This window comes from Centruroides vittatus, unplaced genomic scaffold (genome assembly GCF_030686945.1).
Source record: "Centruroides vittatus isolate TY-2023 unplaced genomic scaffold, ASM3068694v2 contig_459, whole genome shotgun sequence".
NCBI lineage: Eukaryota > Metazoa > Arthropoda > Arachnida > Scorpiones > Buthidae > Centruroides > Centruroides vittatus.
In genome coordinates this window covers 3,419,974-3,564,152 of record NW_027122255.1, presented here as the reverse complement: position 1 = coordinate 3,564,152, position 144,179 = coordinate 3,419,974, and the positions used below count along the sequence as shown (strand labels likewise).

Genomic DNA, 144,179 nt, shown 5'->3' with positions numbered 1-144,179 from the left:
TATAACATAACGGTTCATTCAATTAAGATCGGAAGTTAATTTGATGGTGAGTAAATACAGATCCGCCCCAGTAATGGTCAACGCAAAAGAGGTAGGTAACTTGTCAGAAATGTTAACACTTCTGAAACCTTTAGAATTTGCTACGAAAGAAGTAATTGGTGACAAATGGCACCAGTAGCATAATTATTCCAATGGTCAATAATATTAGAAAAAGGATAAAACAGTTCACACATGAATATTCATTGGTTAAAAAACTTCAAAAAGCTCTTGCTCAACTTAAAAAAACATTTAGGGAAAATAGATTTTGCTATACTAACTTTAAGAACAGTTTTGGTTCACAGATTCAAAGATGTCTATTTTGAAAACCCATATGCTAAAGCAAGAATCATGAGTAGACTGGCTAAACTTACACAGGAAGCTGAAATCGATCTATCCGGGTCTGAAGAATCTCACTGTGGTCCTGCCTCAGGTAATCTTGAATAATTAAGATTAACTTTCTATTTAACATTTCACCAACTTTGCATTTTTATTTTTAGATGAAAGTTTTTCGATATGGAACGAACACTCGCATGTTGTTCATGATGCTTAGCGAAAAAATGAAAAATAACCAATACTGTTTTGGAGCAAGTGGGAGTAGATATAGTTCCGGAACTGTGTCAATTTTTTGCCAGTCCACCTTGGACGACTTGGAGACAATTCATTTGCGATACGGAAAGAGACAGCGAAAATTAATTTACCTTTGTAAATGTGGCACGAAAGTATTTAGGCTATCAATTGTTGGTACATCAGTGCCTTCAGAAAGTTTATTTTTTCAGGCAGACAACGTAATCACAGCCGAGATAAATAAACTAACTGGATTTCGTGTAGAAAAGATTATTTTTAGGCTCTCTGGATAATAAATATTGAAGTCTACCACACTATTTGCAATTATTTATCCTTTTATTTGAAAAATTTATGCGAAAACTAAAAATATTTGTTTTCTTTTTCATTTTATTTTTTATTTACCTAATGTTTTCATAAAGGTCGATGTTTTTTGTACGATATATCGATAACATCGATGTTTCTCATCGATGACCTAACCCTAATTTAATTACAATCGATACTTTATATATTTTTCTAATTATTATTTTTATATTTTTTATTTCTAAACAGTTAGAATTGGAGTATCATTACGAATTCAAAATTCTACATATATGTTACAAAGTATTATATTAATCATACAGTATATAAAATTTGAAGGAAAAAAAGGAATTTCATTCAAAATTCCCTTTTTCTTTCCTTTCCTTTTCATTTGAGTTACTTTTCTCAAAAATTTCTATAAGTCATCCCTAACATTTTAAAATATCACTATAAAACTTTTGTTAAGTTTATAAACTTCGTTTAGGTTTTCAATTTTTGACTGTTACATATATCAGAGGAAAAGTATGGCGATCAGTCAAGAAATGACTCCCCAAGATTTTTACATTTTTTGACTCAGGAGACCTTCAAACGTCGAGAAATGCGAAAATAAAATTCGGGTTTTTTTCCTGTATGCATGGATAATCGTATATGTGTGAGGACACGATTTTGTTTGTCCTCTTTAAAACTTAATAACTCCTTTGTCTTTTGTCGAAAATTTCTGAAATTTTGCAAGACGATTTGTAGATTGGGGATTGATGGAATTAAATTTTTGTGGTTAAATGACGAGGGGAGGAGAGATAGAGGGGGTTCGCGTATCATATTGTGAGTGAATCGGACTCAATGAATATTTCACTCCTTATTAGCATTTACAATTTTTAGAAAAATAAAACTCGCCTCTATTCTTAAAACTAAGTTTATGGCCATTTTATAATACAGCGTAACCTCGCTTAACGAGCATAATTCGTTCCGGAATCTTTCTCGTAATGCAAAACACTCGTTAAGCGAAACAGTTTTTTCCATAGAAATTAATGTAAAATACGATAATGTGTTCCATGCCCAAAAAATACTCAAATATTTTATGTATAACGTTTATTCGAAGAAAATTACACAATATACGTTGTTAAGAAGCATGAATCGTCTTCATCTTTTCTTCTAGCACGGAATGAACCAACCTGGAATGCGAATTCAATTTACAGAAAACAAAAAAATCACAGATAATATGTCTGATATGCCAAACGATATGCCAAATTCTTGGGCTATGTAAAGGCTATAATTAAATTAGAAATTAATTAATTTGACTAGAGATAGGCAGTTATACTGCCATCTTGTATTAAATTTAATAATTATAAACAATTAATTTTTATTTTAGATATTTTTAAAATTTAATTTGGAATTGGTCATTAAATTTAGTCCGAGATAGCGTGTTTATTATATAACGGGCTATGATTGTCGATGTTTATACGTAATATGTGTGAACACAAGTTTGGAAAAATGTGTGATCACGAGCGACACTAAGATGCTAGCGGAACGAGTGCTAAACACAGACTGGATTTCCCCTCTCCTTGTCACTGGTTATGCAAAACATCGCTCATTAAGTGAGTCATTTCTTTTTACAATTTGTTTTGCTTGTTATGCGAAATACTCGTTATAAGAGGTGTTCGTTAAGCGAGGTTTCGCTGTAATTAATAATATAAAACGTTTTTTAAAATATAAGATATGGTGCCATAGGCGATTTAAAAATTTACTGGGAGAGTTACGAACTCTTTGCTGGATTCTTTTATAAATTTCATTATTTTGTTTTTCTACGTAGAATGAATCACTATCACTTTCCTCAATATAATATATAATCTGGTAAGACAGCGAACCATAATACAATATACTTCGCCGTGACATGCATAAGATATCTCAAAAACTTTCAAAAATAAAAGTGGAAAAAGTAAACAAAACAGTATTTTCAATTTGTTACTTTTATACACGAAAAATATCAGAGAAATATAAGAATAAAAATGTATATACTGAAAAATCGTTTTTTCCTCTGTGGTTAGATGATTTCATTTATTTTAAAATATGTCAATAAAAATACAACTGTTTCTTCAATTTTTTGAATTTATAGTATTTTGCAAGCTTAAAAGTACAAAATATAAAAATTTAATTTATATAATATGACTTATTTATATAATTACTTGTTCTCTTTGACTTTCTTTCTTTTCTCCATTTTTTTGTGTTAAACTAATAATGAAATGTGATTCAATTACTAGTAATTGAGAGGTGTAGTTTTGATTAATTATATTTAGTGTCATCTTTCAGTCCTTCTAATATATTCAATAGAAAATCTAATTTTCCTCCTTATTGTACAAATATAGGAAACGAATGTACAGTACAGTAACTTATAATCAAACCGTATAATCATGTTCAAAATGTCACAGTACCTTTTAATTTATGTAGAAAGAAAATAATGAAAGAAAAATTATTGATTCTTCGGTAAACCTATAATATATCCCAAAATAAGAATTGAACTAATCTTGAATTTGTATCATTCCTTTGCCGTAGCCAAACAACGAAGCTTTTAACTTAATTCCTCTATATTCACTGTTCTTTAACCCAAAATTATGTTAAATGAACTTAAACAGCTTTTAAAGAACCAGTTTCGTAATTACATATTCATGATACGTCTTATCTTACCTGCAGTACAGCTTTCATACTTTCGATAATTCGTCCGCATCATATATTTCGCTATTTCATAATTTAAGCATGCAGCATAAATGGTATATTCGTTTCTTTGTTCTTATACTCGTTGTATCCTTTTGTTTATACAGAAATCTAATAAATTATTTCACATCTTTGCTTTTTCTTAATCGTCTTCGCCTCACATCATTTCATTATTCCTCGATCCTAGTTTTTAAGATCTTAATCGTTCACTTCATATATAACTGTTTATATCTTAGTCCTTTTTTGCTTTTACTGAATATACATCCCGATTGTCTTAAATCTTAAATCTCGTCTTTCTTATTCTGAAAAATAAACTATTACTATTCCTATATAATACATTTATCTGCCTTCCTTTTACGCATCTTTTCATAATCTTATATATTCTCATGTTATCTACGTTTAATCTTATTTTATTTCTCTACCTTAATCTTTCTTCCCTTTTATCACTGCATTCTTTTTTCAATCTTTTCCACCTTTCCTTTATCTTTTCTGTAGCTTTCTTCAGAATTCATAATTGTCGGAAAACGTGTTTCTTAACATATCAAGTTTTAGTTTTAATTATCCATATCTGTTCAATATCCATAAATCCCTCTCATAAACAGATTGTATATAACTGCTAACTTATATTTGGTCTGTTAACATGAATCTAAATGCACTAAATATTGTGCTGAATTTTTTCTGTACACTTCAGTATTGCTTTATTAGAAAGCCTCAAAGTTATATCTCAATAGTTTATTTCCTTTATTTCTTGTCCTTTCGACCTATAAAACGAGTCCTGCGTTGTTCCTAATGATTCCTTGTACAAATTCATAATTTCTGCCATTCTTCCATATTCTCAAATAGTCATTGTATACCTATTTATATAAATAATATTCTCACTTAATTAAATTAACCTTTCAGTTTTCAGTTCCAGTATAGAAATAATATTTCTGTACACTATCTAAACACACTAGTTTCTACTTCCTGAATTACTACTACCGCTATTATTCGAACAGAAAGTGATTTAATGGGTTATCCTAGTTTCTAACTATAAAAAGTTTTCCCGAAGAAAAAACAAACGATTGTTTAGATTTAATGTTCAATGACTTTTTCTCGATAACACTTTTTTCTTCTCAATATTCTTAAGTTGTACTGCAAGATTTATGCTGTGATCGGTTATAATTAAAACAAAATGAAGATTTTCAAACTTATAAATATTAATAATAAAATTTAATGACTTATAAAGATATGAAACAATAATGAATCAAAACGTTCAATTATGCTAAATGATAAAATAAGAATAGTTCAATTTACTCGAGAATAAATTTTTAATTAAATTGTATTGCATAGCAGAGACACGTCAAAGGAATATGACTAGAAATTGATTAAAAAGGAAGAATTCTGTCATTAATCATAAACTGAATAATTATCATCATTAAACAAAACATATTTTATATACACATATATTTTGTCTTTCCCATTTAGAATTTCTGCTTTTATATGTCTATTAATATCAATTATAGATAAATTTTGATGTTTTCAAACAATTCGTCATTTTTCTTTCTATTTTCGTGAAAAATTGGATGTAATATCGAAAGTTTCTCTTTCAAATAAATTGATTTCATTTTGTGTAAAAATATAGACGAAGTATTCAATAGAAATAGCATATTTTGTTGATTATAGTCTCTCTTGTTTACATTCAACTGTAATAATTTTCTGCTGTAGGTTACAGATTCTAGAGTTGAAGTGGTTGAAGAATTTACTAAGAATAAACAGCAAAAACAAAAATGTTTTATGGTACATTTCTCTCTAATTTATCCAAACTGAAATCGGATAAATGTCTATCAAAAGTTAAATATAAACATGTCGAGTTGTGTTAATAATTTTAACTCGAATTCCACCTTAATGAAAAGCCTAGAACGTAGCCAAGAATTATAATTTTGCTTTTCAAAATTTCACGAGAATAGAAGCTTCATTGTGAAAAATATTAATTAATCAATGATTAATACTTTTGTATTAATGCAATAAAAATATAGAAATACGAAAAATATAATATTCAATTTTAATGTAATTTTTAAATTTTATACACAAATTAAGTTTCCGTTAAATAATTTTGATAAAAATTGTTATAAAACCTATCAATTTTTTAAAATTAATCTTTATATACGATGTTAAAGTTTAGTTTTTTTTAATTGTTAAATGCTATTTCGTAATTAAAATATATAGAACCAGAAAGATGTTTAGGCTGAAGTTATCGATCCTCAACCGATATTTTTATAATCTTCTTTTACAAAAGTTATTAAAAATTTACGACTGAACTTTCGAAAAAATAGAACTTGTCAATAAATTTTTAAATAAGATATTATCTTCAGTCGAATTTATTCAATGAAGACATTAAATCAAAAACATTAAGCGATAAATAGTAATGCTATAAAAATATAATTTAATAATGTGTCATTATACGAACGGAAATAAAATTTCTTAAAATCTACTTATTTACGTAAATAATTCATCAAAATATAACTTTTAAATAGACACGAACGAAGAAATAATAGATTCAATTCCAAACAGTTAGAGAGACGAGTGTGATGTATCAAAGCGTATTATCTCAGTTGCTAGCGATGTAACTTGGCTAGACAGTTCGATGACATTTACATAATCTCTTCTCCGCCAAGCAACAAGATTTTATTAAATAACTTTGATAGTTTGATCGTTATTTAATTAACTAAATAAAGTAACACAATGTCAAGAATGTCATTGGACCCATTAACTGCGTTTGGATATAATGTGCATTGAATAAATAACGTATAGATCAGTAGTTTCCTTTGTTATTAAAGACTTTTGTAAGAAAATATCAATATAACGTAGGGCTATTAGTCTTTAGAAAAATAGATGAAAAATGTTTACATTAAAATTTTTACTTTTATTTAGAAGTGTAATTTATAAAAGTTATTCACGTTTTTGACTTTTTAAAATTACAGTAAAACCTGTCTATGGCGACCACCCACGATTCCTTCAAAAAGTGGTCTTTTAGACAGGTGTTCGTCTAATACAGGTGGTGCAGTAATACCGTATTTCCGTATTTATTTTGCGCACTTTTTAACCATTTCTAATAAGCAAAACTCGAGGTGAGCAAAAATACGCCAATTTTTTCAACGATAGAGGTTGGTATTGTATTTTACTCTTATCGGATAACTCGATTTACAGGAGTCGTCGTGATTTTATAAGACAGATTTAATACCAACATTTTAAAGATTAATACAATATTCGCATTTTCTCGATTATAATGCACACTTTCTTTTTTCCGACTTAATTAATTCAACTTGGTTCTTTTCGTTCGTTCCTCAGTTACGTGTATTACTTCACCGATATATAAGCGCGTCGTATCTCTCCATCATTTTGGCTTTGGTTTTCGTTAGTTTAATCTTATTTTAACTTAAAAAATACTGTATTTCTTAATATTTAATATATTCTTAAGTACGGTAAGAAAAATTATTAATTAATAATAAAACGATTTTATTATTATTTTTTTCATAATACGATTTCATTACATAAATGACTATCGCGGAATCAAAGAAGGAAGGTTGCCTGTAAAACTGATTTTCGCATTAATGCGTTTATTGTTTTTTTCAATATTTTCCGTGCAAAAATTACTTGGATATTATTTTTCTAAAAATATCGTGGAAATAAGGTAGGTCGATACAGAAACTATTTTGAGCGTCAAATAAATAAATAAATAAAATAAATTTTATCAAACGATGAGATCAGCCGATTAATTGAATCGTGTACAATATTTTATACTCCGAAGGAAAATACTGAAGATCTACGGGAAAATAAATTTCGTTTTCCCACAGTTAAACTTCGCAGCTTAATTGTCGTTGTGATAAACCATTTTCACTTTCCTTGATAACTTTAACACGATCTTCTAACGACAGCAGTTCGCGTTTCTTTCGCTTTTCGGACAATTTCGAACAATCTGAAGTGAATTTCCTTTGTTGCTAGACTAATTCATTAACACCTGCACCTAATTTCAAGGGTTGGAGAAGTGCCCGAGGTGGGTTCGAACAAGAGTTTAGACTAATTCATTATATTAGGAGGGGAAAACGTTGTTGAGATGGGTTCGAACAAGAGTTTAGACTAGATATATTCGCGGAAGTGGTCGCTTATTACAGTTGTTGTATGTTGTTTCGGACCAAAAATCGATGCCCACGGTCGCGTTACACAGGTGGTCGTTTAATACGGGTAACTTATAGGAAGACTCTATATATAAACTATTCCATGCCCGAAATTTTTGCCCGTTTTGACAGGTGCCCGTCGAATGCAGGTGGTCCCGTAAGCAGTTTTCACTGTATATCGTTTTAAAATTAATTTTTAAAAATTATATCATATTTGCTTCTAAATTCGTTTAGAATTAAAAATGTTCAATTGTTTTCGTTAACGTTTAATTATTTACTAAATATTAATATTTTAATATTATCGAGCGATTATTCATTGTGACATTTGGTCACAATGCACTTAAGTTTAGTACTGTGTTTCCCCTGCACATCACACTTTTCCTGTTAACAATGAAGTGATGCCGATTATGTATCTGATTCCGTTCAGGAGAAACTTGAGTTGAAATAACGTAGTTATAAGTCCAAATCAGAAGTTCCTATTTAGGTAATCTGGGACCCCTGTCCCTACACTTTCTATGTCTCGTGTTTATTTATCTAACACTGTTCTCGAGATTAACGATGGACAGACAACAGACGCATGACAGTGGGAATTTAAAGTCTACAATTTTTTAAAATTGCATCCCAATTAAATAATTAAATATAAAAATATTTTCATTAATGCAAAAATAACAATTTTATTTATAATGTTATATTGAATAAAATATCAAAGTCTACTTATGGAAGATTATGTAGCTTTATTTAGTTATTTTGCCATTTAGAAATACCCCAATCATTGATTTATTCAAGATAATAATTTTTGTATATTTCTTTTCATTACTGTTACTCTATTACTTTCTTAACAAAAACGTATCAAATGTAGAACAATATAAATAAATATATTTCTATAATGTTTGCATAAGAAAAATCATTTTTATAAAAAATTCTTCAATTTTAAGAAAATAAATGTGAACCCCAACCAAATAGAATAATTCATGCTTTATTTTGAACGTAAATATGTCAAAGTATAATGAAAATGATCTTTATGTTCTTGTCTATTATTCGCATTACCTCTAATTGTAGGAGTAAAATTTATTATCAATTTTCATATTAAAAATAGAATGATTTTTATAAATGATCTAATGCCAGTTACAGAAGTTATTAATATATAAGTTATATTGTTTCCTCTCTCAACTTTGTCACATCGAATTCAGACATACGAGATTTATGGAAGAAGTTTTGTGGCAACGACATCACCAATTCTTTATTAAGTTAATTCGAACTTTGTTATACAGTTACATTTGTAACCTTTATTGTTGTCATAAGCTCTTGTATATTTACTTTCTTTCAGGATTATCATTACTTTGATTATTTTTGTTACAGCTCTTACGTGGAAGTGAGAAACTATATTGTTAAAATTCATTATATCATACATTAAATTTTTATAAATTAATATTACAGAGTTTAGTTACAAAAGTTTTTCTTAATTACAAAAAATTAATTTTATAAACATATTAAAAATACAAAGAATTAGTTAGGTAAAGTACAAGAAAAATTACATTAAACAAATTTATAAATTTACAATTTAAATACATTTACAGATTTTATAAATTTAAATGAAACTTTTAGATATTTTTATTATATTTCTTCTGTGGATTGTAATGTCTTAATACAAATTAAATTCAATATTTTCAGAAATCCATTAAATTAAATAATATATTAAAAATTAAAAATACATACTGTTTGTTAAGCGTGTTTTCGAGAGACAGAAATAATATAATTTACAATTACAGTCTCAAAAACATACAAGAATATAATCACAGTAATCAAATTAGTTATTTTTATAATTTCATAAGACAAAATATGATTTTAAAAAGTTGATAAATTTGTTATTAACTTACAAATACAATTTATAGAAGAATTATATAATACATCACATATGAAATTAAGTTTTTTTCTTCTTTCATTGAAGTACTCTAACACCTTTTATTTGATATTTCGGTTGAATACGCAAAATACAGGATGCAGCAGTGGAATTTAAATAAGGTTTCTTGTGTAATTTTAAGGTTTTTCTCATGTAAATGTTAAAATTTATCAAATATTTTTCTTATCTTAGTCTAATTGCAAAACTCTCCAATAATAAAATAATCTGTTTAAAAAGATTAGAAGAATAACTCTAAAAAATATCTTATTAAATTATTCAATATCCTATAAAGAATACATAATGATTAAATTGTCTTGAAAATATACAAATAAAAATTATTTTTTTATAATTATTTTACTTTAAAAGCTTTTATTTTATCCTTCTAAATTAGAATTTTTAAATTTATTATCTTTCAAAATATAACTAGATAAAGTTTTACAGCTATAATAAAACTAGTTTCTGCACAATTTAAAATATTTAAATTGTAAATCTAGGAAATTTAACAAAGTTTGTTATAAAAAGTAAAGTAAAACTTTGCATTATTTTATTTAAATAATTGAAAATATTAAAGTTTTTCTAAATCTTTTTTGTAATTAAATATAATAATATAAAATGTTATGTTATTTTTTATAATAAACTTCATTTAAAAATTACGAAGTTTTATGAATAAATATAATTTATTATTACAATATTAATAATATATTATTCATTAATATTATTAACTTGAACTCTTTAGCTTAAATTTCATTAATTTAACATCAAACGTTGCAAGAATATAACTGTAACAGTTAAATGTATTCCAGAGAGGAAAATAATAATACACGTATTTATAATTTGAATTATGAATTTGCTGCCAGATTTTAACTTAAACCTTAATAATTTAAATGAATAATTAATACTTAAAGATTTAACTAAATAATAAAAGATGATTACATCAACTTCAGGCAAATTATTCTAATTAATACTATTATTTGCAATTGACTGATTCTATTTGGTTAGAGTTACTGATACAAACAAGCATTATTGTACAATTACTACTACTAGAATTAGACTCAAAGTAATTTATAATATTGAACTGATAAGAATAGTAAGCCTTTTAGTAACAATTAATATTAATATAAACGTAATTATAACGAGATTTGTTAGTTGGTTACAGCTTTTTGATACAAGACACAAGCTTAATTTGTGTCGCGAACTTCTCGTAGGGATGAGAGAAAATTTGAAAAAAAAAATAATAAAAATATTAGTTAAATTTCTAATTATTTCACTACTTTTTAATATTACTTGTATAATTGTTTTTATATAAAATACGTAAAACTTTAAATAAACTAGAAATTGCATAACTGACAGTGTTCATTATCAGACAATTTTTTCAATTATTAATACAGTCAAACCTCTAAACAACGGTTATGATAGGGAGATAAAAGAGATGTTGTTCGAAGGTGGCCATTGTTTGAAGGTTATTTTGTGAGAAATTGTGTTTAAAAGAAGCGTTACTAAAAAAAATGGCCTCCATTTATTAGAAGCCGCTGTTGGAACATGACTGTATTAATTATTTTACTACTTTTAATGTTATTCTTATTCGTTTCAGTAATAATTATTTTAAACTTTAATTTCAAATACTATAATCATATAAACATTATTTTATACTAATGCTAGTATCATTACTTGAAATCAAGTAAACTCAATCAGCAAATAATAATAATATGAAAGAAACTAATTTGCTTTTCGCAAGTTCGAAGAATATCATATTATATTAACACCGTTTATTCTGTTATAAAAATATTTTCGAATATACAGATTATATATATTCATGTAATGCTATTCAATATCTACGGAAAGAAATAAAATAGATAAAGCCATCTATCAATATTTTACTGTATATTAAATAAATATTTTATGATAGCGAATATTGATTCTTTTGAATATTTGATTCTTTAATATCAAATCAATAACTGAACATTGATTTTATTCTCTTTTAAGTTACAAAAAAATGTAAATTTAGTATTATTTTATATGTAAACGAGCTACATTTTTCATCTATCCTCAATTGTATTCTAAAATTGTTAAGCCAAAAAAATTAAATAATGATTTATTTGAAATTCTTGGATTACATAGTTAAAGACTGAAAAGTGAATTTGAGAAAATAACCGCTCAAGCTTATTTATTCAATGTAAATTCTTGGTTTAAGGCTTTGAAATCCTCATAAGCTCGAGTCCTTCTGTCTTGGATGTGGTTATGCGATTTTTCATATAATCAGAAGATATACGATAATTATTTTAAAGAATAATCTTTCTTATTTCAAATAATCAAACCAACATATTTATTTTTAAACGCTTTTATTTAACTTTATTCGAATGTCCTCAAATCTTGCAACTCAAATTTCGTTCATTAACTTCTAATTAAGATAGAAGGCTGAAACTTTGAGGACATGTCTATATCCGATGACAATGCATTTTAATGGTGTCTTAACTTCACCATCTTTTCTATCACGAAACCCGATAAATATAACCAAATATAAAAGATAATCATGATTTGTGTACGTAAATGCACTGTAGTGATGTACATGATGAGGTGAGACCACTCCTACCTCCAAAACATGACCAATAATAGCGTTTTTTTAAAATTTTATTTAAAAAAATATATTAAAATAATTTCTCATTTGCTTCTTTTCAATACGAATTTTAAACGTAAAAGAAAAATATAAAAAATATGCACTATTTTTTATGATTACAGAACTGTTCTATACTGGTTAATAAGAATATCAATGAAAAATCTGAATCTGTAGCTCTCTCGGACTTGAGGACAATTAAATAAAACGATTTTTCTGACCCATTTTGATAGCCGGATATCCTTTACTCATTATAATCATAATCTATTCGTAGATTTCATAATTATTTCAAACTAAAATTCTCGTTTATTTAATTTCTATTTATAAAGCGAAATATTTTAGTAAAAAATTAAAGATTTTAGCTTTTTTTGTTCAGTGATTCGCTCTTTGAAACGGTTTAGTACACCCGAATAAATGACGTACAGTGTACACTTGATTTATATTGACTATAGAATGGCAAAATCATCGAAGATAAACAAAATTAATTGACACAAGTGCCATTAGTTGCAGGAAACAGGAAAAAAACATATAAGAAAGTTAAAATAAATTTTATTGGCACATATAGTTACAAACAATTATCTTCAATCAAAATCACCACGCGTTACAAACAGAACAAAAACCAACTAAAAAAAAAAAAAAAACATTCAATTACTTTCGAACAAAATGTACTTTCTTTTTATTTATCCTTTGAAAAATTCATTCGCTTTTAAACATTTTTAACTTTTATTTCAGTTAAAAAATACTAAAACTCTATATCTAGAAGTAATGCAAAAAGATATACGTATCTTTTTGCATTCCTTCTAGGTATTTGTATTTGATTAGATGGTTTACATGTTAATTATTACTTTTTAAATTAATTCTTACATAAATTAATGAATTGAAATTCATTTCCATTCCACTAAATTTACATTGTTTTAAAGTCATGATACCTATGAAAACAATTAAAAATGGGAAAAATTCTGTAAGAATATTTTTCATTCTTGACGAATGTAGACAACATCTTTCTAGAGGAGGAATTTTTTCCATTTGAATCTTATTAACACTCTTTACAAGTTTTTATTAATATAAATTTTTTAACTTACTCTTCTAGAGCTAAAAAATTTCAGATTCGCTCTAGCTATAATAATGAAACAAGGTGATTTTATAGACAGATTTTCCTATGTTTGTTTCTTTGCAACATATCTTTAAAGCAGTTCAATTTTATGGCATAGTAAAGAAATTCATTAAATTGTTATAACAAAGCGAATATATTGAAAAAACTTTTAACCCTATTTCTTAACTTTTTTAACTATTAAAGATAATAGTAAGTAAACGTAAAAAATAAAGCAATCAATATATTTATCTATAAACTGGAATATTGAGATTGTTATCGACTGTACAGTTATTGTTTTCGGTTCGAATATTTGAAAAGTTCATTCTTAATTCTACTTTGATTAAAACACTTTTTTTGTTTTATTCCATTCAGTGTCAAAACGCTATTTATAAAAAATAAGAGACGAAGAAAAAGAGCATTAAAATTTTTATGCTTTGTTTGGATATTGTTGAAAGATTTTCTATAATTTACTCTGATGCTTTTAATGATTTTAGTGTATTACAATGAAACTCTAAAGATTCGATAATTCCTTAACTCAAGTAATTCTGACTTTTTAAAAAATAATAATTATAATTTTTGTTATTAAAATGTATATAATAATAATAATAAACGTTTATTCACAAAAAGGGAGAGTTTCCCTGTTAAGGGGGTGTTACATTTAATAGGAAAAATTACAATAAAAGTTGAACAGTTTACATATATAAATAATAATCATTATAACATTAATTACAAGTATATTTTTGTTGGATAATAACAATCAAAGCCTTAAAGTTGTTAATTCAGATAAAATCACAGTTATTTAGTAGTGAGTAGTAAAGAATGAATAATTTGTTATCAGTTATTATTTTGATTAAGTTGATTCCAAGTCTGTTAGTATATTTATCTTTAGAAGGACGAATGTTCTAAATGCGGGAATTAGGATCATCATACCAAGAATCCATCAAGTTAGAAATAAGTGAATTAAAATCTTCCAGTAATAAAATAAATTGAGTAGTATGTTGCCAGACATCAATAATGTTAAAAATTGCTTTTAGTTTTTCCAAGGAATCAGGTGGAATATAGGTAATCATTACTATAATTAATTTATTATTTTCATTTCCAAGTATAGATTCTTTCATGGATATTAATAATAGTATATAGTTATCAGATTTTTCCGTGTGAAGAATTGTACAAAGGTTTTTTTTTAAATAGTATTACATAGCCCACCACTAGGGCGATCAGGCCCTGTTGGTTTACATGCTAATGTTGTTTCAATTATGAAATGGTTAAACAAATTTGATTTATATACTAAGTTAGATGTCGTCCATGTCTCGGTTATTCCAATAATATCTGGATTAAATTTGGATTGCAAAAAATTGAGTACTGGTATTTTAGTTTTAAGTCCCTGGCAGTTCCAGTTCATGATCACAAAGGGCTGATTAATTAAATAGGTTTCTTCTGATGGAATGTACTCTGTCTCAACGGACATCAATTTGTAATTGTCCCTGGCAAGGAAAAAGGGAGAAAAGTCTCCACATGAACCAGTTTTCCCAAAACAGCACTGAATGTCAGTCTGTCTCGACCTATTATTAACATATCGTTGCGTAATTTTACTTGCTGGTTTTGTTTTCTAATATCATGAAAGATTGGGAGTAATAGTTTACGTCTAATTCTGGAATCCTTTGTTAGATCATGGGAGATTTGCATATCTGTCTATTCCTTCAGAGAGTTTTGTTGTTTTATTTTTATAAATTTTGTGAAAAAGTTATCACGGATTTGATTGTTTTGTAAAGTTAACCTTATTACTGGGCTCATTGATTTAGTCAATTGAGTATTCTCCAGAATATCTTCATGTGATGCATTTTGTATATTCAATACTGTAGTAATAAAATTATGTACTTCTACTTTTGAAATATTCCTTGAGGTCGGATAATTATAAAGAATTATATTATTACGATGAAATTCATTAATTAGAACATCCATTTTGTATTGCGTCATTTCTTTTTCTGATTTTAAAGTCTCAATTTGCTGTTTTAGGTTATTAATTTGTCCTTGCATATCTTTACATTGCTCTTTGGTTTCTCGGATACTTTCGCGTATAAGGTCCAGATCTTTCTTAATAGATGATATTTGGGTTGAAAGTTTTTCATTAGAATAAAGAATTAAGTCAGAAATTTTGTCCCATAGAACTGTCGTTGAGATGTTCGGCGAAATGTTCGGATTATTTAAAGAAATATTTGGCTCACCTGGTGGTCTTTGCGGGCTATGGGGAGTTATATCTTGAAACAAATCAATAGCAGCCGAAGATGATTCTTGTGAAACTTTATCATCAAGCAAGTTATAATCTGTTTTAAGTTTAGAAGTGGACGGAGAAGACAAGTCTTTTTTACTATTCTGTTTGGCACGGTTTAGCGGTGGTCTCCCTCTTTTGACCGGCGAACGTTGCATTTTAATTAGTATGCAGTATTTCTTCAAAAATATTGGATAGAATTTGAAATAAAGATTTGTTTAGTAAAATTAATTGAACGAAAATAGCAACACTGCGATTCTTGCAAGTTAACAAAGTGCACAAAAAAGTCACCCGTAGCTTCGACTACCAGACACGTCTCCCTAAAACGTAAATAATTATTAGAAAATGGTTGTCATTCATTATCATTTATCATCTAATCATTTAAAATCAACAAATTTAACGAAGATTTTACTTCAAACACACTAATGATCCCTACATACGTAATGTATTATGTAGCACTGTTAACTTTACATTGAATTTTCTTATAGTAGCAATTTTTTTGTATTGATTAGTAAAATTTTAACGATATAACAGTTACATCGTCCCAATACGCCACTTGAGAAAATTGTTCTACAGCATTTTAATATAATTTTATTCATTCAGTTGAATAATCAGTTCATTTTTTTGCCATTTACATCTACTATCAGTACCAAATGTATTGATATATACAGAGTCTATCAAAAGATTCCTCAGTCAATCATTCAATTTTTCTTATTAATAAAACATGATCTGTGCCTAAAGTGAAAATGAATAAAACACGTATACAAACCATTACCCTGTATTCAGAAATTTTAGAGTAAATGACGTAAATGTTCCATTTGGAGGCAGAGATTCACTTGACGACATATATTTGTTACAATATAATAGTATTATGGTAATTCATAAGCAGCCAAACAATTGCACTCGGAAATATTTTATGAAGGAATTTCTTAGTAATTCGCTACTGCATGATGACTTCGGCAGCTTTATGAAAAATTTCGCGTTTCTATTCTTTCCTAAGAATATGAATATGATATTCCTAATTGTTACCAGAATAAGGCCGATGTTCTTACCTTTTCTAAAGCAAAACGGTGTTTAGTGGCGCCTTTAAACTTAATTATTTGTACTTTATTTTGCAATTTATTATGCATTATTTATAGTTATTTATTGTAACCGGATTCTAATAAAAGCGTAAAAGACTAATTGTCACTAAGACATTTGTATTGCATGTAAATGTCTTATTGACAGCATTCTTCGTAAAGTGTTGAAATTTTCAATGCAACATGTTGAGGAGAAAATAACGAGTTTTGCCAATTTATTTTTCTTAATTTACGTTTCAGATAAATTGCAATATTTACAACAACTATAACTTATGTGCTGTTTCAGAATGCTATTTTTACGATACAATATTATCATAATGCTATAAAATCATTAAAATAATATGGAATATAATGTTTTCGATCTTTTAAATTTCGAAACTAATTTCTCTTAGTATACTTTTTACACAACTATAGCATGAGACTATTTGAGAGGAAAACTCGATTTATCACAATCTTTGACCATCACGCCTATTATTATTTGTATTTTGTTTCAAACCAACCAATAGAAGGAATGCCTATAATCTTTTAAAATATCATAAGCAAACCAATCCGTTCAAAAATAAAAAATAAGCTATCATACATGTACTGTACTTTTCCTTCAAAAAATAACTTATATGTTAAAGGCTATAAAAGGCCATTTAGAAGAAAAAGCATTATATTGTTTATTTTATCTTCTCTATCCTGAAAAGGTTTAAACTCTACTGGCATTACCAATTGTCTATAGAATTGGAAATCGTACTCCGAGGAGTTAAAATTAGTTGGATACTGTCCACCGATGTCGTTTAAATGTGAACGATAACACTATTAGGGAAAATGATTTTAGTTCTCGAGAGAAAAATATAGAAAAAATTCATTTAAAGACAAAGTCTAATACATTTAGAGTTTATAATATAATAACAGTTTTGAAACAGTTTTGGTAATTGATAATATATTCCATTATTCTAGAGGAAACGTCATTTCACACAGTTTCTTAATAGAATATAAATAAATGTTCTCAATATTCTAAAAATAAAAATATCATAGATATAGTAGGAAGTTATATCAAATAAGAGAATAACATTTTCTGCCGTTATCGTTAAATATGGAATAATAATATGTAATGTCTGTAATGAATCATTAGTAATAGCGTAATAATTCCAAATTATAATTAAATATTGTGTTATAATAAGTACGTAAACATAATAATTCTAAATCAAATTTTAAATTATGTACTCACGCAATATGAAGTATGTTTATGCTTATAAACGTAAGCAAATGTACTCCATACAATATTTTACGTAGGATGTGACGAAAGTATTGTGGCGATTTTAATTTAATTCGATGTTTGTATCATCAGTAAACTTTAAAAATTTGACTGTAAACTGTATAGAATTTTTCTTATTTAGTTTTTTTTTTATTTTCAGATTGTTGTCCAACTATTGTGAGATAAACATTAAAATGTGTGTAATTCAACAGCGTGAACAAATTGTTGAACTTTAGAAGCAATAATTCCATTGATATTCTAATCAGCACTCATAATGAAAATCTAGAGCGGATAAGTCGAGTGACACCGACTTATCGGTTCCAGATTTTATCCCATAAGGCTATTTAAAAGAAAGAACATACGCCAGAAAGCCACAGAGAATTGTTTCTGTGAAGCAAAACACAAAATTACAGAAACACTTATTTTTCATAACAATTAATAAATTGTTATAATACGTTACTGCTTGTTAAGAAAAATAAGTGTTCAGCGGCATAATCTTGTACTTCCGCTCAGAGTAATATCCATTACAATCTCTAGAATACTTAAAATATGACTTATACAGAATTAATAACGTTTATATTAACATAACTTCCCACCCAAACTTTTTTAGCTAGTCCGAAATCTGAGGTACAGTATGAGGTATTGCATTATCGTACAGTAAGTGTACCATCCTATGCATATTCGGACTTAGCACACCTGTTCCTTTTTGGACTTTTTATGAAATATCTTGGTGCTTACACTTGTCAGATGATGATGGAATTAAAGATGCAGTCATGGACTTCAAGTTATTAAGTAGAGAATTTTTCAGAAAGTAATTTTTGCCGTTGTATCTCACTGGGAAAAGCGTTTAGAAAAGAATGGCGACTATTTAGAAAAACAGCTTACATTGCATGCTTTCAAATGTATAATTTAATTTTTTAATGTAATTTGTTATTAAGTTATTACAGAAGATTGTAACTTATTTTTGGGACAACAAAATTTCTCTATTTTTAAGTACTTTTATTCGATATTTTAAAAAATAAATTTCTATTTATTTCATTCTCTTCAATCTTAAATAACTACAAATATTGAAAGTTAATCCTTTGTAATGTTCAGTTCGAAAACATTTATAAATATTGATATATAAATCTTAAGCTCAATAAATTGAAAATGTTTTTGTATTTATTTATTTCAACTGAAACAAAATCAAAATGCATTTTTAATTTACTTTATATTAAAAAATAAAGAAATGACAATGTCGACTTTTTTCTTCTTCGGTTAACTTCTATCTTACGAAGATTTAAAGTAATGTTGAAAATGAAACGAGAAATTATTTATTGTGACATCGTCACAATGCCAAGCTGGAATTTTTAATCACAGTTTAATTTTTAAAAATAACTTGACTTCCGGACTAAACTGGAAGTTCGGATATAATTAATTGGGGTTCCGGCCCCTAAACCTTCCATACGTGGCCTCGATTTTTGTAGTGTTTTGCACCTGTACATCATACTTCTGATAACAACTGAGTCATGCCGGTTCATCTATCTACAAAATTTTGAATTGAAATCACATAACTTTTACAATACACCAGTATAGACTGGAAGTTCTACATAAGTGTATATAGTTAATCGCGATCTTCGACCTCTTATCTTTCCATATCTGATCTCGATTTTCATCTATCTAACTCTGTTCTCGAGATTAATGAAGGACAGATAACCAGACGGACAACAGTGAAAATGTATAGTTCAGTAATTATAAAATTATAGCCCAGTAAGAAAGGCGAGTTAAAATTTGTCAATATATAAATAATGTTAATAAAGTAATATTCTGTTTTAATAGATAAAATGTCCATAAGCTTGAAATTGCTAAACTAATATTTATCATTTATATTTATTAGAATCCTGACTTTGTTTTCAATTGATATTGCATCGACTGTCACAGTTTTAAGTATTTTTCTCCAATGTACATTTAAATTATGTAAAAATGTATTTAAGAATATATAAAAATAAAAACGTTTCCATTGAATATTTTGAAACAGTTAGAAGTGAATATCCAAATCAATTACATATTATCCTGTTAGTCTAATCATCCATGTTCAATTTCCTCTAGTTTCTCATAATAGAAACTTTATCAAATTTATTACTTGTTTGACTCTACGTTTCATTTTAAAAATATTCTTCTTTTTTGCCTTGCAAGCATGAAAAGTCACTGACTGACTGTATATACAGCCGGCGACCGAACTGTACCGTACGTCATCGTCTTGGGTCTTGATGTAATAATAGAATCTTTAACCAAAAAACAATTGATATCCAAATCTGAGATGTAAAAAATTATGACAATTTGGACGACAGTCAAAATTTTTTTAGGAAATTATCTTTGATAAAGATAAGCTTGACGTTTCGAAGTGGAACCCACAAGACTTTTATTTATATTATTCCTTTCTACAAATCGCTTCCAAGCGCCAAGCTTATTTTTAACGAAGGAAATCTCTTAAGAAAAAGTTTGGCTGTCGTCTAAATTGTCATAAGTTTTTACTTAACGCAATTTTTTTACATTACAGCTGTTCAATAATTACATGCGAACTACACATTAAAGAATGAAATAAAATATAAGGAGATTTTCTTGATCTATGCCATTCATATTTTAAATATTTCAAATATAAATTTAAAATATATATATATATATTTTCAAATATTAATAACTTATAAAACAAATAGATTTAAACAGTTAAATGGCCCGACAATTTTACATATACAAAGATTATTATTCCAAGTACAAAGAATCGAAGTTTCTTCTATAATCCGTATGTATCAATTGTATTTTTGACTCGCTTAAAATTGATTTTAAACTAATAACTCCAGTAAACTACGGATTCATAGAAATTGTTAGAATAATTTTAAAAACACAATTCATCAATGAACTCATAACAATAATGCAAATATTTAGTTAATATTAAGATTATTGTGAGAATAAGAGCATTTAGAATCTTATTTGTCGCTGATATTCTTTTCTCAGATTAAGATGAAATATAGCTTATATATTGTAAATTATTATTATAATTTTTTAAATTTAATAATGTGTACGTTAATCAAGAATTCTGTTCACAACATTAAGAGATTAAAAATCTTATTAACCTTTACGCAAGTGCAAACTGGCGATGACCAACTGTGATTTGTTGCTTAATTTTTGCCAGGATTTATTTATAGCTGCAAAGTTGGAGACATATGAATTGAAAAATTCCATTGAATTTTGACACGGGTAAAGCGAAAATTTATCATTATGAATACATTAGAAATTTAAGTATTAAACAATTGTTGGAAAGTAACTTTGAAGTAAAAATTGACATGTTAGCCTTGATTAAACTGAACCAGAACTTTAACGACAAACTGGATAATCTGATTTCACGGTTAAATCGTATTCAGGTATTATTACTGATTAACATAACGCCTTAATCGATTTGGAAATAAAAGCAAACATTTAGAAAAGGCAGATACTATGGTAATAATTTCATCAGACTTCGAATACGGTTCTTTTCAGAAAAACTGCGAATCAATTTACACTATAATTATTATACATATTAGATGCTATTTTAGATGCTATCATGAAAATGGAATGTTTAGTAGACGTAATACAGTAGTATTGTTTCTGGAGTCAAGGTTATTTCTGATAAAAATAACGAGTTAACGAGATCTGTTGAAAGGATATTGTTAACTCATTATTCTCATTCAGTTGAAGTAACTTAAATAATGTGACGATTCGGAAAACTGTCGGACAGTTAAGAATTATTTTCTGTATTTCTTTTTTAGTTGAAGATGACAAAATGACCGAGATAGTTAAAGTACCACCCTACCGCTTTGGGGAATTAGAGATTTTCAACATCAGTCGAAAGTTTGACATTGAGAATCCCATGATTTGGAATTTCTTTACTGTCCGTCAATGCGACCAAAATAAATTAATTCGAAAATTACATCTGTTAGAGGGTATATACATTCAGTAAAAGACAAAGAGGGTTTCTATTCAACTTTTAACTAATGGAATATAATATAAGAAATGTAAATATTCTTTGTCACGTTAACTGATTAAAATCAGACAACTTGTCGTGATAATTAAAATTATAGACGATTATTGATATTGAAATCGATCGAATTTCTCTTTTCGTTCTTTTCGATCAAACATAACTAGATCAAATGATCATATTTACCAATACTAAAAGTGAGTCTAAATCCTCAACAAACTATTATAATGAATGAATTAGAATGTCGCATGTATAAAATTTTAGTAGGAAATGAGTTATTATAAAAGATGTTGTTCATGTCATAATGATATATTAGTGTTTGGAGAATCTCTTTTTAACATGATAAGATATGAATCCGTAGCATCCTGTTCTTCTTCATTTTACTACGTAAGAATATACGAAATTATTGATGAGACTATATTTCACAGAAATGATTCCGCTATCATTTCATAATTGGGTCTAACTGTCAAAGTCTTAGTAGTAAATGCTGACTCATCTATTACAGTTTATATTATTGAAAATCTCTAAATTTAGATAATCTATTGTATTTCTAATCTAATTTTTCTAACCTTAAATCAAGAAAGACACTAGGTAGTGATTTAGCTATATTTAAAAATATTAAATAATACTTGAATACGATATGTTTCAGATATTTATCGTGAGAAGACCATCTACCAGAAAAACTGGTGAATTCTGAGCAGGAAGCTATATTTCTAAGGCCGGAGGAGTCTGCACTTTGGGTATGTGATTTTGTAATGGACACATCTACGGTTACTTGTTAATAATAGTTAAATATTTTTATCTTATAACATTAAATTTATCACTTTTTAAATAAAAAGTTTAATTTATTTATAGTCAAAGTGAAGCTTCATAAATTTAATTTTTATTAGCATTGTACTTAGTATATTTAAGACCTACACAACATGATTTGTAATATAAGCCTTTCATATTGATCTTTAGTAAAGTTTTTAAAATTAATTTACTTAAGCTATATGGATGAACAAAAGAGTTAATTAAAATAATAAAATTAAAAATTTACAGATAAAGAATAAAAATCAACTTTAATGAAATTGAAAATATAAATAATTATAAAACGATTAGGCTATATGAAAGAAACAACATTTATTCCAAAATCTACTGATTTTACTGATTACGATTTCTTTACCACTATACAGTAGATAGTTTTACACGTCAATGAATTGAAAATAAAAGTTTAAAACTTAATACAGACACAAATTAAAAAAAAAAAAAAAAATCGAAAGGCTATAAATAAAACAACGATGTTAAGCGAAACGACATACTGTATAACAAAACCAATTTTAACATAGGCTAAATAATATAAACAAGATAATTCGGTTAATCAATATATTAATCGAAATAGAATTTTAGTTTGTCCGACTTAGTTTGAGTAAACGGCTGCGGCTGAAAACATGGTTCAGATTTCAAATTAAAGCTCTTATCCAATAGACGATGATGGTGAAAAGTGATTTGAGAAAGATGCAATGATTTAAGCGTAGCGGAGTGGTAAATGCACAATGTTAAGTCTACGAGACAAACATGAGATCCCACCCCCTGTTAACTTCGTACCGAGCAATTTTTTTATGTTTCCCAGTTTCATTATTGTTGATACTGAGTTCAATAAATGTACATTTTAGTTACTAAGACCATTGTCTTTATCACTCTTTTCCAACTCAACCTCACCAATCCCTCACCTCCTCGAAAACCCGAGCAACGCCGAGCATACCAGCTAGTATTATTCTAATTGAATCGTATTTGCAACATCCAGCATTTATTTCCCATCTCATATAATCAATTTTAGCATATAGTTTACAAAGAAAATTCAACAACAATAATTGTAAATGATTACAAATGCAATTTTTCTCAACGAAATTATAATGAAACGATTTGCTGTATTTAGAAGCAAATTTCGAGTAATTTGGACAAATGAAACGAATGTGCTTGGAAAGAATAACGAGAATACATTATGAACAGAAAATAGTGGTAAAGATACTGAAGTAAAAGACCTGCAAAGAATTGAATATCAAGTAAAAGAAGAATGTGGATAAAATAAGAAGAAATTACAAGATGGTCCACGAAGAAAGATTGTTGGAATACTAGAAGGATGCAAGACTTTGATTAACATGACCAACAAAGTGTATATATATATATATATATAATACATAAAACTGACTTAATTAATCAGGAAAAAAGCAATTCTGATTGAATAGATATATTATAATATGATTTAAACTTTAGTAGAAATAATGAGAAATAAAATAGAATTTGTAATTCTTTCAGAACAAACAACAATTTAACAGTAGCAAATAATGATCTATAAATTATATTTTATAACTATATTAATTTAGAGTTTAAAATATAGAACGATAATTTACAGCCTACACTATATACTATGTATTCGGAGTGCAATGAACTTTGAACATCGAGATGTGAAAATTTTACAGGCCTTTGAGATGCGATGCTAGAGGCAAAAGTTTAAGATAAACTGGATCCGTTGTTTAGCAATGAGAAAGCATTAATAAAGAAAGAAGATCAATTAATACAAAACCAAAAAAGAAAGATCGAGTATCTACTATGACACTAATCCTAACATTTATTTAATAGAAGAAAATTCAAAGACAAGATAAAAAAGGGTGACTAAGATTACAGTATCTCTAAACAAGTAATAAAAAAGGATAAATTAATGAACAAATAAAGAAAAGCTATGAGGATTGGCGCTGCTAGAGGATTATCATCAGCATTTAAGAGATAAAAAGTGATGGTGATAGATGTTGTGTAATGACAGCGAATGTTTCAAATATTTAATTTTATTTTGTCAATGTTATTTAAATTATTATTTTTAATCAAAAGAACATTAATTATCACAACAAAAAAGATTAATTATCGATAAGATGTAATTTATATCAAGCAATTTGACTTTTTGCTTTCATGCAGAATTTTATTACAGTTTATATAATCAGCTCTGGCTTTTAAAACGAAAAAAATTTACAATTACAATAAATTTACAAAGAACATAAATATTTTTAAATTACAAATTTAAAAAAAATTTGTGAGTCTACTATTATTGAGGACAGCTCTGACGGAGGTCGACTACAGAAAGATAAAAATTCGACTCTAGCAGTAGCCTACAAAGAAAAGTCTATTGTGAGGCGTATACTTTATCAATTAAGAAATTTCATTTTTATTATAACATTTTTTATTGTTTTTTAAAGTATTTTATAACTTATTTTGTTTTTTATCATTAATTCATTCATAAATATTTTTTCGGATTGAGTTACACGCAGAATAAAACGCAAATTAATCAAAAACGTCTTTCATAATTTAAAACTAAATTTTTAAAATACAGAATAATATTAAAATGTCTCAAAATAAAATAACTCATCGGCGTTCTCACTGCATTCAAATAATTCTTTAACAAACAAATTACAAATGATTTACATAAATTAACAGGAAACTTTTCATTTATGACGAATTCTTTTAAAATAAGAATTAATTTGCATAATAAGTTTTTTAAATACATAAACAGCATATATATGATTATTTTATTCTGAAAAATTTATTTAAATCAGGCAAGAAGCAAGCTAAGAGGCAATTTGGGAAGGAAAGTTTAGGATGTGCCCAAATATACGTGGGTTCCCATAAATTTTACTGCTAAATTTAGTAGAGTATAGTATTTTTTGTGAGAAATTTTGGAAGACCGATATTTATATTTATAGAGTACAGGTATACCTCGAGTTACGTCGTTCCCGATTATACGTCGTTTGTCGAAAAAATATATGGAAAAATAAAAATCAAGTTTAAGTCAGTTTATTCGACTTTAAATCCGTCCGCCACAAACATTGAAGTCGTAATATCACTAGAAAAGCGTTGAAAGCACATAAAATCATATTAAAATATGTACATTTACAGTAAATGTTAATATAATCATCATAAATCCTAGAGAACAAAACATGAAAACATCTGTGTTTCTGTGTTTTCGTCTTATTTAGCGGTCTTTAAGTGCTCATTATTGGTGTTTCCTCCATTATTGGCGTTTAGTTACGACGTAAGTCGAAACTACACAAGTAAATTCGACTTACGTCGTTTTACGTCGTAACGTCGCCTCTCCTGGAACCAATTACCGACGTAAGACGAGGTATACCTGTATTATATCGTACTGCAATTTTTTGAGCAGCCTAAGATGAGAACCTAATACGATTTACATTTTAAAAAGAATTCTCAGTCGAGTCGCAGTGTTTATTTTCTGCTTTATTATGACAATGACTCGCAAATATTGTGATATGTTAAACTTTAACGCAACTATATTTGTAGCAACATTTTACTACTGTTTTTCTCTCGTATCTACAACTTGCTGTTCATTTCGCATCGCAAATTGCAGTGGCAACTTACATATGCATGTGAAACTATCTACATTAATTTGGTCCGCACATTTCCGGCTTTAATTATGACTAGAAAATTTATTTTTAACATATAGTTTAGTAGATAAAACAAATTAAATTTGAACTTTTGGCAAGATTTCCCAAATTGGATAAAAGATTGAGAATTTAGCTTTTTTTTTTTGATGGTCAAGATGCTTTTTATTTCTGAAGTTGGCGACACTGGTCAAAACTTCTCATAGAAATAAAATTCTTCATACGTTCGCATATCAGAATTTATTACTTACGTAGTCAAAGATGTCAAAAATGAAAAAAGTCAAAGCTGCCAGATGAGTTTTAAGAAACACGACAACAAACTCTCCCGAAAATAACGAAATCATGTGAGAACTAACTCAATATTTACAAGAATTAGTATAAAATACATACTCCTTAATTATTTTCTACATTTCTATTTTAGAATTATATGTAACAATTAAGGAATATGTATTTTTTGATTTTACTGACACAATATTTTTGTAAGAAAATTTTTATAATGAAGCTGAGACTTTTGTGTGACAGTTCTTTGTCAGTGTGTAGGTAACAAACTTTTGAATTTATGTATTCGATCAATCGCTTCGTAAACTTTGAGTATTTTAAACTTATTACAGTAGAGAGTCGTTAATCGGAATGACGGTAATCGGAATGGCCGGTAATCGGAACGATTTTCAGTCGGACTGTGTCGTGCTGAATCGAACGTTTTTGATACTAGATTTACTTCTAAAGTATAATTTTCATGTTTTTATATTCTTCAATATATTTATTTTGTTTGTACAAAATAAAGAAATAATTTTTAACGATACAATAGCCTCGATTATTATTATAAAAATTTTCGTTAGGCTTAAAATCGACGAAAATTCAACGCGAAGCGACACGCAACGGAGAAAAATTTGAACATCGGACAGGTTAATGTATTTTTTCGTACATAATCGGTAATCGGAACAAATGACTAATCGGAACAACCCCAGTCCCCAATTGATTCCGATTTTCGACTCTCTACTGTAATTCTTAATTGACAGTAAATTAATGCTAAAGCTGAAAAATATTTCGTCAGAGTATAATGATCTTCTGAAGATTTCTCCCGATTCTTTTCAACTCAAATCTAAATCTTCATCTAACGTATCCCTTTTCTTAATTACCGCGTTAATTTGGTTACACAGCACATATCCACCGTAATTACACGGTGTTTATATCTATAATTATATGATTTACTAGTTGTAATTATACATGGTTACTACATACTAATATTATTTACTGTAATTGTAGTTTATTCAAAATGATGAATGGTTAGTTCAATCTTTTCTTATAATCTAAATATTTCGGTAAAAAATCATTTATAAATTAAAAATATTAACGTAAAAATTACTATATTATGCCTTGTTAGGTTAATAAAAAATAATTAGTTAACTGTGCTCAAAACTATTAACATTATTTTGGTATAAAATATAGCTTATATATTACGTAACATAAATGTAGTTACTTAAAATTTATGTTTAAACAGAGAAAACTAAATGGAAAAAAAAATACGTGAACACAAATTGTTTACTGTTGATGGTAATTATATCACCAAAAGTTAAAAATCAAACGTTAAAACTTCAAGCTAAATTTACTTAAACTAATGAAAAAAATTTCGTAGCATTACGATGAATTTATATAATGATTATTATTTTTCGACACAATTAAAGAAATGAAATGAAAAATTCTTTGTTATTCTTATTTAATGATATTTTACAATGAAATGGAAATTAAATGATTAATTATTTTATCTACGCAAACAACTTTGTAGTGATTTAATATCAGATTTCATTACAATTTATTGTAGAATTATTAGTAAAACTTATATTTTATTCGTACAAAATAATTTCCATTAAAAATATTTTACCAAGATTTATTTAGGTATGTTGAAATGCTCATTGCTACGCTTGAATTATGGTAAAAATAACCCTATTATATATAACTCGTAAAGTTTTATCTTCGTAGATAATATTATTTTTCTAATAATTTATTGTATCGAAATTATTAAGAAATATTAACTCTAAGGATATATTTATTTTTTGTCTGCCATAAGTTATAATTTCATAATTTCTCGAGGGAGCTCTTTGGGTTTAAACAACAGACAGTTCTTTCAACTAATCATTATTATTGGGATATAATTTTTAAATTGCAGACCTATACATTTCCACTGTCATCCATTTGATTGTTTATCTGTATTCTTTTCTTTGATCTCATAAATGGAGGTAGATAACCGGCAGAAGAAGTATGATTCATAGGGACAACACACTATTAAAATCGAGACCAGTTGTAGAAAGCTTAGGAGCCAGAGAAATTAAGTATAAACGAACTATTTGTCTGGACCAGAAGTTATATGATTTTTTAAAAATTAAAATATGATTAAGAATTGCTGCCCGGCATTGTGACGATGTCACAATAAATAATTGCTCGTTGAATTTAAAAGTTTCTTATCGTTTGTAAGTGGATATATCAGCAATGCTATAAAATAATGAGAATAAAAGTATTTTTATGTAAATTTATTAAACCTATTAAATTTGATTATAAATTACTTATCCTTTATAACAACTGTAATTGCTCTGCACGAAGCTAAATACCAATAATTATATTGAAATTTGATATCGCTGGAATTTTATATCTGATGCATATCAATATTAAATTCATTTAGTATTCAAAATTATTTACTCGAAATTTTATACACGACTAAAATAACGTTAAATATTGTAACAAAATTACACATCGATATATGAAATTCTATTAGGTATGAGTCATCATACATCAAATATTCAATATTTTTATCAATTATCACAGGGAAAGTTAACTACATTATTATAAAGAAATTGGCAAACTAATTCTTTCTAAAATTTTTTTAATCCTGATAAAACAAAAGTTGTTTTCACTAAGTTTTGTGTCCTAAGTCAAAATATTACATAACATGAATGAAAAAAAGTAAAAATAAAACAGATATTTAACTTTTATATAATTTTATTTCAAACTTCTACTATCTCACAAAATAGCTTGGTATTCTATTTATACTTATTTATTTAAATTGAAAGAAATTGTAAAAATTGGAAGAATAAAATCGAAAAAATGCTAGAAAATGACACATTCAAATGAACTTAACGGAAAAAAGTCAAAAGCAGCAGGCAAATAGTTGTTGATCAGGTAGTAAATTGCACCGCTAAAGAACGTGTTTGACACTCTAAGCATGCTTTAAGCTTGGCACACGCGTACTGATATACCTGAGAGGTATATCAGTACGCGTGTGCCAAGTGCAGGTATACCAGTACGTGTATATATACAAAGTATACCAATACGATTGTAGTGGTGTACACACGTAACCCTCTTTGGAATCGTGTATCTTGTGACAGATTTAAAAGCTGTTAATTATCGTTTTGAAAAGTGAACAATAATTCAATGCTCTTACGGATAATTGAGTGCGTTTGACAGAGAAAATATCGTTTGATTTCGAGAAGCTTAGAGCTCTATATTATACAAGCATAATAATCCGGCATCTTAACATTCGGTTAACTAATTATTAATAAATTTGTTTTAGTAAAATATTTCATTACTAATTAATTTTATAAACTTATTATAGTATTTTATTTTTTAAAAATCGATTAATTAAATGTCTTTAAAATAACAAAAAGTGTGCATGCCTGTTTTCATTTTTAAATTGCTGGAATTCATCGGTAAAGAAATATTCACCAGTAAAGTAATAAAATCAAACTTCGATTTTACACATCGACGAATTTGATTAATTTTAGCAGCGAGATAAATTAGTTGCTTAAAAAAATTAGGTTATTTATTTTTATATGCAGAATTCTGCTAATAACGACAGAACATAGAAATGTTTTGTCTTTATTGTGATTCTCACATGAAAACAGCAATATCTGTTTGATATTGAATAATGTTGTTTGATTTATCTATTCAATGGCGCATATAAGAAATTATTTCTTCAGGAACACAACAGTCTTTAGTCTTTTACAGTTGTAGTCGACCTTTTTTTGGAGGACGATGGCAAAATCACATAAATGTATTAATTAATAAATGCAATGGCCAAGACAATATAAAATATTTACAAATTAAAAAAATCAAAAACTCTTCTTATTCGGTTCTTTTTTCAACACCTTCGACAAACCAAACAAAAGGTAAAAATTACACACAGATAAATAAAGGGTGGTTATAATTAAAGTTGCGCTACTCAGACTTGTCTAGAGCCCGTTCTCGTGGACGTATTTTGATGAAACTTGGTATATTTGTTATATGGACTATGGGGAAAAGGAAAATGCAAAAAATATTTAGTTTGAATTTTTACCACTAGGGGAAAAATGGCGCATGGAAAATAAGAAACACAAAATGGAAATACGCAAAAGGTTTTTATTCACATCTGCTCAATGTGCAATCCATTTGCATCAATTACACGTTCAAAACGCGTTACAACGCAACCTTACAGATTGTAAGGCGTTTTGAACACGTGACTGATGCAAATGGTTGCGTTGTAACGCGTTTTGAACGTGTAATTGATGCAAATGGATTGCACATTGAACAAATGTTGTGAAAAAACCTTCTGCGTGTTTCCATTTTGTGTTTTTTGTTTTTCATGCGCCGTTTTTGCTTCTAGTGGTAAAAATTCGAACTAAATATTATTTTGCATTTTCCTTTTCTCCATGGTCCCTATACCATATATACCAAGTTTCATCAAAATACGTCCACGAGAACGGGCTCTAGACAGGTCTGAGAAGCGCAACTTTAATTATAACCACCCTGTATTAATATTCAATATAATAATATAATATAATTCCTCTGTAAATTGTCGTTAAATTATGGATTACTTCTTAGCCATTTGTTTGCTCAATATCGTGACATTTACCGGGATATATGTTTCAAATATGTTTTGACATAAAAGCTCAAGCAAAGAAAAATGCTTGGCAAATATCAACGACAAGAATGTTTATGCTATCTTGAAATTTTTAAAAAAATTTTTCAAGAACAAATATGGAAAATCAGTATGCTATAAAACACAGTCGCACTTTTAAGCACTCTTGGATTCTTAGACTTCCTTATAACGAGAAATTTTATACCAGAAGGATTTGTGCACAACAGCATTATGATTTCGTCTTATTTTGCTTAAATCCCGTACCAGCTTTTCCGTCACTTCTAGATAAGATGAACTTTGATTGGCAAAGCTACAATAATACAGTTTCATTGGCATTGCATGCCTGAGAGGGTGATAAATCGTCATCCTCTACGAACTCCTCAAAACACTTCTCCCAACAATATGATAAGTAGAATTTTGGTTTTCATAAATATCCAATTTTCGAATGCACCTCGTGTTTGAATTTTTGAAGCCAGCTAACGAAGAACATGTCTCAGCAGTGTTCATTTTCAAATGAAACTGCTATGCTTTTTCAACGATAATTGTGCCAGTAATCAGTACTCCTTTATAGCGTTTTGCATCTGATTTATTTATTTTTCATTGTCTTTAATAAATATATGGTTGCCTTGCCACCATATATTTGTAGCACTACTTTCATTTTCTTATTTCACGTTTTACTTTCGGCTACGAATGACAAACTTTTTACTACTTTTTCTTCTAGTTGTCTGAAAGACAATTGGAAAAAGATGTAAGCAGACAGAAAGATTCTTATTTTCTTTGTTACACTCAGTTCCATACATTTATCAAGCTTTCGCCATTTCCTCTACTTTTATTCTTTCCCTTCATATGATAAGATTTGATATGTTGAGTAAATGCTGGCGTCGCCGTTGAGCAGATGCTGATGGTCAGCGTTTACAGCTAGTAGTGCCGAAAGTTTGATGTGTTTCCTAGAAGTCGGATCTGCCCGTCGATTATAGTCGCTGACTTTGCTGAATATAAATCACGACTGGAAAGCGACTTGAAATGACTCGTGAACGACTGATGGATAACTTCCAAACAATTGACATTGTTATGGAAGAAAGCTCCTTTTATAGACGTTTCCTCACAAATGTATTGAAGATCGAATTCTTGTCGAAAACTGAGAACATTATTCGATAATTTCAAATTCGATCCAGAAAGATATTTGCATCAACTTGTTCGACGATTGTTGCGTAAACACGTATTTGGCACATAAAATACACCGGTGAGAGCACTAAACCCGACACGAACAGGGTGCAGTAAGAAACTAAATGAGTTTTCTAGATCACGTCGCTCTTGACCCCACGGTTGACATTCCAACAAGTAACAAAGTGCATGACAACACGTTTCTGCCCGAGATTCTTAGCACACCACGTACCCAAATAATTTTCGATTTTCAGAATATTAACATTCAAAATCATTATTGGATAATTTTCAAAGATTGCCGGATTACCAGAGATATAGAATTATCAGGTGCCGGACTAACGAATTTTTATTGTATATTTATCTTTTGTTTAGTTGTTTGCGTAATGTAGATAGATATTGAACAATCCAATACAGAGAGAAGTAAACAAAAGAAATAATGTATCTGCTTGTATCTGCTTTCCGACTAATTATTTTCAAATGTTTATCTGATAATCAAGAAATTAGAAAATAATTTCAAAGTTCATTAAAAAACAACTTTCTGTTTGTCCTGTATATCTTGTTTTCTAAAATAACTATTTCGACAAAAGGAAATATTTTTGAACATTAAAATTTCTTCGATACTTTTAGAAATCTATATATAGTTGAGTTTCGATTAATCGAAACCTGTGTAATTGTGGTTTCGCAGTACAGTGTATTCAAGACGAATTACGCAAGAGTACTTCGTTAATAAAAACAAGAGAACAATGTGCAGTTTGTTTCAGGAATCTTGAATGGTGATGAACAGTAGCCTACTCGAAAGGAAGTCTGAAAGTTTAAAAACGATTTACTGTGATGAATTCTCATGAGGATATAAATTTCAATTGCAATTCTTTTAAAACATTAATTTTATAATAATAATCTTGTATTTTGTCGATCACTTTGTACCAATTCCGTGTTATCCGAATTTTTGATTATCCTGAAAGCTTTTGAATTTTCGATTTTTCGAAATTCCCCCCACGGGGAGAGGGAGAAGATTAAGGCTTACCCTGAAGAACAGGTCTTCTACTGTACTATTTTATATGCGGTTTTTTGCGTTTTTGACTGCGTTTAATAGGGTACGCCACGAGAATGCACACTAAGAAGGGATTTTTGGAAATTTCCCCCGCGGAGGAGAGAGAAAGAATTAAAGCTTATCCTAAAGAACTCAGCTTGTACTGTACTATTTTAGATGCATTTTTTGTTTTTAACTGCGTTTTAGTAGGGTACCACGTGGAGATGAAAGAAGTGTATTTCTTAACAATGGAAGTGTTAAGAATGGAAGTGTTAAGAGAAAGTGGCTTGCAAGATTTACGGGCGCAGATGCGGTTTTTTGCGTTTCTGCGGGAAATTGAATATATTTTTAGACCCATCTAAAATTTCTCTAATTAGTCTGGAAACAGGAGGGGGGCTTAATTCTTTCATTCTGTGATAACGGATAAGATTAGCTATAATGTAATAATCTTAATCTTTGCTATCGTTACTTTTTTCCCGGGCAACGCCGGGCTTATCTGCTAGTATTTGAATAATATTTAAAATTATAATTTTAAATATTAATACACTAATTTTATTATTGAATATTATTATGAGTTGTTATTCAAATTTTTTGAAGATAACTTCAATTATTTTAATAAAAACAATTAAATAAATCACAAAACCAAATTTTAGCAATAATTGAAATAAAACTTTCTTTAATTATATTATTTATTTTAAAATTCAAAATATATTAAGAAAATAATCTTATAAGATTCTTCACATCAGTCAAATAATTTTTCTGTTAAGTTAATAAACAATGAACAATACATACATCATGGGCGTGCCTGTTGGGGATTAAATAGGTTAGGATACACCAAACTTTAGCGTGAAGATGTTGGAGATATTTAATTTTAAATTATATTTCATGGTCTTATTTTGAACTTAGTGCTACTAGCCGAAAGTTAGAATGTTATCCGACGATATTTAAATCTTTCGTGAATCGATGTAAACGATAGCAAAGACAAATATCAAAAGCTGTGATTTAAGAGACACTTCATTTTAGCTACTTTTTTCACTAAATATAAAATTAATATAAAAATATTTTTTAAAATATAAATTTATAAATAATTAAATGTAAAATTCATTTCCTCACACACGATTTTTGAAAATCTGAATACTACAAAATATTTTTGTCAGACTATGTGCACACAATGACTAGTGCAGGGATGGGGAACCTGCGGCCTTAAGGCCACATACGGCCTTTTGGGCCAACAAGTGTGGCCTTCTGCGGCCTGTGATGTAAATGCTGATATATATTTTTTAAGACCTACTATTTACTTATTACTTGTATAAAAAGTTCCTACTGAAGTAAAATAACTTAAAATGTAATTATTTTCAATTTTTATTCACCTGTCTTTCTTTTATTACATAACTTTCAAATTACTTAGCGGCCTAAGCCTAGGGATAAAATGACAAAAAAAAAACTTTCAATGCGGCCTCTATAAGGGACGATGAATTGTAATGTGGCCTTCATGAACAAAATGGTTCCCCACCCCTGGACTAGTGTATACAAGGGATATACATATTTTTTTCTTTATGAATGTACTGTACAATACATCATTTAATTTAAATATTCACAATATAAAGAAATGAAGTTTGGAGTCTTCATAATATGTCCTTTTACCCACCAAATGAAAACAATAATGCATCAGCGGAGTCAATACATTGTAGATTCCTCGCCGCGTATACATATTCAATAAATGAACCAATTTGCCTTCTCAATGTTCCACAATTATCATCAATTATTACTTCTACTTGGAAGATTTCATTTCTTTTTGCATGGGAACATGTGAGGCTGATCACCTTTAAATATCACCATGCAAAAGAAGGTCAAAGAGCAGGCAAGCAAAGCTTGGTGGAACAAAATCAGCGTTGTTCTTTGTTGACTAGAAAAGAAAAAGGCATTTACTTACTTAAAAAGAATTTAGATATTAATTTTTAGAAAAGACCCAAAACTGCTAAAACTGTGTAAAGTCCGTATTATGAAGATTCAAACTTGTCTTAAAATTGAGAATTCAGTACTTATTTTCATCACGGTTTTATTGTGATACAATATTATTTTATATTTATTTGAAAATATATATGTAGCAAATTTAACATTTCTTATTGTTTGTATTTTTCTGAAGTTAATGATACGTGTTTCGATCATATTGCACAAATTTTCAAATTAAAGTTATACAAGATTTAAAAGGAAAAGTCTTTCACAACTTCTCAATTGTAGTACTTTCACTTGACAAAGCAATTAATTTTATTATATAATTCCGAAAAGCTTTCGTTAAAAAAACAATTTAATAGAAAAACTGTAAATTCAAGCATTATTCTATTGTAATTTAAAACAAAAGAGAATGTTTAATAAAAAAATTAATTATTCTAACTTTTAGAACAGCATTTTCTTGAAAAGAACTGGAGACATGTTGAAGATTCATATGGAAGCAGTGAAATAAAATGAAATCAAATTTTACAAAATTAATTATTTTGAAAACTGGAAAATCTTAAAATTAATGAAATAGAATAAGTTAATGATTAATTACTCATTAGTTAATTAATGATAATTAATGATTAATTATTACAAAATCTAATTAATAATAACAGTTAATAATTGCCAAGATGCAATTAATTATAAATCCAATTATAAGAATCATTTATATTTGCATATAAGCAACACCTTGAAAGATTGTTTATTTTTTATTAATGTCTATTTGTATTTATTTTTATTTAACACTTAAAAAAAGGTCTATATAATTTTTTAAAATAAAGTATAATTTAATTTTAGTGTCAATTTTAATTTGGGATTATAAAAATGAAATACAAAAACAAAAGACGAAAATTTCTTAAGTTTATCAATAAATCATTTTTTTCTATTGAGAGAAGAAAAAAATTATAGATGAAATTTTAAATATGAATCAATTTATAACAAGAAAAAAATTAACTGTATTGTTCTAAAACATAAACCATTACAACAAATAGGGAACACTATCATATTCAATTTAACTGTGCATGCTGACTGACACTTTCCAAAAAGACACGAAAGTGCTAATTTCTCATATAGTAGTTAAGCGTTTGCAACAGAAATTCACTACGAGTAATTAATTCCCTGCGACTTTACTTCGTTGACTTCGTTTCGTGCTAAACTAATATTTGTAATTGTCAGAGGTCGGTTGCGTTCGTAAACACCTTTCAAAGAAGAGACAGGGTTTCCATCAGAAACGCGCTGTCCATCGTTACGTCTTCGGATATCGTTATTCTTTAAGTCTTCAATTTCGTAACTCGATTTTTCAACGAATACCCAGCCAAACTGAAAGTTTTATCTGGTCTTCTGTGACGACATGTACTGTCTGGTGGACAACGCGCACAAAGGCACCAAAACGCCTATTAGGAGTTGGGAGAATGCGAAAGAACGTTTTAATGGAAAACCTCTTGACTTTCCGCGCGGGAAGTCGTTGTGGTCACGTGTAAAATCTGGAGCGAAACTAAAGCAAGAAACGACGAAAGCTTTCATTGAAAACAAAACGATCTCATCCGTGTACACCCGTATCTGATGTGTGGAATTTATCTGAAAGAAAGTCGCTATATTCAAAGTAGCGACAGCCGCATTGATACTGTCGCATTTGTGAAAGGCTGATATTGAGTTAATTAAACGATTTAATTAATTAAAGTAATATTCTAATCTAATACCCACCGGGAAAAAGGGGCAAACAAAAGGTCACCGAGAAAGAGAAAGACCAACCCGGACAAAACCCACACACATCCTATTTCCTGTGATTTCTTGATAGATAAAACAGTTTGAATATCAACAATTATTACTAAGGTCGCAAGACAAATCCTGACCTTGGTCACCTCCAGCTATTAATTCAGTTTGTTTGACAGCTGTTATCAATTTTATGAGGTAAAATGAGTAACAATACCGGATAGAAAGAGGTAATAAATTTGACGAAATGTTCGATTTCTGACAATTAGCATAAACAACCTCTAAACACAGAACGGGTTACATCATGGCTAGCATTAGTCAGCCCCCTCGCAAAAGCGGGTATAAAAAGGAGTTGAACACAGTCCTCAGAGAGGATATCAACAGTGGACACAGGACCCGTCCCGCCATCATCCAAAACGGTCACCTCCGGCCCGAAGCCGCCATAATCTCCGCCAATTCTTCGATGGTCCATTTCCGATACTCCGCTAAATCAGCGAATGTCTTCCGGACAACGTATGAACCACGATCCATGAACAACAAGTAAACATCATGAGGTATTAATTAACTTAGACTGTTTTTGTAAACTTTCTCTCTCTGCCCAAACAGTTTTTACGTTAGACTAAATATTAACTCCTGATATGGAAATCTAATCTGGTCGGACCGCGGAAGCCGCAAAGACGTTTCGACGAGACCGCATGAATCAATGTCGCGCTAATAGAGGTATTAACCGTTTAACCTACATTGTATCTTCTATTTTGTACTCTCTTTGTATAATTTTATCTGTTTAGTATATTTGTTTTATGTTCAATGCATATTATTCTTGAGTACGGCCGACACCTTATCACGATTTCACCAACCCTCCCCACTACACTAAATTACCCTCCTACGGCCATCCCCTGACAACGAAGCTGATAAGTGGGGTCGAGCTCGCAGCTTAACTCCCTCGGTTCTCACACATTGTAATTGAAGTGGGGAGAAGACAAACGAAAAGTTGACTGATCCAGTCGCTGAAAGCGAAAAGAAAACGTCGGACACATAGACGAAAGGAGATCTGAATACAAAACGCAACATTTGGCTATTGCACGAGCCTGTTTGAAGAACGAAACCAGAGTAGAATTGCGACGAGCGGTAGGGTGGCCGAGCGGTCTAAGGCGCTGGTTTCAGGTACCAGTCTCTTCGGAGTCGTGGGTTCGAATCCCACTCCTGCCAACACGGTATTTTTCTCATTCTTGACTGTCACTGTGTTAAATACTTTTAATGAAGTTTTTACAGATCTTTGCTGTCTACTTTGGAAATGCCTACGTTTATTTCAGTCTTCGTCTTTCGTTTCCTCTCTTAAAATCAAATTTCTTTTACAAATCAACGTTTTAGTAACGAACATTGTAGAAGCAAAATCGAAATACTAGCTTGGTGGGTGTAAGCTGTTAAAGAAAATAGTTTAATTTAAGCAAAATCCGAAACTACCAAATGAGATTGACAGCTGAGGTGATTATGCGGTAACATCGTTGGCAGTTTTGTCTCATGTTGTTGTCTGCTGCCGTCGGCACGCGGTTTTAGAAGAAACGCCGAAACCTTCTTACCTTCTAATTAATTGATGCGACATTTCTCGTAAACGATGAAGTGGTAGCTGCCAACATTATTTTTTCGCATTCTTGAAACGCGAAGCGTTTAACCCTCCATTTCATTTGTACTAATAATTTTTGCGCCCTTTTACAGTCATGTTGAACAAACAATGATGCGAAGCGCACCGAAACAGTCTGACTGCAAACGTTTCTGTTATTTCAGTTTTTTACCGTAAACGTGCAAAACTCACCAAAAAGTTTTCCGTTAACCTTAACTTTCTAAGCGCGAATCGGATGTAGCGTCGATATGAGTATCGATAAACTCATTTTGCAAGCGTAGCAATGTCATCGTTCTTTGTTCGTCAATTTTCGTACAAATCGATAAAAAGCGACTTGGAAAAACGGACGATTTGATTTGCATCCATGAATACAAAACTAGACGTAAAAAACGCATTAACTGGTAGGGGTGGGATTCGAACCCACGCCTCCGAAGAGACTGGTGCCTTAAACCAGCGCCTTAGACCGCTCGGCCACCCTACCGACTGCATATACTTTTACCAAAACTTTAAAAAGAATGATAAGATTTTATAATTTAAGTAATTATATTTTACGAATACAGATTTTAAAATAGTATTCTTAAATAGTATAGATAGTTACTCAAAAGTCATATTATTAATAATAAATTTCAGTGTATCGAAATTTATTAAATAACTTTAAAAAGTAAATTTAAATTCTGAAGAAAATTCTTGTAGGTGCCAGGTGAAATAATATTGGAACCCATTTGAACCTCGAACCTATAGTTTACTATAAGCATGAATTTATCATAGCAAAATCTCATTGAAATTTATTAATTTCGACAACAGTGTCCTTATGAGCCAGTGTTTTGAATGAACAGCGAAAAAGTGAAGTGCATTGTCTCATGATGACATTCGAGAACGCAGAAGGATTCAAACAGATTAAGAAGAAGATTTGAGAAAAATCCTCTAAAATAATGCTTTTTGGAGATTCTCTCTCTACTGTAACTCACTTCTTCCATACTTTGTATAATAAGGTTAACAATAAATAAGCTTAAGCTATATATGTATTAATTGTATTCATTATTGTTTCAATAATGAATAGATAATAAAGTTTGAATTAGTAGTGCAGATTTAATTTAGAACATGATTGATTCAATTAAAAGTTACATTCGCCGGAAAAATACAAACAGCACAATGCCAGGCTAGATGAGAAACACGTGGATGATCTGCCAAGTAGGTGGGTCCTTTTGGGAGCCACCTACTTGGCAGTACGCCCCGTTGCCGTAACCAAATAATTTAGAAAATTCCTGTAATTAATGATGCAATCGAAAATTAATCTTACAATCTTCTACTATTAGTGTAATTAATTATTTGAAAGAAAATGTCATAAATGTTTGTCTAATCTAACAAAATTCTTACATGAAGTAGAAGAACAAAATCGTTTTTGCCGATTGATTAATTTTAATAATAAACAGAAATTTCAAATTTTGTATTGAATTTTATATCGATTGATAAATGAGTCATTAAATAAGCTAATTTTATGGCTACTCTAACTTGTTAATTAAAGTATAATGTGAAATACATTATGTAAATAATAATATTCTATTATCGATACAATACAATTACTTGTATAATTCTATTACATTATTTGATTTTAATTATGTTTCAGTTTATTTTTTGGTATACTCGACATTAACGTAATTACGCACAGATTACAAAGTAAAATATCATATCGATATTGTCAAGTCCTTACTCATGCTGTTAGAAGTTATTTGTTTAATCTCCTTAATTCTCTGCGCAAATTTTAATTTTTTTCTATATTCTGAACGCTTTCCAAGTTGATTGCCAGATAGAAGCGTAACCAGAATTGAGCGCCGAGAGAAAATAAAAAACGTTTTAACAGTTTTTTTTGTTTTGATTAAAACAATTGTAAATCTATTCCGTTCTATTATTTTTTGTTCGTTTGGCTGTTAAAACGATTGCTAAATTGCCCTTAAAACTAATTGTCTTTAAAACTCTGGCGAATTCCAATACATTTAGGAGACAACATGTTTACCAAAGGAAACGGATCGGAATGTTAGAGAAGGGGAATTTTTTAATTATTTGGATTTTATGTGTAAAAATTGAACACTAAAACTTTGGCCCCGGAGCATGTGTTCCACCTGCCCCAACCAATTTTAAAGACAATTAGATACAACACTGCTTCTGAAAGTCATTAAAGTAGTCCCCGATAGCTTTTTTTGTCTTTCAACAGTTTTATGGTGGATACGAAAAGTTTCCTATTTGACATTTCTCAAAAGCCAACTCATTCCTCCAAGTTCACACTGAACATCTGACTACGCAATATCAGGATCCACGTCTTCTCTACCGTCTATCGAGTATACAGTTGATATACATTCTTTAACTAGAATACTCGGGAAGTATCTTGCTTAGAGACTGTGATCACTCGATATATAAGCATATATAATATATTCAATACATTGAATATAAAAGTTAAAGTTTTAAATTAATTTAATCAAACTTTTATATTTTAAATCGAAGCATCTTTAACTACAAATTAATAGTTTTATTTAAATTAATTGAATTGTTAAGTTTCTGACATTTCATTTTAACTTCCAAAAATATCTCCACAATTATAAATTAACATTATGTTAATTTAATATATAGTTTAATAAGAAAACAATAATTAAACATAATGTTCATTTATAATTGTGGAGATATTTTTGGAAGTTAAAATGAAATGTCAGAAACTTAACAATTCAATTGTAATATATTAAGCGAGAAAGTGATTTAAAAGATAATTATTATTTTACAACATATTATTATCTAACATTTTATCCGTTTGAGATTTTACTTTACACTAAATCGATTTCTTTGTAGTAAATTTCTTTTTGTATTTCTTTTTGGAACTGTTGAATTGTATTCTTTAGTACAATACAATTATTTCTTTGACAATCGGCCATATTTAATATATAAATTTTTGTCAATCGATGATAAAGTAATAACGATTTATTGATAAAATTTGAATTATTCTTCGATTTTGGAGTCGTTTTCTTAAACCTAAACTAAAAGTGGACATGAAATTGCAGCATAAATGTATTTTAATGCAAAATATAATTCTAACTTTTATGTTTCAATCCATCAAAAAAAAGTAAAAATTGATTATAAATTTTAATAGTAAATTTTAGACTGTTTCTTATTTTCAAATATCAATAATTTTTATAATTGTTTCCATATTAATTTACATCGAATTTTACAATAATGATATGTGAATCGATTTTATTAATTGTCCGATTTCATCATCCTTCTCTTTTATATAAAGTTCGTTCTTTAAAATTTCTTTCGTTTCATTTAATTTCACGGTCGAGACAACTTTGCATCTGTCTAAAGTATTATTTCGGAATCTTATCATTTAAATTTTAAATGAAAATAAATTTTATTTTTTCTTAGATAATTCTCTATTTTAAAAACAGTGAAGAAAGCTTTAAGAAAAGATTTTATCAAAGAAACTTCAATGAACGTAAAATAAAATCTAAATATCCTAGAAACTGTAATAGTTTTCTTTGATAATTAATATATATATATATATATATATATATATATATATATATATAAGGTAAAACAGAATACAGTATACAAAAAGTTTAGCACAGAATTTTAAACTCTATCTTACTTCAAAGTGGAGACCTAGTTAACGAAGTTTTTATGAAGTTATTTATAATTTACCAAAAAAGCTGCAAGTGGCCATTATAGGTGACCATGGTTCTATGATGGACACTCTGGTACTCAATGATGGCCACAGTTAACAACGTTGTAAGTTGGGAAGTGTTACTCTTTATTACATAACTTCCAGCTATTATTAATTTAAAGCAAACTAATTTACAGAAAAATGTAAGTTTCGAGCTACAATAAAGAAGTAAATCTAAGTTCTGTTACAACATTACTCGCAAAATTATAATTAGGTAGTTTTCTTGCCATAATTTTAAGAAGTAGCTTTTAAAAATGGTTTATGCACCCAAACTTTGCAAACACAGCATTGTATACATCTGTCGCCGTTGTCATTGTGTTCGTAGGATGGGCAAATTGTTTCCTTGTCGTCAGCAATTGATGTTGCATCGATTTCTTTCTCTAGCGATTTTCATTTCTTTAACCCATTCTTCTGTAAAACACTGACTGTTTTCTCTTTTCCATTTTTCTTCTGTTCCATTGCTCTCGTTTTTAGTGCTTTTTTAGTTTCTCTTCTAGTTCTCTCTTCTGCCGTTTATCCTTTTTTCCTTTTGTTTTAAGGTGATTATTTTATTGGTTGAAGTCGACTTGTAAACATATGTAGACCTTAAGAATTTCTGTTTAACCGGAGAATATAATCATGATATTAGATGTAGTCATCATATAAAATTAAGCAAGTAAAAATTGAACATCCTGGCAAACATTAATCAATTAGAACTTACGGATCTGATTGCCCTTCATACAATCTCTATTCCAAGGCCTAACAGCCCTAAATTACCATTTCACATTTCTAACCCTTTCAAGGCTTTTTCCACGAAAATTACATTATCGAAATTTTATAAATTATGATTCACTAGATTATTAATATGCGCTGATTTTTATTGTATTTTTCTTACTTTAAAGACTAAAAATAATTTAAATGTTCTTCGTTTTGACAGGGATTAGTATCAAATGGTATTGCTGTGGTATTGCTGAAAAAGATAATTTTTACGAATATTAGTTTGTGGCTATCATCCGGTTGTACCTTATATAGAATATATTTTTAATAAAACGTATTTTGTCAAATTTTACAAATAAACACGAATTTGTTAACAGTTGAAGAAATACGTTTCTAAACTATATATTCATGTAGCTTAAAAATAAGAGAAATATTTTATTTTTTATATCGAAATTCATTTTATAAACTAAATAATACTTTGATTTGAATGATCTATTCTAATGAGAATGCAATTTTTTAACTTGCGGAATAGATCATTTTGATCGTTTATACTACAGAAAAAATTCTTCAACTTTTTCCTTCTCTTTCTTCTGCATTATAAGAATGCCAATTTCTAAAAGCAATGATAAAAATGTAAATGTTTTGTGTTTATTTTTTTCTGTATACCAAATCATTTTTGTGTCTTCAAAAATAAGTAAGTCTTCTATACGAAGTGTATTCAAAAACTTCTAGAAATGGGTTAAAAATCGAACCGCATTAGGACGTAAAAAAACTCATTTAATATTTTTCAAAATAGTCACATTCAGCTTCGGCACATGTTCTCCAACGACTTTCGATTCTCGATGTTTTCAATTCAGGAAACATTTAGAAAAATTTGCTGTATTTTTAGAGATAGCAAAATTTTATTCCTTTCGTCTTATATGAGTTTTATTGATTCAAATTGTTTTTCTTTTAAAGTTAGTATTGTTGTTGTAGAAGAACAACAATTCTAACTTTAAAAGAAATTCTCCAATATAGCTCCCAATGAATGTTTTCTTTGTCCAAAATTGGGAAAATAACAAAAGAAAAACAGTCGAGTCGAGAGAACTCACACAAAACGAATCGAAAAAATTTAACCATCCTCGAAAAAAGCTGATTGTTCTCAATTTTTCCTGAATTGGAGAAGTCAATGGAGCAAGTGAATTGAATGAATTGAATAAGGTTGATTATTTTGAAAAATATTAAATAGATTTATTATATACTAGCACGTTTTGATTTCAGACTGATTTCTAGGACTTTTTAAACGCATTATATACCATATATATTATACTGCTAACTGTTTTTTTCATTTAAAATTGAAATTATCTAACTAATGTGAAACAAGTCCAAAAGATTAATTTACCATAAAGTTTGCCTTTTATGCATGAGATCATTTCTCAGAATATTGAACCGTCTTCTTCAAGGTTATCAAATAACTGCGCTTAAACGATTTGACAACTTCTCTAACATTTGAACTCATTGGAAATTTCTAGATTAAATTAAAGCCAAATTTGGAAAAAAGCATTATATAACTATGGAAAGATCATTTATTGTTAAAGCCTGATTTCGTGGAATTTAGTCAAGTTAATTTCTTAACAATTATTTCAATATTATGTGATTTTATATAACAACAGAAATTTTTCAATAGGAAAAAAGGTGAATTAATATCTAAACTTATCATATTAGAATAAATATTTATCAAGGTTTTGCATGAAATTAATAAGTTCTTCTGACCGAACTTAATGTAAAAGTTTGTGAAACTTCAAAAGTGCCTGAAAACATCTTTACTATTGTGAAAAAATTTTTATTTTTTGAGATAATTATATTCTAAATAAGATATCAAGATAAATATGGCAAAGTATTGTTTCGAATACGTTTCCAGTCTCTTTTCTGAAAAATAGGAAACAAATTATTTCTGAAAATGCTATTAAATTATTGAATTCTTAACTGTAATTAAAAAGAAAACTGGATATACGTAATTATTAAAATTCATAAAATTACATTTATTCTTTTAATTAATTTGTCCAGAATATATAGAAAAGTAGTCTTATATAACAAATGAATCGCAAAATGCGTATATAGAGGATTACTGTCAATGAGAAAGAATCATTGTGAAAGTTTATAATTAAATAAATGTTGTTCTTTAACAATACAGTCCTGACCGAATATAACTGTTATGTGGGATATTTTTCAAATAATTTATTTCTCAATTTTAAAAGAATTATTTAAACAACAAATCCCAATGAAGTATGATTATTTTTAATAAATGATTAAATATTCTAAATATATGAAAGTATTAAATGACAATAAGAATATAAATCTATTTGCTGAAGTATTTATTGGAATTTTTTATATTTCCAAGCTATTTTAATTACCTAACATAACTATAAAATCTTTATCACCATGTTATAGAAGATTAAATGACTTTCTAATCGATTGCATGATATTTGCCATAATGTATTGTTATACTCTATAAATTAGCATAATAATGTCATACTAATATGCAAATGTCCATCTCACGCTATATTATATAATGTAACTATTAATTTTATTACAAAACTTTGTTATAATATCTCCAATGGTTGTTGCAATAATAAAGCTTATTCACGGATCATTGAACTCACATTCTACAACAATTTTTTATAATTTCAAGAAAAAGTCTTTCTGCAGTTTCGCCTATTCCTTATCGTATTATTTAAATTCTATTCTAAATTTTGCATTATTCCACTCTTCATATTTTTTATTTTACTTAAATTCTATCAGGCATAGAAATATCTCTGTAATCTGTTTAACTTTACACATGTATGTTAAAGTAAAAAATTTTTAAAGGATAAGAAAAACAATATTCTTCATAATACTTGTAGTTATATTTAATAATTTTTGTTATATTATATTTTATATCTTTTAATAAATAAAATTTAATATATTTGTAACAGATATTAAGATAAAATCACTAATTTATTTTATTGATTGAAAATCACGTCTACAAATTTTTATATTTTTAAAAAGAATTAAAGTGATATAACAATTGTAAGAAAATGTCAAGGATTTTTTGATTAAAGAATGACGCATTTAATTAAAATTAATGCATTTTATTACAGTATATATTAAAATATATAAAAATAAAAAGCTTGTTTTTTTCTGCATTTTTGTATGTTTCAATATGAGCACTCCATGTTGCTTAGTAAACATCAGTGGTTTACAGCTGGTAGAATGAGTTCTTCACCAATGGTGTGCGGCTTTCCGGACTTTGCAATCAGTAAAGAAATGTTATAAGAAGCGCGCAGTCCATCGTTTTCTCATTCAGATGTTGTCGCAAAGACTTGTTTCAATGACGGTGTTTTCAAATATTTTTCTTTGATTGTTTTAAAAAAAGTTAAATCTTTATCTTTTGACAAAAGTCCATAGCGACAAAATGTTCCTTAAGCTTAAAAAGTTTCATTGATTCGTTTGACAAACTTTTATTGCATAGAAGGCACATAGGTAAAGTACTATTTGTTGGTAACGGAATAAAGTCATATTTTAAATATTCAACACTATATTGTCTGCATTTTTTCTTTGGCTCACTCATATTATTATCTGTGAAAAAAGGGCACAAATTTAAGATACAAGAAAGTAAAACAAATTATTTTTTTGCAAAAAACCACTATTTATTCATAAAAACTTCTGTTTCTTGTTTTTTTGCAAAGAAATAATTTATTTTAATTTAAAAATGGAATAATACTACGAAGTAACACTCGAATCAATTAATTATTCAAGATAGAAGGGTAAAATTTTAAGTAATAATAAATAAATTATTGGTAAATATTATAAAATAAAACTATTAAATTAATTAACTTTAACAAAAGTATTGTGGTTTTAATCTATTCCATTTCATCGACCTCTAAGACTTTCTTCGACTCTGCAATCCCCTTCTCCCTTTCTCAAGTCCGGAGCACTGCCCTGTCCATTCGTCCGCTCTGAGATCTTGACCAAGAATGGCTCTTCCGTTGGCAGTTTTGCCTCAGGCTTCCTCCTGTTTTTTTTCTCCAAAATTCAGAAAAATGATAATCTCCCTATCAATTTGTTCTACTAAGAGTTCTGAGAAGAGATAATCCCTCCTTAAGGCAATAAGAGTTAATAAAGAAGTTTCTAGAAGGACGTTATGACAAAAAGGAAGAACAGAATATAAAGAAAATATAAAATATAACTAAAATACATATAACAATATGGCTGACGGCCACAGTATAATTTTACTTATGAATGTAATATATAAGAAGATATCAAATGTGTTCAAAAATACTTACGTAACAGACTCTATCTTCGTAACAATAAAAAAAAAATTATACAACTTTCTGTTCAAAACTTCGAAAATTTGTTGTATGCACTTGGCACACGCACAAAACAGAATTAAATTGTTGATTAGATGCACAACTCGTCTAGTGTCATATTTTAGACAAGTTATTCGCGTTTTTCATGAACTATAGAGGGCGCTGAATTTTTACAAAATGACTACTTTATCTGGGTCGCTTGTAACTAGTAATGTAAAATTAATCATATATTACTGCCCGATATAATGATATATGCTGCTTGTAGCTGTTTATCGAGAAATTTTATAGTAGCAGAACAATTATTGCTAGCGGGATACGTCATTATGTGGTATCGAAGTAAGTGAGCGAGATTGTTTTATGCATATTTGTGCCCTTTGTGTTAAAAACATCAGCTTTGACATTGTCCTATCAGGGTTAGATTTACAAGTAAAAAGCTATGTAAATTGTTGCTTAGGCTTCGACTTTCAAGGAGCCTCAAACATTTGTACAAGAAAAACAAAAAATTAAAGTCGAATTTTGTAATAAACATTTTTTTACAAACCAACAAAACATACTATACAAAATAAAAAGTAAAGTATTTCGTTAATTTTTTTTCTAAGAATTAGCGTAAGGTCTTTTTTTTAAAAAAAAATGATAAAACCAATTTTAAAAAAGATTTTTAAAGGAATGGGTATAAGAATTTAATTAAATTCAGTTATAAAACAGAAGACTAGTGAAACCTCACATCTTTTTCTTCCAATAACCGTATTGAATCAGAGAGATAGTCTGATTTAATTTTTTTCTTTTTATAATTGACTTCTAAAATTGTGAAGGGTTGGTAAGGGGACTTACATTCAGCTTAGGGCTTCGAAATGCTTAAATCCGACCCTGTGTCCCACACAAAATAACTGGCATTTTAACTTTAAGAAAATATCTTTTAAAATTGACAGCATAACTTGTTCGTGTAAAGTTGGACAATCGGGAAACTGCCAATTCTTAAGTCTAATTCACTCTTTCACAATTCGGAGAAGCTCATAAATATAACCGACCGATTTCCGAATAATCATCTGTTTTTCATGTGAGAATAGACGAAAACTTATATTAGGCTCCCGTAAATCTTTGAAATTGCAATTTGGAACGCAACAGAAAGCTTTGCTTTTTCTATTGTTATTCATATTTACTGCTGATAATACACAGAGAATTAATCAAACGACCCAGATAGAATAGTTTTGTTTTTAAACACCAGAGGGCGAGCATCCGGTGAAAAATGCGAATTGCATGTAGCGGCGAGATTCCGTTCATGTTCAAACCTGCATAGATAGACGGCCGAGGTCGACTCGACTCTCACCGTGCGATGCTTGTCATTACTTGTATTTTGTATTTTATGTACCTATATACTTATATTTTACTCAGAATGTAAAAATGTCTACCAATTTATTTATTGCTATTTATTTTTAACTACCCTAATAATGAAAATGGGTCACAATTATTTTACTTTATATTGAACTTTTTGCGGAGCCCCGACGTTGTCCACGCACTCCTAAATTAATTTTAAATTGCCACAGACCCCCAAAGTGTTACCAAGGACCCCTGGGAGTCCGTAGGAACCACTTTGGGAACCAATGATCTAAATGATAGTCAATATTCGTCCAGGTTCGTTCGATTATTTCAGGAGCTAAAATTGCGAAAATGCTGTCTCAAGTATTGTATCAATAGATGACGAATTTTTCCTGCGTAGACTGTTTTTAATGTAGTTTCAAAAGAAAAAGTGTAAAATAGTCAGATTGAACCTCTCTCAACGATTACGAAACTTACCATTCAGCCAGCCTCGAAGTTTGCGGGTGTAACTGAGAATTGTATAATAACATTAAGAATTTTTCTATACAATTAAATACAAAAGTCAAAGAGATATGTTGTTACTCAAGATATTTTATATCGAAATCGCAAATACCTTTTTTGATAATCTTGTATAATAGTAGGGCTATCTTTATGTTTCCAATAAAATGACTGTAAGACTTTTATTTCTTGACTGTTGGCTGAGTTAAAGAAAATATTTTAAATGCATTTGATTTAATTTTTTCAATTATATATTTGTTGACTTATTTGTTCTTTTAATGGGAAATATATTTTTCAGGTCATCAAATATTGTCAATTGGTTAATATAAAAATTCTTCAGATGTTATGCTCCTTCAGCTAATAACTAAAGTACAATTAATTTTTATAATAATCAAGAGCACTATAATCCGATTATTCGCAAAATTGAGGGTTACAAACCTTATAAGTTTTAAGGTTATATCTCTCAATACACCACAATTTATTGCTTGTAAATAAAAATTAAGTTAACCAATCTATTGAATTTATTAATTTATATGAAATTCAATTTCTAAATTACTAAACATTCATTGAACAGTTAGAATTGCATATCTATAACATTGAGGCTATAAAGAGATTAATAATGATAGTTATATGTAAAGACTTATCGGATTTAAATAGATTAGAGTTAAACAAGAATTAAATATTTATATGATTTAATCGAATAAATGTTTCAGGTGACTAAATAAAATAAAATAAGAAATGTAACGACCCTTAAATTAAATTTATATTTATAAAAAGTAACAAACATTTTCGTCTTCGTTGGAAATTTTAATGCATGATAATTTAGAAGTTTGATAAGAAGTTAGTGAAAGGGACTCTAATTGAAATTTTAATTGAAGATTAAGATTTATCAATTGTAAGTTAATTAATAATTGCATTTAAACAAAGCAGAATTATTTAAAAAGTATTAATTTATTGTAAAATTTCATAAGAAATTTTCTTAGCATTTTTTAATAATAACGACATTAAATTTTCTACGAAGAATGTTAATAACAATATGGAATACTTGATATATATTGTTACATCTATTAAGAGAATTAAACATATTGATAAATAATTTCATTACAGTCTCCCGCTATTATAATCACGTACAAATTTAGAGTTAAGTGATGCAGAGTAATGAGTAATTATAAATCTAATCCTCATCGGAAAAGGAATTCAAAGCTATCAAATTGCACTGAAGTTATTGAGCAGTTGTATGTAGAATAATTATAGAAAGAATATAATTTTTAATTGAATTCAATGATTTCAATAACGTATAAAGGATGCCTATATCCTCATTACCTTTTCGGACAGATTTGATAACATAAAATTCAATAACTGAATTAATAGCATAGTAGAAACAAATAGTTCAATCGTTTCTTCTAGAGACGGGCGACTATCACTTATCGAAAATGAATATTTCAAATACTTGAATACCTCGAATACTTAGCAAATTTAATTACCTTATATCGAGCGTCACGGCAGTGACTCCTCGTTAAGTAACGAAGTACTGATTGACGATATATATGCTACAGGAATCACTGAACCGATTTTCGGGTATAGATTTCTCTGTCCCCTGAACGTCTAAAGTAATTTTCAATATTTTCGTTCGAAAGGTAGTTGCTTTCATAGTCAATGTGCAAATTTTTAAGATTTTTTTTTTATAAATCAGTTGCTAAAAGTATAAGCAATTAAAAAGTGCAAAAATTCGTCAGAAACCCTGTATTTGTTTCTTCATCCGGCACTACAGACGGTCGTAAAGTAAAAACTACTGGGTCTGGGAAGTTCAAATTTTAAACATAATCCTTTCTCGTTAGCATTGAGGTGCTGGCGAAACTTTGATAGATCGAAGTTTACGGGGGTTTCCCGTAGAGCTAATTCAGTTTTACGTTTATAAAGATAAAATTGCACGGAAAAAAATAAATTTTATTCAAAATGTTACTGAGAATTACAAAAGCTCAAATTTATGTCAATTAAAACTTTTTGTAACGATTTTTCTAAACGACGTATCGAAAGCCTCGGTCAGTGTTGATCGAATTGTACTGTACAATACATACATCATCGTCTTATATCTTGACGTTGTTTAAATTATTTTTTATTTTTTTTTGGAAAACTTTAATGTGTGAGGGGGCGCTTTTGTTTTGGTGCGTTTTTTGGTTGTTCCTGAGAGCATGGACGCCATCTTGGCTGTGGAACGGATTCGAGAGGAGTCCGGGCAGTATTATCGCAGTGTTTTGGACTGTTGTGAGTAATAAAGTTGTTTTAATAGTGCAATTATTGTGTGCTTGTATACAGTCCATTTTCGTCGGAAACATTTGGTCCGTCGAGGCGGATGGCAACGGATACTGTAATGGACGTGTAGCATATTCTGCTGGATTGGAAACTTTGGAAACTTTCTCCTTCGACTATTGGTACTCCCCTTTTCTGGATTAACTCCGCAGAGATAGGATTTAATACGCTCGAGCAAGTGAGTTGACCTTTTATTATTACCCGGTGTTATGGAGGGTCTTAAGTGTGCGTTGACCAAAAAGAAAGTTTTTAAGTCCAACACTACCAAGCTTAGGGAAAGGATAAGTGCTGGTGTTGAGGTCACAGACGATACCCAAATAGAACTGTTCCAAACTAAAATTAAGAAACTTAGGGTTGAATTACATGACGTATTTCACGAGGTCTTTTTGCAATGTAACGATAAGGAAATTGAAATGTATATAGAGGAACAGCAATCTATTGAAAAGACTATTGACGAACTTTGGTTAACGGTAGAACGGAAGAACTCTAAACAACGAGTTAATTCCACAAGTGATGCCGATAGTTTAAAATCACAGGTACCGGATGTAAGACTTCCGAAATTGTCTCTTCCGACCTTTAGTGGAAATGTTGAGGACTGGTTATCGTTTCATGACCTGTTTAAGGCTAGTGTGGACAATAATTCTAATCTGTCGAATTGTCAGAAATTACAATATTTAAAATCATCTTGTAGAGGTTATGCTTTGAAAATTATACAGTCACTTCCGATATTGGATTCTAACTATGAAACTGCAATGGAGCTCTTACGCGAGCGGTTTTCTAATAAACGTGAGCTGGTAAATGCTTTGATCAAGAAATCAATAACCATTCCGAGTATCACTGATTCATCTCAGTCTATATTACAAGCTGTGGATATTACAAATGAATGCGTCCGATCGTTGAGTGTGCTTGACCAGGATATTACCGGGTTTTCTGAAGTGCTAATAGTTTATTTAATTACGGAAAAATTCGATAAAAATACTAGGAGTTGGTGGGAACGTACCTTAAAGAAGGATGAGCTGGGCACGCTAGAGACCTTGCTTACCTTCTTGAAGGATCATGCGAGAACCCTTCAAGTTATTAAGTTGCCACCTAAGGAACCGAGAAGTGGTTCATATCCCAAAGTGACATCATTGGTATCTGGTAGTAATACTTGCTTTCTTTGTAAGAATGAGCACTCCTTATCGAAATGTTCAAGGTTCACACAGATGAGCACTCAGAAGAGGATAGATGTAGTTAAAAGGAATAGACTATGCTTTAATTGCCTTACTGCTCGACACCAAGCTAAAACCTGCATGAGCTTAAGTAGATGCAGAATATGTGGTAAATTACATCATACCATGTTACATATCAGTAGAGACTCTGAAGTGTCTTCAACTCTGAATTCTGGGAAGGCATTTAGTCCACCCTTGACTGATGCTCCTCCCTCCCAATCGACGCCATATGATTTATCGAGTCCAACTACCACTACTTGTGCTGGACTTTTTGATCCTTCGAGTACTATCGGAGTAGGTCTTAAAGGAACTAAACAGGTCTTACTTTGTACTGCTCTAGTCAAGGTAAGCGACTCATCTGGAAATTTCGTAACTTGTCGAGCTTTACTGGATAGCGGTTCTGAGGCATCCTTTGTAACAGAAGACTGTATCAATAGACTGTGTTTGACGAAAAACAGTGCTAATGTTCGGATTTCTTGCTTGGGATCTTTTCATGCTGTGACTTCTGGTGAAATAGAGTTGACCTTTACCCCCCATTTTAGTTCAGACTTGAAATTTAGTACAAAAGCATTCGTGATTAAAAAAATAACGTCGGATGTTCCTAATGTACCTCTCCCTCCACATCTTCTGAACAATTTTAATGACCTAGTTCTGGCCGACCCATTCTTTTTTGAAACAAGACCAGTTGACATTCTATTGGGTGTTAATGTTTTCTTTACAATGCTAAAGGGAGATATAATACGGAGAAAGGAGACACTGCCGTTTGCTGTTTGCACCAAACTCGGCTGGATTATTGCGGGAACTGCCTTTCTCCATACCATCAATCAACCTATATTCTCTGTGAATAATATTCAATTGACCACTAAGGAGTTAGTTGAGAAATTTTGGGCATTGGACTCTGTCCCGGAGGCAAGGCGAATGTCTAAGTTGGACCAAGAATGTGAAGATCATTTTCGAGATACTCATTACCGGGATAAGAGTGGACGTTATGTTGTGAGACTTCCCTTTAAACAGAACCCCTCGTGTTTGGGCTATACTAAGGAGTTGGTGTTACAACGATTTAAGGCTTTAGAGTATAAGCTCAGTCGAACACCAGAAACATATGAGTTGTATAAGGAGTTCATGCGAGAATACATAGAGCTAGGCCATATGGAATTAGTTGATCAGTCAGGATCAAGCGGTATTTCCTATTATATTCCGCATCATCCAGTTATGAAGGAATCTAGCACAACAACGAAGTTACGTGTGGTCTTTAATGCATCGACGAAATCTTCTTCAGGCGTGTCATTGAATGACATTTTAATGGTTGGTCCTAGGATTCAACAAGAGTTATTCCCAATTTTGATGAGGTTTAGAACCTTTCCCATCGTCATTACTGCTGATATAATGAAAATGTTTAGACAAATATTGATTAACGAAAAGGATAGAGATTTTCAGAGAGTATTTTGGAGAAATGATGCTAGTGATCCAATTCATGAATATAGACTTGTTACAGTTACCTACGGCACAACACCCGCACCCTTTCTGGCTACAAGGACGCTTCATCAACTTGCGGATGACGAGGGAGACAATTTTCCCCTTGCCTCTAAGGCTATTATAAGAGATTTTTATGTAGATGATCTGTTATCAGGTGCACAAAGCACCGAGGAGTGTCAGTTGCTGGTCGACCAATTAACGGCCCTGATGACTAAAGGAGGATTTGTGTTACGCAAGTGGACTTCAAATGACCCATCGGTACTAGAGAAGATACCTAAGGAATTAAGAGACTCTTCTGAGTCTGTAAAGCTTCAAGAGGATAATGGAATCAAGATCTTAGGAATCAACTGGATTCCTCAGGAGGATTGTTTCAGATTTTTTATTCCATATTCAGATGAGCAAGCAGGTTATACTAAAAGAGAAATCCTTTCGGATTTAGCAAAAATCTTTGATCCCTTGGGCTGGCTTGCTCCATGTGTTGTATATGCAAAGATTCTGATTCAAGAGTTGTGGAAGTGTCAACTTTCATGGGATGAGCCCATCACTGCTGAAGTGGAGCATAAGTGGAAGTTATTTCGAAATGAGTTAACCCTTCTTGGGAACTTAAAGATTCCGAGGTTTGTTTCACTTCCAAGGTTAAACGTCCTTGATATCCATGCATTCTGCGATGCCTCAGAGAAGGCTTACTGTGCTGTAGTCTATACAAGAACAATGTCAACTAATTGTGACGTAAAGGTCACTTTACTGACATCCAAAACCAAGGTTGCTCCTCTTAAGGTACAATCTCTTCCCAGGTTGGAACTTTGTGCTGCTGTCCTATTGGCTAATTTATTGCAAACCGTATTGAAGTATCTTGATGTTCCCATACGTGACATATTTGCATGGTCGGATTCCACCGTTGTATTAGCTTGGATTTCATCTGAGTCTTATCGTTGGGTACCGTTTATTGCCAATAGAGTCGAAAAAAATTCAGAACGCAATTCCTACCGTGAAGTGGAGACACGTTGGTGGAAGTCATAATCCTGCGGACTGTGCGACAAGAGGATTTCTTCCTTCTGAGTTAGTTAACTGTGAGATTTGGTTCCAGGGACCAGAGTGGTTAAGACAGATTGATCCTGAACTTTGGTCTGAACCTGAAAAATCTGTTGATGATGAGAAGATATACCTTGAGGAGAAGAAGACATACACGACGGCTACTTGTGAAGTTGAAGAGTGGGATATTTAAAAGGTTTTCTTCATGGTCCAGATTATATCGCGTCGTATCATTATGTTTGAGGTTCCTGCATAATTGCCGTAACCCTCCAGAAAACCGTTTACATGGTTTTCTAACTACTAGTGAAGTAAAGACAGCCATTATGTCAATAATTAAGTCTGTACAACAATCATATTTTAGGGAGGAGATGTCTTGTTTAAGATTAGGCAAGGAGACTAAGTGTTCACAGTGGAATAATTCAGTTGACTCCCTTCTTGGATGCTGTAGGTGTTATCCGCGTGGGAGGTCGGATAAAGAATGCCAATCTTCCTGAAACACGACGATATCCAGTCTTGCTTCCCTCTAAGAGTCATGTCACGAATCTTATTATAACGTACTATCACATAGTTTACCTACATGCTAGCCAAGAGTTGCTTTTGAGTATTCTTAGAATGCAGTTTTGGATATTGTCCGGAAGAAGTGTAGTTCGTAATGTTATACATAAGTGTGTTACCTGTGTAAGAACCAGGGGAAGAACTGCCTCTCAGTTAATGGGTGATTTACCAGCCCCTAGAGTGCAACCCAGTCGGCCCTTCACTATTACTGGATTAGATTATGCTGGTCCTTATTTGTTTAAGTTACGAGGTGGAAGGGGTGTTCGATCTTCAAAGTGCTATGTTGCTATATTTGTATGTTTTTCCACAAAGGCTGTACACCTTGAATTGGTTAGTGACCTATCTACACCAACATTTTTAGCTGCGCTGAAGAGATTTATTGCGCGTCGAGGAAAACCAGTTAAAATGGTGAGTGACTGTGCTTCCAACTTCAAAAGGGCGGGTAAAGAACTGAAAGAAGTTTATAAAAATGTGTCACTTATCGACAAGAGTAGTGAATTGGCTCATTTCATCGCTAGTGAAGGTATAACCTGGATTTTTAATCCACCAGCCGCCCCACATTTTGGAGGAATTTGGGAATCTGCCGTAAAATCAATGAAGTTCCATTTGAAGAGAGTTATAGGATCTACATTGTTAACGTACGAAGAGTTTGTAACGTTGTTAACACAGGTGGAAGCATGCTTAAACTCTCGTCCCCTTTGTCCAATGTCAAGCGATCCCAATGACTTGCAGGTATTAACCCCTGGTCATTTTTTAATAGGTGCACCCTTGATTGCTATTCCAGAATCTGATTTGAGTGATATAGCTCTCCCTAGACTGAAACGTTGGACTCTAGTACAACAAACAGTTTCACACTTCTGGAAACGGTGGAATGCAGAGTATTTGACAACTCTCCAACAACGTCGTAAATGGTATCGTTCCTCACCGAATTTGGAAATTGGTGACCTTGTGTTACTAAAAAATGAACAACTTCCTCCAAACCAATGGAAAATTGGCCGTGTTATACAGACCCATCCTGGTAGTGATGGTCGCGTACGAGTTGTTACTGTATTCACGTCGACTGGAAAGCTAATAAGACCAGTTACAAAATTGTGTCCACTACCCAGTAATAATTAAGTAATATTTAAGATTCGAATGATTGTCTGTTCGCTCCAGCTACCGGTAATTGATACCTTGCAGGTGTCAAAGCTGGGGGTAATGTTTAAATTATTTTTTAGTTTTTTTTTGGAAAACTTTAATGTGTGAGGGGGCGCTTTTGTTTTGGCGCGTTTTTTGGTTGTTCCTGAGAGCGTGGACGCCATCTTGGCTGTGGAACGGATTCGAGAGGAGTCCGGGCAGTATTATCGAAGTATTTTGGATTGTTGTGAGTAATAAAGTTGTTTTAATAGTGCAATTATTGTGTGTGCTTGTATACAGTCCATTTTCGTCGGAAACAGACGTAATAATACAATTATTAAACAAAAAGCAATTCATATCCAAAGAAAAATATCTGAGATGTAAAGAAATTGTGCCAAATAAAAACTTAACACAATTTAGACGACAGTCTAATTTTTTATTAGGAGATTTATTTTGGTAAAGATAAGCTTGGCGATTGGAAACGTTACCCATAAGACTTTTACCTGCATTATCTTTTCTACAAATCGCTTCTAAGCACCAAGCTTATCTTTACCAAAAAAAAAAAAAAAGTTCCCAATAAAACATTAGACTGTCGTCTAAATTGTCATAGTTTTTACTTGGCGCAATTTTTTTTCCTTTTAGATTACTTCATTCGGATAACTTATTTAGTTAAATAATAAATATTAAATAAAATTATTAACTTGTTTTAATTATTTCTGTATATTAATACCGTAAGTTGATAAAGTAAAACAAAAAGTTAAGAAAAAAAGATTTACCGAATTCTATGAAATGAAATTTGAATTTGACTTTTTGACTTTTTAGCTTTATGGTATCTTTTAGTACTGTTATCTTAATTACAACAGATTAACAAATAGATGTTCACATTCTCATAACTGAAGATTCTTATTTGAGAAAAATTTCGAACACGTTCAGAATTTAGATTTGTTTCTTTTCTTGCGGCAGATTAAACCAGATATTCCGAAGGTAGTATTGCTGGATTGGAGGTTTTTCTCAAAATGAGGTTATTCAAGTCAAGTGGAAAAAAATGGAAAAAATTTTCGTGGAAAAATTTATATTCTCGAAGGAAAAATTGGGAAATATACAATTTTTTATTTAATGATCATTTAACTTATTATTATTAAAAATTGTTTCTAAACTTTTTTATTGCATTTCAAGCCTAAATAGAGCAAATTCCAATTAAGCTTGTTAAAATATGTTTAGTGTTATCTGGATGCTATTATATGATTTAACTAGCAGACGAGTCCTGAGTTGTTCCTACCAAAAATAACAACAGCAATGATTGATATTATTAGATTATTTCGTACTTTTAACTCTTCTATTATATTATATTTTAGTATTTGATTTATTTTTCAAAGTTATCTTACGTAAGAGTTTATAACACCGAATGAACAATCTAACATACTTAAAAATTTGTTTAAAATTATGTACAGTAAAGAAATAAAAAATTTTTAAAATGAGATTGGTCATTCGGTGTGATGAACCCTTACCTAAGATAACCTTTGTAGTGATATAAATCAAATACTATAATCTAACGAACATTAAAACGTGAACCATATAAAAAGTTTGATTATTTTAGACTATCATCATCACGTTTATTGCGATACTCAAATGGTACACAATGGGCACAATTTCATTGGTCAAGTAGACACTAATGTTAACTCTAAGAAATTCTATCATTCACAACCGAATATCAAACGGTAATCTAGCAACGAATAAAATTTCGCGAAAAACGGATCAAATACTTAAAACTCGGTACTCTCGAAAACTGCTTAAAACATATTTTATCCAATATCATTTCTTAAGCCTTTTAAATTTCCGGTACTCCATACGAAAATTAACAACTAACTAACATATTTTATGCTGGTCGGTAACCTTATATTATGTAATTTTCCTATTCAAATGCCACCATATCGCTGGTCTGATAGAAAGGAGCTGTTTCGGAAGGGGGTCGAAGTAATTCGACCAAAAGTAGTCGTTGACCTCCTTCGGAAGAGAGAATGTTCAATGACTTCTAATTAATACCGTTGTACTATTATTATTTGAAAAGTGATCTGTGTTAGACAGATTGTGATGCTCTCGCATATGATCGAAGTTGATAACTTTAATGTGGAAAGACTTCATATAAAACTTGTTTAAATAAAAAAAATCTTGTAAAAATGCTAGAATAATTCCTTTTATGTGATGATAAAGAGTTTAAATTTTGGCAACAGATTATAAGACACTAGTCGTTTCTAAGACGTCGTAAGGTTACCACTAATCCAATTTTAGAAATTTTAGAAATTTTAATTGGACTCTTTTTGTTTTTTAAGGAACTTTTTTAACTGGACGGCTAAGTAGCCTCAAAAGAAAGGTCTGGCCGTCAACAGTTTGTTCTGGAACACGAAAGAAATTGGTGATTGTCTAAAAAGATTTTTTAGAAACGACTGTGTCTTCTAATTTACCGGAAAAAAAATCTTGTAAAAATGCTAGAATAATTCCTTTTATGTGATGATAAAGAGTTTAAATTTTGGCAACAGATTTTATAAACTACGTAGGGAGTATGTTCTCGTAAATATTACATTTATAGAAAAAGTTATTGGGCTGTAATGTGGAAAAAAATTGTAGACCTAACTAAAAATTCCCACTGTTGTCTATCCGTCGTTCCTTAATCTCGAGAACGGAATTAGATAGATGAAAGTCAAGAACAAGTATGGAAAGCTTAGGGAAAGAGGTCCCGATTAACTATATATGAACTTCCGGTTTGAAACGGAAGTCACATTACTTCGATTCAAAATTTTCCCCTGAATGAAATTTGATAGATAGAGGACACGATTCTGTTGCTAATAGAAAAAGTATAATGTCAGGGTCAAGACGACCACTAAAAGAATTGAGAATATTGTGACGAAAAGTTGCAGCCCGGCATTGTGACGATGTCACAATAAATAATTGCTCGTTAGAATTGGTTTGGTTTATTTGGTTACTGCAATGCAATACGTGAACGATCTGCCGAGAGGTGATGCATTCCGGGAAGACTTTTATGGACCCTATTTAGATGTTACCAACGCGAAGAAAACCCGAAAAACTCCACGTGGCCAAGCTCGTTGGCCATGCTCTAACCCACAACTAACTTTCAGAATTCTGTGGTTTTATACACTCGGCTACTGGAGAGGGCTTATTAGAATTAAGAAAGTCCAGTTCAGAAATTAGAAAAAAAACGCAGTCGTTAGATGTGGAAAATTGAATACTTATATACTTACTTTAAACTTTCCACAGGGTAACACTTTGGATTCCACGCAAACAAGTGCTATATTCTACCTGTTGCAGTAATTAAGTGACATCTATTTCGCTGTAACGATAGTCCCTTAATTACTGTGACAACGATATAGCGCTTCTATTTCGCGCTATATCGTTGTCACAGTAATTGACTATAATATATATTTTTTAAAATTGTATTTTTTTTTATAAGAATTATATTTAGTTCATTATTTTGTTAAATTTTTCCAATAGATGGCGATATTGAATATAAATAGAAATTAATTGATGTACAGAAATCCAATAAATATTTTGGAGTGGGATATACGACATTATCTAAGTCAGAAGTATGTAAACGTAACTGCTAAGTTTCGTAGCAATTGGTCGAACGGCCTAGGAGTATATAGCAAACAAACAAACATCCTCATTTATATATATAGGTAACAACATTCTGATATAACTAAAATATAAAATGTAAGAAATGTGATCAAATTGATTCAGATTTTAATTTTATATAATTCTCATTTATTATGTATATTTGCTTCGTAAAAAATAAAAATCTTCAAATAAAAGATCATTAAAATGTTCATATATGGTTAGAGTTTCGAAACATTCATAGTTGTTTTGTTATAATCTTTGTTCACAGTATTAGCGTTTATTGAAAATTTTTAAAATTAAAAACTAATTTATAAATAAAAATTTTTTTAATCTTTACTTCGCATCCGAGTGCATAAGTAGATACTGGGCATCTTTAACAGAGTACATGTGTATTTAACATGTGTATTAGTTAGCACGCTCTTTACTAAATGTCTTAAAGAAAAAGCCGATAGAAGAGGGGCGTATGCCCGAAACGCGTATCGGTGTGTAAGATATTCTTGAATAAAGAGTGATGTTAAAGATGCTCAGTGTCTACTTATGCACCCAGTTGTGAAGTAAAGAATAATTAAAAGAAGACACAGTTTCGGAATAAGTCAATAAAAAATTATCTTATTAAAATAAATCAATTAAAATTGTTTATTGGTTATTTAACATGAATAAACATAACTTTTATAGAAAAGTTTTAAATTTAATTTTTCAGGTAAAATGTTACTTAACAAGATACGTTACACTTCAACATTTAACTTGAGTTTATAAAGTTGATCATACTTTTGCATTATATTTAAATAAACATATACAATTATAAACATTATTATAATCTAATTATTAATATAATATTATCAACTAAAAATATTTGGAAGTGCTTGCATTTGTGACTCAAAGACTTTGTAAAGGTATATTAAAGTGGGTGAAATTTAAGAATTTTTATAATGTTGCAGCATGTTTAAGAACATGCAAATACACTAAAACGTGGTTATTTCGAAACACAAGGAACAAAAAAAAAAAAAAAAAAAAAAACACGATTTCGAATTATCCGAAGATTTTTCTACTCGAAGTTTTTGGTAATTCTTCAATAAAATTGATATTATCTTATATAATTTCGCTCGTTTATTTACAAATGCGAATATTACGAATTATTACCTAGTAAGCTATTTCGAAAAAGTCATCAGTTGTCGTATACACACGTAACCAAATTACATTCAAAGCAAGACCTGAAAACGCATTTCTCATTCTTTAATATTTTATAATGAAAGTTTTGTTTTTCTTCCATTCGACTAGATCAATGGATTCACAACTGAAGTACAAAGAACTTTTCATAGGGATGCCATAAGATTTTTTAAAATAAATAATATAACATATAACACATAAGAACGCCTTTAATGAACACTAGATCTTCCGTATGCCAGTAAATGCTGACTTATGAATGTACCCTACCACTAATCACTAGGCTAAACGTTTTGAAGCTTAATATCAAATTTGAATGCAGAAATGTTTTCTCATTCAAAGTTTAATGTAAATGAAATTTAATGTGAATTAATCGCTCACTTTTCAAATTTATCATTTATATGTACTGTACAAGTTTTTAATTTATATTGGTAATCTTATCTTATTAATTTTGATACTATATGTTATTCTATACACTCGTTAACAAGTTGTTTGCGGGATACTACCATTGGAGAAACTGTTGCGCAGTGCTCCAGTTAGAGTAAGTGTCAATTTTTTTTTTCGTAATTAACTAAGTGATGGCGATTTAAGCACTGATTGGCTTTTATCTACATGAACTAAGTCTGTTTCAACAAATAAAATATTTGTTACCACCCCATATTTTTAAATTTACCCACAAAACTGCTCCTTTCCTTGGTAAGTCTATGGGAGACCCTTTTTTCGTTCATTGTTCAATAAAATCCTCGTTCGCACGCTTGTTGAGCTCTAATTGGTATATTATAGCTAAATGACTATCCTTTAACGAATAAGCATCGACTTGGGTTTGTTGGGTGGGAACTTTCTTGGACAAAGTTATACCTTCTCGGAGCAACATTGTCAGCTACAAACGTAAACGAACAATTATAAATCATTATTCTCATCTACTTTTACCTTGAATTTAGTAAATTTTTATGTATATTTATTCTATTTAACAAATAAGCTTGTTTTTTAAACCCATCCAGCCATAAATATTTCAAAAAACAAAGGCTATCCGGTTATCGTGGTACTTCCGTAATATGTAAGAAATACATGTATAGTCGTTAATATTAATATAATAAAGTAATAATCGCTTATTATAGTCCACTGTTAGTACAGTAGTGTAAATAACGTATAAATAGAACCAAATATGCATCATCAATAATAAAAGTGTATTGACCTAGATTTAGAAATACAAAATATCAAAAGATAATCCTAATTTATTGTAAATCCTGTGTTATCTCGTATTTACGAAGTCTGTCGTATAGATCTATCACAATATACAAAAATTAATCGCATGAAACTTTATTAAATTTCGTAGTATTCGAAATTCTTTTATCAATGGACTATTCGAAGATCTCTAATACTCGAATGCTAGAAAGTATTCGAGTATTCCAGAATTCGAGGATAGTATTCGCCCATCTTTAAATAAAGATAAAATTTCACACAAACAATACATTACTTCATTTCTTCAACTAATGGAAAAATAATGTCATTAGTTTATAAATATATAACTTTATATATATAATTTATTTACTTTTTATATATAAAAATGATTGTTATAATTAAGAATTTATATTTAATGGCAATGACAATAGAAATCTCTTAGTAATCGTATAATAAACCCGTTAAATAATCTCCATTTTATTTGTATATAAGAACAAATTAATAATTGCCATTTTTTATAATAAAATTGGGAATTAACTCTAACGACTAGTAAAAAATTCAATTCATTATTTCTATCAAATTGAAAAGCATTGTAATTATAAAAATTATATTTGTATAAAAGCTATATTAAAGTTCTATATTGTCGATTATCAAAAAAAAAAGAAAACTTGTTTAAACTTGAAATATATAGAACAATGGTTCTCAAAACTTTTTGGGTCTCGGCGCACTGTAAAACAAAAATTCTTTCTGGCACACTTCATGTTTAAAATCAAAACTATCATTTAAATTATAAATAGATAGCTGTGTACTATAATAATTGCTGTCATATAGGCCTAACATAGCTATTACTTCATCATGAATGTATGTAGACATTTGTTTATTCTCAATTTTAAAATATATTTTTATAATATACGTGACATATTTAATCATCTCTTGCGGCGCTCCTTTTCAAAACTTATATAGAGGATAAAACAACTTATTATAAACTCTTAGAACAACAGAAATATCTATAACAGTTTGCTAAAACTGCTGTAAAGATTGCTTATAATAAGAAATAATAAACTGTTTTATATATTTTATAGTTTCTTGATGAAGTTAAATATATGTTTCACAGACTTAAATAAAATTGATTTATCACGCGTCATTTCATAAACTTGGAAGGTAACTTACACATTTCTATAACAGTTTTTATTTTTATAATTTAATATTTAAAGCTTAAAATATTCTACCATTTTTTCTTTCGTTTTTGTAATGTATATTTATTTGGAACTCATTCTTTATATTTATTACAAATTATAAAATATTTTATTAAAGTTATTTTATTACACATGCCACTATGATATATTGTCAACATTCATTAGATCTATGTGCTATAATAAATATAATAATATAAATATATTTACATTTATGTATTAAATAATAAATAAACCTAGACGAAATTTACTAAAATATTCACTAACAGAAGACAGCACAAATTTAATGTCTTCGAATTAGTTCCTTTCAGACAACAGACATACAGACCATGAAGTGGAGTCGACCTCTTTCTTTAGGCTCTTCTCTCCTTATATATTTTTCTATAGGGAAGAGCCTATAGAAAAAGTTCGACTCCATCTTACGCTTTCTGTTCCTATAGTGTGAAAAGGATGAATTCGAAGACACTAAATTTTTCTTCGATTAGTGAATATTTTTATGTTTTAAATACCGTATTTTATGGCACATAAGACGCAACATTTTATGAAAACACCACATATCTTATACATAAACGTTATATATCATTCTCATAGGCTAATTAATTTCTCATACGGCACTCTGTAAGTTACAGGTAACATCTATCAAGCCTAATTTTTGAATAAAAATTTTATTGTTTAATTAAACATATTATTATTTGCTACAACTAAGCAGTTTTTACATGCCGCACGTGTAGAATATTTCGATAGTAAATTTTAATTGTAAATGCCTTCTTTTAAAAGTAAACATTTTATTTTTACTTTTTAAAACCAGAATACAGAAAAAAATAAAATAAAATTGAGGCCAAGTGCCAAAGGCGCGGAATGACAATACACAAAATACTTTTTCCTAAATATTCTGTACTGAAATAGATGTCTTACATGCTATAGAAAATGGTATTTTTAAATTTACGCTCTTATGTTATAACAGATTAGTCCATTATTCTAGTTTTAACAATGCTATGCTAATATATAAAAATGAATCTATTATTTTTATCGATTTGACAAGTTATTATACAGTTATTTATTTAACACGTAAATTATTTGATCAAGAAATTATTTTAGAATGTAAGAAAAATTGTTCATGGAGTTATTATTAATAAATGATATTTGCAAAATACAAAAATGACTTATCATGCAATAAAACGAAATAAGTTAGCCTCTTGAATTTTCTGTATTTATCACTAGATATATTGCACGCTATGTGTACAGATTAAACTTTCTATAAAATGATATCGATGATGATCTATCTCAGGAAATACTTAAATTATATAACTTTTGCAATAAATTAATTATAAATTTTACTGAAGATCAGAAAAGCTTTTATCTTTTCATACGATTAATTTTTGTATATTGTGATAGATCTATATGACAGACTTCGTAAATAAGAGATAATCCTAATTTATTGTAAATCCTGTGTTATCTTTTGGTACAAAATTATTATTTTGTATTTTTAATGAATGCGTAAAATAACATATAGTATCAGAATTACTGGGATTGCTAATATAAATTTAAGACTTGTACACATATGTATAAATAATAAATTTGAAAAGTGAGCGATTAATTCACATTAAATTTCTTTTATATTATGCTGTGAATGAAAAAAAAATTCTGCATTTAAATTTAATATCGAGCTTCGAAACGTTTAACCTAGTGGTTAGTAGTACGGTACATTCATAAGTCATAGCGTTTACTGGCATACCGAAGATCTAGTGTTCATTAAAGGCGTTCTCATATGTTATATGTTATATTATATAATTATTTTAAGAAATCTTATGGCATCCCTATGAAAAGTTCGCAGTACAGTAGTTGTGAATCCAGTGATCTAGTCGAATGGAAGAAAAACAAAACTTTTATTATAAAATATTAAGGAAAAAATATAGGATTAAAAATGTAGCAATAAAGTGCATTTACTAGTTTAGACTATTTTGTTATCTCGAACACTAGTTGTGGGCATCAGTGCACATGCTAGTTTGGTGATAAATGAATTGATAATCAAAATAATCGTACCAATTTCATTCTTTAGCAAATAATATATGTATCATCGATTAGTTTTTCTATAAAATATAAAATATTAAATTATTCATTAGCATTTGTATTATTTACTTCTCAGGTACACTGATAAAAAGACGATGCAGTAACTTACAAAAAATACTCCATTATTTTTGCTTCTATTTTATATTTAGAAAAAATAAAAAAAAAACTAGGACAATGCCATTTCGCGTCATATACACGAGTTGATAAATGACTCCAAAGAATACAATTTATTTTAAAAAATTCAATATAGTTTAATTTATTTATAATGATACGTCATATATTGTACATTGGAGAAGTAACGATAAAAATATTCGCATTTCATCTGTTTTTAACATTTGAAATTATTTCTAAACGAAAATATTTTGTTTTATAAGTTTGAATAAATAAATATTTTTATGTAATAGTTATAGTATTATTTTTATTAAATAAATATATATTATAGTCTATAGTATAATATATCCTCATATCGCGTGGCACTTTACTATATCGACATTAAAAAGTTCAAAGATATACAGATGATATAAATTTTCATTAAATAAGATATATTGTACTTTAAAAATAAATAGAGAATATATATTTTATACATGATTTCCATTTACAATAAGCAATCTCTTGAAGATCTATCTCTGAAATCAATCACGGGTGCTGATCTGTATCCATTATAATTGGCTCGTCCTTCTTTTCTTATTTCTTTAAGTACACTTTTACGACATTCTTGGAATAAGCTAAGACAGCTACTGTAATTGTGATTGGAAACTTGAGACATTTTCTTCCTTCGAACTTGTAAATCTAGTTCGTTGTCTAATAACAAACGAAAATCAAAATTTTCTAAATTTGTGGCGGAAGTTAAGTCGTTGGAAGAAGCTGTTAAACTGGAGTTGTTTTGTACAGTTCTTGATGTTACTTGAGAACTTTTCTTGCCGACTAACCAGAATGTTCTCATTTCACCTTTACCCTAAGAGATAAATAAGAGTAAATAAATATATAGAACTTTTATAAACTTATAAACATAATTAAGATTTAATGAACAAATAATACAATTATTCAAAAGACACGAGAAAGCTGATTTAAGACAACTAAGCTTTAATATCTTCAGAACGTAAAAGTGAATTAAACGTAACTGTTTCGACGATCTTGCGTTAAATTTTATTAATTCATTGAATAGTAATTTTACTGTTCATTGAACAAAGGAAATTCATTAAATTGAAGTTATTCGTAAAGCTCAATAAATAACGTGTAAATAAAAAGAAAATTCAAACATATTTACAAGAATGTATTAATATATGTAAATTTTTAACATATTTGTTAAATAATGTAACATTTAATTTTATTAAATAAAATTTTATAAATAAATAGAGTGATAATTTTACAATAGATAAAGAATAAAACTTGTAAGTAAAAGTAAAAGTATATAGAAAGAAGAAAAGGAACAGAACTGTAAGTAAAAAGATTATAATGATTGATTGCTATCTGATACTTTTAGCACATCCTATCCTTTATTTCTGATACTCTAAAGTATCAAGATAAAATATTACTAAAATATAAACAAATATTTCTGATTTAAGACAAAAGTAAATCGGATTCAAAAAACTTTTTTTATTTGAAATCCACAATCTAAATTTAAATACAACTTTTTATATTCTAATACTAAATGTATTGAAGATTCCAATGAACTATAGAGGACGGCGTACAAATTTAAAATGCTGTTTCGCAACTGAGGATATAGGTTCTTTGTATTTTAAAGTAATAAGTTCAGTGATATATGCATTTACTATAGTTTTTGTTAAAGTGCAAATTATATTATATTAATCAGAATTCCAAGAAAAAAAGTCGGTTAAGATTATTCTTGTTGTATCGTGTTTGCAATCTGTCAGAGTTGATTTATCACCTCATAGAATCAGTTTTACTGTTTATAAAAAAAGGTGCCAACAATAATTGTAAAGGATTGAAAATGTATTGCCAGGAGTGCAAACATTATTGTTTTTTTTTCGTTTGTTTGTTTACAGGAGCGTTGAATAACATAAGCTTTTAAATAATAATAATTTAAATATTAACGTATTCTAAATTCAAAATATAATCATATGCAGGCAACCTCTGTATAATATAGAACTTCTACAACACAGTTTCGCTCTAATACTGTCATAGAGTTGCAATGTCTTGTTACACGGTATTTTTAAGCTTTCGTACAAGAAAACCCCAGTTTTTACGTTATAATATTTAAAAATATTTTTCTATTACGTAAATTCTCATTGTTGAACCGTTAAAATGGGAAATCCTCATATTATACACTTTTGAAAAATTTTTATTACGAAACGTGTACTTGTTTGAGACAATTAGAAGTTAACTTTGAAGAGTGCATTGTGTGATTCTTAAGATTTTATTTTGGTTTTAAATCGATCGGCTATTCATTTTTTCAAGTGTGTATTGCAGCCTATTTCTTAAGAATTGTACTAAACTGTTTTTTGTTCTAAATTAAATTCCTAAATTATATCTGAAGAAATTAAATAAGCACTGCTTAAAACAAACTTTATTTCTCTACAATCAAAAGATACAAATTTTAGATCGTCTTGAAAAACTAGAAAAAATATCATGCACTGTAAAATGTGTATATTTAATTAAAGCAATATTCCAGACCATAAAAAAGAAAGTTAAAAAAAATAAAAAAAATAGAAAATTAAATTTGTTATTGCTGCAGGATCTCTCATCTCCGCAAATTTGACAGATTTTTGTTAGCTTTTAGAATCGAAAGTCTAGTTTCCACTTGCGGAAAAGTTACGACGGAAAACTGAACAGAAAATGAAGAGAAATTCTTTCTACATGTCAATTCTTTTTCCGTAAGCTCCGCCTGTCCCATTTGCGGAAGAAGGAAATGTCTACAATTGTTTCAGATGATTGACGGTCAGATGGCATACAGCTTAGTCATTCAAAGTTGAATGTCAGTATTGACAGGAGAGTTTTAACTAGTTATCTCAGGTACAGCGCTCAACTCCTCTCGCTTTATCGAAAGATCAAGAATAAATAAATAAAACTAAGAAAAGAAAATTTTGGATTAGGCTATTTTTTCCGTCCCGGGAAATATTATGATACAACGGATACATTAATCAATTGGTTGTGTTTTCGTGACAGAAAATGCTACTTTGAGTAAGTACATTAAGAACAATAATTCATTACGGATAATTTAAATAAAAATTTGAGAGTTAATTTTTAGTTTTATGAGAATGACACCAAAATTATTCGATGAAATTTTAGTGGAAAAAGAATTTATGCCATCATTTTTACAAATAACGTCTCGCTGAATTCGTTTTTTTTTTTATGGACTATCGACTATCTCTTTTCGCATTCGGAACAAGAAAACTTCACATTTCTTACTGTGGAAGGAAACATTTTCCGTTTTATTTTTCCCTTATCTTTTCCGCTGTAATTTTCTACCAGTAAGCACGTGGTTTTACTCCCCGTTTTTGTACTAGTTTTTAATTCTGTATATTCGCAAATGCATACATATTCATACTTTTTTGTTTCAGATTATTTCATTCTACAAGCAGTTTTTATCATAAGAAACATTTCAAAAAGTGCATGAAGTTACCTAGTTTATGGTAATTTATTTTAAAACGATTAATACATACACTATAATATTACAATATTTGTTTGCCTAAATCATATATATATATAAACCACTAATTAACATTAATCGTTTGTCATACAGAACTTATGTAAATTAAGTCTCTTTTATTTTTGTTGACAATTATTTTCATTGGGGAGATATTACAAGGAGAGTGTTTTATCTTTCCATCTACTTGATGTGCCAATAAATGTAGCACACGATAATATATCGAGTGTTTTCAACCATTCTACATTTTTACATTATTTTTCTTTCTGTCTGTTTTTGTTAAATAGAATTTTTTCTGAAATTACTTGCAAAAATGTCGGAGATTTCAAATGTTATATTCTACTTCGTAATTAACATGAAACTACAGAATTTATCGGCTTCATTCTTATTCTGGGAAAGCCCATAAAGTTCTTAGAATATTTTTAAAAAGGTTCTGTTTTTAAATTAAACTACTTTTTATTTAAAATAAATGTTATGTTTAAATTTTAAGAATCTTAAAAATGTATTTATATAATCCATAGAAAAAAATAAATTTATAAAAATAAAATTATATTTATGATTCACAAATTTATTAAATAAAAAGTACTTTTCTAAAATAGAAAAATCTGGCTTAAAAATTAATTTTTGCGCGACCCCTGTACCCCGTTTCCCCGAAAATGAGACAGTGTCTTATATTAATCTTTGCTCCCAAGGATGCGATAGGTCTTATTTTCAGGGGATGTCTTATTTTTTCATATGGTATGGCAGCTTCCGGCCACCAGGGGAGCTCACCACAGAACACTCGTACAGCATAGCAGGGACAGTGTACGGTATGGCGGCAGGCGACGGGCCTCTTGATGCCTTACCTGCACATCTACAAGTGACGGCCGCGGAAGGGAACATCAGGATTGGTGGTAGGTGACGGTCTTCGTGTCCTGCATGCAGCTGCTCTGCAATGGACGGTGAAGGTAGGGGATAACGGCGGCAGGCTAAAAAGAATCACAGCTGCATGCTCAGGTATTCTGTTCGTCGGGCATGCTTCCAAACGAAAACTTTTCTAGGTCTTACTCTCCGGAGAGGCCTTATATTTAGCAATTAAGCGAAACCTCTACTAGGTCTTATTTTCGGGGAAACACGGTAGATAAAGTCTTGATCACTCACAAATGAGAGTCCATTACCTTATCTAAGAGCATTAAAATATATAAAGAAAATAAAGAAATAAATATTTTTTACCACTTAGAAAAATTATTTAAATTAACGCCTCTTTTGATATCAGATTTTTTCACTAAATATATGTTGATTGATTCTCTTGGCCAAACGGCCCTGCTGATCCTCTGATCCTATTTAGATTTTTACAGAAACAATAAATTTAATTATAGTATTCTAAATTAGATTTTTTAACAAATGTTTTTATTAGATTAGGTAAAAACTTTTTACGAAGAAGAACTTTCGAGTTTTATTAATATTCTTTTCAAAAAACAGGAATTGAATGGAGTAAGAATTTTTCAGTTCATCATATTATGTCACGTTCTTTTCTCGTACGCATTATGGATTCAAGGTCGTTTGTCAATGGTTTATATCGATTCAATATACTTCAAACATCACAAATAATAGTATCAATAAAAACAGAAATGTCATTGTGTAACCTTAAAACTAGTTTCCTAATAAAAACTTTTTTAGCACTGGTGATGAATAGATTTGATTTGTATTATAAATATAGAATAGAAGTTCGTTAATCCGTCGCCACTCTGGTCCCGGAGGTGTCGTATTAAGGTACTTTTACTATACATTGTAAATAGATTTATGAGAAAAAAAACTATGCCATAATAAAACCTATTACACATTAAAAGTGAAACTCACGAAATTATATTTAGATTATCTGTTCTAAGGAAATATTAATTAATTAAGCAAACCTATAATTTATTTACTCAGACATATTTTTACTTATTTAAGAAAACGCCCAAAACAACTTATAACACGTAAAGATCTCCATATTTTGTTTTTTGAAAAATTTCAATCTTAATTTTGTTAGTTGAAACAACATTAAAGCTTAATAAACATTAAATTACATAGTTCTATGCAAAGTTTTGTCGGATAGACCTTCGTTCCAATGAAGAAGGACCGTGTTAACCCGTTTCCTGTTTTTTATGTATTCTTTTTAATGCTAATTTATTTTAGATAGATAGATTCATAATTAATAGATTATGTAGTCTTATTTTATGAGAAGAAGCTTACTTGTTTTATCCGTGACAATATTTTACTATTAAACATATTTTAACAATTTTTAAACATAGAAATTTTTAATTAAAACATTGAATAAAAATCTAAATGAATAACTTTTAAAAATTTATATTATAAAATAATTTATGTACTCACAGAATTTGACAAATTTAAATTTTTTAAATTATTTTATTAAATTTAATACTCTTTTCATTCTTACCTTAATTTGAATTATACCCCTTTCACGAAGAATAAATCCGGGAAAATTGTCGAGTATATTTTTAAAAGCTTCACTAACGTGAATTTTCATTGCTGAGAATTATAAAAACATTTTCATACTCTTTATTTAAAATATATATAAAAATTGAAATATTTCATAAAATATATAAACTCACCTTCACCCGTAGATTCCATTCTAGAAGCAGTATTTACAGTGTCTCCAAAGAGACAATATCTTGGCATTTTAAGGCCTACTACACCCGCAACGCAAGGTCCTAAAATAAAGAATCAATATGATATGATTATCTTATATTTGATAAATTAATTTTTGCTATTACATACATTTATAAACAAACTGTTCGAAATAATATTTTTACCTGAGTGTATGCCAATTCTTAATTTTAATCTATCGCCTGGCATGTGGCGAATTTCGAAAGTACGAATAGCATTTAACAAATGCAATGCCATAGAGGCAATTTGTGTAGCGTGTAAATTACCATTCGATATCGGTAATCCACTTACTACCATGTAAGCATCACCTATAGTTTCTACTTTATAAACATCAAAATTTCCTATAATCGAATCAAAACATGTATATAGATCGTTTAAAAGATCCACCACCTAGAAAATAAAATTAATTAATTTAAAATATTAAAGATATTCTTTATATTTATTCTCAATAAATTACCTGAAGAGGTGTACTAACTGCTGAAAGAGCAGTAAATCCGACGATATCGCTAAAGTATATTGTAACTGAATCAAAACTTTCTGCTTCTACAGGTTCACCTCTCTTTAATTGATCTGCTACAGGTCTAAAAATGTATAAAATCTGTAACTATGATTTAATTCTTTTGTAAAAGCTATTAAATATTTTATATAACATTTATCTTAAACAGCTTATGAATGAATTATAAGCAATGTGAAAGTAAACTTAGTCTCATACTTTGGTAACATTCTTAATAACAGATTTTCGGTTTTCTTCTTTTCTTCGACCAATTGATTTGTTCTTTCTTGAATGAGACCTTCTAAATTATTAGCATACTTCTCCATTATCACAATCATATTGTCAAATATATTTGGTTTCCTAGTAAAAGGATACGTTAGTAACTTTTTTGAATATGAAAAATTATATGATAAATTTACTCATTCTTACTGAAATACTTACAGACCAGCTTGCATATCTCTTAATTTAACATTTATTAAACGAAAATCTGGTCTAGAATCAGCATTTTCCTGCCAGCATTCTTCCATACAACGTTTCACATAATCTTCGCAATCTAATTCGTGAACTGGAGGTCGATATAATTCTCCATTATAATGATGAGGATTTACAACTTTATCTATAATACCTTCGAGTAGAAACACAGTATTGTCACATAATTAAAATAATTTCTTTATTCGACCAGAATTTATAACTAATGATTTACATTTATTTGGAGGAGCAAATTTTCCCCAAGGTCCCGTTCTTCCTATAATTTCGAATAGAATAATACCAAAGGAATATACATCGCCCTTCTGAGTACCTCTAACGGGTCTGTTTAACATTCTCAATAGTTCTGGAGCTCTCCACAATTGATCTATTTCAAGAGAAATTGTTATTTATATAAAAACCAATTTTTCCTATATTATGAGAAATTTATTTATTTTATTTACCTCTAATATATTTCTTTTCTAAGTGATTAGGTATTTCTTCTCCAGACTTAAATTCGTGTAATCCGAAATCAGAAATTTGTAGTACCCATCTATTGTCCACTAAACAATTCGATGATTTAAGATTTCCATGGGAAACTATTTCGCTTTCTTGAAGATAAATCATTCCCTAAAAATATGAACAAAAATTAAATCTTCTAAAATTTATTATAAATGCAAAATAAACAATTCTACGAAGTACAAAATTCCATTAAATGTAATTTAATATGTATAAAATCAACATAAATATTCTTTAAAATAGGGTTATATAAATCGAAGTTATTATTTGATTACATTTCTTTTATATAATTTTAAATAATTACAATAAAAAATTAATAAATTCAATACTGATTAAACTTCTTCTATATTTTAATATAAAGTAGTTAAATAATAGCGAATATGTTAAAGAAATATTGATTATTTACTTTATAATCTAATAAAATTTTGTTTAATAAATGTATTTAATTTGAAGAAATATACCGTAAATTATTTTCTGTGAGAATTTTCCTTGATCATATTCTAATCCCTGCGGTTAGAATGTGATAAAGCAATAAACATCGATCGAGCAAGCCACAAATATTGAGTCTGTGGTCAGCTCAATATTTGTTGTTAGTCATTACAATATTTATTCTTTATAATTAACACAGCTACGTAGAGTAACACAGATTTTAGAAAAAAATTAAATAAATGGAAAGTAGAAGTAATTTGTAAAATCAAAGTTATTGAAGTAGAATTGCAGATTAATATACCGCTTACTATCTCTAGCCTATTATTAGACTACATAGGATTTGTATTATAAACACAATTACGTGTAAACTTCACTTTTATTTTAGTTTAATTCATAGAAAATTTGACGAAATTGAATCTTCCAGGAAAGAAACTTGCGAGATCACCGTTTTTACTCGTACAATATCCACTCATTGATGAAGTAAGATAAAGCTGACAATATCTCGGAACCGTTTCAGAGAATATCGTTTCTGAATAGTGCCGATATTTCACGATAAATTTCGGAAAAAGGTTTCACGATGCATATAAAATCTTTTACTATTCACTTACACAATGTCGGGAAAAATCATAATATGATACCAAGTAACGCTCGAATATCATGACATCAGCTAAGTTAGGATGCAATAAAATCTCTATACTTTAATATATTTCACGCAATTTTATTTAACTTCCTATTAACGAAATAAAAGTATAAGAAAAAGAAATAATGCGATATCATTTAAAACTTAGCATTATTATATTTAAAAAGTTAAAGGTTATTGCAATATTTCCATATTTGTAGTGTTAATATCAAAATATACATTATCAAGTAAGAAATCGAGGCAAAATCCTTTTATGATGTTAAATATCTTTCGTATAACTTCATTTTTTAATAAAATCTAATTTACTTTTATAATATATTTCAACAAAATGTCTTACGATAAGAGGATGTGTCGCGATAACAAGAAGTAAGCACGATAAAGCAGGAAACGTTATTTTTGCCAAATTGTTTGCACAATCATTTGTAATTCCAAAAGATATCATCAGAATGGCTTACTACATACTTAAATAAGTAAGCTCATGTTATATAGAAGAGTTTATTCGCTACACTAAACTCGCAATTCACATAATAAAATAACAGGAAAAATTCAGATAATTACTTATCAACAAAAGACTTATGTAAAATTTCAATTAATAATATCGAATATAAATGGCAAAATTACTAATTTAAACATCTGTCAATCGTATTTAAAATCGAATTTTAAACTATTGTAAAATTAATTTAAAGTAAATAATAAGCACATCTATAAAATTAACAAATTAGAATTAAATGTAATTTGCTTTCTCTTTGTAAAATATTGATTCTCCTTGAATATAGAAATAATCAAGCACGTCCAAACTGTATAAAAATCATTTGATATTTTATAATTAAATTATATAAAATATCTTCTTTTTTACTTTGTATCATAAAAGATGTAAAGAAACATAAATTCACTCAAACTTTTATTCTATTAAAACAGATTTAGTCACAGATCTCAACTAAATCTATGATTATTCTGGAAATTATTGTGTAAAAACAGTGTTTGCAAAATCAATTTATTTTAAATCCTATATTTCAGATAAGAAAGTCATAAAGTATCACAATAGAATTAACATAACTGTTCATTCTTTTTTCTAATTATCCAAAGGAATACATAAATATTAAACTATAAAGAATTGTCACTATATCTTTCCAATACGCTAAAGCACTGTACTGTACATGTAAAATATTTCGCAATATTGTTTCCTACGGAAATATTGTTGCGGAAGTATTATCGAATATGGCTTCTAAGTATATAAATAACATTTGATAATGGCATTCATGTGTTCTTCGTATATAGATATGTTAAATATTTTATTCTATATATAAACGAACCACCATTAATCAAGTATCGTATCTATTAATACAATCCTAGTTGTCTGTATTTAATACGAAATATATTATAAATAATAAAGGAAGAAAGCTTAACATATTTGTTTTTTTAGAAAGAATAAACGTAATATTTTCTTTCTTTCATTTTAACAGTACTTCTATACTGTTAAAATTTTTATAATAAATGAGAATATAAATCAATTATGCAGCAAATTAAATAAATGCTTAGCATAATTACAAAATTACGATATTAGCACGACGATATTTTAAAAGATTCAATAATATTTCACTAACTTATAGAAAAATAAGGAATATTTTATCATTATTTTCTACGAAAAATAACGCTTGTAAACAAACTTCTAAACTCTATCAATTATTTATTTTATTTTTTTTCGATAACAAACATTATTTATAAAATAAAATATATACCTAAAAATGAGTAAAATATTTTTATAGAACAAGAAAGTTACTAAAATATAATTACATTATAATTACAAATATAATAACATTAAAGATTTCAAGTAATAAAAATTAAACTCACTTTAATTAAATCGGATACGAGAGATGCCACAAACATATTATCTAAATTTAAATCTTCATTTTTTAAAACATCCTAAAATATAAGATAATAAAAGCGTTATACTTTTAAAATCGTTGGATAATTATAAGATTTGTCAATAAATTACTTCTAGACTTCCTCTGCTACAATAAAGAGTCATGACGCAAATATGAGGAGGATCGACTGATGCACCAATGAATGGGTTGATATTTTCGTGTCTTAATTCTCTCATCTATAAATATTATTATATTTATATTATTATTATTATTACTAGATCAATAATACAATTAATATCCTACTTACTTGAATCATTTCTTTGCGGAGAGCTCGCGTGAGATCGATGCTCCTCTTATAAACTGGTTTAATGTAGACGATGTTTCCTTTATAAAAACCAATTTTGGACGTGAAAGGCGTAAATGATTCTTGATCTTTATCCGTTTCTGTGGGAACTTGTAATTTATTTCCATCATAATGCTGGAACTATAACATTAAAATTGGAAAAATGCATATATATAATATATATTTTAAAAAAAATGTATTATTATTTATTAAAATTATTATTTTAAGTGTAATTTTAAACATTAAAAACTTCGAATGAAAACAGAATTTTAATATAATTTATGAAAATATATCACTAAGCAAATCTGATAAAAATAAATAATATTTCTTTATAAATCACGTAAGTTTTATGAAAAATAATAATTTTTTAAAGTATATAAAGGATAATAAATAAAACGTACAATGTTTTCTTAAAATATAAATTATAAAATTGATTTTTAAAAAGTTTTAAAAAACAAATTGCCAAGAGAAAATGGATTAGATAATTTTAAAAAGGAAATATATAAAAGGCACAACTGGGAAATTAAAAAAATAAAACTTTTATCGAAGAAGAAGCAAATTTTATGTTTTATAACATGATAATTTTCAGAAAATTCCACGCTTTACTTAACATCAAGTCATAAAACAAGTCGAAAGAGTCTGTAGTAATACAAATTCTTTAGAAAATTATAACTATTACTTCATTCGTAGAATCATTATTGCGTGAATAAAAAGTATTTAAAATTTATCCAAAAAATCTAAAGAATTTCATTTTTCTTTTACTAATTAAATTTAGAATTTAAAAAAGCATATATATATGTTATATCGTCGAAAACTTAAGAACTACCATAAAAGAAACAATAATAATAATAATACGTGTAAACATTTCTAAATATTGTGTAGAATAAGCAATATAAAAACATTTTATTAAAACATAAATAATAATAATACATTTCAATTTATTTAATGGAAAATATAGCGTGGAATGTATTGAAATTTATGAGAAGTAAGAGTATTTAAAATTTAAATACTAAATTCTGTTTGATATTAGCGTTTTAAATATTAAATTTTTATTGTTACGTGTTTAATATTTATTAAATAGTATTAATTAGTCACAAAGCAAAATACTATTTAATTAATTTTTCATCGGGTCGAGAGGATTCTTTCCTCTCTTAATTATTTTGGTGTGATCGGTGTAAAGGTAGTAATAAGCCAATGATTTATTTAAACTTACGGGAATTCTATTTGCGTGTCTTTCCTATTTCATGATTGTAAGTAGAATTAATTCCTAAAAAATTTGTTTGTACTGTACGTAAATTAATCAGTACTGAAATATCACGTGAAGTCTGCAGGATTTCCTCAACGCAAACAGAAATTATAAGTTTTTAAATCTATAAAAAAAATTTCTAAATTCTACTTACGTTAATCGTATTTCGAAAATTCTGTAACGTGTAATCAGAGTTTGTACGGAGCAAAGTAACTTCTTTAATGTCAATTTTCCATAATAAACGCGCTAATTTATGTTCGTAATGATAATGCCTAAAAGTTGAATGTAAAACATATTAAAATTAATTACAATTTTAATTCATTTAAAGAAATTCGTATAAATTAACTTTCAATTGTTATTAGCTTAATTAAATTAATTAATTCATCAATTATTATTTATATAAATTTCACATGGAGTTAAAATGTTTTAAATATAATATCGCAAATTATAGGTTAATAATTAACCCGTAATAAAAGCATTTACATTTAATTAATTTAATTAACTTTTCAAACATAATTACCTTAAAATAAAAAACCCCGCAATACTAATTAAGGCAATGGAAGCCGTGCATATCAATATTATTTTCCATTCTGTAAGGAGAAATTCTTTTTAAATCTGTGGCTAAATATTTAAATTAGAAGTTTATAATCTTGTGAAAAATCACCTTTAGAACATTTCTTTCCATCGAAACCGCATTCCGGTTCGGATTTCGGTACATCGTTTATCCAATTTATTTCCTTTTCTAGAATAAATTTCTGGATAATATTTTTAAAAGATTGAAATTATTGAAAAGACTCAAAAAATTAAACATGACGAAGCATAAAAATAAAACACTTGCAGGTAATTCATCTTTCTCTTTGCGGCCAAACCTGGCAACAGCTCTCATAGTCCAGTTTCCACTCTCATCAGGTAAGTAAGCCAAAAGAGTATAATTTCCTTCAACATCACCATTCCCGTCTATCAGCACTTTGAATCCAAGAACACCTACAGGTTTCCAAGCATTATAAATAATAATATTTTTATTTAAAATACTCTAAACTTATTACAGTTTCCCTGAAATACTTTTCAAATATCCTAATATATATGATAATATATTCAGGATAAATTACAAAATATCAGAAAACTCGTTAATTTGTTTACATATAAAACAAGAAATAAATTTTAATAACTACAAACTCAATTTTGCCGAGTGTTTAAACGTTTACAAAATTACTAAACTGTAAGTTAAGAATCAAGTGTACAGAGAAAGGCCAGAGAGGAGAAGACCGAGAGGGAGACCAAGAAAGAGATGGGAAGAGGATGTGGAGGATGATTTGAGAAATATGGGTGTGAGCTGTTGGAAAGGGAAAGGGTTAATGTTACCTTAGGTTCCGAGATTGCGGTGGTGGGATTTTTTCCCTACGTCGGCGTCCGCGACGGGGAAAAATTTTTTCCCTAGACTCGTGACGTCGACGCCCTCGAGAATTTTTTTCCCCGGTCGGTTTCGACCCCGACTTCCATGTTGCCGAGTATCCTGTAACCTCGAAACGGCGACGGTGTGTGTAAATTTGCGACGGTAGAGGGAGCCTTTTCGTGACGTCGTGCGAGAGTAATATCGGCGGGAAATTCATAGTGGTGTTACGCACGAATATGCAAATGCTCGATCTGTGACGTGATTTCTGTTCGTTTCAATGCAATTTTATGCAAATTGACTACCAGTTGGAAACGTGTGCTGCCGTGTTTTGCGATTTGGATTATGACTCGTGTTTTTTTTCGTGACGATTTTTCGTTTTCAAATTAACTCTTATCGGATAATAATTGTGGTTAATATTTCTTCTTGCATTAGTAAGTATTCTATTTTTTTATTTTTACAATTTTTAGCTAAACGTTAGACGAACCTGTAACTAGAAATTAAGGATAGGCTGTGTTTTTTTTTCCCACCATTCCAACCTCCCCTCGTTTAGTTATTACCGATTGTGTGGAAATGAGCGGTTCGGTCGATTTGATTTGCAACGACGAATTTCGGTCGAAATGCACTTCCCGTGATTTTTACAAGTCGATGGAAGACGACCGTTTGGAGTTAGGTGTACCTCCCTTTGTCGATAGCGCATTTAAATTTGCTGTGAAATTAGGCATACAGCCGACTGAGTCCGTTTGCATTGATTGTGATTCCTGGCCCTCCAGAAAACCAGGCGAGAGATTTCCAACTTTTGCCCAACACTTAAGCAACACTTGTCCGGGCAGGGAAAAGTGCCGATTTGGCTCCAGCCCGAAACCGTTCCCGCAGCGCCTGCGACGATTACGAAAAAGAAAGCTAACAAGAAACAAGAAGAAGGGAAAGATAGCAAAAAGCAGCATAGTAATACTAATTCAAAAGAAGGAAAACGCCAACCGACCAATAAAAGGGCGGCCGAAGCGAAAACAACAGCGAATAAAAGAACTTCACCGAACGAAAATCCGGAGTTTAGCGAAACCGGCAAAAAATTGGATCGAAAAGGAAAGAAACAAAGGAAGAAGTAGTCGAACTCCATCGAAAAGTGAGTAAAAAATTACTTTTTCCCTTTTTTTTAATTTTTTTTCATTTCGGTTAAAATCCGCGGATTCTGCATAGCATTTCAAGATGGCGGCCGGTCGCGTGGCCATCTTGAATCGCAGGGAAAAAATTTTTCCCCGGCGCGGTCGCCGACGTAGGGAAAAAATCCCTACGTTCCCATCTCGGAACCTAAGGTAACATTAACCAGAGAAAGTCCAAAATGGAGAGGAATGGATAAAAATCTGGATGAGGGCAAGGTCCTTCAAAGACTATGAAGGCCGAAGAGAAAGAGAGAGAGAAAGTTAAGAAATATAACTTGTAAGTTAAAAATAATGAAAATAAAGAGTTATATAAATTTTTAACGAAAAAATTCAATAAAAAATAAATTTAGAAAGGAATTTCTTTATGTAATATAATATATAAAGTGAGAATTTGTTTTTCTTTTTCTTTGTAACCACAAAGAACGAGTTAAATATACGATTTTCAGACATGTTTATCAGGAAATATAAGAACGAAGATGTCAGAATTACTTAACAACATCTTTACTCATAAACAGTAAAACATTTACTACTATTTGAATTGTCAATACACGCTGTTAATAGTTTTTCTTCTTTTGTATTCTAAAATTGGCATGCATTACAAGAGAGAAAGCACTTTTCTTAAATGAGACTGTTTGTCTGAATTTGTTCGAATACAGAAAAGTTTTAACAAAAACCAAAGTAATATTGCGTTACGTATTCCTAACCTCTCTTAGGATTAAGTTGTAGTAAGTAGTTTTCAACAGCATCTAAGAAATGTAATTTCTCTTGAGTATACATTAGCTGAATATTCAATTTTTGATGGTAATGATATCTTAATGCATTAAGTATCCACGTATTTAAATTATTTTAATGACAAAAACTTAATCAGAAACACTTTATTTAATTTTAGAAATATTTAGTTATATAAACTGAAATATAATATTAAATTATATGAAAAAAATGACACTAAAAGTTATAACTGAGTGATTTATTTTTTTAAAAAAACTACTTATTTAGTTTTATAAATATTTTTAAACATAAATGATAAATTTATAAAACTTTAAGTATATATATTTTTTATTTTAATAAATTATTTACTTAGAAAAAGCTTTACATATTTTTTATTTTTAAAAATAGCAATATTTTATAATGAAATAAATTACAACCAAGAAATTTCAGTATATTTTTATAAATATCTGTCAACTTCATGTTTTAAAACTACTGTATTTTACGATCAAGTTTATTAATTTCCTTATAAACGATAATATCCTAATATTACACATTACAACTAAAGCAAAAATGATTCATATTACTTAATTTAACAACTTTTTAAGCAAAGAACGACAAAAAAAAAAAAAAAAAAAAAAAAAAAATAATAACCAAGAGTGAAAATTCGAAAATATCAATTATTTGTTAAAATTATAATAAAAACATTCCCAATTGATAAAAATTATCGGATTTATTTAATTAAATATTGTTAAAGTCATTGGATTTAAGTCATTTATTCTCGCATTGAACTAAATAAATTACTCTTTCTTTCTTATTTCCATTAAGTCTGAAAGATTCTATTTATTACAACAACTGGAGAACGTCCAATTTATCTCTTCCAGATTGGTTTGAATAGATTTCTTGAGGGATATAATACTTAAATATATTCTACTCGCTCGAGGAACTTTAAGGATTCCTGTAACAATCGTCAATAAACTTGGTTTTACAACTTACCTCGTTAGGCCTTTACATTCTAATTACGTTTGTACACAGTTTATAATACGTGTTACGTTGAATAATTACTTAAATTTATATATTATTCATTTGAATAAGTGATTGTACAAATGCTTAGTTAAACATATCATAAAAATAAGATTGTTAAAATAATATAACGTACGAAAAATACGCGTTAAACTATGCAAAGGTTTCTGTTTATTTTCTAATGTCAGAATGGAATTTGTTAAAGAATTATAGCAAACATCTGTTTCCTGTAGTCGGAAAAACTTGAAAACATTTCATATTTAAATAGTAAAATATTTAAAATAAGAAATGATGCTTACTTTGATATTTTCCATTTCTCATTTTCCCCATAATTGCTTCTCCATCTGTAGGAGATCCTCCTTCTTCTAATACTTTTGTTAAAGCTTCAGCAAACATCATAACGGCATCGTAAGCCATTCCCGCGTACGGTGGAATCTAATTTAATAAAAATAATTTTTCTTTTAAAACGTTAATAATACAAAATTTACTTTATTTTTATTTATAATTATGTAAATAAATAAATATTTGCATTTATATTAAATATTATAAATACATTAAAATATTCATGCATCGTTAGAAGTTCGAGAAATTTAATAGATTTTTATTTAAACATGATTATTATTAAAAGAAATAAAAAAAAATTATTATAACTAAAACGCTTAAATGTTTTTAAATTGTGGTTTATGCTTTGGTTAATGAAATTCTAAATAATGCAAGATTATCGCTGCTTTATTAAAGAAAGAAATTAGTATAAGTATATATTATATTAAAGTTTATACTTAATTTCCTAATATAAGTATTTATAAATGAATAGAGAATGAAATATTTTACCTCAACCGAAATATTTGGATGAAGAGGTATACAAAGAGGAGCTTTGACCAAATATTTTCGTACACTCTCTTCGAATTCGCTATAATTATTTGATGCATTTGGCACTAATAGAAGCAAAGAACGAAGTTGTGTTGGATCGTCGTCCGGTTCGTTTTCAATTTCTAAAAAAAATTAAAATCTATAAAATAACTATTTTAAAAAATAAATACAGTTATGTTTTAAATAACTATTATTAAAGATGTCAATTATTTTTTTTATAACAATTTAGTTTTAAAATATTGATAACGAAGAACGTGACACGTTTCATTAAGTTCCAAGTTTTTAATTAAAAAAAAGAGTATAAATAAATCGAATTTTATGCAGATTAATTGTATTTTTCTCTTACCTTTTTTAATGTACTGATATTTTTTATTTGGTGAATAAAATTCCTTTTCTACAGCCAAAATAATATATTCTCCTTTATCTAATAATTTCCTTTTATTTATTGTTTTAGATAAATCCAAATAAGCATATTTATCAGCAACAATTACGTAAACTGAAAGATTAAAAATGGATAATATTCTAGAAATTATTATATATTAATTTAGAAAAATATTTTTATATAATTTAATTATCTGGTAAATATTTTGTTTACATCGTAAAATATTTTTATTTTTAAATAACGCCATTTCTTCAACAATTTCACTGAAAATGAACGAGGAGATATTTTTGGGATTCAGTCCAAATAGAGGAAATGAGGCAGTGATATTTGTTAGGATAGATTAGACAGGTCCTTGAAATTTAGTGTTTAATATACTGTTTATATAAAATAAATTATCTCATGTCTTATTCTAGATTCATATTCAATTTATAAATATGTTAATATTATCTGTAATTTAAATAAACCTAACAGTTTCAATGAAATCTATAATAGAACTAAGTATAATTTATTTAAAGTAAGATTTTAAGATAAATTATAGAAATAAGTAAATATAATAAATAGATAATTCGAAATTACTAAATAGTTAACTTTAATTCTAAATACCACTTTATATTTTATTTTTTATTATACATTATAGAATATTTATAAAACACTGCCATTTTTTTTATTTAAAGGTAATTATGTAAAGAATTTTGTTTTCGAAAATCAAACCGTATTTTTTAATTTTAATATTATTTTGAAATATTATTAATCTTTCTCATTTCGTAAAGATTTCTATTAGTGTCTAGCATGTATTTGTTACATAGGTGATTAGATACGATGTATGTAAGTAGATACCCGCTTTAAAACCGGAATAATTTCCTATACATTACTCGAATACTATATTTACGTATCTTATTCTTGATTAGCCACGTGTGTGTTGTAATATATAGTTCAAAGTTTATTCCCAGATATAGATCATTAATTTATGGCACTGTGCTATAGGAAACTCGGTTTTACAACTGTAATTTTCCTTCATTATTTTTATTTTCCCGATTGTTATAACGTAATACGGGAAAGTATTGTAATTGTGTCAAATTTGATCCTCCGGGATTTTCGCAAATCTCGACTCTGACTCATCCTGGACCCAAAAAAGTCAAAAAAATTGGAATAGATTTCCTGGATATGTCAGTGTGTGTTTGTGTCTATTTCGTTTAATAACTCAGGATGGGGTAAAGATTAAGAAACGAAATTTGGCATGGTAACTCGTATATAAATGACATTATGACTATTAAATTCCGGTTTACGGAACTCGTGAGATGGGGAAATAGAAGGGGTCATGTGTCATACACAAATTTCACATGCATCACACACAAATTTAACTTTGAGCTAATGTCATACTGCTTTTTAATTTTAAATATCTTTCTAAAGGCAGGGTTTTATCGTAATTTTATCAAACTTTTGTTAAACTAGGATACAAAATTTAAGTAATAATTGAAAATTCTCGGACTTCCTAATGGTCTGCTTAACCTTCTCGTTCGAGTGCCGGGAAAGAACACTTGTCAGCTTTTTTCAAATAAAAGAATTAGAAATGAGTAATTTAAATCTTGAAATTCTTCTATTCGACAATTACTCGTTGAGTCCCATTATACAAGCTTATTCATAGCCATACGAAAGAAATTTAAACAAAACGAATGTTTTATTTATTGCTATTCTATAAACGTTAATCGTTTAAAATTATGTTACAGACTATATAAATTATAACGATTGAGCTTTTCAAATGACTTTCTATTATGTTTATGCAAAGAGAGCTATCCAGTATTTTTAATTTTTACTTATTAATTACTTGTTTATACGCTATATAATTTCTCCACTATATTTTCTTCATAACTTGTTTTACTTATTATAGGATTTATAATTACGATAAATATACTAAATAATCGTTAAAAACCATGATAAATGTGATTTTAAAATGACCGCAGAACAAAATCACCAGAAAATCATAATTATTTGTTAATAAACAGGAATCTTTCAATCGAAATGCTTATAATTTCGAAAATATTTGATATTGATAAACTATTAATTAATGTAAATTTTAATTAGTTTAATGTTATTCTAATCACACAATTAATATCGATTACACAATTAATTACTAATTAATTTCTGAAAGCGAGACATTGTTATTTTACATTAAATAGAACTCCACTGCCAAATCGTTACTTTATTAAACTTTCCAAATCTTTTTCAAAGACTACGTTCAAGACAATGATTAAAATATTCAGTTATTTGCTTAATAACTCATGAATGTCGGTTAATATTCGCAAAATGGGCATGTTTTTGCTTATATTCGTCTCATAAAACAAGTTATACTGTACAATCGTTCGAAAATAAAACTTCATAAACAGTATTTTCTTAAAATTTCTTCGCATATCCATAATTTTGATTGAAATTTTTTGTAGTTTACAGAATTTAGAAAATTATTTTAATTAATACAACTAATGCAAATATATTAATTGAATTATTTCTAATAAGAGAATTTTTTCTAATAATAATCTGACTTTTATTGAAAAATTCATATTATAAAAAATACTATTTTTATGGCAATTAAATTTACACAAATATGGCTAAAATCCATTAAAGGTATCTGTAATTCGTAATTAATCTGCCGTTTCGTTATTAAAATTTTTGTAGAGTAATGTATAGAATTTTTTATCACGATCCTTTAATAGTGTATATTTTCGTCATTGTCTTAACTTCGAAATAGATATCCAGAGTTATGTAACAATATGTAAATGAAATTGGAATACTCGGAACCACCACTAGAAGGGCCAGACCAGTTATAAATATGTTAAGGACTTGATGGTATGGTAAGAAGATTATACTTCTTTTTAATAGTACAAAAATCAGAATCCTCCATAAATGACGAAATATATATCGTTTTAACCATGTGAATTTTCTACTTGCTGTTTGTCTTTTCGTGAAGTTTTTCTTCATGTGTTTTTAGCTGTTACTTCTGTGGTTGGTGAAAATGGATTAAACATAGACTTGAAAATGTGTATATTTTCGCATTTTTTCTAATAATAATCTGACTTTTATTGAAAAATTCATATTATAAAAAATACTATTTTTATGGCAATTAAATTTACACAAATATGGCTAAAATCCATTAAAGGTATCTGTAATTCGTAATTAATCTGCCGTTTCGTTATTAAAATTTTTGTAGAGTAATGTATAGAATTTTTTATCACGATCCTTTAATAGTGTTTTTTTAAATTTAAAATATTATTATAATAACTTCTTGTATAATTGTTTACATTATTATTTTCATAAAATTACTAGTTATTAAAGTATTCCAATAAATATATTTTAAAAAATACTAAACTTTTATTACTAATATTCTGTATATACTTTTTAAATAGTTCATAAAAGAATCTCCGATACCGCAAATACATAACTATTTAATTTCTCTGTAAAACGTAGATTTTATTTATTTTGTCAAGATGACGCATTTGTAACTGTATATATTGAACTTAATGAACATATGGATATATACTACTATCATTAATAGAACACCATTGTATATATTTTGCTATTAATGTGAACCGTGTGGACATAGTTCATATACAACCGCAGATAAACTTATCAAAAACACCTTTATTTCCAAGTATTAACAGTTTTCACTTACCTATCTTTTGAAGACAGAAACAGGAAAACGAACATTACATCTAATATAAACTTCTATTTACTACCATCATTAGAATAGCGCTTTATGTTAACCGTATGGACGTAGTCCTATATAACAGCAGATAAACTTCTAAAAAATCTTTATTTCCAAGTATTTCACGTATAAACGTGAAAACTTTTAATACTTGGAAATAAAAAGTTTAGAAAGTGTTGGTTTGAAAAGTGTTTTGGCAAGTTTATCTCTGTTATAAGTTACAAAAATTATGCCCGTGCGGTAAACATTAATATGTATATATTTTTATTTTATTTCCATTTACAAGAAAAATAATTGGAATAAAATAGTAGATAAGAAGAATCATTTATTATAAAAGCCTCATCTAGTTACAATGGTGTAATTCTTAATAAAATTGCATCTCGATAATGTCAATTAATTTTACAAGATCGTTAAGTTTAGCTGTTGAAAGTTCAATTCAAATGATAGAACTGCACAGCGGTGCTAATTATTCACAAAGAAATTCTCTGAAGTCTTCTGAAAAATTAGGTCACGGCCATCTCCTCGATCAAGGCCTAATTGAGCTCCCATATCATTATAATATAATTGGGCTCCTTTTTTATTATTTGCAATTTTCTGAAAGTTATTATATCTCAAGTCATTTTGAAATAATCAATTGCGGAACATTACATTAAATATATCAGCTGTTAATTATTGCAAGAATAGTTTGTGTCAATATTTTGCCATATAAATATCCTTATCGTTATCAAATCCTTAATGGTTTTCGAGATATTCTTGACTCGAGGACATCTTAAAAATCATTAATAACGTTTTGAAAAGCATTTGAAAAAGAAAATTAAAAGTAATTTTAATGATAACTTAAGAACTTAAAGTATATTTTCATATGAAATTTACTGAAAATCAGAAGAAACAAGCCAAGAGGCGTTCAAACTTAAATACTTTAATTATTTTATTTTAATACTTTTTTCATATCTCCAATATGATAATTAACATTTTATTATAAAATAGTGAAATTCATCCAAGTAATTAGCAAGTAATTAACTCGTTTATTCGGATAAAACTTAGAAATAAACCGAAATGTAACATTATATTTTACATTTCATAATTAAGATCTTAAATATTTGCTTATTATATTATAATTATTTTTTCATAATAAATATATAGTTTATTAATTATATAGAAATGTGAGAAAGTATTGTAACAAATGAAAATTAAAGGAAGTGATGTTCAATGTAAACAATTATGATATTGCTATATTTTTCTTTAGTAAGTACTGTACATCTGGATATTAATTTGTAAATGTAAATGTATAATAAAATAAAAATATATTTATATTTTAAAATTTAGGCCAATTTTAAAAATTAATTCATGGACTTATTTAGTAGAGAAAATTCAGATATTATATTACAATATTTTTCAAGTTAAAAATAAAAAATATATAATGATTATATCAAATTTCTGTTTGATAAGATCTGGATGAATTTCCTCTTAACCTCATCATTTAAATTTCTCAAGAAAACTTAAATATTTTTCTTAATTATCAAGGTTACATTTTCAGAATTTGTAGATTATACCTAGGCTATAAAGTTAATGAGTAGAATACAAATGAAAATATTTAAGAAATATAATTATTTATTATTTCGTTCATGATATGAACAGTCTGTTTATGAGGTATTCATTATAAACAATTTAAATACGCACAAACTTTAAATGAGAATTAGCTTACAAACTACAAAGGCTATTTATGAATTATTTTAGAGTGCAACAAGCATTACTTTAAAAATTTTTCTTTTAAACAAGTCTAAAAGAATGTTTAGTACAAATATAAAAACTAATAAAATGAAAATTGAAATGTCGTATTTTTCTCGATTAAATCTCGGGATTCAAATAAACTCGGTCTTCGACTAAACCTCGGGGAATACAAATGGTGTTAAAAATTAACCCTGGGCTCAAAATCACGAAAAACATGTTGAAGTAATGCAAAGTATAGGATAATGTAGTTTAGAGCACAGCTCTGCAGACCTCCAAGAGGAGGAAAAGCACAGAGTTTATGGTTAGTAAGCACATGAATATGATAAATACACGTCGATTCAAAAGGAACAACGATTTGCCTATTACATGTTTATTGCTAGTGGCGTTTCTGACAGAAGGAATTCTAACAAACTTTTACACTTTGCAGTCATATTTCACAGAATCTGTGCGTAAATTTGCCGAAATGCGTTACACAGTGGTCTATTTATACTTCCTTTTCTTCTTCAGCTTTTCCCACTCTATGTAGGGTCGCTGTTTCTGATGAGTCGTCTCCACTGCTCCCTGTCTTGGGCTGCCTCCACATTCAGATGCCTCCCTCTCAAGTCCTCCGCCACAAGATCCATCCACCGTCTCCGCGGTCGTCCCCGCCTCCTCCTCCCCCTCACTGACATCTGCATAACCCTTCTTCCCACATACTCTTCTTCTCTTCGTACCACATGACCAAACCACTTCAACCTTGCCTCCTGTATCTTTGCTTCTATGTTCGTAACTTTCACAGTCCCCCTCACACATTCATTTCGAATGTGATCCCTTCTCGTAACCCCACACATCCAGCGGAGCATCCTCATCTCCGCCACCTCCATCCTTTTGACATGGGTTTTCCTCAAGCTCACAGTCTCAATAGCATACAGCATAGCTGGTCTCACCACCACCCGATAAACTTTCCCTTTCAACCTAAGCAGCACCCTCTTATCACATAACACACCTGACATATCCCTCCAATTCCTCCAGCCAGCCTGAATCCTGCCTGTCACCTCCTTATCCACACCTCCATCTTCCGCCACAGTTGACCCTAGGTACTTAAAGGTATTGACTCTGCGAAATACGTCTCCCCTCAACTCCAGATCCCTCTCCCGGGCACCATCCACCTCCCCACTACACATATACACTGTTTTACTCCTACTCACCCTCAAGCCCCTCCCTTCCAACGTGCCCAACCACCTTTCCAATTTAACCCTCAGCTCCTCTTTAGTCTCGGCGCACAGAACGATATCATCTGCATACAACATGGTCCAAGGCGCCTCTTCTCTGACCCCGTCCGTGATCACCTCCATCAGCATGTTAAACAAGAAGGGGCTCAGTGCTGACCCCTGATGTAAACCAACTCCCACCTTGAAGCACCGGGACACTCCAACACAGCTCCTAACCTTTGTGGCCACATCCCTATACAGTTCCTGTATCAATCTAACATACTTTTCAGGAACTAGCTTTTCCCTTAGACACCTCCAGAGTTCTTGTCTAGGCACCGTATCATAAGCTTTCTCCAGGTCAATGAATGCCATATGCAGCTGGGTTTGCTTCTCCCAATATTTTTCCAACATTTGCCGAAGGGCAAAAATGGCATCGACTGTTGACCGTCCTGGCATGAATCCAAACTGCTCTCCTGCAATGGTCACCTCTGCTCTCAACCTTCTGTCTAAAACCCTTTCCAAAATCTTCATCGTGTGGGACATCAACTTTATTCCTCTATAGTTTTTACACTCTTGAACATCCCCTTTTCCTTTGTAGATAGGTACAAGTATACTTTCTCTCCATTCGTTAGGTATTTCCTCCTGCTCAAAGACTTTTTTGAATAGGTCCCATAGCAGGTCAATGCCCTTCCTCCCCAATGACTTCCACACCTCTACAGGAATTCCATCCGGGCCCTCCGCTTTACCGTTCTTCATCCTCTTTAGGGCCCTTTCCACTTCTTCTCTGGTTACCATCTGTACCATGCCCATGTTTTGGCTTCCTTCCTCTCTGTTCTTTGTTTCATTCTCTGTATTCAAAAGTCCCTCAAAGTATGCCCTCCATCCTTCTCGTATGTCGTTCTCCCTTCGAAGGACCGTCCCCGTTGTGTCCTTGATCTGCCTTACATGCGAGATGTCCTTCGTTGCCCTATTCCTGATTTTGGCTAAACGATATATTTTCTTCTGTCCTTCCCTTGTATCCAACTCCTCGTATAAATTCGCATATGCTCCTGCCTTTGCCTGTGCCACTACTCTCTTAGCTTCACGCTTTGCCGTTTTATACGCAAATCTATCTTCCTCAGTACGTGACCTGTCCCACTTCCGTTTTGCCTCCTTCTTTACCTGAACAACTTGTTGCACATTTTCATTCCACCACCAACCTTCCTTTTGCACCCTAATCTTTCCAGATGTTACACCAAGCACCTCCTCCGCACAGTTCCTGATAGCCTGGGCATTATATGCCCACCAGTCCTGCACCCCCTCCCATTCTTGCGAGATTTGTAGCAGCACCCTCTCCACATACTCCGCCCTCGCCCTCTCCTCCCTCAAACGAAACCACTTGATTTTCTTCATCTGTGTATTTCCACTTTTCCTATACATTCTTAACTTCATGTCTATGCACATCAACCGATGTTGCGCCGATACCTGATCTGTTGGTATAACCTTACAGTTTATCACCGTCGCAAGGTGCTCTCGTCTAGTAAGGATATAGTCAATCTGCGAACTATGAGGCCCACTGTTGAAAGTTATCAGATGACTGTCCTGCTTGGTGAAAAACGAATTCACAATCCCCAGATCAAAAGCCACAGCAAAACCCAATATACTCTCCCCCTCCTTGTTGGGTTCCCCAACCCCATGGCCTCCATGGATCCTTTCATAGCCCATGTTCCGCCCCCCTATGTGCCCATTGAAGTCGCCTCCCACAATTACTCTCTCCCCTCCTTCCAGTGTCCTCATTTCTTCATCCAATTCACTCCAAAAACATTCTTTCTCCTCTGTTGCACATCCTACCTGGGGTGCGTACACACTAAACACCACAAGTAGATCATCTCCAAAACTCAGTTTCATTCGCATCATCCTATCACCTCTCCTGTACACCTCTAGTACCTCGCTCCTCCACTTGCCAGCCACCACTATTCCAACCCCATTTCTTCCATTCCTGTTTGCACTGCTATAAAACAATTTACATCCATCTCCAAGTTCCTTCGCCTTGTCTCCCCTCCACCTCGTTTCTTGCACGCACAGTACATCAATCCTCCTTCTCCGCATCATATCCACCACCTCCATTCCTCTTCCCGTCGTACTTCCCACATTCAGTGTTCCCACTCTCAACACCTTTTCCTCATGTAGGGCTTGCTTCTTTAACCTCATCCGCCACTGGTGAGGTAGCCCTTGCCCACTTTTCGCAGTTTTAGGGCGATCTAGCTGCGCGTCGCCTACAGGGTACGCCCTAGTTCTCCTTCTATCACAGTTTCTGAGACTCATCATGTAGTTTTGGCAAGATGTTTTATGGCCGGATGCCCTTCCTGACGCCAACCCTCCTCCTTTATCCGGGCTTGGGACCGGCAACAGCCATTTTCAGGGCTGCGTAAAAGACAATAAATATTCGATAAAATCGATTAATTTATAGTGGTCTATTTATACTATTTTATATTACTTTTCACTAACTCCTATATCTTTTGCCACTTAATTCTGATACCTAGGTGTGCCGTGCGTGAGAAAAGGTTGCGGAGCACTGGTTTAGAGTGAGAATTTAACTCAAATTGTCTACAGTCGGATAGCACTTTCTAATTCAAAGGTTACGAAAATATGTTTTATATGAAATTATAAATATTGTCGAATATTGAGTGTGGAAAAGTCTCTATCTAGTTCATAAGTCGAGAGCTAATCAGCCGAAGGGTAATCAGTAAAATTCTGGTTCAAACTGGCCATCTTTTTCCAAAACAGATGATGAGTTTGTACTGAAAAATGGTAGTTAAAATCTTGACTCCTGCAACGATATCGAAGCGGATACGAATGATAACGTAATAATCGTATTGAAAAATGCCGAATCGCGTTAAATATGAGAACAGTAATTATTTTAAACGTTGTAGCTGTAACCTATAAGCACTGTACAGTCAATAATGTACGAGTAATTAAGATATTTCTTTCAGTTTCACTCATTCGATTCCTGTTGCCAGGTAATAAATTCCAGCTTCGATAAAACCTTAGGGTTTCAAATAAATTCCGGATATATGTACGTTTTAAAAATAAATCCCCGAGGTTTAACCGATGAAATACGGTAATCTATACTTTTCTATTTCTATTAATTTCAGAGATCAAAGGAAATGTCAAATTACAATAAAAAAAAACATTCATTTGAAATCATCTTCAAATAAAACCTCACAAATGTGATTCAATTCATTCTGAACAGAATAAAAGATTTGACAAATCAATTTAGTGTATTATTCTGTCTACTGAACCAATCGAATTCGAAGAAAATCTTCTAAAGTGTAATTTACGCAAAAGTTATAAAGTACAGTAGGCCTACGTAACAGTTATTTATTAGATACATTTCTTCCTTAACCACGTGATTCAATTTTAATAAAAATTAAGTTTAAATCTATCCAAGACTCAATTTATATTTTTATATTTATATTTCCGGAGCTTTATTGTAAGATTTTCATCTTTCTTATTGTTTTAATCGACTGTATTATTCAATACTGAGGATTTTTTTTGAATAATTTACAAAATTAGCATTTGAAATTGCTTATTTTTAAATGCTTGTAAAAAATTTCAATAAAATATAAAAATACGGAATTAATAAAATAATTCCTTTATAATTAAATTGTGTAGTGTGGAATAAAACTGCTTTTATAAAGTTAAGCATAATAAAAATTTATGCTCAACTTAAAAAAACAATTTTATTTTATACCATACAATTTCTTCTTTGTTATTTCTATAGAATGCATTTAGTTACAGAGCGATTTAAAGTTTTTGTTAGGAGAATCCAAGATCGAATTTTTATATATAAAAGTGATTTATGTAAAAACTATTAAAAAAAACCTCTGAAAACTTTAAAAGATAGTATTTTTAATGCAGTGAATAATGTATCCAAATAGATCAGTGAAAGTTTTATAAAATCAATAGAGTTTAGAGCAACGAATAGTTTAAAAATTCAAATAACTACTGTATATAGAAATTATGCCTTCATTTCATAGGTGCATTTTTTTCATTTTAAAGAGAATATTAGGAATTTCGGCAAGTTAAATTTTATGCATAATTAATAAAAATAGTATTTTCCGACGATGGTAATCGTTAAAGATACACATTTCTTTGATAACCGTGATATATTTGATAAATTTCAGCTGTTTTCAATATCACACACAAATTATTTAAGTTTTACTGTTTTAAATAATTAATAAGTAAAATATACAGTATTTAAAGTTTATGGAATACTTGAATATTGATGTTTAAGTTGGTTGACGAACTGTATTGATGAATATATCATCTATAGAATTACATAGATACACTAAATGGACAAAAGCTCGAATAAAATTTTGCTGAAATTAATTCAACCATAGCAAAACCTCAGTTATACGTTGTTTGAAAAAACGTATAACTGAAAATTGCATTTTTTTTATGGGCGAATCAGACAACGTGAAATCGCATTTGTGGGGTGGCTGTATCAATCGTGAGCAAGTGCAGTAAAAATAGACTAAATGTTCATTTTAAACAATTTTGAATACAATATTAACTGTAATTGTGATTTGAGAAAAATCGCAGTATTAGAAAAGTAAATATAGCAAATAAAATTCTTTCATTTTCATTTATTTCAAGTATTTATTATGTTGAAAAATAATACGTATCTACCAAAAATTCATTGGAGTAAAATGACAAATATAAACTTTATTTATTTAATCCTCTAAGAATCTCTGTACAAATGTATCATGAGATTACTACGTCCTAAAATAACAATTGCCCTTATAGAAACATAAATAAAAAATAACCAACAAAAGAAAAGAAACGATAATATACATATAAAATATTAGAAAGTAAAGAGCACGAGGCAAATTATGTATAATATATAAACATTAAAAATTATAAGATGATAGGACATGTATATAAAGTAAAAGAAGTGCGGCAATAAATTATAAATTATGTTTTTACTGTTAGATTAAAAAATATATATAATCAAAAACAAAAGAACTCCACGTTTAAAGCATGATAAAAGAATGATCTAGAGATAAAGAAAGACGAAAATTAGGAAATGAATTTTGAGTTGGTCTAGGAGGAATACAGATAAAAGAATTGTGAAAAGGGTAACCTATTGAAGAACCATAAAATAATATCTGATCAAACTAATTAATGCGTGCAAAGAATTTTGGGTATCTAAATTATATTTGTGTCACCTCGCTTGAATCAGTATAAGGTAGATGGCCTAGCTTGTTAAGCAAAAGATATACCTTACAAAGTGAATTCGAAATCATGTTAAAAAGCGATAGAGTTACTGCTGACAGTAATCGACCAGAAATTGAAAATTAATAAAGAAGAGAGATCTGAAAACTGAGCTGACGCAATTGTTATAATAGCGCAAGTTTCTCCCGATGTGAATTTTGGTTTCAGAGATCGTTCATGAAAAGGCTTGTTTCTAGTAGATAAAAAGCTTGTGATTTGTGTCAGAGACAAAAAGAGAATAAGAGAAAACTGTATCAATAGAAATATGGCTTCATACCGGTATAAATCTTATCTTTTTTGGTCATGGAATACAAACTTATCAATATAAAAATGAAACCGAGAAATGATATTTAAATGCTTCTTAAAATACTCAATCAAATTATAAATGAATATTTCATAAAGCTTTCTTTAGGATACCAGTGAATTAAACTATAACTATTAATATGATGATTTGATCGTGTTAATAGTTTTATAATAATGACATTAATTGTTAAAATATAATGCTCTAATTATAATATTAAAATGTATTAAATTAATTTAGACATTAAGAATTACGAGTCCTTGCATTTTCCACGTTATATTTCATAGAATTTTTTTTGTAGTGAAATCTAACTTCTCTCCCACGTAAAGAAATCAACCCCTCATTATTGAATGTGGCAATTTATAAGTTCTTTTGTGACTTTAGACAAATTTAGTAAATTATTAATGTGAGAGATAAAATCGATAGGTCCTTTTCTCACATTTATTCACGTTAAAAATTTACTAAATTTGTTATTCAAGATTTTTTGGTAAATGGCCACGAATCTTTACAACAGAAATTAAGTTCACCGGTTTTTTAAATAAATAAAGTTAAAAATTTTTAATTAGATATAATTTAATATGCAGTAAAGTGTAATTGTTTTGTTCTAAACAAGGAAACAATGATAGTTTCTTCTTGTTGCTATAGTAAACCTTTAAGAAATGAAAAAGTTTATAATTGGAACATTTACAGGACTAACATCCACCATCAGCAATAGAAATACAGAAAAGCTCTGAATTCTACGAGGATACTCTTTCTATTACTACTAAAACAGTCAAAATTTGTTTTGAAGTTCTGTTTTTTTTAATAAGTACTGCAAACAGCAATTCTAAAACTTTTTATACGTTAAGGTAGAATGCATTGGGAATAAATTTATGAAATTAAAAGTTTGATAGCAAAACTCGAAAACAGTGTTGATATGGGCACGGTCTTGAGAGCACTGGCTCTATAAACTCTTCGCTAATCTCAAGAATATCTGAAGTAAAAACTCGCGAAAGATACTCTCAAATGGACAATTATTTCAGAATAGCTATTGAGAGTAATTATCGGGAGTTACTCTCAAGTGGACTCTTACACTAGGGAACGGAGAACAGGACAAGTTTCAGAAGTGCCGGTTTAGACTAATCATCAGTTTTTTAGTCTCATAAATTTACTGAGGCATAGTCTTTATCTACATTACGGTGGAAAGATATCTAGCATTTTATATTTTAAAATATAAAATACAAATTAGATTTTCATTACATGCTGAAAACTAATTATATCATATTTCGTTATAAGCGTCTTGCCTCTAATGAATTCGTTAGAAGCAAGAAGCCTCTAATTATAACAAACTACCAATTGGTGGAAATTTAGGAGGCTTATCAAACTGTATTGGAGAATTAGAAAATCGAGATCAAATCAATAGAAGACTAATTTTATTCGTGGGATACATTTCGGTCTTTACTATACCTTCTTCAGTCACTATTACATAAATACCGATAAATATGTTTTTTCATTGTTGCGGTTAACATTCAAACATATTAAACGTATTCATTTTTAAATATAATATTATGCTTGCTCTACAATCTACTATTTTTGGAACATTACATTATTTTGCATATTTATTAACTTTTTAAATTGAAATACATAATATAGTAAGTTTTACATCTATAAACACTAAGGTTCTATTAAAAAATACGTAGAAAAAACTAAAATGTCTTGATTTTCGTCATGTCGATCACCAGGAACAACAGAGATGATTCCATTGCAGAGATGACCTTTTACTAGAGGCTAGGCCTCTGCCTAAATATGAAAAAACAGTTTAAAAAGTTTACAGGTGACAAGTCAAACAATTAAAAAATGGCTGACGAATTTACACATTAAAACATTTGCACATCAATTCACATGGCGAAAAAAATAATTAACAGATAAGATTCTATTATTTTCTCTAATTCAAAAGTAACATTTTTATGTACAGTACTACGTATATTATTTACTGATTCTAATATTTTAATAGGTTTCACTATGTCCTCATCAAATATAACAAAACAATGATGTAGGCTAAATATCGATTTAAGAAAACTATACCTTCAATATTAACTATTGTTTGATCTATTGATAACATTGTTAGTAAAGTTCAGAACAATATCGCGATAAGGGTGCGACTATGCAGACGCGAGCTAGCGAAATTTCCGCGCGAGCGAGAAGAGGCGAGACGCGATAAATATATAAACCTGTTAGATATGTGCGAGAACCAGAAATTCGCTCTCGCCAGCGTTATTTCTCGCTTCTCGCTTGTGCATGGTTTTCCTTTGCGAAAACTAAATCGCTCGCAACCTCTCGCTTGCTCTAAATTCGTGTCTGCATAGTCGCACCCTTAGTCTTGAGTCTGAGGGTCTTCTCTTATTCACTTCGAGTATGTGTTTTATGGTTCGTAGTAAGGGCACCTTACGACCCGAATGTAATATTCGGCCCTTTATTTATAAGTATATCCAGCTTTCGCATTGAGAACTATAAGGATGATTTCGTACAGCATCCAAACCTTGGTCCAAACGGTAACGTAACATTACTAATCTTCCTCTCTGCCTCGTCAGTCCAGACGAGTATTTTTTATAAAGAGGAACCACAAAGGTTCCTCTTTATAAGGATTCTCCAGGTCTAACGACTGTCCAATCCGGAGCTGTCCCAATAGCTATCATTCAGGTCCTACCGTGTCGGGACTCTTCATTAATTTGTTAAATATGCAAGATGCTGAACTAATACCATCCACAAAAAACTGATCCTTCCAAGTGAAAGACAAAATCAAAATTTTTTTTTCGGCTATTTTCGTTCAGCCTACTTGACATTAATAATTCAGTTAATTTTGTGCCTAAACATGCCAATTTTGATTCCAACATTTTGTTTATAAAATTGTTTATCAAGAGCAAAATAATTACTATTCAAAACAGACATAATCAACTGCAATTTGTAACCAGATGGCTATACGAACAATTAGCAGTATATGCCCATGCGACCGTTAAGATAAAGTTAAATTAAGTTAAAATATTGCAGGTTTGTGTTTTTTCTATTTTGATTTTTTATGTGTTAAGTTAAAGTTAAATGTTATATATAAATTTTTGCAATTTTTTACAACAATCACGTATCAATATTTATGTAATAGTGGCTAAAGAGAGTCTATTGAAGAGCGAAAAAACATCCTACGAATAAGGTTAGTCTTTTATTGATGGGATCTCAATTCCAATACGGCTCCAATATAATTTTGATAAGTCTCGTATATCTCCACAAATTCATAGTTTGAGATAATTATGTAATTATATCACATTTACAGATGAAGTTATGAACAATTGATATATTTAACCGCTTTAAAATCAATAAAGAATAGTTCAAATTGCCGAAATGTGAAGTAGGAATAGAAAAATTGATTACATAAACTTTATATTACGTAATAAGAATTATTAAATTTCATTTATTTGAATATTACTTTATAGCTTAAGTTATTTTGAAATATTGCAAAGATAATTATCTTTTTAAAATTACTGTATGAAAGAATTATGTAGATTATCTATGAAACGCTATATTGAAACGTTTTACATGTAATCTACCTAATTCTTTCATACAGTAAAATTCAAAATTATCCATTTTGAGTAGAGATTATTTAAATTTCTATCCATATCATCACAATCGTGACATCATTAGTCTTTAATTATACATCATTATGATTGATGATTACGAAATTGTATGATGATTGTCACCTCCTTAATCTACTAAACAATGTGGTAACGAATTTTATTATGTTAAAGTAAAAGAAACACATGCATTATTATTTATGCAACTGTAAATATCTGTATCGCAGATAATGAATAATTAATAAGTGATTAAATATTTGAAATCTGTATTTCAATAAGCAAAACTTTCTACTACTTATCTCGCTCTACAGTAGTAAATTTTCTGTATAGTGTAAATGAAGATCTTCAATGGAGTAAAAAGAAAAAAAAAAAAACTAAATATCGTAGATAACTATCATTGGCAGTTATAAATAACAAAAACCATTTTTCATTTTTAAATTTTTTTTTCTAATTTTTAAACATATCGTTTTTCAATTCTTTCACACAGTTTCTTAAAATTCGTCAACAATTTTTCCTTCAAAATTGGAAGATCTACGATAATCGATCTTTCCATTTTAAATGAAAATCTTCCCTAGAGAAAGTTTCATCTGCACCGAGAAAACAAAAATACCGATGTTTCACTATTATTTATCCTCAGCAATCACAAGCAAACGCATTGCAACAGTTCAGAAATCATCATCCTAAAGTTGGTAAAATACAATCGATCATATAAATGCATTTCTCTTTCTAATCTTTATATTTCTGGTTCTCGAAAAATGTTGCTCATCGAAATTTTATGATTTTTGTTTGATTATACAATGTAAGTTTAAAAAATATTCAACCAAACTTTACCACGGCAAAGTAGTTAAGTCTTTTATCAAAGTCCGTATGTTTTAGCTACAAATTGCTTACTTACAAAGTATACTTTTTAATTCAATTTCTGTATTACTTTACAGTTAAAAAGAGGAAATGCTTTCAATCGCCAACATTTCACTAGAAAATTGTAGACCTTAGAATATTTCTGCTGTAAAAAATATTCAAATTTGCTTCATATTAACAGAATAAATGATTTACGAAATGAAATTATAAAAAAGGGCACTTTATTTTTATCTTAACTACTTTATCGATTTAAAATAATTATATTTTGATTTATGAATTATAAATTTATGAACAATAATTATCCTTATATAACATCCTATTAAAGAATTTGTAATAAGATTTCAAGAATATTCAGAAATTCATAATAGGATTTTAGAAAATATATTAAATTGCTTATTATGATAAGTTATCTCAATCAATCATTGTAAATTTCGATTATATTTTCTATAAAGTTTAAAGTTTATAATCTAATTGAAACACCTTTATATCAAGAAATCATAAACTAATTAGGCCTACATATCTTACATTCACGTGTAAGAATGATCTTTTTTATATATATTATATAATTATTTGTTATGAGATAACACTAAAAATTTACATTCTGAAAGTGGTTTTTTATAATAGAATTTCATAAACACATTAAAGAACAATGTCTAATATATATATATAATGCTACATTGACCTATCTCATCGACATCAGATGTTTGAGTAAAAGTAGACTCACAGAAAAATAAAATAGCCCTAGTATATTCGAAAGAAGACATCAAGGTAAGATTTAAGCCCCGAATGAGACGGTAACGATCTCCCCAAGTATTCTCCGCATCTGCGAACTCCCTACTTGTCTAAAAAAGTCTAAAGAACCATGGAACCATGGTTTTAAATGTGACCTTCCACGACATATTCGACCTTAAAGTTTTGATACAGGCACTTCAGGCTATGGTGGTTAGTAAGAAATCTTCCACTGCTTTAAATCAATGCTGATGTCAGGTGATATGTTAAAATATCTATTTTAGTATTTACCATTGAATATTCGGTTATCTTCGACTACTATAACTTTGCGATGGTGATCTCGTGGCTCACAATTGCTTAATTCCTAAATGTAACGTTTCCGTAAGACTAAGTCATCGGTGCGATATTACTACGAGAAAGTCTGAATCGGCACGAGAAATTTATTTGTCTTTAGAAACGTGTACATGCCAAATCACGTCGATTTCCATACGTAATGACACGAGACCCGAACGAGACGTCGAGGACTATTTGGATCAAACGGAATATCTTGAAGAATTGATTCGTTCTGTAGCTCTGATGTAAACAAAACGATAATTTTAGGAGTGAATGCAAGCGCCTACTGTCGCAACGTCGAGTAAAGGAATGACAGAATTTTATTCGACAACATTGTCTTTAAATACTGAGCAATTGTGTCACGAGATAGGCTCTAGTACAATGATGTCGTTTCCAGTTATATACTTATTGTAATCGAAAGCTTATCGTCTGTAATAGTGCAGGTTATATCAGCAATTACGTCACTTATCATGTAATTTTATGACATCTTCGCTATGCTATTAAGGAACGAACAATCACGCTGCTTGTAGCTTATTACAAGCTATCACGTGTTTCTGATGTTATGTTGTACAAATGCGTTCAGTAAGTGCTATTATTGAACAGTCTGCACTAAATATTATTATGGAAATATTCATGTATCGAAATAACATTATAAAAAGTATACATAAAAAGGACACAGTCATAAAAGGAACATTTATAGACAAAATATTTAACATTTTGTATAATTATATTTAATTATCATAGTTATAAAAGCATCATAAGTCTTAGTATTCTTCAAAATATTTTACTCCTTAGTTTAGTCTTTAATAAACTTTAGTTTTATTTTATAATTTCTCTGAAAAAATCGGTTTAGCTGGAATTACGAACGTTTTTAACGATCATTACGGAAACTTTAATAATGCCTTTTAAAATTTTATAAAATTTAAAATACAGAATACTAAATTTGAAACAAAGCTTTATAAAAATAAGTATTTATAGTTGTCTGATAATTGTATTAGCGTTAAGACAAAGAACTGTTCGCTTATTCCTTTCCTAATGTGAGAATGTATAAATTGGAAAAGACGTTAAAAGGATAATTTTCCTTCAAGTAAATATAACGCACCTCGGATTTGCCTGTGATGTGATCCCATTATTTACAAAGAGAAACTTTAGCTCTCCTTTCGTGTTGACTTGGTTACGATGGATTCTTTAACTTATGAGACTCGTGAGATCAACGTCATGTCAATGATTTTGCACACTAATTACCATTTATAGTGTTAATCAATAAATATTAGTAAATCACGATTTTACTAATTCAAATTAATTGATTTATATTAATATTTAATTTTTAAACAGTGATTTATTACACGGGAAAATTTTTTCTTGAAAAAGCAATGACTCATGAGTGTTCTTGTAGCGCTATTTTTTGTTGTTTTATGCTTAAATATTGTTCGTTATATACGAGTTTATTGTAGCCGGGAAAAATAACATTGGTCTTATGAATATTTCATTCGTTCTTTGAACCTGCTCATTATGACCGACAATTCGTTGAGTTTGTTATAAGCGAACTTTGTTGTAAATATTAAATTTATGTATTTATAAAATGAAATAAATTTCAATTCTTTAAAAGATATTTATAATTTCTGTATAACTTTTAACAATTTTCTTAACACAGTTTAATAAATGTTTAAGAAAAACATATATAATAATGTTTATTTTAAAATTTTAAATCAAAAGTACTTTTAACTCTTATTTAATTACTTCAAAATCTTTTAGAATAAATTTAAATGTAACTGTTTAAAATACACCATAATGTTTAAAATATTTAATGTAGCGTGTATGAAATGAACTCTAGCCATGTCATAATTTTATTTTTTCGAATATAAATTAGAAAAGAATTACTTGTTTTTAATAAGTAACATGAATCTAACATTAAGTTGATATTAAAATTTCAGACTTTATATTCAACTGAAAATATCCCTTAAAACTCTGAATACTCGTTTAACTATTGTTTATCGTTTAAAATTATTGTAAAACTATTCTTTCTAAAGTGATTAGTTCACTGTAGAAATGTATTTCTGTCCTATTTTTAACCATTGATTTATCTCTACGTTCCTGATTATATCCAAACCTTTCGAAATTATATAATATTTCCAACTAAATACTATTCTTTAAAGGAATTAGATATAATAATTATTAATTTAAAAATTACGTATAGTATAATGGAAACGTAAATAAAATCATAAAAATAAATTATATAAAGAGATTCATATATAAATTATAATTTTGTAAAATAAAAATAAAATTATAATTTTTCTTTAACTGAATTAATTAAAAATTTTTGTATAAATGCTGTTCTTAATTAGAATTGAAGAAAATTAGAAGAATATTATCAGACGGAATATTGATCTCAATACAGTAGACAGTGTTAATTACGTATATAAAGTTGTGTATATTTTAAAGTTAAAAAATATATATGTGTGTGTATACTATACATTATATTTGCGTAATTTTAATCAATGTTAAACAAAATAAAATTTAAAAGGTATTATTCAAGTAAAACTTCGAACAATTTTTTGCTATAGATAATACAATTATTCATTCAATCTGGTATAATTAAAAAGTAAATCAATTAAAACAAAAAGTCTATTGCACTGATAGTATATATCCAAATACCTATTGTTTAAAATTACATTTCAGATAACTATTCGGAGAATGTATTCAGATAATTCAGAATCGGATTGGTAGTGAGTATTATAAAAAATATTATAGAATTCCGTGCAAACTACAACATTAAATTCACTTGACACGAGAATAGTATTTTAAAATATTGAAAACTAATTTATAATATTGAGGAATATTAATTATTGTATTGCAAACAAAGCTTTTTATATGAATAAGGTAGTAATAGATAACTTTTAAGAGATAATGTAATTTATAAATATAAAATCGAACAAAAAAGAATGCGAAATAGTTTTTCAGTTTACTTAAAGTAAAAAATAGATGGTAATTTTAGTGAACAGTGAGAAAAAAGATTCAAAATTCTTACAATATATAATGAACTACATACCGTTTATATGGTCCAGTACTACTTTTTTCTGTGATCGTGCATTCCTAATATATATTGTTAGATAAACAATTGAATGTTATCCAGTATGCAACGTAGGGATTACAATAAAAATACTGTATAAAATAAGAATATTTTTCAAATATTTCGAAAGATAAACAACTCGCAGGAAGTGAATCTATTATAAATATATTTCGAAAATCAAAGCATCTGATCTAAGATTTAGAAAATCTGTGTAAACAGTTTCCATTGTAAAAAAAAGTCGAATGATTCTAGAGACCATTTCCTCGCGACTTTATGAAATTTCAGAATAATTTTCTTATGAATTTTTCATAAGCTGCTCTCAAGCACGGGGCAATATCGATGTTTACATTCAATAAATCATGATAGAGCATCCTGAAAATCTGATTTGATAAAAGTTTTCTTTGCTACAAATTGGATCAATAACATATTCTTACCTAAGCAGAAAATTAGTATTTTCTTAAAAGTTTATTATGAAAGTTGTATCAAAATATTTTATAAACAAATTTATTAGAATAATAATAATAGATAGATAGATACATTTACGCAGTTTTATTCTAAATATGTTAAAATGCAGGTTAATTTTATTTTTATGTAAATAATTTGATTTGTTTAAATAAATTCTCGGTTTAAATTATGAGTTTGCAAAAGATCCCATTGTTTACATGAACTCTCCAGGGGACTATGATCCACTGAATTTGAAACAGTAGATTGTCATTCACTGGAGGTTTGTAAACTGTAGTCTTAGATAATGCCAATATTTTAAATTCTGTAAAATCCAGTCATCGAATATAAGCGCATGGGGAATCCTAGGTTTTCAATCAATGCAACGATTTGTTTACGCTAAGAATATAATATAATTGTGCTATGCACTACAAATTCGATTTCGAAAGGAACTCAATCTTATGTTTGAACTTATAGACTATAATTTCAGTCTTCCGTTTAACTACTTAGTCTTTTCACCTTGATACAGAAAAGTATTATATTTATATTTTATTCATAATATGCTGTTTTAAGTTAAACTTTATCTGTCTTCTTAAAGATGAAAACAAGATTTCAGAACTTTAAGATAATAAATATTTTTAAAAATCTGTGTCTATATTTAATTCCATTAAATATAACTATAAATAAGTTTATACAGTAAAACAATGACTTATAATATGTTATATAATGTTTTAAAACTTTCTTACTAAAATAACAAATATATTCAATCGAAGTAAATCAAACAAATTTAAGTGAAGGCAAACAAATGTTAGTATAACATTATGTTTCAGCTTCATCTATTAATAGATGAAATAACCTAAGGTTAAAAAAATAATATCATGTAATAAAATAGATTTTTAAAAATATAAAATCTATTGATCGAAATTTTAATATTTACCATAAGGTTTCTAGCTTTATACATAAAATTTCGAATAGACATTTGATGTATAATTTTATTTACTTTTCGCCATCATTAACAATTTATCTAGCTAATACGAAAAATAAAAATAAAAAACTTAAAAAATAAACCGTTATTATAGAAATTTATGAAACTATAATAATTATTTTTGTTTTAATTGATCTATGAACTGGCTAAATATATATGATTTCTATTGACGATCCCCTTATATAATACAGATTAATAATATGAAATGGATTTAATGATTCAGAGCTGGCAAGTAAATATGAAAACGTGTAATGCCGAAAATTATCTTCTTCATTAATATGAAAATTAGTAAATTATTAATAAGACCGTGTCGAAGATCATCATACTATAAGGGAATAGTTCAAAAGACTAAGAAAGCGGATATCGATTTACATTGACTTTGGCATCGACTGACATCATCTTAATTAAGTTAATCACTTTTTACATTAAAAATTATAGCAAAATACGTCATTTTAATTCACGAAGTAATAATTTGAAATAATTGCAGAAGGAAAAATCTTGTAACTTTCTTACAAAAGACATAAATTACATTTTACAGAATATGCTACAATATATAAAAAAAAGAATTTACTATATTAACGTTATACTTCGTATTTATTTTAATCTATATAATTTTCATCGGATGACTTTATAATTTTGTTGAAAGTTTAACTGATTAAACGATTAAATCACATAAAGATTAAATGAAGAAGAATCAAGAAAAGTACTAAGAAAACATTTTACGTAACGTGTTTATTATTTAAAATCACAATTACATAATGTAGATTTTTAATTACACATAAAAAAGAAAGAAGAATTACGGAATTAAATAATTAAAAACATTTCGGTATTAAAACTTAAATAGAAGTTTTTGAAAAAATGGCATTAATGATGATATTTTGTTTTACTTCAGGGTGTAATTAAATCAAAGCAATGAGGCATTAATTGTTACACGAGAAGTAGTAAGGAGGCGTACAAAAATATAACAAATAGATATTTAATATTGATGAATTTCCATTAAATTTCCCTCAAAACATAAGTCTCTTACGCAAAAGAAAACAAAAAACATTCAAATTGTAAGGAACAAATATAAAGTCTGAAAATTCATCACGCTATATGAACAATTTTATATTTTCAATTCAAAAAACAGGATGTATTATAAAAATGTATAAAATATTCTAAGGAAGTAAGTTTCCAACTTTGTGATTTTTAAGAGTTTCGATCTATTTGAAATTTTAATAGGCGAAATTTTGTCTAAAAAGACATTTGTTCTATTGGAAATTTCTACATTCAAGAAAACAAAAAGTATGTCGTAACTGCAAAATTAAAATATATTTGCCAAAGTTCAAACGTTGTATTAAAAAGTTAATACACCAAAGATTTATTTGAAGAAGTTTCTAAATTTTTAGTAAAGTAGCAAAAGACCTAAGTCATTAATAAAAGAACGTGTAAAAGTTTGTATTTTTTGATGCGAATAACACAAAATTAAATACGGTAATCTAAATAATAATGAATTTCTCTTGCATTATATACAGGAAAAACATTTTAAAAGCTTTTTCTGCTTCTACGCATTAAAGAGTTGATGCACATTAATAATTTTCTTTATATTTGCATAAGACCTGCATATTATGAAATTTACTTTAGTCAGCTTGTTTACATTCATTGGTGTATAAAATAATACTTGGAAAAAAAAACCCAAATTTAAAGAAAATGAGACAATTTTTATAAATCTATTTATCGAATGAATGATTCAAAATGCGAATGAAGATGGAAAATTTGGGTTCGTGAAAGATTTTCGGCTGTTATTTCATTTCGAATGCCATCTGGTGATTACAGAAATAACCAATTTTTAATTTTCACTCAAGTGACAAAAAGAAAAACGTGAACAGTTCGTCGATTGATCACAAGTTTTTTTATGTTACTTCCATTTAAAACAATCGATATTACGTTTCTTTCAAGTAAAAACACAAAAAACAATAAATCAAAAATAAAGCGAAAAAGATTTTGTTTTTATATTTATAAACAATGAAAAAATGCGATAATCTAAATTATAAACAAATTCTTTACTATTTAAAAAGAAAGATATTTTAAAAATTCTGTTAAATGCGTATAAAACCATCAGAAGCTTTTGTATTAAAATTATTTATTGTACATTTTATATAAAAATGAATTTTAATACATTTGTATATAAAATTACTTTCAATTAAAATTGAATTTTTCTAAATTTTTTAAGCATTATATTATGGCAAAATAAATTATTCCAAGTTATTAATTCTTGTTTTAAAATTTTAATCTGTAAATTTAAATAATAGAATTATTATAAAAATTATTTTAATATTAAAATAATACAATAAATTTAAAGAATATTAAAACTAATAAATAGTAAATTATAAAATAATAATTTTAAACTAATTTTTTATTTGTTTTTGTAACTTTTATAGGTGTATTTTTATGCTTCTTCCTCCGGGAATGGTAATTTTATTTCGCTACAAATTATTTTATAAAATAAAATAAATGAATGAATTTGTAGCAAATATTTTTTTAATTGTAATTGCGATTTAAATTTTAAAATTTCACATTCAAAAATGCAAGGAATTTATTTTTAAAAATTGAACTGAATTTGTTTAATCTTAAACATGGTTAATTTTAATTACAGTTTAATAAATTTATAGCATTTTTATTGTTCTATAATTTACAACTATTAATGTCTTCAAGCTATTAACTTTGCAACATTAATAAACAGTAATTATAGCTATTAACTTTTTAAAGATAGAAATATATTCATTTCCGGTCAATTTTTTAGATAAAAGAAATAATAATAAAAATTATAACATTGTAATCATGATTTAAAATATTGTTATCATCTTTAGGAAATTCTCAATACTACAATAACTTGCTGCAAAAGAATTTAACGGTGTCAAGTGAGAAAGAATGGCGCATTATACACAACATAACTTGAAAGAAAAACAGAACTTTGGAGAGAAATAAATATAAAAGTAAGAAAAAATATATTAAATTATATATAAGAGATTTTAAATAAATAATTATATTGTTTAGAAGTTGTAGGATTTTCAATGAAACTATTTTTTTTATATCAATAGTTTATTATAAAAAGAAAAACTTCAATCTCTTGTTGAGAAATAATGATTGCATGATTAAATGTTGCAATGTAAACAAATGTATTTTGTTTATAGTTCTAGAAATAAAGTTAAAAATAGATCGTTCTTTAATTAATTATAAAAAATATATATTTTTTCAAGATATTTAGAATTGTAATAAATAAAACATTTCTGAAGTGGAGAATATAAACTTACTTCTTGCTTTAAAATACGTTGTTTCAACGATATCTTTAATTTTTTCTTCGTGTTTCGTTCTATAATTTGGAGGAATATAACGAGTTTCAATTACTTCAATTTTGTGAAGAGCAAATAAAGGTCTCGACGATTCTATAATTTGTTCACCGAAAGGATCTTCGGAAACTATCAATACTATTTTATTCCATTTAAAATTAAGAAGAGTTGATACCACATACATCGACACATGAGAAGTTGGAGATAAAGTTCTTGCTACCAAAGGATATAAGGTTTTGTTAGATATTTTCTCATCAGCACACATCTGAAATAATTAAAACTTTATATTATATTAAAAACTATAAAATACCCGCTGTTTATTCGGGTATAATGTAAAAATTATTTTTAATATAACATTTTTTAATAAACATTATTCATATAAATAATAATATATTAATATGTATGCTTTAACTGGATCACAAAGTAATTGAAGTTGGATTTTTTAACATTTATTATGATTTATAATCTTCTATACATTGCAAATTTTAAAAAATAATAACCTTTATTAAGTGTTTAAAAATATCCTTACGTAATGTTGCATGCTTGTTATGTGCGTGCTTGTCCTTAATTATTATATTATACTTTTGTCCCTTTTGTGAACTAGGATTTGTTATACTGAGGGAAGGGAAACACAATTTCCCATTAATATATACATTACAATAAATATATTTTAATTGGAAATTGTGTGTTTCTATAAAAAATCCTAGTTCACAAGAACGTTGAAAGCGACAAAAGTATAATATCGTTATGTAAAGTAGAAAATGCTTTTATTTTGGAAGAAATTTCTATTTTTCTACTCAGAGACTAACATAATCCACGTTAAACTTAATCAAGAAAATCAAATATTTCGTGATTATTGTCTTCGATTTTAAAATAAAATATGTATTTTAGTTTTAGTTGAATTCTCGATATCTTACTTTTTTGTTTAATATTGAACATTTACACTAGTGTCAATATAAATAATTATGGAGTCATATACTACACTGTAGAGCATACAAAACTAATTGGTCTCGCCCACTTACTCATTGACACGAGATGTTTGAGTAGAAGCATATTTTTTTACAGGAAATAGAAATGATACACTCCAGAAGGGATTCGATACGTTAACAGAAGAATTCTAAATTACAACAAGGAAAATATCTTACGCGCTTCGAGGTGTCAAACTGTAATATTGCATAGAAAATCACGACTTCTAAACAATTGACTGATTGTTTACTTTAAGCGCCATTTGTCTATTTTTACAGATTATTATTATATATTTTCTTTCAACTCAACAATGATTATTCTTCATGAAAATATTGTTTACAATTACTAAGAATAAATACGTAACTAATAATGTTTATAGAGAATTATTATAAATCACAACTAAATACGAAGAGCGTTGGGAAACCGAATGAAACGTCATGATTGTGGACCAACAGTGATTCGTAGATGGAGTTACTAATCTATACGATAAAATTGCGTTGCAACACTGACTGATTCACTCTCGAATATGAAATTTTTGAGTAGACTTTTTAAAACAGACTTATTACAGAAAAATGAAATAATACATTCGAAAGGGTCTACGAGATACCAAAATACGATCATCGACGTCTGTTGAACTTAAGAGCCACCTGCTACTTTTAATTTTAAATTTTTATTCATTTGCTCCTCATTATTTTAAATGTAACTACTGTAATATTGTTTTATAAACTAATATATATTGTAACACACATTAGAGCGACGAGAAACATTGGACTGACGAAACCAATCAGGAGCGGAACACCTGATACTAAAACGAAATTACAATAACAGGAAATATGTGAATAGGAAAGTACAGGACAGTTTGAATATATAAGTTTTTTTTATGTGATCCAATTGAAGCAATGTATCTTAGATTATACATTCAAAGTTTCTATTTTTAAAGCATAAATAATAATTACATAATAAGTTAACAAGTTATAATACTGTATAATATAATATATATATATATGCTTAATCTCAAAAATTAAAAACATAAAATACTGTTATACATAATTATAGTAAATGAATTTATTAATAATAACATTTAATATATAAATCACATAATCTACCGAAAAATATTGGGCTTAGATACGAATTCACATCGTTTAACAACATACCAAATTCTGTAATACGTTAAATTATTAGAATGAATTTAGAGTGATTATTCCAAATATAATTCGAACTTACTCGGATGTGGGTTTAGTTCTTTTTCTGTCTATCATTTTATTTCAAAAATACTGTTTATTGGGCCTTTCTTAAGTAGTTTAAATTGTTTGGGTTATTTTGTTATCAATTTTCATTAAGGTACACAGCTCTAATAAATGTTTCAGCTGCTGAAAGTACTGTAACTTTGTTATAGAAAAAGTTTGTAAAAATGGATCGATGGATCTGAATAATTCGCAACAAATAACCAATAAGCCATACAGTTATTACAAATTTAAAATTTGAAAAGTATTAAATGTCTTCTTGATAATAAATGGTTAACAATGAAGATAAAACTTAAAATTTTGAATTGTCTAATAGCCTACCAAATGACAGAAATTTATTAAGTTGTTCGGTATGAAACTAACGAAGAAAAACTTATATTAGAAATTAAATATAAATTACTCAAAATTTTTATAAACAATATCAATAAAATAGATTATAATATATATATAAATTTACAAAACATCTTTCATAAAATAATCGAAAAGATAATGAATATTATAATTTAACGTATGTTCAATGAACATTATAAGTCAAATTTAAATCCATTATCTTACGACATTAATTAACATAAATTTATAGAAATCGTTTTATAAAATAAAATATTTAATATATTGCTTTAAACTAAAGGCCCTTATAACAAAAAATCTGCTGAAATATACGTATAAAATTTAAAAATATGATAAAACTTTAAGTGTTCTCAATAGGCCTTTTCAAAGAAAAAACTTTGATAAAAATTTTGTATTTTTATATTTAAGAACAGACAATTTTGTTTCATTTTATGGTCTTTTATAATTGAAATCTTACTTATTCAGTGGTAATTTGATTAAATATTATATGTAAAATTTCACTAAAGAGAAGAAATAAAGGACAAAGTGATTTTAAAGAATAATTTTAATTAATGAAAATAGATAAATAAATTGAAAATTTACATAAATTACTTAAAGAAAAGGTATAGAAATTATATTTTATAGTTCAGTTATGTAAAAAAAAATTTGAAGCATTTATAAAGTAACTTTTATACATGTAATATGAATAGAGATACATATAACAATGTTTGTAGATAGGAGTATAGCGTAGTTTATATCAAATTTCTTGAAGTAGTTTAGGAAAAAAGAATTTTTAAAAAAACATAAAAGAAATGCGATAAAGGAGGATTTCAAAAAGATATCTTTCTATTGATTCTTTCTCAGAGAGATTAACGAGAATCTAATGTAATTAGTTGTTAATTGACCTTAAGATATAATACTTTAGGCGACTTTAAACATAATTATTTAACTTATTCTCATTAAATTGATAATTAATTTTTATAATTATAAATTTTCATTAATCATCAATGAGTTAGAAAACGTCTAATTAGGTTTAGATTTATTTACAGAATAATTAAGCTTTGAAATATTTTATTATAATATAAACAAAATAAGCTAAATGAGTTTTTATATTTAATACATTATTTATCCTGTAAGGAAACAAACATATGACTATAATAATGTTAAAGATTAGATATATCTTCCATTTTATTCCTTTACATTCGCTTCCTTGGTTGTAGGAAATATTTCTAATTTCATAAAATAAAGTATAAAAATGTAGACGTTAAAGGATTTCCTATACTATTTGTCATTAATTTAACTGCAAAAATACATAAAAATTTTCAAACGAATTCATTTAATAAAATTTAAAAATAAATTTTTGGTTTTATTTTTATTATTTCATTTAAATAATCATTACTTATATGAATTTCCATACAAATTGACTATTTAGTAAATTATAATAAAGATATCGATACGTAAAATCCTTTCATTAATATTCTTTATGTAAACTTATAAATATCGTTTATTAGATTTTAAGAAAGAGTAATTTAGTAAACATTCTTAAGAGATTCTATAGATTTTTAAAGTTTAAAAATTAATTTTATAATATTAACTAATGAATAAGTTGGTAAAATAAGGAGTTTATAAATATAATCAATATTAACATATATTATGTAAATTAAAATAAAATCATTCTTTAAAAAGTTAAGGATCTAAATACATTATAAATTTTATTATCGAATTAAATATTATAATATATAATTTATCATCATCATTTTCTTACTTATCATAGAAATATCATCTTGTCGAAAAGATGGAGCTGATAATTTCCTATTTATTTTTAACTCCTAAGAGAAAAAGTATTCATTTTTTATTATAAAACTAGGGAAAGTTATTTTTAGAATTTAATATAAAAGAGTACAAAATCGATGGATAATATCGTAAGCAGAACACGTGGTTTGCTATCTCTTACAAGCATTTTCGAAACACTTAACAGACTACTAAGTCAACAACTAAAATAATGATGGAAACTAAACCTTGTTTCATCCTGTCACATGGTAAGTGTCTTGGCGAAAGTGTTTCAGTAACTCACTTTCATTGTTCTCAATCGTATAAACTGATTTTCCAACACATTTAGTAAACTACAGTTTATAATTGTATAGATATAAAGTATATATTCTACTTAATATGGTTCGAATCAAATAGTTTATGGTGTGATTGCTGTATCTTGTTTCTGTAGCAGTATTAGTGCATTTAATTCTGCTTCCTTCAGTAATAAAGAGAATTATTTAGTATTAGGAGGGGCGTAACCCATCGATTCATTTAAATTTACCCATGAAATAAAAATTCCAAAAATTCGGCCATAACAAAGACATTCAAAATGCATTATTTTTATTAAAATTTGTTTTCAGGAATTCATTTAAATCTTGAATTCGCGACTTCTCGAGTTATTTTCGAACAATTATACACAAAATTTCGTTACGATATAAAATAGGACTAAATGATTTATTATTAAATAAATCAGAAAATAAATTAAAAGAATTAAGTTTTAAAAAGAAATAATTAAAGTAATTAAATTAAATAAAAATAAATTTTTATAACAAAATTAATCAATTAACATGTAACAATATTAACTCTGTTCTTTCTTTCCCAAATTTAAAATATTAATAAGTTAAATAAGAATTATTTAAGATAAATAACCTTAATGTTATTATTAAGAAAAGAACATTTTAAAATTTAAAAATTGATGAAGAATTCAAAATCTGAATTTTTCTTTCTCACTACAAAGTAATTTTATCATCGTGTAAAGAAAGATTTATTATATTAATTATAATTTTATGTTATTAAACGTATTATTTAAACTTTTAATTATTAATTTCTGTATAGGAAATCTTTCCACATTACTTATAATAAAATTTAAACGTTCTTATTTATGAAAAGATCAAAGTTGAATGCACTCATAAAGACTTTGTATTTTTGAATATATAATATATTATTTATATAGATTTTTAAGAGTTTATTTATTATTTAAATCACTCGCTTTAAATAATTTACTGTTTAGAATAATAATATCATATTTAAATTATTTAAAAAAGAAGTTTCTTCAGTTACTTTTGACTCAAAATATAAAAGAAAAAGTTTTTAAACTTTCAATAAAAAGTATAATTTTATAAAAATATTAAAAAGTATGTCACTATTAAATTGGAATTGACATGAAAATTTTAAAAATAAATGTAAAATGTCAAATATTGTTACTTATAATGAAATAACAGATATTGATTTATCTCTTATTTTAAATATTGTAAAGTTAAAGTTATTTTTAAAAATATAAAATTAATTTCATAAAATAATTCAGAAATTTATAATAATAGTTTATGTATGAAATACATTTATTTAAAATAAATATGATTTAAACTTTTTAAAATAAATTTAACATTTATATCGATATATCTTTGTTATACATTCAGTTTATTTTATTGTTATGAAATACTTTAATAATTCATTTATTATAAATAGGAATTAAGTTAAAAAGGAATAATTAACTTTTTAACTGTAAAATATTTTTCATTCTAGCAACTTAAGCATAATTCTATTATTTTTAAAAAAATATTTTCTTTACTTGGTGTTTTTAAATAACAATAAACGTTTATTCACAAAAAGGGAGTGTTTCCCTGTTAAGGGGGGTGTTACATTTAATAGAGGTTGAACAATTTACATATATAAATAATAATCATTATAACATTAATTACATTTACTTGGTGTTTTTGTCAGATACGAAGTAAGATACTTGTTTGCTATAAAAATAACCAATTTATTTCGGTATTCGTTTTTCATTCGATAAAGTTCAGAAAGTTGGAAAAAAGATAATTTAAACATTATATAATGTTATATATTATTATTAAATATATAAGATTTTGTTAAGTAAAGTAAACATATTTCGACGTCATTTTAATTCGAAGTTTTTATCCTGTTTATATTAATTTAATAAGAATTTAACTTAAAACGCATTTTTAACTGTTTAATTAAGTTAATTTTTATATTTTATTAAGAGTTTATTTTTAAGAACATAAATATATATTTTATTATTAATTTAAATTTAATTATTTTATCAAATTATAAAATATTTTTAAAAAATTGCCATATTTCTGTACAAGTATTTTGATATTTTAAGTTCAATATATATATATATATTCATGTTATTATAATGATATACAGCAATATTGGCATTAAAATTTTATCATTCATATTTTTAGAATAGAGGTATAAAATGAAAACTTGTTAAATTATTAATAAAATATTGATATTTAATGAATAAAATAGTAAAATTTAGAAAATTTAGTCTCGGTGATTTCGATAAAAGTTATTATTATATAATGCAAGTATAAAATCTTTTCCTCTGCGAAATTAATTAAAGTTTATATGGTAAATGCTATAAAGATAATCTTAGATTTAAAAAAAAATATATATATATAAAACTTTATTCTGTAACTAAATTTAATTATCTTTTTCCCATTAAAACTCTAAAAAGCATAAAAATTTTTACGTCTAAAACGTGAATAAATTTACAGGATATTAGAGAAAATAATTGTAGTTTTATATAATTACAATTATCTATGTAAATGCCGATGCTCGCATAAGTTTATCATAATTTCCATTAAATTAAATTAGATTTTATAATATTTAAAAATCGAAAATTTTATACGAATTTTTATATTTTTATCGTTTTATTTCTTCTACATTTACCGTAGAAAAATATAAAATAAATACAGGATAATTAAAATATCTTGTAAATATTTTAGTGATCGATGACAGATGATCTGTTTATGTTTATGTCAAATTGACCTTCGTCATTAATTAATGGATTTTAAAATGTAGAATTTTAATGTTTGTAAATTCTTTTATAGTAATAAGCTAATAACATAAAAATAATTGATAGTTTAGAAACTTTAAATGAAAGTTGTAAGTGATTAAAAAGTTAGTTTACTTACGTAAGTTATCATTGGTATCTTCCAAGCACTGGCAACAGCTGCCTCACACGCACAGCTATGATCAGGACCGATAAATCCTACAACACCTTTTTCTTTAAGTTCTGTCATTCTTCGAATGGCAGTTACAGAATCGATATCACCTGTATTACAGATTTCATAACTTAAAGTATGATTAGGGAGAATCTTCCCGTCGGAGTTAATTTTATCGACTGCATACGGTATGGCACCAGCTATTAATTTAGCGATACCACCTTCGTATGAAAAAGTGCCCAAAAATCCAATAATTATGTTAGGTTTTGTATCGTTTCCGTTGATTTCTATATTGTTTCTATTGTTTTCTACGTTTTTGTTACATACTGTGGTGGAGCGAACGCATGATGATTGACCATGTAAATCTGCTGTCACCTGGCAAGTCATCCATATTATCAAGGAGGTTATCACTAATCCCAGCATGAGTCGAAGATTTTTCGATTTATTTTCAGTAAATTACATCAGTTCGAACAATTAGATGATAATTGAATTTAATCTTCCAATATGCATTTACATGCATATCCTCATTTTTTAAATATTACCTGTTAAAAATCAAAATATACTTAACTTTATTTTTATGTATTTACAAACTAAAATTTTAGTTATTAAATCGCTAATTAATTATATCTAAAATTATTTTTAAAATAAGTCTTTTTATAATTTAATTTTTCGCGAAAATTTTAATATTTAAATTACGAAAAAACAGGAAATATTATTAGCGAGTTTAGAAGAAAAATTAGGAAGTAGCTTTCGAAAGTAGATTATAAACCGAATTAATCCTACTTTAAGTGAAGAGTTGTAGAAGTAATTCGGTTCTTTAAGTCAATTCCTGATGTTAGGGAGAGTATTATTATATATTATTTGACAGTCATTTTGTTTCATATCTTGATATAATTAATTTAAAATGTTTACTGGCTCTTAAACAAATCTCTATACGAGATACGCTTCATTAAACACAGTAGGATGACATCTAATTTAAAAAAGTCTTTAATTATATTCAAAGTAATAAAAAACAAAGAAAATGCAATTTAACCAAGAGTTCAATTATTTTAACATGTAGATAACCTAAATTTTCTATATATATTTAATTACTCGTGTTGTTTCATTATCAAAAGACCGGTTACAGCTACTTCCGCTTAGTTTTAGTACAAGAGGAGAAGAAGAAAAAAAAATAGTAATTTAATCTAAAATAATAAAAAGTCAGTCGTATATAATTACCTCACAAGCCTTCAAAATGTATAATGTATATAAATATATATATATTTATATATTTTTTTTATTATAAAATTGTATATCGACATTGACACTTGCGTGTTCTACTCCGGGAGGATGCACGATTCCAACTGGCAACAAGAGCATCAAAAACGACTCCAGCGCACCTAACGGTAACTTAACTAAATTAGAAAATGATATCGGCAAATTTTCTTAGAAAGGAACTGAATTTTAAATAAAATTAAACGATAAAATTGGAAAAATCTACAAATTAGAAATAATAAATGAATAAACAATTATAATTCAACCTTTTCTTTCGTTATATAATATTAAACCAGTGTTTTATAAAGCGCGTAATTATAAATATATAAATCAATTTTTTTTAAGTTTTATTATTAAAAAAAATCTCACAATTAAGTTAATTAATTTATATAATACACAAATTTTGCTTTAATTAATTAATTAATTAATTAAAATAATAAACCTGCTTCGAGTATTCTGTATCACGTCATAGATATATTTAACATTGCTTACCTTTTATATAATTAATTATTTAAATATTATGTGTATATATTTTATATATATACAAACAGTGTTAATATTTTATAATTTTGTCAGATAGATGTTCTACTGAGAATAATCTTGATTATTAAACTTCCCGGAAATGTAGATATCCGGTGACTGACCTCCTTGATACAATTTATTTTTTCATATATGTAAAATACTTTCTACGGACAAAAATAAAATTTTAATTTTTTTATATGGTAGGAAGGTGAATATTATTTTGTTTGGAAAGTACTAAGGTATTTACCAATTGGAATTTTCTATAAATAAAACTTATGTTTAACGCTCCTCCATCACTCTCTTTCGCTCTTCTCTCCATATACATATATAGAGTTTATGTAAAAAATTTTATCGTTTTTTTAAAAATTAAGCGTTTTTCTTTAAAAAAAGCAATTTGTATTTTTAATAAGTATCATTAACATAACTTTTAATACATCATTAGGAAGTATTTTAAACAAACTACTGTATTTCTAGGTCAGTTTGTTTACAGCACTTTTAAAGTCGGTAATAAAATTATTTGCTGAGAAATAATAGTTTCTATATATTTTTCAAGATCTTTAAACTGTTTATACAAACTTTACAAAAAGATTTGAAGATTTTAAATTATAAATATTCGATTTAATAAGAGAAAATAAATTCCTTTTATAGTTCTTAATACTTATCCTCTTATAGTTTGAACAGATTTGTTTGTGTTTTTATCGCATTCTTTACAAAAATAAAATTTCTGATAATTTTGGAATAACAAAATTAATTAACTTACTCTTTTTTCTTTTTAATAATAATTTGTAAAATGAGTTATTAGCGTATAGAGTGTAATTAAATTAACATTTTGACGATGTTCTCATTGATTAAGTGATTTTCTCTTTGTTAAAAATGTCTTAAATTAAAATAAATAGTTTCTTTAGACAAAAGGTAATACTGAAGTATCATTTTTATTACAATTAAATTAATTTTAATTACTTATTCTTTTTAAGATAATTATACAGTTGTTAGTAAAATCATTGGTTAAATAAAGAGAAATTCGTTCCTTTTCAAGCAGTTTCTTTTTTCCTAAGTTGACAATTATTAAAAATAATTATGGTAGATTTAATTTAAATTATTTAAATTTAAATTTAAATTTTTAAGATCGATAATTTTCAAGATTATTAATTGTTTTTAGAATCTCATTAAATTAATACATTTTTCTAAACTGTACTCAAAGTTTTTCTTTTAAAAAGTAACTTAAAATAGAAATAAAATAAAAAAAAACTGTTTAATCTTAGGATAATGAAGTTTTCTTTAATTTTTTAAAAGAATTTTATTAAAGGGTCAACGAATCTTTGTAAACGAATTTTTTCTTAAATTAACCTAATAATTTCACTATCTAATTATTCCAATTCTTTTATTATTAAATTACTCACATTTTTATACGTTAATAGAAATTTATGAATGTTATAAAAATATTTTATTTCTTTATAATTTAGAAAATTAATTTTACATTGTTAATATTAATAAAATTTATAAGTCAATAACCCCATCGAATAAAAATTACTTGCACGTTTTCTTCCTTAGATCTCTGCTATGTTTACTGTTATTATTGGTTGTATGATTGGTATAAGTAATCGTTTACAAAGAGAAACCTTGACATCAGCCAAGAAGTTAGTTATATTTAGTACTAATGACAGATAGTTTTAGTGATGTATACCAGATTGCATAATTTATACCATTTAAAGATGAGTTTTTTCACCATATTACTTAGTAAAATTTAACGAATTAAGTAAAATTTCTGTTTAAAAAAATATATTTTGTTAATTTTATAATTAAATTAAGCAGTTTATGATATAAATAATAATTATTTTTCTTTCGAATTTGCCATATTTTCTCCCTTTAAGCTAATAGTGTCATAGTATATTGCATGCTTTAAAAAATGATAAATTAATTATGTTATTAAAATCACAAAAATGTACGAAAACATGGATATTTTTTCTCGAATTTATAAATAAAAAATAAGAAAATAAGATATAAAAGTGAAAATATTGAAGACGTAGTCATGACCTTGTTCCTTGATTTTTCATCCTCTAATGGAATTTTTAACATTTCTGGAAATTGTAACAGACTCCAATAAGTAATGGTAGCAGTTTTTGTGCTAAATTTAGCACAATTTAACAATTTTACTTTACAACTTCCTTCTTTTCTATGTGATGAATGTAATTGCTTCCAATTTAAGAGCTAAATTACAAATTAAATATAGAAAATTTTATTCAATCAAACAAAAAAACCGAAATACATCTTCAAGACAACAATTTATAAATTTAAATATATCTACTCTTATAAATATTTTGAATAAATTTGTTTATTTGTTTCGAATTAAATTGTTTGTAAGAAAATGTTTAATAAATTTATTAATTTCTTTAGTTATAAATCTGATAAATCACATGTTACTACTGTATTTTAATTTTAAGGAAATAATGTCAGTAATAAATATAAACAAAATTTCTAAGTAGTAAATTATTGAAACCCACACGATTTTATGAAGACACGTGGCGTCAGTAGGAGGGTAGAAAATATTTATATCCTGTATCAACATAAGGTAAATTATAGGTTCGAGATGCATTTTATTATGGATAAGTTCTTATATTATTAATAAATACATAAAAAATTAATATATAAAATATTATTAAGCAAGTTACCATTTAAAATTAATTATAGAAAAATAAATTAAAAGCGAGCATTCAGCCGAATAGAAATATTTTAACATTGTTTTTGTATAAAATTTAATTAAATATTTAAAAATTTATAACAGTTTACAAGAATCTTTTTAATGTTAATGTTTTTCAAATTTTTACTGTAATATTAATTAAGAATTAATTTTTTTATTATGCTTGTCTTGGAAGTTGAAACTTGATGAGTGCTTTTGATATACAAAAATTATCAAAATTTTTATACTATGCTGAAATAAGCTTAAATAAAGTAGAATATTTTGAAAATTTTATAAAATATGGTGATATTTTTAGATAAATATATGTTTTTAAACTGGAACACAGCTTGATACGCACTGATTCTTCAGACATGTAATCCTTATTGGAATCTCAAGTTAGAATTCATTATTCATGTGATGGGAATTTGTATCGTGACATGATAGAGTTGAAAGAAAGTTATATCCTTAAGTACAAAAAGAGAAAACAAAATATTGAGTTATATCCATATTTGAAATAAATAACTCTATTTTACTTAAAAATAAAAGAAAATTGTATTTTAATGATTGCTTGAATTTAAGATTTAAATATTTTTCTCTAATTTATTTAATATGATAAAAATGAAGGTTAAAATCAATTAACAATTACGTTTACAAAATATTTATCATAAAAATCTGATATTTTTAATAATAATGAGGAAAAAAAGAGAAAATGCGCAGCTACTTATTCATTTATAACCTTTTTAAATGAATTTTGAGATGTGATAAAGGATTCATTTGTATATAATATTGCAAATCTACATGTATACATTTAAAAAAAGCATGGAACGTGTATATAGTATTTTATAAATATTATTATATAAAATATCGTAGCTACAATAATTCTTTATCTAAGCTTTTCACCTGAAATTTTTATTTTGAGATTCACCCCTTCCTTTATTTCAAAAATAGTAACTGTAAGCACTAACATATACATTTTTTGTAATAATGTTAAGTATAAAAATGTTAAAATTTAATGAATTTAAGTGTGATTTCTTAAGTATATCATTGTAGATATATATAAAGCAATAGAGAGAGGAGGATTTACATGTAAGCTAAAGTGTCACTTTCTGACCCATCGAAAAGTTTGGTGGACCAAACTGCGTATAAGACATAGATGGGACACAAGAATTTTGTAAATTATATACATACTGAAAGGTACTGTGTCACATACGTTTTCGATCCTAGACTATAAGCTTGGAGAAGATTTAACTTAACTACTTCTTAATTTAAACGTTTAAATTAAACATGTCCTTCATCAATGATAGGGTCGATGATAAGATTTGTTACTTTTGTAGAAAAATTGAATAGAAATGTTTAGTTTAATCAAGACATTTTGCGTAGAGAAGCACTTATTGCAAAAAACATTGCTCATAAAATTATAATGTTTTGAGCGGAGTTGTTGGTATGATAAATTATATTAAAACAAAACCTAAAAAACACGAATTAATAAGCAGCTTTGCTAGTAATGAAGTAAAATATGAATGCTTACTTTTGCATAAGTAAGTCAGGTGGCTGTCAAGAGGTGTAATTGAACTGAAAAATAAATTACATGTTTTCCTTGAAAATGAAAATAATACGTTAGCATGATATATAAAAAATGACATCGACGGACAAATTACCCACGTATCACGAAAAGATTACTCTTTGGAAAGACGAGTTACAGATATCAATCTAGACGTGTTTCCATCCGTACAAGTAAAAAGTAACCAAGAATTTATTTCTTGATACTCTTTCTTGATATTTCTTTATACTAGAACATTTAAGATTATTAAAATATATTTTAACTAAATACTTTTCGTCATTAAACATGCATTAGGAATCAATTTGCTTCAGGCGATTCAATAAATAATTATAAACCTAATTAGACAGTAGAACAACAACTCGTATCCCTGTCATCTGAGTGTATATAAAAATGAAATATGCCGAATTCTTGCTGAATTTTGGATATCTCTTTCACAGGATATTCAACGATATCTAAAAAAAGCTGTTAAAATTTTATTACTTTTTCAATGTCGTACTCGTGAGAACGACATTGAAAAAAGGGATACTAGGATTCTCTATAGAAAAGAACTCTGATTCTCCACATCCACAAACATAAATTCAAGACGATAGAAATAATCGCAAATATAGAAGAAATGAGGGTACCGTTGTCTTTCGTAAGACCTGATTTTGAAGAAGTGCATAAAAATGCCAATGACAAGTATCTCATTAATTTAAATTTTTTACGTCTATAAATAATAAAATTTGAGTAAAGTTAAATTCAGCATTTAAATTTCACACTTCTTTTATACTCGTTCACATACTCTATTGCATTATTACTTTTTCTTCCTTTTTATTTATTTTGAAAGTGTTTACGATTATATTTTTGCATTATTTACACATAATTGGGAATTTTTCCTGCTGATGGACAACTGATATTAAATAAATAAATAATAAGCATTATTAAATTTTAATGATTGTGTCCATTATCGTAATTAGAAGGAAGAATATTCTGAAAAAAACCTTTATTATAGCAAGTTTAGAAAGAATATTCTTTCTAATTTAACTTGCAAAAGTGTTTCATAGTTCTTGAAAGGTTGAGACTACTGTGCTGTAGCTTAGAACCTCAACAAATCTAATTCTGGTCCTAATTATTGATCCTAACACCTAAAAACAGAAGCTTATAAAATCTTCAATAATATATGAATTTTGATTTTAATTCAATTTTTAAGAATGATTCTACTTTAAGCATTTTGCTTCAACATTTTATTAATTAATGAATTGTATTAGTTAATATATTCACTTAATAAAAATTTGGAAGAATTATACTATAAATATAACTTTATAAAATATTTTTTAAAGCTCTGTATTGGTATATAAAATAGGCGACATTTCTAAAATTTAAATAATTTCAAATCTGCCGAAAGTTAGAGAGATGATCATAACTTTTACAATTTATAAAGTAACTGTTGCTATGAATCATGACAGAAAATATTTTAAGATCGATAACACTGTATCAAACTCCAACAAAATGCAACTGTCAAAAGTTTTTCAACTTAGAAAAAAGTTAGTTTTATTCCCTATTTAAAGTGTCAAAAAAAAAATTAGAAAATTCAATTTCCAGGAAAAAAATCTGTATTTTTATTTTTAAAGTAATTTTTTACATTTTAAAAATAAATTTTCAACTTGTTTATTCAGTTTATTTTAATAAAAACTCGGTTTTATTAATTAATAGTTATTTATAGATATATAAACTTATAATCTTATTAAAGAATTCTCTTTTTTTATATGCAACATTTCATTATGTAAAGAAAATCATTCTTCGAAGAGTTTTATTAAATAAATAGTCCTATACTGTATAAACTATTATTTATATAAATTTTATTAATCTAAAAATTAAAAAAAATATATAAAATTTTAATAGATTATTCGTTCCTATTTTCATTATAAAGTAATTTATTACCTGATATAAATAAAACATTGCTAAGAAGTTAGATTATATAAATAAAGTTATAAGTTGAATGTTATATAAGTAAAGCTATTAGTTAAAATATGGTTATTTAAATATAGTTGTAAGCTTTAATTTTTTGTGTGTTAAATAATTTAAATTAAAAAGTAAATTAAGTGATAAATAAATTAAAAATTTTATATTTTCACATTTCTGAATTTAAAAATATAAATTAACAAATTTTTTAATGTAATTTTTAAAAAAAATTAAATTAATAAATTAGAACAAAATTAATCAATTTTTAATATTTACATAATTTTAAATTGTTATATTAGTTTATACATTATTAAAATTAATTTATTTTTTCGTTTACATTATTTCATAATTGGAAAATTTAATTAAAAGAATTTTTAACTATCAAATACGAAGAAAAATAAATTAAAACAGTAAAAAAAATTAAGTTAACATGCAGTAGATATAGCTTTAACAAGTGTAAACTTATTATTAAAAAGATAAAAATTAATTACAAAGTATTTTAAAAATAAATTTATTTGAGTTTAATTGATAAGAAGATTAGAAATCATCATCATCATAGAGAGTTTAATAACATAGAAATAATACAATACAAATTAGCAATACAAAAAGAAAACAATTTCTCTGTTATGGGGGAATAATACAAGTGGTTCGAAGGATTACAAATTAGCAAATCTAAAGTACAAAGATACAAAGATAAGTCATAAACACTATAAACAACGATTTTATGATTGCATACATAATGTTTCATCTATAATTACAAAGACAATGAATACAATAACAATCATTAATTTTGATGTTTCAAATAGTACTTTTCGGAGATTTTAACAAAATAATTGTATATTTCGTAAAGATTCGTTTTACTGAGATTATTTAAATTAAGTTGGAAGTCGAGTAATGAATTATAATTGCATATTTGAGGTATTTTATAATAGCCACGCAAGCTATGAAGTTCTTGACAATTGTGAATTAGATGATATAATGAAAATTCTTCAGAATTACATAAAGGGCAATAAGATCTTGCTAAATCAATATAAATATTATTAATAAAAAGAGTATATTTATTTAAACGGAGTTGAATTATTAATCGTTTTACATTTAAACTAACTAGTTGTGACATACAAGGTTGTGAAGACGGAATCTGTAATAAATGAATATACCATGGGTGATAAGTACTTTGGTATAGTGAATTTTGATCTTTGTTTATTGCCTGGGAAATTGCGGAGTTTATTAAAAGTGAATATCCAAATTTCCAAACATTAATGTTATCTTTAAATAATGACTCCGATACACCAAAACTATTTAGGATTTGGCTTAATTTGTAATGCCATAGATGCTTAAATTTCTGATTTTTACTTTGATTAATATTTTGTTGGTGTAAATATATTATAGTATTATCATTTTTAAATTTGATTCTGTAGTAAAATTCTATAAAACGTTTCAGTAAGAACGGGAAGAACCAAATTCGGTTTACTTCATGCCGCAAAGCATATCCTGTAATAGTTATAAGAAGATTAGAAATAATTAGTTTTAAATTAACTTAATTAAGGTGATAAATTTCTGATTAAAATCATTAAAACTTTAAAAATTGATTAAGAAAAGATTAAAATTACATATTTTATTATTATTATATCTAATTTTTAATAAAATAATTATTCATAAAAATAATTAATATTAGCTTAAGATAAAATTTTTAATTAAAAATTATTATTAATACATTTTTAATTAAAATTTTTATCTTAAGCTGTTAAGGACTTTATCAAATGTTATACAGACAATAAATTATCAAATGAATCTTAAATCTTTTAAATAGAAATATTAATAAATTACATTATAATATTTTTATTTTAGAATTCATTAAATTTATTAATTAAAATAATTTTTCATAAAATTTCTCTAATTTATCTCACTAAACTTAATATTTTTCAAACAAAACATTATAGGTTCTTAATGGAAAATGGTTTAAAGTACTTTTATTTTTTATTTTAAAAAAATAAGCCGTCAGATCCAAGTTACAGATAAAAATATCCCAATTATCGAAAGCCTTTAAAACTGTACACCTACAAGTCTCCAACCATGCCAAAATATTCTAAAATTACTTCCTCCATATTGAGACTTCTGCTAAACCCCTTATGGCTATCACATGGGAGTTGTAAGAAATGATACTTAGAGTGGAACAAACTGGGAAAAAACTCGAAAGAGAATATAAAAAGAGAAAGGAAGAAGAGGTGACATTAAGTAAGAAGAAAAAATAATGCACCGAATAAACTAAAATAATAATAACTTACCTCAACTTTATGAACTGAATATTGAAAATTAATATATGAATTACTGTAACTATATTAAACGTGCTTATATAATTAAATTAATGTTTAAGATATTAAATTTCCATTAATGTAACAGAAAATAATTGTATACAGTTTATAATAATTTGTATAAACGAGTGGAACTTTATAATATATATTGTTAAGTTAATTTTTATGCCTTTGTGTCCTTTTTAACTCTATTTAAAATTTATTTTGTATACTAGTACTTTCTATATATTAACAGGACTTATTATACTGGAAATTATGGATGCAGATATTTAGTCTTACAGATCAAAAATAATGTTCTTTATTTAGTTTACCTGAGGGATTTAGTTCACTTGATTTAGTTCACCTGAGTTCACCATTATTTAGTTCACAGGTGAACTAAATAAAGAACATTATTTTTGATCTGTAAGACTAAATGTCTGCATCCATAATTTCCAGTATAATAAGTCCTGTTAATATATAGAAAGTACTAGTATACAAAATAAATTTTTAAATATATTGTTAAGTCTTTAATTCTGATATATTCTTCTAATTCTGTTATGTAAGGTCAGAATTTAAAAATATTATATTACATTTTTACAATGCCAGAATTTAATCAAGTTTCGAAATATAAATATATTATAAACGATTACGTAATTATAGGAATCTTATACAATAGAAGGTTGAAAGGATTACTAATTTAAAAAATTTCGCCTCTGATTTTTAATGAAGATGGTCTGTAATTAGCATCACAACTATTAAGCGAATAGTGGATAAACGTGTACAAAACTGATCAATAAATAAAACAGTTCGATGAGATGTCCTGATCACAGACAACCTGACGTCTTGGGTTATACGTTATCTTTGATCATAGAAGAAAAACTAAAATTCTGTCTAAATGGGAGTAACATTTTGCTGATTTTTCGTCTTAAATAGCCCTTTTAGATTTTCAAAGTTAAGCCGATTATATTTCTGATACCGGAGAACTAAAGCTTTTAAAATGTAAGATAATAGGAGATACGAATATCTAGTATTACGACTAATGATTCGATCCATGCCAGAAAGGAAGAGAACAAATAAAAATATTGCAACGAAAAGGAACATCATCAATCACGAAAAGTTATATCACTTAAAATTTCGCAGTTTTAGAGATGCGATGCGACAAAGTTGTGTAAAGACGAAGATATCGCAATGTAATCCTTGCATTAAGTTTTTATATTCGTTTGGCTTAATACAATTACAGATATCGATGGTCTGTTTAATTTGAAATATAACTTAAACTATTTAGCAGAGTGTAATTTACACTTTTGGCTATCTTTGAAAGCATCAACAGAATCGATCCATAGCTGAAAACTCGAAAAGTTAGTGCCTCCAGTGCTGTCAATCTGTAGGAATATCGATATAAGGTATTAGTATGAACCAGAAAATTCTGCTAAAAGCAATTTCATTGTATCAGATCGAGTAACTTTAACTTTCTCTTCCATTATTATTAATCAGTTGATTTGCAATCATTACTCAGTATAATATAAATACAATAAATATAGGCTTATACATATATAATATTTATTTACACGAAGCATATGTAATGGGTGTGTTGGTGTGGGTGTGTTATTACTGTTGAGTTATATAGAAATAAAAGTTTAATCATATCTATTTAGTTAATCGTTCTAATAGATTTAGCCTATAATGCAATTTAATATCTATATTATATTTCATTACAGATATGTATAAAATAGCAGATTTAAAATGTAGTGAAGTGAAAATCATAGATTTGTTCATCTATTTTGCATTTCAAGAAATCGTTTATAAATTACATAGAGATAATTTCAACTTTTTAGCTAATTTTTAAGTACATAGACCAGTTTTCAGTTTGTTTTTTTTTAATCTAAATTACTTTTAAATTTTGATAAAATATTTTTATTTTGCAATGAAGATTTTAACAGCATCTTCGAGAACTATGTAAAGGTAGTCTATTAAAATAAGATCTTCCTAAACTTTCATAACTTTTCTAATAGTAAAATATGAATGATTCAATATTTTGTAACGTGATATATTCTCACCGTTTAAATTTATTATTGTTTATACAATTATTGCATTATTTATTTTACGTTTGCTATACAATCTTATATTCAACATAATTATTGTCATAGAATTATGGGCAGTTGAATTTTTAAAGAACTTTTATTGCTTTCGGATTTTAAAACAAATAATATCTTATAAATAGTGACAGAAACATAATTGATCAATATTTCACAAATATGCTTGAAGATTCGACATAATTTATTATGGGTAGCATAGATTGGGAACGGCATTGTTCCCGATTGTCAACCTCAGACTCACCCGTAATAGACATAATTGTTTCCAGATAATAGAGCCTTAATGTACTGGTACCACGAATTAAACGTTAAATTGTATTTTTCGCAATTACATAATTATACACTAACTCAAACTCAGCCTTCTTACTAGCCCTGTATTGGATGTATCTAGTATACATAATTATAGTTGTAACTATTTTGATAATAATCGATGTAGAGTCAATCGATCTTGAAAAGTGATTATCAAGAAACGACAGTATGAAATATGCCTGTTGTACGGCAAGATGACAGCTTTCATTCTATAAACTGTACAAGCAACAGATATTCCCTCGTGTACAACAGTAAAGATTATAACTTTCCTAATCTAATAACAGTCGATGAGAATATTGAATGATAAATTATCGAACTTATTGATATGTATTTTCTTTGGGAATTTCTCGTCAGATTTCATTAGAATAAAGATGCGAAAGAAATATATCTTCCTCTTCTCGAGAGCATGGAAAAATCTTTCGTGTATAACAGACATTTTATGAGACGTAAATACTCATTTTTGATAATATTAACATGAACACGTTAGTTGTTTATCATTTATTTTGGAATTTTTCAAATTAAATTATTATTCTTATTAATTACTTATATAATAATATTAATAATATAATACACATATATAATAATGATAATTTATAACAGGGCCAAAGAGAAAGAGGGAAAGTCGTGGCTTGAGCGTAATTTGTAAAATTAAGTTTTAAATATGACGTCCAGAATTTGTATAATTTCAAGTACATAAAGAAAGAAAAAGAAATGTAACAAACTAAAAGCGTCAAGTAGAAAAAAAGGTATGAAAAGGAGAAAAAAGTGGGTCTAAAAATGGCTAAACTGACATTTTATAAATTACTTATATACTGATATATAAATTGGTTATTTTGTATAAGAAGATCTATAAAATGATTCTGTTGAAAATTTTATTCTATTTTTGAGGGTTATAATAAAAGAAATCTGGAACTGTTCCGGACGAAAACTAGATATATGATCACCCTAGTACAGAAATCGTATATTGACCTTACATTTAAGACCTATAATCACATTCAACCACCATATTGATAAATAATTTAATAACATTAGAAAATTAATAAATTTATTATTTATATGTTAACATTTTTATTATAATTTTAGTTATTTTAATATTGTTAAATTAATACTTATGTTTTTATCTTGTATGTAAGGTATGGAATCGCCAAGACGCGCGATTCCCACCTGTTTGTTATAACGAACTGTCATAACGGAAAAGTCGTTAGGATCGGCCGTTGGAATATCCAAGACTGGTATATACGAGAGATTAAACGCCCAAGAAAAAGACACCAAGTATAATGGAGCGATGAAATAAGGAAAGTGGTTGGCATAAATTGGAAAACCGAAGCATTGGACAGGAAAAAATGAAAAAATTAAGGAGACCTTCATCCAATAATGGATTGACAATGGTTGATAATGATGACGATGATATAAGATAAAAATGTATATATATATATATAAATTTAGTGTAATGTTTACATCAATACTGTAATTTCATGTGTTTAAATTTAATTACGCTTTATTCTTTGGGTTGATATTTTATTATTAATAAATTTATGATCATATATTAATGTACTTAAGTTTGTATTCTTATATTTTTAGTTATTATATTATTAGGTTTTTTTGTTTTTCATTTTGGATGCTATTCAAATTTCACTATCAAAATACGAAATATTCTTTTTATTATCGACTTTTTATAGTTCAAATTATATTATTTTTTAGAGTTGGAAATAATTAAAGAAAATACTCGTATATTGAAATTTGATTAAATTTTATTTTTGTGAAAAAATATTAAAGGATATTCAGATTTCTTTAATAAAATTAACAATTATTTTTTAATGTTTCTTCAATTAACTAAAATAAACCGCAAATTTTAATTATTAACTGAACATGATGACGAATTACATTATGTAATCAAGCATTTCTTGGTTTTATGAATTTAATTACATTTCGTGATAAGGTCATAATATTCAATGATAGCAATGATTTACATGTGATAACGGGCTCAATTTCTTACACACATATTTTGCAATTACTCACATTGCTCACACGTGGTCAAGTGAGCAACATGAATTAACTTTTGTCCAAACCACAAAAAAAAAAATTATCTTACTATGTATTAATAGTTGATGACATAAGAATAAGGAAAAATAAAAGAAAATTTTTGCAGTTACATCTGCTGATGTTAGAACTGCAAGAAATATTTACAGATGTATTCGCTGATAGAAGATTAAGAAAAAATAAAGAAAAAGAAAAATAGCTCATAAATTATTCGTTAATGGAAGATTTACATTTACCAGAATTAACGTATATTTTTCTAAATATTAATTTTTTTTTTTTTTTAAATAGAAAGGGTGAATGGACTCTTCCCACTCATGAGACTACCTTAATTGCTAATTGTTTAATTATTTTCGTACTTTAACAACTCTTGGTGAGAATTGTTTATATGTATATTTAGATTCTTGAATAGTGTCATTATATGTATTATTGTTCAAAATTTAGTGTGATATATTTGATTTTATATCGAGGTATATTATATCTCATATGTGATCACCGTATAGATGATTACATTTAAAATGTGCTATATCAGTTCTGTTAAGATTTTATCTTATTCACAGTAAAGAATTAAAATAGCTATAATCTATTTAATTTTAATAACTTATAAGCATCAGTTTGATAATTTAATATCATGAAATATGGGTTGTATTTCTCTTGTTGCTAGTTAAGACCCTATTAACTCATAGAACATATAATTTAATTAACAATTAAGTCACTTATCATACTAAAAGATTTTTCGAAATCTTTTAAAACTTTATATTTATTAATATATTATTGTTCTAGAAATTCATGATAGAAAATTTAATTGAATTAAAGCAAAAAGAAATTAATAAAGACATAGGCTTATAATTTAACTACAAGATTATTAGAAAGCAGAGTTAACGGAGATGAAGTTAAAAGCAAATTCCCATTAAGCTTACAACGATAATATTTTTGCTGTTTCATAATTTAATAAATTTAACGTTATAATAAGTAATATTCGGTATCGTCGTTCTTGTAATAAATTCTATTAGCAGCAGTATTTGATTACAATTGCTTATTATATAATTAAATTCTGTTTATACTTAAAGATTAAATTCAGACTTAAGCTTTAGGGCTGCTTAATTTACATATTTACTTACATTTAAAATATTCTATAGATAGTGCTTATTTTTTACATGTATAATTTATTCAATTATGCTAGTTTTTTCTTTATTGAGTAACAAATTCTTCACTGATTAGCTTAATTTAATAACAATGAAAGCTTGCGGATAATCTATAAGGCATGATAAAGGTAAATATCTTTTACATTAAAAGATATGAGTGCATTTTTATCTTGTATATGTCATATAGTTCTTAACTAATAGTCAAGTCAAGAAGCTATTAATTTGTAACTTATGTGCTTAATTTAACAGATATAAATCGATATAAATCTTGTTTTAAGAGTATATTTGGTTGTTTCATATTAGAGTTGATATTCCTTTCGATAGTTTATGGCTTTTATAATTAGACATTAATAATTATAGGTTTATAAAATCAAATGTTATCGATATTTAAGCCAAAAATGTTTATAGTGATAAATATTCAAGAATTGCGTTATCTTTAAATTTTTCCCGAAAATTTATTAAGTATATAAAGTTTTATTTTTTTTCTGTTTAAATTTTATTTATTTTTCATCTTTTAAGTATTATAATTAATTAAAACAAAATTTAAGATGTTTTAATTTTTAAAATATTTTTTCAGTCAAATAGATTATTATTATGTGGTAATTTATATCACGTAATAATAATACAATACTCTTTTCATTATCATTTATCCTTCTTCGTGCATTAGTAAAGTGGAAATTTTTAATGACAAATTGTTAAAGAATTAGTTAAAGAATAACTTAGTAAAATATTAATGAGTTATTTGTAAAAATATTTTTGCCAGCCATAGAAATAAAATTTTTTGAGTAGAAAGAAGTGTAATTAATATTAATAAATTTATTTATTAACGTTAAATAGAAAGTTGAATAGTAATTTGCAATGTTTTTTTTTCTTTTCTATTCCTGCAAAAAGTCTTTAATTAATTTGTAATGTTCTCGAAGTTGACATTAATTAAAAAAACAAAAAAGTAAGCTAATTCTTTATTTTATTACATAAGAAACAGTTAGTTGCATTTCTATAATAATTATGAGGTTTTAGTTTAGTTTTTACACAGAATATGTTTAAATTATCACAAAATTAATAAATAAATGTATTTTTTATTAAAAATTTGTCTACTGTACATAATGAAAATGTATTTAAAGCATGGATATTAAATATAATAATTTAAAAGTTACGCTTTAATAGTTTGTAAAATTAAAAGTAAAATGGGGAAATTTATAGTTATAACATTATAGTTAGCATTTAAGACAATTTTTTTGTAGAATAGAAGAGTAAAAATTACATTTAACCAGTGCCATCATTTAAACGAATTTGTAATTTCCTAAATTTCGAAATTTTTTAACAAAAATTGTAAATTTTAAGATAAAATTCATTTAAAATAATAAATAATTTTTTAATAAAATATCATATCTCTGTTGTTATTTATTACAAATAAAATATGTTTAAAATAAATTTTATTGTTACTATTTTTTGTAAAGTTGTGAAATAATTTTAATGCATCGTATTTATTTTGTTTTTAAATTCTTGTTTTTTTATTGAGATAAAGTTGAATAAAATAAAGATTTTCTCGTTCCATTATCTTCGTTGGTACAGCGAGTTTTCAACATCTCCTTGTGTCTGACTTTCAATGACATTTTGATACAATACTTTGTGCTTTTCCTTCAGGCAGTTAACTCCAAGATACAATATTTCCTTACATTGTTCGTGTTTTCATATCTTTATCTGAATTATTGATCAATAATTCTGAGTCTCACTCGCTTATAATACCTAATAATATCGTATACATTATATATCAATCAATAATTCTATTGATTTGGTTCACTTAAAATAAACCAAATCATAATATATAATATTCAATAAAACGAAAGTTACAGCATATATTATGTGTAATACATACAGAATTTTTCATATGTAGTGATTTTATAAAGGTATCAATATAGATTTTACAAAATAAATAAATATATTTCATGACTCTATGAAAAAGTATTAAAAACTAATTAAAAATAGAGGAATTAAATATAGATTATACGAACAGAATTTTTAATTTATTTTTAAAACTAATTTATTGAAAATGATAGTTTAATCAAACTTATGAACTCTACGAGAGTATGAAATATTCAATTAATAAATAAAATTATTTAAAATAAGATAATATATTTATAAATATTTTAAATAAACATCGCTTATTTTATGTATAACACGATAATAAATTAATTTCAGCATAAAAGAGTCAAAGCAAGTGCAAAAAAATTTGATAAGTTGTATTTGTTGGAAAGCCAATATTAAGAAGCTAGGCTTTTTTTAAAGTTCAATTTTAAGAATTAGAATTTAAATACTAAAATCTTTTATAACAAAAACAATTCTTTATAATATAATGTAGCATTTATCGATCTTAAAATAAAATAATTTATTACAAACATTTTCATTCATTAACCTTTTCATCTTCCTGATTAGAGTAAATTATATCAAATAAATTTTCAAGAAAATCTATTCAAATATATAAAATCTTTAAGACAATACACAAATACAAATGTTATCAATTTAATATTCTTGGAATTTTAATTCGAAAAGAGATTAAGCCGCAAAATATTTTGATTTCTATTAAATAAATAATAAATATATTTATGTAATCTTGTCATTAATTAAAGATTCTAAACTCAAATTTCTAGATTTTATTTTATCCCTTCTTAATCGTGATTATATCGATTAGGTTATTGATAACTTTTCAAATGTATGAATACACGAGGAAATTAATATGATAAAAACATATGTTTATCAGGCTCCCGACAGTCTATTAATCCATATTTATAATCTTTTCATCTGTCTGCCTGTCTGTCTAAATCATAACTTCGAGATCTTAATATGTTTACGAAAATCAGGAAATTATTAAAAGAATAGGACCTTTAAAACTTTCAGAATTCAAAATATTCTAATTGGTTTAAAAGTCGATATATCTTGCAATTCTTTTATTTAAAATAAATAAAAATTTATTCAAATATAATTTAAAATTCATCTTACAATTATTAAGCAATTTTAATATATATTTGACTCTTTACAATATTATCTTGCATGCATGATTTTTAATTACATTAGTTTACATTCTTATAAAACCTTAAATTAATATAAACGTTGTGTAAATGTAATTAAAATGTAACTTTTATTTGAAATTTTTTAATTAATTTATATTGCTTGTGCTCCATTTTACATCATTCCTCAAGTCACCTTTAAACATTTTACATTATCTTCAATATTAAAATTGAATATAAAACTATACAAGAATTTAAGGGACGAAAAAGATCTTTCCAGCATTATACAAGTGCATGTATGTGACTCATGCTTATTCATGTGTTAAAACAATCGAAGGGAATCAATTTAAGACGATTAAGCACAACGTACAAATATTTTCTGACTGTAAAGTATAAAGACACATGGCAGAAATTGTTTAAAAAGTGGGTTTTATTTTGTTAGAGAACATGTTTAAAACACCGCTTCGCAGCAATACCGTTTTCAGCAGTATTGCTGCGAAGATGTGACGGTCGAAATAAAGTTATTGATGGTACATAGCATTTCTGGTGTCACTGTTTCACAGGTTTCGAGTATGAGTCTCTCCAGTTTGCCAACATCACGCACTGCTTCTAAATACGCATCATATACCGATGCTTTTAGGAGACCCCACAGGAAATATTCAGAAGAGTGAAGTCTAGGAAATATGATGACCATGAAACGGGGTCTGGAACACGGAACATTTTGGTTTGATATTTGAAAAATTAATTTTGTTAAATGATTCATTTTATTTTACTATTGTCGTTGCATTTTCCATAATGAATCAAGCTTTTTTCCCTGGATATATACTTAGATATCGGTTATTTTATCGTTGAAACACATGCATACATCCGTGCTATGCTAGAAAGATTTCTTTTTCTTCTTGGCAGATGTTTAAATGGATATTCTGTATATGTTCTCCTTAAAAATAAAAATAATATATCAATACATAAATAACTTATATAAGTGTCTTATAAAATCAATATTATTATTATATATTAAATGTAAGTAAGCATTAATTTTTTTTTCATTTCAGCTTCTGATATTATATTTACTTAGTTGTAAAGTTTAAGTACACTATTTTATTATTAATGATTTTCATTTTCGATTTTTTTTATTTGTTATTTACAGTGTTATTTACGCTATTATGAGAAGGAATTTCTTAATTTTTCTTTATTTTGTTTTTTACAACGTCAATTTTGCGAATATGACATCGATAAAAATTCATGTTATAAGGTCGCATATAAAGAAATTTAACAAGTTATAAAAAATCGTATTTTGATATTTTATATTCCTTTAAAACTAAATTTTATTCAGATATATTCGTACCATAGATTTACGTGAATTTCCTGTATAAGTAACTAAGTAAGGCAATGCATTGTTGATCGTCTCATCGATCATGTTTTCGTTCTACTTCTGGCATAAAGTACGATAAAATAGCAAATATTCCTTATTGTCTCTTTCGTAGCTTTAAATTAACTATTTTTTTTGTAAGAAATGGATATATTTATTACTTTAATTAAATTACAAACATTTTTAATTAATTTACTTTAATGTATTCAATATAATTTAAATATTTGCTTGAAATTACTACAAAAACGTTTTCAAATTACGTTAATTATTGCTAAGATTTTTGTATATTTTAGCTTTAAGTAAGGTAATGTAAAGATTTTTTATATAGGGTAAAACCGGGTCGAAAGAGACGCCTAGAGGTGTTTATTCAAATAAAACTCAGTAAAACAAGTCACTAGTCACTTTAGTGGTGGCTGTGCTTATCGTTTTTGTGTTTGATTATCTTTCGAATGGCTGTTTTTCGTTAAAAATAAGTTTTTGTTTAACATCGCTGATAAACATTTTTGTCACATTCACAATTATATAAAAGACTCTGAAATTCGAATGTGTTCACGTGATATTTCTGCTTCGTGTGAAAGTACGGTTAGTTAATTGTGTTGTAGTCAAAGCCAGAAGTTCTCCTAATAATTTTAATCTAACATATAGAAATAGGCATCTCTTCAGTACGGTTTGGGAGAGATGCCTACTGAATTTAAGGCAGAGATGGGTATTTTTTCTGAAATATTTTATTTTGAACTTAATTAAATTTACTAATTTTAGATGCCTGCTGAATACAAAAGAAAGAAAACTGGTGCCAATGGATTAAACAGGACTTAGTTATTCCAGCTTAAACGGTTTACATACTAATCGTCTAAATTACTATCAAGCAAGCAAAGAATTTAACATTTTATATCTCTTCGCAGTAGACTTAAAGATAGTAATTTAGACAAGCGAGCATTTGAATCAAATCAAATTCAATATTAAGTACCCAAAATGAAAAAAAACACTTGCTCATAATAAAATATAAGTTACAAACTCAAGACGGTCCACCAGTGTTCAATGGTTTTATCTATAAGGCAGTGGCCTTGTGGATAAAACCACTGAACACTGATGGTCTTGGGTTCGCGCTTCACCAACAGACTAGCCATGTGGAGTTTTCCGGGATTTCTTCACGTTAGTAACACATAAATAGGGGCCAGTTTCCCATGAAAAGACCTCTCGGGAGACATTCTTCCTTCGGCAGATTGCCCATGAGTCGCATTGTCATAAGCTTTGTTATGACAATGCGACACATGAGGGTGAGATGCCTCAAGCATTAGGCAACTCTCCCAGAGGCACGGAAGAGATACCAAAACGGACGAGTGTCATTTTATTGCTTCCTCTATGTTATGTCAAGTTTTTGTTTAGCTTTTTTGCTTTTGTTAAAAGCGAACTCTTAGCTGTATATGCGTTATATATTTATTTCTCCTGTAACCCACAGTTAAGAGAGTTATATACGATTTATAGAAACTATAGGCGTCTCACCCGGTTTTACCCTATCTTTTATCTGTTTTCCATGACAGGAAAATAAATATATTATATGAACTTGCATTATGAAAAGACAAAACATTTTAAAGTAAATGAATTTTTTTTTTTTTTCCTACTTCTAGATCACCAAATCAAACATTTTCCCTTAGTATACAGCTGTACATATGTTTTGGCATGGAAAAATATTTTTATGCTGGAAATTTCTCTCGTATTCGAACACACTAATGAGTCCTGGATCAGTTACAAGGTTTGTTTCTTCAATGCATCATTATTTTCTCTAGTTGGTTTTACACTATGGCACCAACGCTTAGTCTGTTGAATGCCTTCAAGTAGCAAATAGGAGTTCTCTTTTTGAGGTGAGGTCTTCATTTATCTCAAACTGTGTTTTTACCTTTGCTAGTTCACAATTTCATTTAGTGTATGTCTGGGATATATCGAATAGAAAATGGAAGTTCTTGTTTAACTATTTTGTTAGTTCTGATATTAGAGACAGTTACAAGGCGCGTTCAAAATATTTTAAATAAACTTTCTACAATTTAGGAAACATTTAGAAAAATTAACTTCCTTTGGAAACGATAAAATTTTATTTTGATTCGTCTTGTGTCAGTTCTATTGACTCAAAACCGTTTTTTTTTTTAAATTTCTAATTTTGGGTAAAAAATTCATTAGAAACTAAATTGGGTTAATAGGATAGTTACAGAAGAATGGCAGTTCCAATTTTAAAAGGAAAATGGTTTGAGTAGACACAAGAAAAAATGCCAATCCTTGAAAGAACCTGTTTTTTATGCTTTTTCAATTGGATAAATCATTGTAGAAAGTCAGTTGAAACTCAGAATAATTACTTTGAAAAAATTTATAATATAAAAAATTTATTTAATGAATTTTGATTTTTGATCCATCCATTTTTGAACATGTTTCATATTTTTTAATATTATTTATCTATAATATATTGATGTCATAAAAATTTCTGAATGTAAAAGCAAAAGCTACAATTAATCATTTTGAATTATGTAAGGCTCAATTATTCATAACCAATTTTTTTTTGTGTGAGAAAGAGAAATCTTTTTGTTTTTTGTCTATTATCTTTTATATAATATATAACAGGAATAACCTGACATTACAAGCTGACTGATGTATCAATAAATACTGATTTAACCGTTAAAGAATACTGTCTGAATGTTGAAATCTCTATTGAACAATTCACATTTTACTTATACAGTGAATATATGAAGAAGGTCGCTACGACAGGTTATAAAAATTCGTATTTACAATAAACATGAAAAATAACATATGAATTTGAAAATTCATAACTTCTCATTATGGATGTTAAATTACAAGACATTGAGGTTGTTACTCGTAATTTTCAATATAAAAAAATTCTTTAATAAGTTTAAAAGAATTGTTGTAAATAGAAAACAATATCTTTTACTTTCTATGGTACTATTTAATATATTTTAGAATTAGAGGAATCGACACATTTCAATCCTATTTTATAATGATCACATGTTCATTTTTTAATTTAGTTTATTTAATATTATTATGCAATTAATGAGCAAAAGTTTTAATATAAAAGTTTTATTAGAATCAATAAGGTAAAAGAGTGCAGAAAATAAAATCTTTTTATCTAAAAATATCACTTTTCTGCAGTACATTTTTATAGTTTAACCATTTCTTTCTTTTAGATATCACGAAACTCTTGCGTCATAAAATCTTGTTCCTTACTTGAAATGTGCTAAACTTAAAAAATAACTTTAGAATATTTTTAGACTTACAGTAAGTCAGTTATTTTTAGGATTTATAAGGTTAATGATAACGTTTCCAAGTCATTTCTTAATTTTCTCATAAGGATAACCATGAATATAATCTGAATGTAATCTAAAAAAATAAATAAAATTGAGTTTATTTCAGTAAAATACAGATAAGGAAACAATATAACATACACGACAGCTAATCAATCATAAATACCGTAGAGAGCATTCACGCGATGAAGAATTGGAGTACACATGGCTCAGATGATATCGATGTCTGACATCAGTAACAAATAGATAAAGATGTGCTCGGAGAAAAAGGTATAGAAGATATTCATTAAGTGTACTAAAGCTCAAATTTAAGTCATATATTGATCTGTAGTCAATTGAAATATATGAACTACATCATTTTGAATGCGTTGTTACGTTAACAGCGAAGCAAAGATTTATGCCTTTACTTACATTATAGACATATTACATTTATATAAAACAATCTAATGTTTTTTTTTTTTTACAAAATTCTGCTGTTAAAACAATTTCCTAATATTATAAAATTTTAAATTTATTACAAATATAAACTTAAGCAATCTTAATGGATGAAACTTCTCGTAAGTGTATGCATTATATTTAATAGTATTATAATTCTTTATTAAATAGAAAAGAAATTAATATTCAGTATAACATATAAATCAGTTTTGAGAATTAAACAAATTATTACATTATATAAAATTTTCATTTTTAATAATTATCAGAAAATTTTACAACTCTGAAGGAGCTTGTTGATGAAGATTCTGTTGTATATAGTAATATAACGTATACCAAAAATATCTGTATTAAATTTTCGTGGAATATTTAGAATATAGTTTGGATTGTAATTTTGTTTTTATTGCAATTTCCATTACTATGCAAGATAGGAAAGATTAATTTCTATTGCAATTTTTATACTGAAGTGACATTCCACAAGATTGGGCGTTAATAATTAATTACTACATTTTTCATTTGATTTATTCAATTATTCGCCATTTAATTATCTTAATAACTTATTTATTAATTGCCCATTATCGATTTAAGATGAATGTAATAATTGATTACTTATTTTCTAAATTTATCATACGATACTTCACTTTGAAATATCTCGATTTTCTTACAGTTATATTTGAAATATATCTTTTGCAAAGATGTCAAATTTTTTTATTAAATTTTTCTATTTATAAGATTGATTACTTCATTTCCCTTATTGAATCAGCGTAGAAAATAATGCTGCAAGAGTTCTTTATATTTTAGCCATTTTTCTTAAAGGTTATGGATCATTTTTTACTTCTTCCCTCTAATTCTTTTCTCCCATTAAAACAACTTTCCGTATTAAAAACTGTAATATAAAAAGACAGTATCTATCTTATCTTAATCAAACTTAAAATTAGATTTTTTTTTCGTCGTTTAATTTTAGATTCATGAAATTATTTCAATTACAATTGTCATTCGAACTAACGACAAAATGAAAAACATTTAAAAAATAGTTTCTCTTATTGGAAATGATATATTTATACTATTCAAACATTGTTTGTAAATAATAATAATAATAATAATAATAATAATAATCATGCCAGAAACTATACAACACATCACCTCTGGTTGCAAGCTCTTGGCACAGACAGATTATTTACACAGACATAACCAAGTAGCAAATATAATACACCAAGAGCTTGCAAAGAAACACAAATTAGTAGACATCCACGAACCATACTACAAATACATTCCACAGACAGTATTGGAAAACAACACGCACAAAATGTACTACGACAGAGCCATAATCACAGATAAAACAATTTACCACAACAGACCAGACATCACACTCATTGACAAACACAATAAAATCACATACATTATAGACATATCCATTCCAAACACTCACAATATACAAAACGCATGCACTGAAAAAATTAGCAAGTACACAGAACTCGCCCAGGAAATAAGGCATCTGTGGAGGATGGATAGGGTGCTTATTGTACCTGTTGTTCTCTCCTCTACAGGTGTCATACCACACACACTGCACAAAAGCCTGGGCACATTACAATTGAATAGAAACACATATATCACTCTACAGAAGGCCACTATATTGAATACATGTCATATTGTGAGAAAATTCCTGAATACAGACACACACACTGATACACTTCTTTAATATCTGTTTTGGTTACTATGCCTTGACTCTGGTTCGGCATAGTACACAGCCACCGGTGTTAACCGAGTATATCTCACTTAACCCAACATAATAATAATACATGTCATATTGTGAGAAAATTCCTGAATACAGACACACACACTGATACACTACTTTAATTTCTGTTTTGGTTACTATGCCTTGACTTTGGTCCGGCATAGTACTTAGCCACCGGTGTTAACCGAGTATATCTAACTTAACCCAACATAATAATAATAATAATAACTCTCCCGTGGTCACCACCTGGTCGTGGTGGGAGAGCCCAGTAATTTTACTGATCCATAGGGCAATGCAGGCTGGAGCACAAGCTCCTGGTAGGGACACCCATGCCAGTAAGGTCTATGGGGAGAAATGAAGCTAAGAGTGACCACGCCCACATTCTGTGGAGATATTCATCATGGTAATAACTAGATCAAAGTGTGATACCGGCTCGGACGTCGCCCGGGTTAACAAGGTCCGCGTTCGTGGGTTAGGCAGAGGCTTACGTTCGAAAAATAGGTCACAGTCTCCCTTGGTTACCGGTGGCGAAAGCAGCACCGGCCCAAGCATGGCTACTGCAATGCCCTCAACAGATGTGAGGAACCAACCCAGCCTTGGTGTTTCTGTGGCAATGCATCCACAGACCACAAAGGCTGGAAAACCACGCCAACGGATGAAATGGACAGTAGAAATGAACGAGTTTATCATCCGTACTTATTACACCATCACAAAACTCGAAACAAACATGACAGCATACAGACAACAACTACACCATAGATTCACACAACAGTATCCTCATCTCACTGTCACCGAACAAAGGGTTGTTGATCAAAAAAGAACAATTATACACAACAACCTTATTCCACAAACAACACTTGAACTTATCAAACAACAGGTTACTGATCAAATACATCAACAGACAGAAACATCTAACATTAATGAAGATCATGTAACCTGTCAGGATAATCCAGCAACAAGCATTGATAATAACACACATACAACAATTACCACTAATGATACTACAGACACTTCTTCATCCATCACTGATAACATAGACATGAATTTAGTTAATACGCTCTCACTTATATTTCAGGAAACACTCACTAAATATACAGGTACAGATCCCACACAACGACCACGAATACCAAAAATCAACACGTCAAAGGAAGTAGGAAAAACACTAAATTATGTAAACACTCACTTACTACCACACTACATTCATTCAATTTCTACACTCGCAGACATTCATACATTAGTTTATGCTGGGGCAGGTACAGGTGGTATTTTCAGTCCATGGTGACACACCATGGACTGAAAATACAGTCACAGACAAATACACAGAAAACACAATACTATCACAAGCCTGCCTGGCAGAGAAGAATAGAAACACAAATAA

General features: G+C 27.9%; 3 protein-coding genes and 2 non-coding genes across 6 annotated transcripts; 3 read left to right on the top strand and 2 right to left on the bottom strand.

The window, feature by feature from the left end:
• The first annotated feature begins 38,299 nt into the window (after positions 1-38,299).
• TRNAL-CAG (transfer RNA leucine (anticodon CAG)) lies at positions 38,300-38,381 on the top strand. The gene has a single exon. It is a non-coding gene; the product is annotated as a tRNA-Leu (tRNA).
• An 811-nt stretch (positions 38,382-39,192) lies between these two features.
• TRNAL-AAG (transfer RNA leucine (anticodon AAG)) lies at positions 39,193-39,274 on the bottom strand. Its single transcript has one exon. It is a non-coding gene; the product is annotated as a tRNA-Leu (tRNA).
• A 12,583-nt stretch (positions 39,275-51,857) lies between these two features.
• On the top strand, positions 51,858-55,355 carry LOC136977495 (uncharacterized). The gene has a single exon (XM_067272992.1). The coding sequence runs from the start codon at positions 51,858-51,860 to the stop codon at positions 55,353-55,355; it is 3,498 nt and encodes a 1,165-aa protein (XP_067129093.1).
• A 624-nt stretch (positions 55,356-55,979) lies between these two features.
• Positions 55,980-57,038, top strand: LOC136977494 (uncharacterized). Its single transcript, XM_067272991.1, has one exon. It carries the CDS (start codon positions 55,980-55,982, stop codon positions 57,036-57,038), a length of 1,059 nt encoding a protein of 352 aa, XP_067129092.1.
• Positions 57,039-66,552: 9,514 nt separating this feature from the next.
• LOC136977466 (guanylate cyclase 32E-like) lies at positions 66,553-117,651 on the bottom strand. 2 transcript variants are annotated; one of them, XM_067272960.1, is made up of 21 exons: positions 117,096-117,651; positions 109,553-109,853; positions 84,031-84,180; positions 83,646-83,806; positions 83,114-83,249; positions 79,372-79,517; positions 79,198-79,288; positions 79,054-79,123; positions 78,688-78,805; positions 77,252-77,428; positions 77,076-77,180; positions 76,931-77,002; positions 73,956-74,121; positions 73,730-73,879; positions 73,468-73,651; positions 73,246-73,386; positions 72,991-73,114; positions 72,680-72,923; positions 72,479-72,577; positions 72,304-72,395; positions 66,553-67,232 (listed from the first exon to the last, which is right to left on the bottom strand). In XM_067272960.1, the coding sequence occupies exons 1-21, from the start codon at positions 117,546-117,548 to the stop codon at positions 66,873-66,875; spliced, it is 3,540 nt and encodes a 1,179-aa protein (XP_067129061.1). In that variant the 5' UTR covers positions 117,549-117,651; the 3' UTR covers positions 66,553-66,872. The 2 variants fall into 2 exon arrangements, with proteins under 2 accessions (XP_067129061.1, XP_067129062.1); XM_067272961.1 differs by having other exon boundaries at positions 109,553-109,804; positions 117,096-117,196.
• Between the last annotated feature and the right edge of the window lie 26,528 nt (positions 117,652-144,179).

Coding starts and splice junctions, on each gene's coding strand:
- LOC136977495 (XM_067272992.1), top strand. CDS start 51,858: ATGGAGGGTCTTAAGTGTGCGTTGACCAAAAAGAAAGTTTTTAAGTCC.
- LOC136977466 (XM_067272960.1), bottom strand. CDS start 117,548: ATGCTGGGATTAGTGATAACCTCCTTGATAATATGGATGACTTGCCAG. Junction 73,652..73,729: donor ATTTGCTCCTCCAAATAAAT/GTAAATCATTAG, acceptor TTCTACTCGAAG/GTATTATAGATAAAGTTGTA. Junction 73,115..73,245: donor TTATTAAGAATGTTACCAAA/GTATGAGACTAA, acceptor ATACATTTTTAG/ACCTGTAGCAGATCAATTAA.
- LOC136977494 (XM_067272991.1), top strand. CDS start 55,980: ATGCAGTTTTGGATATTGTCCGGAAGAAGTGTAGTTCGTAATGTTATA.